At 42.2% G+C, this 111,334-nt stretch overlaps 10 protein-coding genes across 22 annotated transcripts; 6 read left to right on the top strand and 4 right to left on the bottom strand.

Moving 5' to 3' along the window:
• The first annotated feature begins 2,755 nt into the window (after positions 1 to 2,755).
• foxl3 (forkhead box L3) lies at positions 2,756 to 4,999 on the top strand. Its single transcript, XM_028408446.1, has 3 exons — positions 2,756 to 2,982; positions 3,727 to 3,895; positions 4,033 to 4,999. The coding sequence occupies exons 1-3, from the start codon at positions 2,876 to 2,878 to the stop codon at positions 4,492 to 4,494; spliced, it is 738 nt and encodes a 245-aa protein (XP_028264247.1). The 5' UTR covers positions 2,756 to 2,875; the 3' UTR covers positions 4,495 to 4,999.
• Positions 5,000 to 10,795: 5,796 nt separating this feature from the next.
• Positions 10,796 to 23,050, bottom strand: rfx7b (regulatory factor X7b). 8 transcript variants are annotated; one of them, XM_028407693.1, is made up of 11 exons: positions 22,784 to 23,050; positions 21,679 to 21,916; positions 20,383 to 20,416; positions 18,943 to 19,028; positions 18,507 to 18,545; positions 18,293 to 18,415; positions 18,067 to 18,183; positions 17,545 to 17,629; positions 17,232 to 17,439; positions 16,750 to 17,066; positions 10,796 to 16,661 (listed from the first exon to the last, which is right to left on the bottom strand). In XM_028407693.1, the coding sequence occupies exons 2-11, from the start codon at positions 21,804 to 21,806 to the stop codon at positions 13,323 to 13,325; spliced, it is 4,476 nt and encodes a 1,491-aa protein (XP_028263494.1). In that variant the 5' UTR covers positions 21,807 to 21,916; positions 22,784 to 23,050; the 3' UTR covers positions 10,796 to 13,322. The 8 variants fall into 8 exon arrangements, with proteins under 8 accessions (XP_028263494.1, XP_028263493.1, XP_028263492.1 ...); XM_028407692.1 differs by lacking the exon at positions 22,784 to 23,050 and adding an exon at positions 22,434 to 22,448; XM_028407691.1 differs by lacking the exon at positions 22,784 to 23,050 and having other exon boundaries at positions 21,679 to 22,329.
• A 5,105-nt stretch (positions 23,051 to 28,155) lies between these two features.
• LOC114437432 (transcription factor 12-like) lies at positions 28,156 to 35,669 on the top strand. Its single transcript, XM_028408109.1, has 13 exons — positions 28,156 to 28,288; positions 30,288 to 30,387; positions 30,746 to 30,888; positions 30,974 to 31,097; positions 31,169 to 31,239; positions 31,564 to 31,660; positions 31,751 to 31,824; positions 31,987 to 32,163; positions 32,901 to 33,009; positions 33,107 to 33,260; positions 34,437 to 34,666; positions 35,260 to 35,437; positions 35,521 to 35,669. The coding sequence occupies exons 1-12, from the start codon at positions 28,220 to 28,222 to the stop codon at positions 35,400 to 35,402; spliced, it is 1,491 nt and encodes a 496-aa protein (XP_028263910.1). The 5' UTR covers positions 28,156 to 28,219; the 3' UTR covers positions 35,403 to 35,437; positions 35,521 to 35,669.
• A 1,820-nt stretch (positions 35,670 to 37,489) lies between these two features.
• Positions 37,490 to 46,700, top strand: LOC114437770 (cingulin-like protein 1). 2 transcript variants are annotated; one of them, XM_028408685.1, is made up of 19 exons: positions 37,490 to 37,599; positions 38,775 to 39,734; positions 39,807 to 39,901; positions 41,020 to 41,125; positions 41,209 to 41,292; positions 41,386 to 41,534; positions 41,700 to 41,841; positions 41,947 to 42,159; positions 42,235 to 42,441; positions 42,526 to 42,630; positions 42,720 to 42,872; positions 43,053 to 43,223; positions 43,355 to 43,507; positions 44,617 to 44,706; positions 45,258 to 45,341; positions 45,773 to 45,897; positions 46,038 to 46,146; positions 46,236 to 46,399; positions 46,487 to 46,700. In XM_028408685.1, exons 2-19 carry the CDS (start codon positions 38,796 to 38,798, stop codon positions 46,563 to 46,565), a joined length of 3,168 nt encoding a protein of 1,055 aa, XP_028264486.1. In that variant the 5' UTR covers positions 37,490 to 37,599; positions 38,775 to 38,795; the 3' UTR covers positions 46,566 to 46,700. The 2 variants fall into 2 exon arrangements, with proteins under 2 accessions (XP_028264486.1, XP_028264487.1); XM_028408686.1 differs by having other exon boundaries at positions 37,513 to 37,599; positions 38,778 to 39,734.
• A 347-nt stretch (positions 46,701 to 47,047) lies between these two features.
• Positions 47,048 to 49,685, top strand: aqp9a (aquaporin 9a). 2 transcript variants are annotated; one of them, XM_028407855.1, is made up of 7 exons: positions 47,048 to 47,149; positions 47,247 to 47,373; positions 48,159 to 48,296; positions 48,398 to 48,516; positions 48,905 to 49,122; positions 49,380 to 49,480; positions 49,523 to 49,685. In XM_028407855.1, the coding sequence occupies exons 1-7, from the start codon at positions 47,048 to 47,050 to the stop codon at positions 49,582 to 49,584; spliced, it is 867 nt and encodes a 288-aa protein (XP_028263656.1). In that variant the 3' UTR covers positions 49,585 to 49,685. The 2 variants fall into 2 exon arrangements, with proteins under 2 accessions (XP_028263656.1, XP_028263655.1); XM_028407854.1 differs by having other exon boundaries at positions 49,380 to 49,685.
• A 5,340-nt stretch (positions 49,686 to 55,025) lies between these two features.
• LOC114437553 (disintegrin and metalloproteinase domain-containing protein 10-like) lies at positions 55,026 to 67,152 on the bottom strand. Its single transcript, XM_028408332.1, has 16 exons — positions 66,993 to 67,152; positions 64,703 to 64,853; positions 62,732 to 62,850; positions 62,440 to 62,598; positions 61,795 to 61,895; positions 60,941 to 61,090; positions 60,310 to 60,402; positions 60,035 to 60,218; positions 59,424 to 59,587; positions 59,127 to 59,310; positions 58,086 to 58,236; positions 57,818 to 58,001; positions 57,602 to 57,710; positions 57,299 to 57,519; positions 57,077 to 57,203; positions 55,026 to 56,495 (listed from the first exon to the last, which is right to left on the bottom strand). The coding sequence occupies exons 1-16, from the start codon at positions 67,057 to 67,059 to the stop codon at positions 56,296 to 56,298; spliced, it is 2,364 nt and encodes a 787-aa protein (XP_028264133.1). The 5' UTR covers positions 67,060 to 67,152; the 3' UTR covers positions 55,026 to 56,295.
• Positions 67,153 to 67,976: 824 nt separating this feature from the next.
• Positions 67,977 to 72,915, bottom strand: fan1 (FANCD2 and FANCI associated nuclease 1). Its single transcript, XM_028408534.1, has 13 exons — positions 71,531 to 72,915; positions 71,309 to 71,449; positions 70,946 to 71,147; positions 70,631 to 70,864; positions 70,411 to 70,542; positions 70,199 to 70,307; positions 69,991 to 70,110; positions 69,718 to 69,882; positions 69,475 to 69,637; positions 69,299 to 69,402; positions 69,032 to 69,226; positions 68,777 to 68,905; positions 67,977 to 68,677 (listed from the first exon to the last, which is right to left on the bottom strand). Exons 1-13 carry the CDS (start codon positions 72,663 to 72,665, stop codon positions 68,540 to 68,542), a joined length of 2,967 nt encoding a protein of 988 aa, XP_028264335.1. The 5' UTR covers positions 72,666 to 72,915; the 3' UTR covers positions 67,977 to 68,539.
• Positions 72,916 to 73,382: 467 nt separating this feature from the next.
• On the top strand, positions 73,383 to 80,082 carry apba2a (amyloid beta (A4) precursor protein-binding, family A, member 2a). The gene is made up of 12 exons (XM_028408535.1): positions 73,383 to 73,443; positions 75,146 to 76,382; positions 76,577 to 76,684; positions 76,774 to 76,813; positions 76,881 to 77,026; positions 77,326 to 77,412; positions 77,482 to 77,667; positions 77,799 to 77,978; positions 78,059 to 78,271; positions 78,387 to 78,506; positions 78,671 to 78,811; positions 79,507 to 80,082. Exons 2-12 carry the CDS (start codon positions 75,177 to 75,179, stop codon positions 79,576 to 79,578), a joined length of 2,499 nt encoding a protein of 832 aa, XP_028264336.1. The 5' UTR covers positions 73,383 to 73,443; positions 75,146 to 75,176; the 3' UTR covers positions 79,579 to 80,082.
• A 250-nt stretch (positions 80,083 to 80,332) lies between these two features.
• duox2 (dual oxidase 2) lies at positions 80,333 to 82,785 on the bottom strand. 2 transcript variants are annotated; one of them, XM_028408367.1, is made up of 8 exons: positions 82,702 to 82,785; positions 82,128 to 82,306; positions 81,928 to 81,985; positions 81,708 to 81,842; positions 81,387 to 81,594; positions 81,083 to 81,297; positions 80,806 to 80,996; positions 80,333 to 80,715 (listed from the first exon to the last, which is right to left on the bottom strand). In XM_028408367.1, the coding sequence occupies exons 2-8, from the start codon at positions 82,272 to 82,274 to the stop codon at positions 80,704 to 80,706; spliced, it is 966 nt and encodes a 321-aa protein (XP_028264168.1). In that variant the 5' UTR covers positions 82,275 to 82,306; positions 82,702 to 82,785; the 3' UTR covers positions 80,333 to 80,703. The 2 variants fall into 2 exon arrangements, with proteins under 2 accessions (XP_028264168.1, XP_028264167.1); XM_028408366.1 differs by lacking the exon at positions 80,333 to 80,715 and having other exon boundaries at positions 80,743 to 80,996.
• A 104-nt stretch (positions 82,786 to 82,889) lies between these two features.
• Positions 82,890 to 92,810, top strand: duox (dual oxidase). 3 transcript variants are annotated; one of them, XM_028407877.1, is made up of 34 exons: positions 82,890 to 82,980; positions 83,209 to 83,323; positions 83,403 to 83,486; positions 83,575 to 83,739; positions 83,970 to 84,157; positions 84,255 to 84,456; positions 85,445 to 85,611; positions 85,917 to 85,980; positions 86,332 to 86,428; positions 86,524 to 86,614; positions 86,894 to 86,996; positions 87,081 to 87,253; positions 87,331 to 87,506; positions 87,578 to 87,696; positions 87,775 to 87,912; positions 87,993 to 88,106; positions 88,197 to 88,399; positions 88,554 to 88,739; positions 88,963 to 89,188; positions 89,323 to 89,416; positions 89,490 to 89,665; positions 89,751 to 89,820; positions 89,960 to 90,004; positions 90,091 to 90,269; positions 90,348 to 90,578; positions 90,654 to 90,753; positions 90,834 to 90,883; positions 91,011 to 91,138; positions 91,222 to 91,375; positions 91,458 to 91,690; positions 91,779 to 91,937; positions 92,012 to 92,167; positions 92,341 to 92,469; positions 92,549 to 92,809. In XM_028407877.1, the coding sequence occupies exons 2-34, from the start codon at positions 83,263 to 83,265 to the stop codon at positions 92,669 to 92,671; spliced, it is 4,584 nt and encodes a 1,527-aa protein (XP_028263678.1). In that variant the 5' UTR covers positions 82,890 to 82,980; positions 83,209 to 83,262; the 3' UTR covers positions 92,672 to 92,809. The 3 variants fall into 3 exon arrangements, with proteins under 3 accessions (XP_028263678.1, XP_028263680.1, XP_028263677.1); XM_028407879.1 differs by having other exon boundaries at positions 82,896 to 83,091; positions 89,963 to 90,004; positions 92,549 to 92,810; XM_028407876.1 differs by having other exon boundaries at positions 82,896 to 83,091.
• Positions 92,811 to 111,334: the final 18,524 nt, after the last annotated feature.

Raw genomic sequence — 111,334 nt, 5'->3', positions numbered from 1 at the left:
TAAGTCTGCACAGAAAAGAGATATCAAAATGAAATGAATACAAAGTTTGTGCCCAAGACTTTGTTCTTTCCTTTGGTAAGTATTTTTTAACAATCTGATGAACTAATTTTAAGATATATAACAATGTAAAAAGTGTGACAACAAGCCCCGGTCTCCCCTACATATAAAATATACACATACATCCAACTCTTCAGCATCTGCAAAGTCAAAAATACAACTCCACCATGATAAAGCCTGTAAGAACCCAGATTAAAAAGTATCTTGTAGCATAGTGAGCACGACAGGTTCTGTTAAATAATCGACACAACCTTTCTAGTCCAACCTTCACTAAGATAAGTTGTCACACAAAATCAATCTTTATCAGTTTATTGGTGAGTTTATTGGTGAGCTCCATCGTAGCTGTTTAACTGTAAGTAAAAAACAAAACAACTGACCAAGATGCAAACAGAGGTGAAAGGTCACAGGTCATGTGTCAGGGAGCTTTTTGTTTTACTTGTCAATTCTATTTATTTATTCTATTTCTCAGCTTAACTAACAAATCCTGAAATAAAATACAACCGATGCCAGGTGTCTGATATGAGGTGACAAAATAAAGACAAATCCATGTATTTAATTTAAGATCGTCACAACAGACTTAATATTGTTAGTGTTTAAGCTCTTTCAGTTCAGCTGAATACTCAGGTAAACACAGGCCTGCTCTGAAGGGCTTATCTGCAGCACTCTACATAACCCGGTGTAATTTGACAGTAAACGGTGGCAGTGAGGATGCCTGCACAGTACAGTGCAAAGGAAAACGGCCCTCAGCTCCAGATCTGCACATAAGCATGTTTATAGTTCCCAGTGCACTGTTGTGTTTTGATAACCTTTCCTTGCAGAACAGCCCCCGGAAAAAGCTCCTCGGTTGGTTTACATAAATGCATGTTCGCACACACAGACACACACAGAGGCAGACGATGGATGAATGGAGGAAGCAGAGTCTGAGACAACCATCAGAGGGGACAGAGAGTGACCAGAGGAGAACTAAGGGCTGTAATCGCTGCAGCCGGCCACAGACAGGACGCCAGAGGAAGCTTCGTCATGGGAGTGAGCCATGAGGTGCTTATCAGATCTGAGTTCAAACCAACCTGATACCGTGACCTCTTCTTCTCCTCTACACTGCCTCCCTCCCTCTGTTGGTCCTATTTACAGCCTCACATGAATCACTGCCGAGACAATTCACCTGAGCGAGCTCAAACCATCTATAAAAACACATCACAAGGAAACATTGGTTCATTTTAGATTATTACTACCCATGCACTGCAATGCACAAAATAGATTAAAATAAAGATTGTCTCAAACAGGGCCAGGATTTTCAAAATAATAAAAAATGGTTTAGCCTAAAAACCTTCAAAACATCCCCTGATGATCTTTAAACTCACAGAAATAAATGATTAAGTAGCTTTGACCCTGGTATTCTGCATAGTTACACCCACCCTCAAGGGATTTATTTGACCTGTACTTCAAAAACTTCATGAAGAGAGCTATAAAGACAAAAGCCTGTGTCTCTTTTCATAGGTCAAGATGCTGTTCATATTTACCAAATGTAAATTCTGAGCCTAAACCATGAATTAAATGACCCTTTTCATTGTATTATTATAAACAAACAGTATTGCTTTACTGTTTCAGAGAAGCACCACTACAGGGCCTAATAGGTGACTCCTGCACCAGTGAGGCCACACACAGAGGCCTGGCAGTCCTCGGGCTGTTTTCCCGGCCTCTGTCGCCTCACGGGAGACCTCCAATTGCCCCGTTAAGAGCCCTTCAACATACACATCCCCCTGTTTTATAGACACGGAAACAATTTATGGCCATTATGGAGCATTATAGATAGCATCTACAAAACTTCCCGTTGTTGACTAAACGTCTGCCAGAGTGGACACACACACATGCATACACGCACACACCCCAAAGAGTTAACAGAGAAAAAAAGAAAACAAAGATGCAAAGGATTTTGTTTGTTGATTCGGGGCTAGCTGTTTTAAATGCAGTTAGAGAGATTAGGCTATAAAAAGAGTCAAAATAAAACAAGAGGGCAGCCTATGAGTCCACTGGACCACCCTGAATCCTGCTGGAGGCGGAGGAAGAGTAGCCGTCAGTCCAGGGTAGCGTGCTGCTGTATGGACCTGCTGGATCTGATTGGCTCGTTCCATTTCTCTTACAATCTTTGTTTTCCTCAACTCTAGTGATGGAATGTGTTTACTGCTCTTCTAATGCACATGTCAGAACTCGGTTTCTCATCTCAAAGACACCAAAAAACACCACTGTCATAATGCACGGGCATCTCCAACACAGCAGGGTCAAGCTACACTCTAAGTAATAGGTCTCTTTAGTTTTGTCATGGAAGGTGATACATGACTATTGCATTGTTTTTGATGCTTGCTTTCATATTGAAGCCTCGATTCATGGTTTAATAAAGACTCACAATTCAAAGCTGCTGAAAATGCAGTTCTGTCAGATGCATGACTTAATGAGACATCATGGGTTGACTTGTAAATATTCTCTCCTAAAAAGCATGAAAATGATAAATCAGGTTGAGAAAAACATCTTTACATATATAATGTTGAAAATTAAACACTAGTGGCCATTCAAGGTCCTCAGAGAAGTGGCCGTGAGTCTTAGGAGCAGCTGCTGGGACAAGGAGGGGACTGTAGAGGGGGGCTGGAGGCAGCCGTCATAAGCTCAGAGCTCAGAGTAAGTGTCAGCTGGTGGAGCAGAGCATGGTGGCAGAGCAGAGCAGCAGGACAGGAAGAGGGTGTCGCTGCTGGGCTTTGACCAGGACAGTCACAGTCGCAGCCTGAGAGTCCGGATCACACACCTTAGTCCTAAAAGAGTAGATATGTTCGATAACTCTCACTACCCCTTCAACTGCTTCAACTACGATGGAGATGGATATCCTTCTTCAAGCACGGACGAGGAGAAGAAAATGTGTAGACCCGCGTACAGGTAAGGATATAATATACATTGATTTTTATTTATTTACTAACACTTGCTTCACTTTTTTTATTATCATTGAATATTTTTACATCAAGTTTTCTTTTTTCATTACATTTCAATAGACATTTTTGATCCTATTACAGTGGAAAATGTATGTAAGTGGAATTTAATAGCCCCTAAAATACACTGATGATAAAGTAATGTAGAAATATTAAAAAGATTTTTAATAGATTTGAAAGTAAAACAGCAGCTTAGTCTAATAAAATATAATTAGATGCACCCTTTAAAACGACAGAGAATGTCAAAATACAATTCTGAATTTAAGACTGATGTTCTGTTTGGGATTTTCTTCAACATCTTGAGAAACATCCTTGATATTAAAAGAACTTTAATGTGTGTTTTTCAAGTGTGCTTTGCAGTTAAAGTAATTTTTACACTCCACAACAAAATAAATGTCTGTAATTAGAGCTCAATAATAGTTTTGCTTTTTTTTTGATAATAATAAAAAAAATAGTAATTATAGTAATAGTAACTAGTACATAATGATCATGGCTTCATGGTATTTCTTTTCATTCCAAAAAAATGTAAAAAACAAATGTGTCTTTTTAATTTTTAGAAAATGAAAATTACAAAAAAACAAAAACGAATATGTCATAAAAGTTGTACTTTCATAGCAGACATGACTCAGAATAAAGTAGCAAACTTTGTTGATTACAATGTGTAACCTGATCAAAGTGTGTGTCTGTGCATCAGCTACATAGCTCTGATAGCCATGGCCATCCAGCAGAGCCCCGAGCAGCGGGTCACCCTGTCGGGCATCTACGAGTTCATCATGAAGAGATTCCCCTACTACCGATCCAACCAGAGAGCCTGGCAGAACTCCATCAGACACAACCTGTCTCTCAACAGCTGCTTTATCAAGGTACAGACACACACAGCTCTGTGAGCATGGAGGACTGAAGAAAATGTGAATGTTTCAATTATCTTTTTTGTTACAAGCTTTCTCTTTGTTTTCTGTTTTGTATAAGCACAGAATGTAACATGTCCTGTTTCTGTCAGGTTCCTCGGACGGAGGGCAACGAGAAGGGAAAAGGAAACTTCTGGACTTTTGCCACAGGCTGTGAATCCATGCTCGACCTCTTTGAAAATGGTAACTTTCGTCGACGACGGCGTCGGAGGAGCATGAAAATCGGTCTTCGTGATTCAGGAGAGACCGCTTTCCACCCTTTGGAGAGCCACGTCCCCTCAGCCCGGCGCCCCGAACCCGACTCCACCCTCTGCCCTCTGAACCCCGAGAGGCCTCGACCCAGTCCCCAACAACACCACCTCCTCCCTAACCCCACCCAACAAGGAAAACCAGAATCAGAGATCAAGTTTAGCATTGACTACATCCTATCCACTCCAGATCCACCCCTGCCTGGGTTCAGGTCCTCCCACGGTCCTGTACATTTAGGGACCGCAGGGCCACCTGTTCATGTTTTGGAGCCTCAGCACCTGAACCTGCACTTCTGGACTCTGTAAGAGGAGAGGAAAGCAGAGACTGAACCTATTCCTGGGAAGTATGAGGACATCCAAAGACAAGAAATCCACCACAGGAATTTCGCTTGACTTGAAAATGTAAATGAGGAAACAAAATAAAGAGGTACAGTATCTGTGTGGTGGATTCTAGGTGGAAAAAATGTCACCTATACAGAAAGTTTGAGAATCCATCCATAATATAAACTGTGAGCAAAACAGCTGTTGTCATTAAACTGTTTGTGCAGTGTTTAGTGCTGACATAGACTAGGTTTACTCATATGTATATACACAGGAGCGTGAGCACAAGTATGATGTGTTCAAAATGCTCCGAGCAACACAAACATTTGTTGGAAGTTGAGTTTCTCCATAAAGAAATATTAAGAACTGTTTAGTTTTCCAGTTGTGTATGTAATTATTTTACCTTCCATGAACTTTAGATAAAAAGCAGTAAAATGTCATCTTTAAAAAAATTTTTTTAAGTTCTCATGTAGAAAAAGAGAAAAGAGAGCCAATGAAATCTGAAACCTAAACGCTGTCGATGTCACAATATTAACCTGCAGCACATGTGTCATTCTGTGCTTAAGCATCAACGATTAAAAAACACATTGATGATTAAAAAATGAGTTTTAATATTGACGGAATCAACAGAAAACTGTTTATTGTGGACTTATTATCTTCATATCTATACTAGATGAGAGGGTATAAACACACCTGGAGTTTGCTGACACTGGTTTATTCGGGTCATGTGACCATAGATCAGAGTTGCCGTTACTATCATTAGTGACGTGTGGGCTTTTCATAATTCAAAATGTCTGCCCTATCCTGATGGAATTTGGTTGTTTCAGACCCAATTCCTGCTCGTAATTTGCACTTGTTTTTCATTGACCTTTTGAAATCCTGAATGACTGACACTTAAATCCTGATCCTTATTACAGTTTATTGTATTCACACACTCAAAGGAGGCCTAACAAACCTGAGGTCTGGCTAACATTTCTTTCCTGTAAAAGGAGAGATCAATCATGGCGTGTTCCTGTGCTGTTGAAGGGACATTTTTCAATTTAACCTTTATATTATGTCTTGACTACATCGGAGGAGGGCTTCAACACACTTAACATGAGTGGCATTTAATATAGCATAACACTTGCAAGGTGAGGCCGAGAAGTGACCCTATTTTAAATACCGGGGCCCCCTTCATGAGCCTAAACAGCAACACCTTCCCCCCTCCCCAACAACAGGCACAGCACACCCACGAACCCCCTGACGCAGTTATAATTAAACACACCTTATGCCTCCTTTGCAAATGCCCCTCATCGATCTGCACGTTTTTAACATTCATATGTGAACTGCCCCCCAGCAAACGTCTGCGGCGGCACCAACGTTTATGGATCAGCAAGTTTCCATTAACAAAGTTGTTGATGTTGAGGAGCGGGGAGCCGCTGCTGCCATGACGCCGCGGATATATTTGGGTAAATTAACTTAGCATAAAGTGCTCCAAGGCTCTGGGAGACTTTAGGAGGCAGCTGAAGAGAAAGCACCAGTCAGGCCCGAAAAGTCAATGCACATATTAGTGAATATAGAAAGGTGTAGCTACTGGCACAGTGTCCCAATGAACGGCCTCAATTAAATTCTAAATTCATGCGCTTTATTTCATTCCCACTTCATCCTTCAAACATTCTGAGCCACTTGTTTATAATTACTTCCACAGCATTCCTCATCTACAGGAGTGTGGCCAATTATTTTGTTTGAGACTTCATTATGTGTGTGCTCCCAGGTAAAAATGAGCAGCTGTGGGCAAGAAAACAGAAGAAATGCAGATGGAGAAAATTGGGAAACCACTGATCTGCAACATTAATAACAAGTAAATCATAAACACAAATAGGTCATTTAATCTTGAGTGCTTGTTTAGAGACTGGATTACACCGAGGCTGTGGCCATGATTACTGGGATGAAGATAAATTTCGTCCTAATGAGGATGTGTCTTTAATGTAATTTCACCTCCTTGAGCTGGTTGGAGAAAACATAGTAATGACCTAGGAAGACATTGATGTCAGTATGAACTAGCAGCTAATGAAGAGCAGTGAAATAGCCTGAGGACTTTGACACACACACACACACACACACACTCTGCCCTTTGCCATTTCATGGCATGTGTGAACTGCTGCAGGTACAACCACACTTTAAGGCTGGAATATGCTATTATTTTTAAATGGCTTGAAGTGTGTGTCTGTCAGTAATGAGAAAATCAACACAGCATGTCAAGCAATGGCAGTTGGGAGACATGTTTACATTTGGACTGTACAGGATGTCCCTGCTAGGAATGCAATAGAAATTAAAGCTGCAAGCAGTGATGACGGGCCCTCGCACTCCTTGCGGTCCGCGGGACTCGCAGCCGCCGCCTCCCCTATCGGCACACATCCTCTCTTCCCTCGGTACAAGCATGAGCTGTGTCCTGCAGGGCAGAAGAGTACACCAAAACACACATATACAAAATACAGGTCCTCAGGCCAGTAGGTGGCGCTGTGACTGGAGCATTCCAGCATATCAATGTGTGTAGAGTCAAATGTTCAGCATGACTGTAAAGTTCCATCCACATAGGATGAAGTATGAGGGGGATATAGCCACAAAAACATCTATTTCCTGTGCGTTGGCGAAGGGTCAAATTCGTGGCGGCGCCACAGCCAGACGAACTGCTGCGTTATTGATAACTTTTGCTCAGCCATGTCTTCAGAACCATGTGAGATAATCTCGGGTCTGTCAGAGTATTTCCCTAGGAGGAGTTCGTTCAAATACGAGGTGTGCAACATGGAAATCAGACTGAACACAATTCATACCGCCAGTAGGTGGCGCTATGAGTGCATCAGCTCATTAGCATATCAATCTGTTCAGAATGACAGGCTCAGCATGCCTGATTTTTTTCATCCACATTGGGTGACGTATGTGGGAGATACAGCCACAAATACATCCATTTCCTGTGTAAGGGCGAAGGGTCAACTTCGTGGTGGTGCCACAGCCAGACCGTATGACGAAGTGCTGCGTTTTTGATAAATTTTGGTCCCTAACCCCTTAACGGCAAGTGCAATTTTCCAATTCCAATTTTCAGCCGTATCAAGCGAAAATGCGGGGTGTTCAAATGGGAACATGGCGTGGTTTTTCCAAGACGGCCGACGCCCTGTAGGGGGTGGATTTTTTTCCAAAGGCATGTTTCCTGGCATGAGGCGATATATCAGCGTGCCAATTTTCATGGTCGTAGCTGTTACGCTGAATATTTTCAAATTCCAGGGGGTGCTGTAGAGCCATTTTGCAAGTCACTGTCGCAGCGACAGTTTCAGATCGCCAATTTTCGCGAACCTGAGCTGTGTGCCAAATTTGGTGAGTTCAGGGGGTCAAATTTGCATCAAATGACGCGGAAGAAAAAAAGAGAATAGCTGTGTTCCAATTCAGGGTCTGCATCCTTCGGAGTGCGCATTTTAAGGCTGCTTAGCTTATGACAACGCACAACGCTGCATGAAGGCTGTCCCAATGCGCCAAAATTTGAATTTGAAATTTTTTTTTTGAAAAATTTGAAAAATGCGTCCTCCTTTTGCCTGAATTCGGAGGATGCATCGCTACCATCCTTCGTGGCCTTACATATCCCAAGATGCTTTGCGGGCCTATTTTTTTCAACAGTAAAATGACGGACCAAGCGAGCGGCAGCGGCACCGGCAGTAGTGCCGAATTCACATTTAAATGTAAGTAAAGGGCAGTAGTGCTAATAGTGACAGCGGCATAAAAAAATGATGAAAAACATGATGTCCTGTTGATACGAGGCGCTGTAAACTAAACGTTTTGATTGAATGTTGTTTCTTGACTGTTCACTGTAGTATAGTTCAATTGAGGAGCAATATTATCGTTATTATATCAAACGGTCATTCTGCCTGTTGTCATTTTGTTGTAGGAGGAGCAGAGGGAAACAGAAGAAACAGAGAGGGAGGGGGAGGAGAGAGAGAGGAGAGAGAGAGGGAGAGAGAGAGAGGGGGGGGAGAGAAAGGGAGGGAGAGACAGAGAGAGAGAGAGAGAGGGAGGGAGGGAGGGAGAGAGAGAGCAGAGAAAAAACGGACAGACTTCAGCTCATTGGAGAGGATGGTGGACAGGCTGTGATTTTTCTTTGATGTTCTGTGTTGTTATTTAAATGGTTACTTAAATTATAATAATTTAATAAGTAACAATTGTTCTTGTCTTTGTGTTGTTAAACTCTTCTAACCTTGTTACATTATGTGTTTCATTACCTATTTATAATTTAAATAAACTTTTGAACAACTTCTCAGTGACAACAGTAAATAATTTATTGTTCTGTTATGTACAATATTTACAAAGATACAGTTTGAACATTTCTAACTATTTACCAGTGGGCATTATGAAAATGTACAATTTATTATTTATAAAAGATCAGCAGAAAATACTATTTACAAATAACATATATGTAAATGTCTGGCTGAGCAGGAGTCCTTGGTGCTGCTGGACTGGATGGGATGCCACGTCGAAGACCTTGGAGTCCTCTGGCTGTGAGTGGGACATCATCTGTGGGTGGGGGGTGCCTGTCTCCTCTGTCCACCACATCGTCCATCAGGGTTTGCAGAGCTGACGATCGGCGGCTGCCATGTTACTAAAAATGTTTTTAAAAAGGGCAAAAATAATAATAACTTCAACAAAGCGGTTTCCAAAGCAGCTTAAAATACGAATAGCTATAAAATATGTATACTCACCCTCCAAATGTAATGATGGTCAGACCCTCCTCCAGGACAGACAGCTGATCCTGCCAGGGAGCACCCCTGGCTCCTCTAACCAGCAGTAATTCTCTGGTGTAGTGACATACCTGAGGCACAAAGGTGAGGTGCAGCGCTGATGCTTAATGACACATTAAAGTGATTTAAGTCAGGGTTATTTGCAGGGTTCTTACACATTTAGCTATTTAATTTAAAGTATTAAAATTACAAACAGAACCCTGTATAAAGTCTTACAATTGAATAAAATATAAATTACATTTAATCATATTTGTCAATCTACGGGTTATATGGCTAGTGTATATATAAATTGTATATATATATGTATATATTAATTGTGATTATATGGGTTAAATAGCAGCTAGTCCGTGTCGCTGTCGCTGCTTTTGTTTTTCCCGGCGCAAAATTTATGACGTCGCGCCACAATCAGGAAGTGCTTTGATGGCTAGACCGTCCCATTTACCAATGGTTGAGGATCCTTCGGAGGATCCTCAGGAGGACACGGCCTCCTGAGACCGCGTAGGCTGCGTCCTCCGAAGGATGCAGACCCTGAATTGGAACACGCTTGCATGTCAATAGGGCTCTCGCACCATTCGGTGCTGGGCCCTAATTAAAGATGATCGGGCCCTCGCACTCCGCGCTACCGCCCCCTCCCCATCACGTAGTCCCTTCTTTCCCCTGCTCCCCCCACGAGCTGCGGCGATTTTGCCAGTGGTGGGAAAATCCGCGGCAGACAGAAGCAGAGACATGTCAGAGCTACAAATCCTACAAATCTGTCAATATAAGTAAAAAATAGTTAGTGTGCAGTAACCTCCTGTTTACAGTAGGTGGCGCTGTCCACACATGGTCGGGGGTGGGTCTGTATTACATGCAAAAAATTTGAGGATTTTAACAGCAACCATGGTGGAGTTATATTAGCTGCAGTACCGTATGTGTCCACTGGGTGGAGCCAGACACCATGAGAATAGTGGAGACCTGTCTGTGCTTCAAACCTCCAAAATCATTTGATTCATACATAAAAACTGTAGGTGGCGCTGTGCACGTGAGTCATGAGCATGCAGACGTGGGCTCTTGCACCATTCGGTGCTCGGGCCCTCTCTAATAATAGAGAGAACGTAACAATTCCTTTATTGATGCCTTATAAAACCAGTGACTCAAAGTCCTGCCATGTTATTTTTTGCTATAAAATACATTAAATCATGACTGCTTAGACACACAAGAACATTCTTTAAAAAAGTTTATTGGCTTTTAAAACCACTTTAAAAATCTCACCAGTGAGTACTTTCCATTGAAAAAAGAAACAACGCGTTTGCAATATTAACAAGCTACTGTACATTAAGCAGAACACCAGACAACACCACAGAGGAGGGTTTTTTTTTCTACTGGTAGAAATGGACAAGATAGTCAGAGTTGGGTCTGGGTCAGTCAAATGTAAAGGATCAGAGTCACACCTTGATGGAGCTCCTGTATTCATAAAGAGGTGCATTTCCTTCATTCAAATTCAAATATCAGTGCCATGTTAAACAAAAAACAAGGAGAAAATATTCAATTTTCACAAATGCACTTTTTTTTTGCAAAATAAGAATATGTAAAATCATCAGAAAACAGTCATCAACATAACATATAGAACAACATTAACTTAGTAAACAGCACACAATGAAAGTAATGTAACTCATGAAACTAGCACTGCCAGTCTGGTTAACAGAACCTGCCCAAATCACAGAAGACAGTGGTTACCAAGAATACAAAGTACAACAGAAGTCATCACACATGCGTGCGTACAATCATTTATCAACATAATGAGCATGTAGGTTTTAAAAGGTTATTTAACTTTTTTCCCTCAATGCTTTATATTCTCATGTATGAGAATGAGTAAGAAATGTGTTATCTCACTGAGATTAATGCACATTTTGCTACAAGACAATTAGTCATTTTCTGACAATTCACTTAATTTCCTTACTCATCTTGTCATAAAAAATATTTTTTTTTCTGTTTTTTTTTTGCGGGCATCCATCGTTACATTTGTCCATAAAGATGTGGCAAAGCCATGTGTCATAAAAATTTAGTGCAATAACGTGAACCTCCAAAGTTTGTTGAAACGTGAGTATTTTTTTTTCCAGTGTCTGCTGAAAGACTTCGAGCACAACGTCTGTCACAGAGATGTTTGCAACCAGCTAACAGTATCACAACTTTTTTTTTTCTTCAATATACCATGCTATTGATCCTGCTCAAAGCACACATCACTTCTGCAACTGCAGAGACCTATTATCTTTGAATTAGAAAAACGAAAATAAAATCAGCAAGCGAGACCAGACAGCATTACTTTTACGACACATTGAGCCAGAAATGTAACACACAACATAGAGTATCTTGCCGACTATAAATCTGTTAAGCTTTTTTTTTCTTTTAAATGGCACATACTTAGCTAGAATAATGGCCATAATATAGTGTCTTGATACATCAAATCTCTATGTATCTATCCTATTTACAGATGGAGCTTAAACATGACTTGTACAACATTGACAATAGCCAAAAACTCAAGCAAGCATCCTACTGTATCACATAGCCTACCTGGCTAGCAGTGATGGTTTCAACATGCTTTCAGGTCCATGGTTACCTATAAAACATAGGACAGTGACCATTTCACAAATTTACATACTGTACATAAGATTTATGCAACTTATTCCTTTTCCTCAAATGCAATAGAACTCTTTTATATCTCTGAGGCTGCCCGCTTCCCGTCGTTGGTAATATTTACTTGGAGTGTTTCTATGCGTCATAATCTCAAATATTTTCCAAATAGATCATCTTTGGTATGGATATAAGGCTGGGTCTCCTCAAACATAACAATTTCATTTCCTCTTGATCTTAAGATGACATCAAAACATACAAGTCAGCCTCTAGCCTTGCTTGTAAACAAGCCTCCTCCATACCATTGATTTCCTTATCCAAGCTGGGAGAATAGCATGCCCAAAAAAAAACAATATCATGACTGAAAGTGTGCCTGCCATAGTTTTCATGAAATGACAGCAAATTCCTCTTAATCCACAGATGATAAGGGCGCACACACACACACACAGTGTAGTTATTAGCCTATACAATATGCATCTATATTGTAACACTGCCAAACAAAAACAGAAGAAATAGTACTGAAAATATCAAGAGAAACAGCTGCCTTGATATGATGAAGCTCTGGATGGTTTCCGAAGATATCTTAACATTATACTATATACAGTCTCTCTAAAGATGGCATAAGGCCTTGGACTTCGGGAATAAGGCAGCCAGTTGTTGATTCCTTTCAATGTGTCGTCCACAAAGTGGCCTGAATCCCCAATGTCTCACTACTGATTCAGCTACTCCCTTTACAAGATATTAAACAGTACAAGAAGTATAGGCTTTAAGAAAATTTCACTCTTGGACAATGCTCAGATGTGAATCAGCTTTCCACTGATTTGGTATATGATAAAGTATAAAGATTATGCCATAAATTCAGCACCTGGCAGCTTAAGATGCCGCCCTGTAAATATTCAGATATGGCAGGCAAATGTACTACAACTATTATGTGCATATACTACAATACCAATATTGTCTCCATTTGGTTGAACTTGAACTGCACATGTTGAAAATAGTATACAACAGCATGTTTTTGGTGAAGTCTTTTTGTGCCAAATTTCCTACCCCTCTTGCTGTCCTTAAATGTTCGCTAAACACAAATATTGCATTATTGAAGATTACCCTTCTCCTAATGTCTATAGCATACAAACCTGCTCCTTGTAAGTGCATGCTGCCACCGAGTACTCACACTGTTTACTTGAAATGCTTACATTTCTGATTTCAGATGAGGAAGAAAAGTGGTTCAATACTGAAACTCTGGGTGACAACTGAAAATAAAAAAAAGGAGGGAAGTAATTAAACATCAGTAGGAGAGATTTTCTGGTACGCCTGGCACTTAACAGAACAAACGGCAAAGTCCAGACAAATCCCAACAAACTATAGTTTAAAAACAGATATACTACATATGCACCAAACCAAACAACAGAGGACAGAAATCATACAGAATAAAAGATAACATTAGCCCAGCATCTCTACTGTAGTAGGCTGGTCTTTGCTTTCTAGCCAGTCAAAACCAGAGTTCACAGTATCACTGCATATCTGCTGAAAAAGCGGGTCGTTCTTCAGTTCTTCCAGTGTCGAGTCTTCATATTGTTCCTGCTGTTGATTAGGATCGAACAGCAGGTTGGTGTCCAATGTGTTAAGGTCAGTGATGCTACTGGACAGATCTGAGGTCAGTCTAATGTCATTTGAGAAGTCAGATGCCACAGCATTGAGCTCAGAAGCTACCTGACCCACCAGCTGTGAACTGGGGTTGAGGCCGTCATCCCCCAACAAGTCCTTGACAGTGTTGTTGAAATCCAGCTGCTGCTGTTCGTCCTCCGCCTCCTGTTGCTGTGTGCTCTGGAGGAGGAGCTGCGGTTGTGTCTGCACAGGATTCTCCTGGAGCGTCTGCTGCTGCTGGTGGTCTTGCTCACCAGGGCCCACTTGTGCTTGGCTGTCCCCTGTAGAGAAACTCACTTGCTCTCCACTGTCAGTGGTGAGGTAGCCATGCTGCTGAAGCTCAAAGGCAGCAGGGCTGGAGCTGACAGGCAGCTGAGTCTGGTGAGTAGCCCCTCCAGCAAAGCCAGAAGTTGTCTCCAAGATCTGAGTGAGGTTCATGCGGGCTGTGTAGTTAGAGGGGAGGTTATTTATGCCCAGACCACGCACAGAATCATCTCCATCAGCTTCCATCTTGCTGAGAAGAACGTTGGTGATTTTGGTGGTGTTACTCTGACCCTGCACAGGCAGCATCTCACTCTGCATCATGATGTTCAGAGGCACAGACTGGCTTCGCTGGACCATGCTGTGAACAGAGCCGACTGTCTGGGTGTTAGACAGGATGCTGAGCACCTCAGAGGTGATTGGAGAGTTAAAGGGTGAGACCACAGCTCGAGTAGTTGTGGTTGTACTTGTGGTAGTTGTTGGAGGGCCAGTGTTCCCACTGAAGTTTCTCTGGCGCACTGCAGGGCTAACACTGCGACAGCGGAAAGTACTGGCTGTAGATGAGGTTGAGGCCTTGTTGTCCAATGGTGCGGGCACAGCAAAGCTCTCCTGTTTAGTAGGAGTAGTTACACTGGTTACCAGTTGCTGCTGCTGCTGTTGTGGTTGTTGCTGTTGCACTGGGGATATGGGAGTCAAACGACCAAATTGAGCAGAATCCTGTCTCGCCTGAGACTGAAATGACTGACCAGGAATCGCAAATGCATGTGGTTTACGGAACTGATCATCTACCAGGTCTTGATAGCTGGGCAGAATGCCAATGCTGTGGTTGGACAAAGGACCTGCAGAGTTGCTGTTGTAGCGGTTGTTGATCCACTCCAGTTTGGCCTTGTCAGGGTGTGTTGCCATGGGCCTTTGCATGGGCTTGACAGGGCTGCTGGAGACAATACTAGCATCATGATAACCTGTGATGCTTGAGTTTATAGGAGTGAAAGCAAAGGGGTTCCTACATTCCACTGGGCTGGGGGGGACGCTGCTGCTGCAGTTGGACAGTGGTGTGCTGATAGGGGTGTGGCGTCCCATGGCGCTATCCACAGGGGTGATGGGGGCCATGCGGGAGCAGGGGCTCTCTCTTGTCAGACTGTGTGCAAGGGTCATTTCGGAGGTTGGGGTGGGAGTAGGGGTTGGTGTCGGTGTTGGAGTGGGTGTTTGGACTGGAGTGGTACTGCTGTGGGCAGAGTGGTAGAAGGTGGTACTAGCCTGGTGAGCATTGAGGATAGAGCCTTGACTGCTGGCTGACTGACCTTGTAGAGACACATCAACACAGTTACTAAACAGACCCTTTAGCTTCATCTGCTCCTCCATTTGGACCAGCTCCTCCACAATGCTGTCCTGGGTCATGTCATCATCATTAAAAGGAAAATAGTCCATGTTGGACTGAGAACCTGCAAAGTCAACCATATCCTGTGTGAGGGTAAGCTGACCTGAGGCCTCGGGTGTTTGAGCGATAATGGAAAGTTGGTCAGATGGGGTTTGTTTGTGTTCTGCTGGTATCTGCTGGACAAACGCTTGTTTCCGGAGCTCATCAAGCTGTCCCTCCTCCCATATTGTGCTCTTTAAATCACTCATCACAGAGGCTTCGTGTGGTCCTGAGTTGGCTGGTATGGCACGAGGATCCCCAGTGATCTGCTGTAGCAACGTCTGATCAGATGTGTTGTTCCCAGTGGCTCTGGTGCTGGTATCAGAGCTGAGTGATTGGTCTTCAAGTTTCACCACCAAGTCTTGGGGTTTGACAGTCTGGGTGCCGTCAATATGTGTGATAGGTGAGTCAGAGAGTGCAAGGATCTGTGTGGGCCCTATAGAGGTGTGTTTCACAGTCACTTTGCAAGGGGCGCTCTCTGGTCTGGCAGGGGTTCCAGGTCTGGGGATCCTCTTTACTGCAGCACTGACTCCAGGTTTAGGATTGTCAACTACAGCCAGTGGCTGCTGAGAGATAAACACCCTCTTCACAGGAATCACATGGGACTCCCCAGCGGTGCGCTTTCTGGGGCTCTTGGCATCTGAGCAGGGGTCCTTCGATGTCGGGGTAACAGCAGAGGAGCCATTAGAGTTCTGATTATCAACAGTCAAGTACAAAGTACTGTCATGGCAGTTACTGTTATTGCTGTCCTGAGTCCCAGCTACAGCTACAGAGGTGGAAGGGGACGTGGGGTCATTCTTCACCCTTAACCCTTTGTCTGGTCCTGGAGAGCACTTAACCAGGAAGCTTGGCTCACTGGCAGCCCTGAACTTAGCCACTCTCTCCTCTTTGGCTCCAACAGAAGGTTTCTCTGTGCCAGATGTGGGGTTATTGTCATTTCCAGCTTCAGACACCCCTTTGGTGTCAGTAGAAAGGGTCAGGATAGAGGTTGGGATACTAGGTCTGACTGCGGGAGACTGAGGGGCAGCCAAACTCCCACCGTGTAACTGCTGGGAATCGTCTAAAGACGCTGTGGTTGTCACACCAGCTGAGGCCGGTCGTGCAGTTGTGCTGTTACTGCTGCTGGGAGCCAACGCAATTGCCGTCATCTTCACCACATTGACTGAGCTGACGTGGGGAGTGGGCATCACAGTTTTTATGGGACTGTTGGTAATAAGCAGGGTTGGGGGTGAGCGCAGCGTGATGGCACTGGTGGCAGAGGGCTTGGGCAAGATCTGGGCATACCGGGTACCGTGTCGTGCCAGTCGGTCACCTACAGGACTTGCTGAGATGTTCTGGGGAGTTTTGGGTGACTGTTTAATTGATTGAGTGACAACTTGAAAATTCACTGGCAACACTTTTCCCTCTGCTGCCCCTACAGGACTGGGTGAGGTCATCAACTGCCTGCTCCTCTGTACCTGGGAAAGGCATATAACAGTACATTTGATTTCATTCATTAGTGACACGTTGGAGCATATTAATAGGGAAAAAATTCAGCCACATTACCGTGACTGGGCTTGGAACAGCTGCTACTACGATGCCTATGGTGGGCTGAGGGGAGAGAAGAGCAGGACTGCCACAGGGGATGGTGGGGCCAGGGGTGCTGGCCTCTGTTCTCTTGACCTGGGCCTCACTGGGCAGGGGTGAGTGGAGCTTCTGCTCCTGCTGCTTCTTCTGGATCTTGCGTTGCAGTTGCTGCTTTGCATCAACAGAGGGAGAGGGCAGGGTCTTCACCTGGGGCTGGAAAGAGTTTGCCTCAGCTGTGGGCACAAACGCTGAGGCTGGAGTTGGTGTCTTCATTCCTTTTAAGACAAAGCAAAAACCTTTCAAAGGATTACTGATGAGTAAGATGGAGGAGGAGTGGATGATCAGTGGTCATCTGCTCTTGCCAAATAACATATTTAACTGGCATGCAAGGCATTAAGATGTCTGATAACATGTATACAGCAGAATAGTATAAAATGACACTCTTAGATCAGAGGATATACCTGTGGGTGTTCCCGTCATAACAGTGAGTGCAGCCATGGACTTAGTACCAATGTAGTGGCTATTAAGCAGAAAGCGAGCCAGGTCCTCCACGTTGTCAAACTGACGGCTCAGGACCTTTTGAGCCCACTCACACACCAGCCCACAGGCTGCAGACCTCATTTCATCTTCAGCACTCGGAGACTGGCCTGTAGGCTCCATCAGCTCACACTTGTCAGACAAAGCAGAAAGGCAAATGAATTAGCATCAGACCAAAAGAACAAAAGTCCAACAAAAAAAATGGAAACAGTCTCATAATGTCTCAATGTAACTTACCCCATCACCAGATTTCTGTAGATCCAGGTTGGGTAAAGATGGCATGTGAACAAAAGCTTTCTTCCTCAATCCACTATAACAGTATGTGCAAAGTAGTTAAGGTTTCTAAAACATGACAACTCTGGAAACAGAAATGATTATAACACGCTCATTTTAATATATTCTGTGCGCAGCGGATTTGCATGAACAGAGAAGTTACCTGCACTGAAAATCTACTAAAAACAGAAGCACTCCAAAGCCAGACTTTCAGCACAGTGCCAAGGATTCCCTACTCTTGGCTTTTTAGAGATGCCAGTCTTTTGGCAGGAGAAGTTCGCAGTTTTTTAAAGACCACAGAAAAATGTGTTTAGCACATTGACTAAACTCTCTGATAAACTAAACTCTTATAGTAGAGCTTCCTCTAATGTGATGTCCCTTTGTACAGTTGAGTAGCATAGATGCAATCAGTCAACAGCATTAACTTTACTGCTCACAGAGGCATAAAAGACAAAGTGCTGTTAACTAAAACAATGAAAAGGATATTTGGATTTTCCCCTCATGCCTAGTCGACGTGCCTTCATGTTAGGAAAGACATTCTTCATGATCTTTCCAAAGTCTGCTGCACTCAGTGGATTGTAGCCGAGATTGTCACAATAGCTCCTGTAAGAGAGGAGAAACCATTTGAGATGACACCATAACACAGGAACTATATATTTACCTTTGTTCCAGCTGACCCCCCCCCCCCCCCAGCAACAGGTCACACACTCACTTGTATTCATCATACACCTCTTGCTTTGGGAGGGAAGTCTCTGGGTGCTCTTCTAGGTGATTGCGTATCCAGTTGAATGCATACATCTGTTGAGTACGGCTTGACGACATGGAACTCTGATCACTGGAAAGTGATGCATAAGAGAAATAAATCTGGTGAGGCACTGTTAATGACTGTTCTGCATCATGTCTTGTTAATACAGAAACTTTAATACCATAATCCAGGAGTGGAGGACCCCCTCTCATTCTCAGTCCAAATGGGTAGAATTTGGGGGGTGGGGTGATGAATAGATATGGGGAAACAAATGAAACACAGACAGCTAGGTATAGCAAAAGTCTACATTGTTCAGTGGTTTGTTTGAATCAAACATACAGCGAAAGAGTGACTCTTAAATTTGAAAAAACCTCATCAGTGACCAACAACTTGCCTGAAACGTCAGAAATAAATTAAATTTCACTTAAGGGGCTTTCAGCCTAATCTGTGTCTGTCTGTGCAGTAGCCAGTGGATTTGACTTTCCAAGCAATGACAGTGCCAATAATGTAATGAAAGCCTCAACAAAGCAAGTGTGTGTGTGTGTGTGTGTGTGAGAGAGAAAGAGACACAAAAAAGACAACAAAGTGAGAAACTTGAGTGTGTATCTGTGTCGTACCTTTTATCATTGCCACTGCTGGGACCAGAAGGCAACTTAAGGTAGAGGTAGAGTTTTTCGATGTCTGTAAACTTCTCAACATCTTGCTGTAAAAATAAACATAACAAGAAGAAGAAGAAGAAGAAGAAGAAGAAATGCTTAAAGGACCTAAAACATTAAAAGTGTGCTAAACTGCTATCTGGCAGCCATTAAAAATCTTTTAATGTTTTAAATACAAAGACGGGAGCTGCTCAAAACAATCAAAATGGCCGAATTTCGCATCAAGTTTTAATACAACTAATGCTGCACACAACCATTCCCACCAACAATCCCACATTAACTAATCAGTACGTTTCTAAGAATGGCTTTACTTCACCTCTTCATTTTCCTCTTTGTTGCTATGGTAACCAATACCTAAATGAATGAGGTGCTATTTACAACGGCCCTCCTCTGCTGAACAAATAAATGAAATTATTATAAAAACATATAAATTATACGTCTCCCATAGCTACTCCTGATCAATTAGTGGAAGTTTAGTTAAACAATCACCAGTGTTAAAAGCATGACACTGACATCCATCCAGGTGGTGAAATAAAATTGCTGGGCTTTTTATTAGGCTGCACGTAAGAAGTTTTGAATGATTAATGTAAAATTATTTAAGGTTTTTGCATAATTTTATTAATCTGGAAACCAACAGTTTGTTTTTTTTTGGTGTCAGTCTTGTATAGTATATCCTATTTCATCAGGGCCTTGGAAATGCTTAGTTTACAGGATTTTGTGCACATATTTTAACATACTATTTTATCTGAGCACTAACTTACAAAAAATATGGTATTAAGAATGCATTGGTGGCATTATTCTTGTTATTCCTTCACAGTTATAATATATAGTTGTTGTGCAGTGAGATGCATTTAGACAGCGTCTAAGTGTGACACAGATATTTGGAGATTTTTGGTGTAAAGCAGAGATTTATTTGGCTCCAGTTTGATGTGCTATGTGTAACAATGTCAACGCGTAACCGTCAGATGTGGTATTTTTTTTTCCCAATCAAGACAAAAAGAGACTGCTTTACTGATGAAAAAAAGAAGCCTTCATCACGTCGCTTTGATATCACTGACATGGTTTTTCTGCTGAATACAGCTGTGAGATGAAACTGAGCTTAATATGAAACAAAATGTGCATAAATAGACAGTTTGTACAGGAATAAAATACAGTCATGTGATTAGACACTATCGGGAATACAGTGCACACAAACCAGACACATAAAAAACATACATTTACGTTTCATACATTTCTAAATTTAAATAGCCATAGTTTCTTAAGCATTATACAAATATACTGTAGCTTAATATAATGTACAATATACTACACCATAACAGTCTAATGTACTATCTAATGTACACCATGCTGTTTTACTTGGTGTAGGATATAAATAAATAGACAGCATTTGTCAATACTCACCAATATGCTGTCCACTTTTGATTGTACAGATTTGCTACAACAACAAAAAAAAGAAGCAAAAATTAGAAGACAGAATAAATCTGACTTGTGTTAAAATACAATTGATGAACCATTATAGCAAACGTGCATGTTTTAATAACCGGTCAAAAACTGTCTTGTTCCACTTTTAAATGTTTAAGCTGTGACATCAGCAGCCAGACGCATTTTTTTTGTATACGGCAACGCTGCAACACGATGCTACCACCACCGTGCTTCATTATACTGATGATGTTGATGGTGATACATGACCCACTTTTTCAGTTGCCGGATGACCAGTTACAGAAAACAACAAAAGTGGTTGGAGCACACAGTGTATTTGTTTATCTTTAGTGAATAGGTGAGCTTCTAATCATTTTCAAACAAATTCATGTGCGCATGTCATTTACACCAAGTTTCTTTGATGTGTATACCCTTTTTTTCCTGTAGGACATCAATAAAAGCCAAAGCACAGATGTTACAACTCAGCACAGCAGCATGGCAGTGAACAGGTATTAATAACATCTGCATCCTGAAACTGAATGGAATCCAGCCTTTATTAATTGTTCAATATGGGCAGACACAAACCATACAAAGCATCAAATTAAAGCAGCTGTACCTAAAGAAATACTCAGAATAATTATGTAAATTACAGATTACACGTTGGAACAGCAAAATTTTCTAAATGCATGTTTTCAAATGTAAATATAAATCCAGTTTAGCCTGATTTTATTCTAAAAACTAGAGCAAAAATAAAAACAACAGCGCAGACTAAGGGAGTGAAGGACACCTTGTAAATAATTACCAAATTCACTATGGGCTGATAAACATTGAAAAATAATATATGCATTTAAAATAAAAAACCGTAATTAGAATATTTTCAATATTTTCCTGCAGGCCAAATCAGTGTGAGGTTATGTGTGTGTGTGTGTGTGTGTGTGCTTTGACACCTGTCATCCTGAGCATCAGCACCACCGGTGGATTTGGTGTCATCTATTATAACATGGCCTCCTATGGCTCGATGCTAATGATCATAGCTGCTACCGTTGAAGGTAAAGCGACGTTACCGTGTCATTAACACACAAACCGGAAACACACGGCGTCGTTTTTCCTCGCTGCTGTTGTATTTCGGTCAAATATGATCAGCTAGCTCGGCAGCACTCGTGTTATTTTCAGCCGCTTTGTGCAGCACACTGCCTCCAGAGTTTGATACGCTAATTATGAGGCTACGGCTAGCAAAAAAGGACAGAGCGGCTACCTGAGGATCATTTCCATCCTTACCAAATCGAATTCTTTATTTTGAACTGTAACGCGTTAGCCTCGGGCCCCTGGAGTCCTGGCACCAGCGCTGGAAGAGAGCCTAATCCCGAGGCAGGCTTCTGACCAGGTTGTTGTTGATCATCAGCCATCACGATGGAGAGGGGTGGTGGGGGAGCTTTAACAAGTAGGCCTCATCCCCGGCTGTGCACTGCACCGGACCCACCGCTGCTGGAGCGGCTCAGTCAGCTAGGACAGCCCGCTAAATCCACCACAGAGCATGGCTACAAAACCTGACCCTCGCAAAACACAAAACCGAACCAAAAAAGACACCCGGGCACACAAAAGGCATTTCGCAGAGGTATCTCCGCTGCCGCAAATAGCACGCCTGCAGCAGCCAGCAGCAGCTACAGACGAGCTGCCTGCGTCAAGGTGCGCGCAGGGAGCCGGAGCCACACCGGAAGTACGGCTGCAGAAATAAAACGCGCCGACGTGAAACCATGTTTTTCAGGTCACATAATAGATAAAAACACACATTAACCCTCCTGTAATGGAAGTAAAATAAATGTTTTAAATAAAATACAAAGTTTTACGATTTCTGCAGAAAAAGACAGAATCCTAAATATCTACATCTGCCTTGTTCCTCACACACAGTTACTCTGAGCAAAAAAACTTCAATACTACTAAATACTAAACTACTTCAATAATATGTATAATCTTTTTTTCATATGCAGAGAATATTTTTTTTTCATAATCAAACCAAATCATCATTTACTCACATCAGTTCTTCTCTTCAGTCTTCTCTGCAAGCTGCTTGTTCAATAAACAATTAAAGAGAAAGCAATAACTGCATCTCTATAAAAGTAGGCCAAGTCAGAGGAGCACACAAGTGTTGGAATCTGTTCTGCGTTGATAAATAAACTGCTTTCAAACAGTTTAATAATTCCTCTCATAAAATAATGTAATCCAACAAATTGTAATCAAACAAATGTGTTGACATTTAAAGGCCTTCTGGTCTTGTTATACAGAAAGTATTTTTTCCAGCAGCATGTTGTTTTATCAAAGATTTATTTTTAAAGCCTTCGCCCGGTTTTCAGTGTTTCATTGTGTCTAACTTGACGGTGTGTACCTGCTGCAGTTCCTCTGTCAGCCTGAAGGGGCGCTGGTGCAGGAAGCTGGTTGATCAGATAGTGACAATGACGGGTAAACAGCCAGGGATGATATCACTTCTCCATGTACACTGGACGTTTACCAGCTCATACATTGATCCCAGTATCTGCCGATATGTTTCTATCGAACGATTATCTGATCAGACTGTCGGTAAGGAAACGATAAAAACAGGCAGCACAGAGAAGATTGTTCCAAGACTGTCTCTCCTCATCAAACAGCTTTCTATTTTTTCTTCGGCTGAAATCTGAGACACAGTTGGTCGGAAAAAAATAACCTGAGCGTATGAACTGAAATGGGACTATCTGTCCCAGATATAAATACATGTCACATCGGTGCTGTGGAATACATATTTTACAGGTGTGTCCAGTTGATTTTAATAAATAAATCGCCTCTTTTCTAATCAACAAATGATTAGTAGTGCTCTTAAGATGTAATTCACCATAAAACACACATGGAAATACTGAAAAATGAAGTCAGCAGGTCAAGAAAAACAAGACCTAAAATAAATTCTTTGATCATGAATTATTTTATGCTGCCCTCTGTTGATGGAAGCAGGTAATGTTACTCCACTGCTCCACTGACACCATGAAACATAAAGCAAGACAGTAACAGACACACATGAGGTGGGCATGTAGAAGCAAGCGTATACTGTGAGCGGCTTCACAGCTGTGGAAGATAAGAATAACAGGAACAGGAGGAAAATAATAGAAATGACTCACATCTGTGTTTGTCTGTCTCATGGTGGCAGTATGAATAATTATACATGTTGAATTTACCATGACTTAGAATATAGGTACAGAGCAGCCTCGGTCACAGTGTTGCATGACCTGAATCATCTATGCATGTTTTAGGGTTTCAGAATGAATTAGCATTAATGTTTATGATTCAGTTTGTAGATGAACACTCTTTTGCTGCTCAGTAAAAATGCAGTGGTTGAGGGAGTTTTAAGAAAACACAAAAATGGACAAAAGACCAGAAACAACATCATCAATTTGACAACACATGCTGCGAATATTTAATATAACCAAATGCAATGGAAGTTTGCATCAGTCATGTTTTGAATTTAGTTGCTGGGCCATATCTTTCTGTGGAAGGTCAGGATTTTTTTCACTATAGAATGAGGTGTGTTCTAGGATGAAGTAACACATGATACACCATTACAATAAGTTGCACTGAGGGACACATGTGATGTGATAAAGGGGAACTTTGGAAAGATAGAAACACTACACATACATATGATATATGATGTATTTTACTCCTATTTTGATGCTTCAATGTGAAATATGATGAGTAAATAAAACGTAAATATGGGTTGAGGTTGAACTTTATACAAATGATAAAAATGAGCTCAGGCCTGTTTCTCAGTGTTGAAAACTCAAACCTACCATTTGGATTAAAGATGTGATGTAATATTACATAATCAGAAAATGACATGTTAACACTTTAACTGAAGGTTGTTGTTGCTTTAGCATAAATGTCTAAATTATTTGCACTAAATGTTGATACAGCAAACAGATAAGAGACAGCACTGATTAAAAAATGTGGTCACTTCCTTTTTCTTCTAGTCACACACACAAACACACACACACAAAGAGACACACACATCAATCAAATACTGTCATTGCCAAGTTGTTAACAGCACCGGGGGTGTGTAACGGTGGCACTTCATCTAAATCTCAAGAAAATGTTGTTTCCTTGTTAGTCATTGTTTTCTCACTCTATTTTTGACCTTCGGTTGCTGGCTATTCCGCACTGATTTATTTTACTGTCAATCTCCTGTCACTTCAGATTTGGGCTTGAAGGTCTCATCTCTGCAGTCTTTGCCCTTGCTCATTCCTCCAAATGTGAAGATTTGTACTCCTTCCAAAACTGGCTGCTGGTTTTTTTTGTGGCTATGATACAGTGTCTCCTCACATTAGGCAGTCAAACATGTTTTTAATGTGACATTCTTTTATTTACATAGTTAAAACCACCTGTTTTGTTTGTTGTACTGTGTTGATGTCTTGACCCACTTCCTGGAGATCAAACAGGTCAAACATGAGACTGGCTGTGACCTAGAGCCACCCATTGTCTCTGTCTCCTCGTATAGGTGCTGGCGGATGTGGGACAGAGAGTTCATGGCGGCGCAGAGGTCGATGAGTCTGGCTCTCACGTGCGGCCATGGCCGGTAAAATCCTCTTACAACCCCCCACGTCTTCCAAGCACTCAGGCAGACTATACGATCAGCTTGCTGTGTTTAGGTCTTATCCCAAAGACAGAGTAGATCCTCTGTACGGAGTCACGGCAGCAGGTATCAAACACCACAGCCAACCTGTTTACCTCTGTACACACAGGGGCAGGCGGGCCTGTTTGCTAGGGCGATGCATTCACTGACTCTCTTTGAAAGAAAGATTTATTTGCTGGATTTCATCGCAGTCACCAAATTCATTATTGACTGACAAACCTGATGACTGTTAGAATGTTTAAACATTTTTGTTGCCCTGAGAGAGATCACTGCCCTGCAACTTGCAACCTATGCAAATAGTAAAAAAAAAACTACATCAAATGTACACACACATGCAAATACAACGCACGCAAACCAATGAAGTGTGCTGTAAATGGTGAAAAGTGACAACAGAAATGTTTCCATGTATCTTAAACAGAGTCGACAGGACACACTTGTTATTTATTACTGTGTAACTTTGAAAGTGTGTCACTCATGATTTGATTGTTTGTTTTTTGTTTGTATTGATGAAGGCGTTTTCATTATTTGCCTGTGTTTTCTCTATTTGCATGCATTTCCTGATGTTGCAGTGCTGTAATAACAAAACAGCTGACCTTAGATTCACTTAAACTACATTTCATATTCACCATTTTTTATATTTATAGACAAAAAAAATAAATAAAATGCTGATAATAATTTTGAAACTGTAAAAAAATTGCTTGCCTGTTATAAACGTTGGCCCTATGCATCATTCCTCCCTATAAATACCGTATCAGAACCCAAAATAAGACATGGATCAGCAGAACAGCAGAATGTGAGGGCCACTTCTGTCCACTTTTTCCTTTGGCCCATCATTGCGTGGGTGCGTTGGTGTAATATGGGAGTCCCTGCTTTTGACGTCACTAACACAACCTTTCCCAGGCTAGGCTGTTATGGCTGATTTTATACTGCCCCCCCCCACCCCCTCCTTTTCTTCCTTGGCATCCTGTGGAAGAGCGGATGGGAAATTCTGATGTCATCAACCTTGGCACAGCGGGACAGAGGAGCATGCGGACCCTCAGGGTGCCACGATTGGTGCCCATGTGTTTGTGCCCCGTAGATGGTGAAATAGATGGTGTGGTGCTGCCCGCCTGTGCTGCACCTGCGTCCCAGCATGCTGATTGATCAGTTTGGTCATGTGGAATGTCACCATCTGCTCCCCAGTCCCACTCACCCCTTCTTGTGTGAATGCCAATCACTGACAGGAAGATAGTTATTTAAGCCATGTCAAATCAGGCGCATGACGATGAGCAATATGCCAACAACACTTGAAATGTGTGTTGCAGTAGCACAATGGCGTATCTGACAATAAAAGCACAACCATCCAAGAGGGACATGTTTACTTTTTGTTTACATCAGCCCCTTTGAATGATGATATGAGCATGCAGCATGTTTCTGAGAAGTCCTTCTGAGTCAACTCTTTTTGATTTTCTCCTGCGTCCCCTTCAGTTGCTCTTTTTTGTTTGGCCTCTTAATGGCCAACACCTTATCAGGGGGCCATCAGGAGTGACATTCTTCATTGTAGAGCGTCGTAACCAATGACATTTCAACCATGGGAAAATAAAGATATGCAAATTTGAACTCATTAACATTTGCATTACCTGTTTGAATAATCGTGCTTCTGACAAGGCTGCAATTAAGTAAGATTGATGCAAAGTTCAGGGTTACGGGACTGTATATATTTGCTCTTGGATCATTTACCTAAGATATGTGTGTGTGTGGGTGTGTGTTATGTACGCTTAGTGTGTCAGATAGGAGGACTGATCTCTGTCACAGGAAAAGGTCATTCAGTAGCCACCAGTATACCTGGATTTTGAAATTAAAAAAAAAATAAAACATAAATGAATGTGGCGCACAAAGCTGAAGCACTGAGACCTGTATCTTTTTTTTTTATTAAACAACTTAGGATACAAACGATTGTTCTGATGAAGATGAAATGTCTGACCTCCTAACCCAGTTAACACTAGCGTGGATAGTCAGGATTAGACTTTGACTTTAAGGAAGCTGAGCGGACTGCACGGCTCACCTTTGAACAGATTGAAGCAGACATTCGTGTGTCCTGCTCCCTGATCAGCGTGGTCCTGCATGTTTTTAATCATATACGGTATGTTGAATAGTTATGTCATTGAATGATGGCAGGGCTGTGACTATAATGTAACACTAGAGTGGGTCTGTTAGAGACTTTGCCGCTCTCTCAGTGGGAATTATTTGATTGGATTCAAAGATTCAAAGCGGTGCCAGGACAGCATGCTCTGTGTATCATGCCTAACTGTTTTGTCTTGACTGATGATTCTTGTCCAACATGTAGAGGATAAGATAGATTGGCTTGGTCTGTTTACACATATAGCCTCTCCTCTTTTTGTCCAGAGGACTTCCACAAATGATAGCTGCATTTTATTTGCCCTGGCGGGACAGCAGACAGTGGATCTGACCTCAAACAGGACGTCTGACTGTTTATACATTAGCAGATTACCCATATAAATAACCTTTAACCCAGCCACTGGAGGAGCTTGCCACGCCACACGTGCCTACAAATTAAGACTTGGTTCTATTTGTAAATGTGGGTCAGACAAGGGTGTGGTATCTTCTGTTTACTTGAAGCCTCTACCTGTCTAACAGACAGGAGATTACCTTGGTGTCGTCATCACTGCTCACTGGTCCTGAGTAGGGATTTTTTGGGCTTGACTGCAGCAATGACTTTACAACATAAGATGAAACTGAACAACAAAATGTGCAAGCACTCTGATGACGCCTTTCTGTGCTCATGTAAGAGTAGGGAATTCCCTGATTATTGCAAGCTTCAGGTATTTTTATGAAGTTATTTTGCACTCCAAACACACTAAACAGCAAAAACTACACTAAAATTTACTTCATTTAAAAAACACAACTCTTTCCCTAAAAAAAAAAATCTGATGCTCATAATATTGATGGTGTCCAGTCTTCTGTAATAGTATCAACCCATGACCACCCCTCCCTGCTGCCTGAAATGGTCCAGCCCTGATTTGCATAAGTTGTCTGCGGGTAGCTGCATGACCAGCAGGGGTAGGTTAGGGGAAGGAGTGCATGTGGACTATATACACATGAGTAGAGATACGGACAGAGGAGCAGTGTGTGGACTATACTGTGAGCACGGAGTCTGAACCAGTCAGAGTTATGTACTGTGCTTCTCCTGTCTCTGGCACAGGGAACAACTCATTGATGTACTGCTACAACATGAAACCAGTGAGTACATTTCTTCTACTTATTTAGTTTGTTTTGCGGAGGTGATGGGACACTGTCAGTCTGTGTGGTGATGATGATTCTGCTGAATATGTGTACATACAGTGTTTGAACGGTGTGTTCTCTAGTGGTGATCTTGCACATGTTACATCAGTAAGAAATATGTTCAACTTAGATAAAAGTTGGATTTCTATTTTGTCAGATACTTGGTGTGAATATTTACTATTCTTCACAGGACATTTAATATTATAATTAGTTTAAGTGTGAGTGAGTGAGAAGGTGGATAAAGGTGTCCGTGCCTTGTGAAGCTTTATCTTCAATTTATAGATTAGATTAGAATGCTCACAAAGTTCTTACATTATCAAAAATAATACAAAATAATAATAATAGCAACATTCAGTAACATCCCCCTGCTCATGTAAAAATGCAGCAGTGAGACTTCCTGTTTGCTGTGTAGCTTGTAGTCAAAGCCTAGCAGCAGAAAACATCTTGACATGAAGCAGATTGCTGCTATTTCTATTTGATTTAACCCCGCTATGTTGGAGCAGTCCCTCCACCACTGCAGCCATTATCAAAGGCAGCTTTGATCTCTGTGAGACTAACCATATCCAGACATCGTGGATCACAGAGGCAGAAAATTGGTTGCATGTGGCTGGAGTTGGCCATGGTGAAGCACAGCATAGGCCCTGAATAGCAAGTTGATATTTCACTCATATAGCATCATAATGCTGTACAAAGGGAAAGGTGCCGCAGCTTGTTATCTTTCTGTTTGACTTTATGTTTATATTGTTGGGTAAACTAACCTGAGGATTCTCATACACAACAGTTCTTTGAAATTACTATAATTATTTCAAGCAAATATTTATTTATAGTGTTTTATTTTCCTCTTACTTCTGGGCATAACTGCTAAAAAAAAAGTCCTTTATCATTTGTGATTTCATGATTGATGGTTTCTAAATCAATGCTATGCTAAAAGAGGATACCATGGTGACGGCCCCTCTCTGGCGGGGGCCAGAGAGGGCGTGCTGGGGCGGGGGTGTGACCATTATTAACGGGTCGCCTGCTATGCTGATGGTAAGGAGGACAATTGGCTTTATCCTCTGCCATATGCTGCCCATGGCGGCTCAGACGGGCCCAGTGTCGACAGGGGCTCCTCTGTTTGGCCTAGCCCACAATCACCATGGGACTCATGCCAGCCAGGGTCACGGCTGTGTGTGTGTGTGTGTGTATGTGCGCTTAAATGCGTATGTGTACGCGTGCGCCTGTGAGTGTGCTTGCACAAGCATACTCAAGAGAGTCTTTAATAGCCTGCTTTACAGAACTTGTCGTCCGGGTAACTGACACCCCATTGATGCTGCGCAGGGAGGTTTATTTTCATTTCCTGGGGCACATCAAAGCAATCGAGAGAGGTGCAGGTGCAGCCCAGACCTCTCGGTGTGTTTGAGTGAGTGAGCATGTGTTGGTGTGTATTGTGTGCATATGTGCAGTTTTGTGGTGCTTTACAATTAAAAGAAAAAAAAAAGCTGAAGGTATTTACTTCCTAGATCAGTTTGTTTCCTACAGTGGAGGGTCATTAGAGGTGAGACTCTCTGAGGTCTCTGTTTGGTTTCTTAACAGACAGACAAATCATGAGACAGCTTGGAATTCAATTTTATTTGGGAGAGAATTGCATCCCAGTCTTCTGAAGCCAGCCCGAACCTGATCATGATTAGGGCAGGGATTTCTCATGGTGAATGGTTCCTAAATCCGGATGAGGAGGTGCATGGATCTGCAGCTTATGGATTATCGCAATAGCTCTAAGTGTGCATCAGCTTCCTGCTTTGTTTTCATAATACTGTTGCTTCAGTTTGTGCCCACAATATTCACACATTTGTGCCTGTCAGACTGGGTTTGAATCTGATGCTTAACAAATTTTAAGTGTATGAGGAGGAGTTAAAGTGTACAGATTTTTTTGTTTCTTATCTGAGATATATATTTTGATTCCTTTTATTTGTCTTTTTAGATCTATGGGCAGTCTCCTGGTGCTGACAACATCAACCAGAACTCATCTTCACATCTATCAGCCAAGAACCCCAGCAATGTGTTTGCAAGCACATTCTTTGGTGAGCTCACACCCAACAAAAAGTGTGTTTATCCACCCATTAAAAACATTGTGTTTCTCATCCTCTTGCCCTATAAAGACATTTTCAAGTAGAAGTTTGCTCGGTAACATGCAGAGTTAGGAGTACTAATCTGACCACAGTCTTGTCTCTATGTTTTGCTGATGATATTTTCTCAAGTCAGAACTAAATCTTTGCCCTAATGCACTTTATTGTTCAGATACTGTCACAGATTAATAAGCTATTTAAGGTGATTATTTGTTAGTGGTCTCCATTGTTGTCACACAAGCCTTCATGCCCTTGCGTGGCTGTTTGAAATGCCGCGGCAGTGCATGCTATAATGTTTCGTTATTCATTTTAGAGGGGATGAGCAGTTCGCCCGACATCTGGAACGCCGTAAATGGCCTGAACCAGCAGGGCTATGAAGGTGCACTGGGAGCAGCCACGACCCACCAAACACAGCCGGGCAGCTACAGAAACCTGCAACCAACGCACAGCCACCTGGTGAGATTTATCTCCGGGAGCACGCAGGCTGACAACTTTTTTTGACCCCTGTGGTTTTATAGCTGTGTGTTTGGCTCCCATGCAGGACTACTCTCCACATTCGGTGATGGCTGCTGAGATGAACAGGGGTCTCCCACCCATGTCCACCTTTCACCTCAACAATACAGCACCACGCCCTTCGTCAATCAACAACTCAGAGAACTCTACAGGTAATTAAAGTTCCTCACCTGTCAATAGCTTGTTTGTCTGTTTGTTATTTACAATAAAATTTTTGATTCAGTCTCAGGGAGTCAGGGGAACGTGTCAGGAGCGTCACAGACGGGCGATACCTTGGGCAAAGCTTTGGCCTCTGTAAGTATGCATCTCCTCTCTCTCTCATCAGATCAGCTCATCTTTGCCCTGTTATGTTCAAACAGCCAGGTCAGAGCATAAAGCCTTGAGAGCCCCAGTGGTATAATGCAGAGCTTCCTCCTCTCCCAGTGCATATTAAAGAAGACACTTTATTGGCTGCTGAATAGTAAAATGACCAGAATTGATGAGTTTAGTCCATGTTATGAGCCTGCTCCAAAGGCTGTGGCAGCAGCTGTAAAACCCCACGCAGAAATGACAAGTTGTGCCTTTAAAGTGATCAATGACCTGGTCCTCTCTCTCTCTCTCTCTCTCTCTCTCTCTCAGATTTATTCCCCCGATCACACCAGCAGCAGCTTCCCCTCCAGCTCGTCCACACCAGTGAGGTCTCCGTCTCCGCTGGCGAGTGCAGCGGAAACTGCAGGTCAGGAGAAGATAACATGCAGCTGTGTGAAGTATAGTTTAAATTTTAGTGTAGAGCTAAATTTCTATTTTGAATTTTTCTTCATATCAGGTACCAACATGTGGCCCCGCAGTTCAGTTCAAGCACCAGTCTCTCCACATTTTGAGTCTTCACTCATATCAATGGTAAAGAGCTATAGTTTATTTATTTATTGTGTCTTATTAACATAATAGATGTACCTATGTACAAATATAATAAACACATTTATTGATATTAAAACAATCAGTTATATGGATGTAGACAGGTCTATTTCTGCTGCAAGGTTGAACATGCAAATGTTTTTTCAGTCTCAGGTGGAAGACCGCCTGGACAGACTGGACGATGTAATCCATGTCCTGAGGAACCATGCTGTTGGCCCCATCCCCGCTCTGCCCAGTGACATCCACGGCCTCCTGAACCAGACCCAGCACGGCCAACCGGGCTCCACCGGCACTCTGCCGCTCACCTGTCACACCCCATCCATGGTAAACAGCCATTACTTTGAAGTATTTAAAGCAGTGTGCATGGAAATTCCATGTTGTGTGTGTGTATATGTGTGCGTGCATGTGCTGGTATTCAGTTTCAGGAATTTTCCACCCGCTACGTCTGCATGTTTTCCTCATGTAAAGGTTGTTGTCCTTGAAATCGGAAACTGAGCACAATGGGAGAGCGCCGTGATGTGTCGTCCTTGTGTGGAAAGCGAACACACTGTAATTCCTCTGTGGGGTGATGAGGGACGGCTGCACTCCCATGTTTCCCTTTCAGCAGACCAGGGGATTTTAGCCCAGCTGGAGTGGCAGTATATGCAAGGGGAAAGGGGTTTTTAATTTAATCCTCTGGGGGGAGGAGGGGGGGTATTAAATTCTACCACTTTTATTCTTTTTCCAAATGATGTATTGGTCAGAAGTGAATCATTCCTGAAGAGAATTAGGGGTATGTTTAGGGAGTATGTAGTAGTTTTAAGAGAAGGATTAAGATTGTCTGAGATTAAATTAAATCTGCAGAGCGAGAGATCTACTCAGGGTTATACTTCAGAAATGAGAAGGCAGATGTTGGTTTTGTGACTTATTTGTCTCTGGATGGGTCTGACTGACTCTCCTTTAAAGATTAATGTGGCCGAAGGGTCGTTTACATTTAACATTTAGAGGATCCTCATGTGAAAAAAATCTTAACACACAAATGTTTGACGTTATCTCATCTTATTATTATGTGTGTTATAAAGGTTGAAGCTGTCAACATGAACAACAACCACCACTCAGCCTTCCAGAGCCGCACACAAAACGGCCACCCGTACCCAGCCCGGCAGAGGCCCGCACTCCAGCAGGGAGGAGGTATTCTGCTCAACTACCCACCACCATGTATTTTAGAGTTTCCTCTATATTAGTTTTTTTTTTTAAATATATTTTTTTTTTGCGTGATCTCCTGCAGGTGGTCTGGGAGTTCAGGGTAATCTGGAGCTTAAGATGGAAAGCGGAGAAAGAGAGGAGATGATGCACACCAATCATGGCCACAGCTCAGACAGCCAGAGATCAGACGAAGAGAGTGAACACAAAACACCAGGAGACAACAGCGCCAGAAACAGGTACAGGAGCCTTTATTAGAGGTCTTTGTGGATGGCATGATTAATCATATGTAAGAAAAAAAAAGTTGAACATATAAAGGTCTTTTATATTTGTTTCACTGTTTGATATAATGCAGATATCAAAATAAAAGCCCCCCCACTCAACAGCCAGAAAAGGGAGGCTTGTTTCGGGTTCACTCATTTAAAATACTGTCTGCCCTCCTGCTGTGAAGGACAGCTGTGTCTTGGCCAGCCTATTTAGCTCTGCCTCATATTTCTTCTTCATGTTGCATTAAGTTACAGTGAATTAAATGAGAGAAGAATAAGAGCAGCTGCCAGGACACCAGTGACAGAAAGCTGTATTTTTAGTAATAAGGTTCTCAAATATGTCAACGTTACAGCATCCTGCCATTCTTCTTAGCAGGCATTAACAGTAAAAAAAAAAAAAAACACAGCCTGGGCTGAGATTTACAGCACTGCTATTATGTTTGACTTGATTAATGTGCCAATTATTCTTCTTGATTGATCACTCAAGCTATAAAGAGACAGAAAACTATATGTAACAAGCTCCCAGAGGCCAGCAGATGTCAACCAACCAACAGTTAAAAACCAAATTCACATTTAACACAGTGGAATATAGTGCTGGAGTGGAAGAAGGGGTTTGTTGCATAAAGTAAAGACTTATTATATAAAATAATTTATAATTGCTCCATTGTGCTGTAAATGAGTCTGCAAATACTGTACGTCTTTAACAGAAAGATGTCCTCATGTGTCTCCTCTCAGAGGTCACTTCAGGCTGAACCTCTTCATGGCATCAGTCCTGATGTCTGAGTGCATGTTTTTCCTTTTATTTAGATCTGTAATCTATTTGAGTGATATCAATGCTGACATATGTGGATGACCTCCAGCATTTTTATTGGGTACTGTTTGTTTGTTTTATTTGAACAAAAAAGCCAGAATAAAAAAGGAAACAAATTGAAAAAAGTTTTAAAATGCAAATTTAATATATTCTTAATTTATCCATGTATATCCGATTACATGTCAATAAATCCTTTCACAATAAAAGCATAACAGTTGGTCTCTTAGCAACATGGTCCAGCAGAGGGCAGAGGAACCCACAGTATTATTTACTGTTTTGCATCCACTCAAGCTTGAATATCAGTTAACCAACATAAACCTGCTATTTCATTGTTACAGTATTCATGAGGACGAGGACCTGAGCCCCGAGCAGAAGGCTGAGCGCGAGCGAGACAGGAGGATGGCCAACAACGCCCGCGAACGTCTGCGCGTGCGGGACATCAACGAGGCCTTTAAGGAGCTGGGTCACATGTGTCAGCTGCACCTGAAGAGCGAGAAGCCGCAGACCAAACTGCTGGTGCTGCATCAGGCCGTGGCGGTGATCCTCAGCCTGGAGCAACAAGTCAGAGGTCAGAGGTCATCAGTGCTGCAGACATGAGATGAGATGATGTAAACTAAACCAGGTTCCACAGTTTATCCAAAGAATTCAGTCTTAGGCAAAACAATATAGTTTTTGTGAATTTAAATATGTTCTTTAGTATTTATTTTTTTAACCACAAGGGGGCAGCAAAACTGCAGACATGATCACTGTTTAATTCTTGATAAAGGTTGTTACAGTATCAGATTTACTCTCATTCTCCCCATTTTTGGCCTCAGTCAACTCCTGAAAGAACACTTTGTCTGTCTGCTGGCTAGATGGTGTACAGTCAGCTTTTACTGCTCTCTGATGTCATTGAACGACCCTGAGCATTATTTTAGCTGCAATAATTGAGCTCATCAAATTAAACGCTTCATAGAAAGTCCATCAAAAAATCAAATTAAGATGTCAAGTCTCTATTGCCTTGGCACAGACAGTGTTTTCAACTTGCCATAAATGAATAATATCAACATACAAAACAGGAGCTTCCAGCAGTCAAACATTTACACAGTGAAATAATCCTAATATCCGTGTGCCAGCAGATGTCTCTGTTTTCTCAAATCTGTTACTGTGTGAATTCCACAGAGAGGAACCTGAACCCAAAGGCAGCGTGTCTGCGGAGGAGAGAGGAGGAGAAGGCATCTGCCGTCATGACAGATCCACAGTCCATGCATCTGGCTTTTCATCCCAGTCTGACGGACCCGGCAAACCCCATGGGCCACCTCTGAGCACCCAGTGATGACCACGTCACGTCTGTTGTCAAGTGTGTAACTTTAATTTTCTTATTACTTAATGAAAGTATATGCTGACGTATTTCATAATATTTGATCAATCTGTGATCTCCAGATGTTATCTGAAGAACATTCCTGGAGCATCCAGCTGTTTCGGACGTCCAGCATTTCTTCTGAATCAGACCTGGAGCGGAGAGGTCGTCCCCTCTGAAAAGTGTGATGCAGTTGAACAATCATCTCCTCGCTTCCCAGACAGACTTTTAACTTTGTGCCTGAACTTTACTTGTAACAGACAAAAGCATTGTACGCTGCAGATGTTTTGTACATATTTTGTATATTTATTGATTATCCTTTTGTTGGAATTTATCTGAATGGATGAAATTCAGTGTAGTGACATGGTGTCATCTGCAGGTTCAACTTTCGGCAGAGTCACAGCTATGCTACAGTGTATTGCTATATACACTAAGCTCAGAGGACTGACATTCCCCGCATATGTGTTCAGACAATGGATTAAATTTGTCCCATGGTGTATGAGTGTGTGTGTGTGTGTGTGTGTGTGTGTGAGTTGTTATGTGCTAATATTGCAGGGGTTTGAGCATTCTGTGAATGAACAGATCTCCAAGAATGTTCTCTTAACACGTGGGCATCATCTGTTATTTGTTATAAATTTGTGTTTATTGCACTGCTGACGGGATACTGGGCTGGTGGACAGAATCCCTCTTCTCCTCAGTGTGATTATTGATCTTCAGAAGTAGCCAGACATGTTCTTTAAACATTTGAGTTTTTGATAGAACATTTGTTTTCTAAGTTATGTAAGTTATACAACTTTTATACAAATATTGTGGGACATCTCCATTTTGCTTTTGTCACTGATTTTACATGAGAAAGACCATTTTGTGCAGTTTTTAGATGTTAGCTACATTTCATGCTCTGAGCAATACAGTGTTACATAAGAATTGATGTCTTTGTTTGCTTATCACACTACTGAACATGATAATAAAAACACTAATCTGAAATACTCCTATCATAACATGTACGGGACGTGTACAGTTTGAAGTAGCCTACAGGCATGTGTCAAAAATAATAATGTAGCAATAAATGTCTTTTTTTTTCCAAATAGATTTGAGTGTCAGTGTTTTAAAATGAAGAAGGTTAAAGCCACACTGTGGGGCTGTTGTCTCCCCCTTCTGGCTGACAGAGGAATTACTCAATCATTCTGTTGGGTCTCTAATAATCACCTACTCTAGTGCTTGCTCTGTTTAATCTGAAACAAGACTACATTATGCGCTACACAAGCATGTACTGTGTAGTGCAGTATATGTGAGTCAGAGCTGTCCCTTGCTGCAGGAATAGTTGCAAAAGTAGAAAAATAAAACTGCACAGTTGCAAGACATCAGTCCAGTTTAACCGTAACATCTCAGGACTTTTTCTCTCTGTGTCATAGTCACTACATTTCTGCTCATTACTGCCACCTTCTGTTCCTACAGAGGGTGACAGGCAACATTTTTTAGGGGGTAGCTTCTAAGGTGTGTCCATTTTAGCTGCTTTTCTCCTTTGCTCTTAAAAAACATTTAAGTTGTACCTGGCTGAGAATGTCTCCACAGACACCAGATTTAAAACTCTGGATCAAATTCAAACTCACCCTGCGCACACAGGCCTTATCAGTATTTGGTAAACATGTTTGGGAAGGACTTGAATGTAATGGATGGCTTGCATTGTACGTAGTTTTCTACACACAGTTGTCTGATCAGATGTACATCAGGGCATCACATGGTTGTGTTTTCAAAGTAAAAATCAGTATTGAAGAAGCTGGAATTTATTATTAACTTAACGACACAATGGGGTTGAGAGTTGCACACATTTCCACACATTGTGCACAAAGGAGGGAAGGGGTTTTCCAAAACTCTGAGAGGAGGAGGGAAGAGGTGCCCACCCAACCACTAAACACACAGTGTGCATGGATGGAAAAGCAACAGATAACCAAGTTTTTTTGAAGGCATGTTGATTTTTTTTTTTTTTTTTTGCTTAGTTCAGCACAGTCACAGGGTGTGCGTGCGTGTGTGTGACGGAGCGGGCAGTGAACGCCTCTCAGAGCGGCGCAGCGGGATCCAGTCCGGGCGGAGGCAGGACAGTGATCGGACAGAGGAGGAAGACTCACCGCTCTGTCTCGCACACACACATACAAACACAGCGGGTAAGTTTATAATCGATTTTCTTTTTGTTCAGAGTTATTAATCAGATAGTGTCATCAGCACCGAGTGTAAGGATGTTGTTCTTTTCTTTGTCATATTTCGTTTGAGACGTTTCTCAGAGGTATCCGGTGTGTATTTGCTTTCAGTCGTGTATTGTCACAGAGTGTATACTTATCGTTCTTTAATGTGTCAAGTATAACCGGATCCACGCAGCGATACAACTCACACCGTTAAGGTTAAAATATGTGATGCAGAAGTGTCACTTAGTTTGGACTACTGTCTCTACACAGCTCCCCTTTGTGGAGGTTTGCTGTGCAGGAGCTTATTGAAAAGTTAAATAAGTTCTAATTATTTAGGTTGCCAAGTTGTAGAAAATCCTGCTTTAGCATGGCGATTTACAAACGGGCTATTTTTAAAAGCACAGTGACCTTATCTGCCTATCTGTCGTTTACAAGATTTATTTGAAAGCATCTTTAGGTCAATACAACTTTTATTTTCTTGAATCCTTACTCTAGTGATCACAGGTGTGTTTTTCAGGAAGCCACTGAGCTACAGTTTCTATACATTTCTGTCCATTTCCTGTCCACAACTGATGTATAACTTCTGGCTTCATACATTAAGGGACGTAGAAAGTGCACAGGTTTGAGGTGGACGTTTCACAATGAAAAGTGATTGAGTATCACACAAGAGAAGGATTTAATACAACCTGGCAATGTAGAAATGACACTTGAATGACTACTAACTGATGAAGCCTTTTAGCTGATGTTTGCTACAGAACACCTCTTGTGTGTTTCAGCCTCACAGTATGGTAATTGTAGACAAACTCAAGTGTCACGCCGTGGAGTGGGTGACGACACCGCGGAGACCCCGGCCAGTTGCAGTCGTCATGCGGTTGGCTCAGCTCAGGCTGTACAATAGTACGCTGTCATTAGCACACAGAAGGAGCTGTTTTCATTGCACAGCAATATCGGGCTCTCGTCAGTGTCCATTTATTCTGTCTTTATGTTGGCTGTAGTGCAGCTGTGTGAGGATCTCTCTGCATGTCTGTCCCACTGTAACTCCAGTGTTTTGTAAACAGTCTCTCCTGCTTAACTAACCTGAAGCATCAGTTTTCATTCTCCCATGCAGGGCCGTCCTGCCTCAGTGTCATTTTTAACAGGCCTACCTGTGTTTTCAGCAGTTCATCACCAGAGTCAGGATGGAGTCTCACAGGGCGACCGGCTCTCCAGATGTCAGGATCCAGAGGGGCTACACGCAGCCGCACAGCCCCAGAGGCGGCCAGGACAACATGTTCGGAGTGAGGGTGCGGGTCCAAGGGATCAAAGGTCAACCGTATGTGGTTCTGAACAGTTCTGGTCAGGAGAACCATCGAGACATTTCTGTCATCACTCACCAGACTGGGTACAACCCAGGTGTGGTGAGGAGGTCTGCAGATGAAGGACGGTCCCCAGCCGAGACACAGAGGACACCAAACTCCTCCATGTTTCACTATCAGAAACACCCAGAGCTCCTGAGACCTTATGATCCTGAAAGTAATAACCTGAACCTGGTCCTTCCCTCACAAACAGCCTCTCGGCCTGCACAGCTGCATGCTGGCCTTCCTCCTGTGACCAAACCCAGGATCCCTCTGCCTGCTGAGGGCCCTGGATTAGACCCAGCCGAGGAGACAAAGAGCAAGACACCTCTCTCAGGTCGACACATTCCTGCAAGATCACCAAATGCAGTGGAGACACACTCCATCATGTCTGTAGAGAAGCTAATAAGCCAGTTCAATAGCAGCCAGCGGAGAGGCAGGGGCCCGAGGAACAGACTGGACCCAGAGGAGTGTCGGCGGTCCCGCAGCGCGGACAGCGGTCGCATCTCAGACTCCTCCTCATCTTCCTCTTCATCTAGCAGAGCCTCATCTCTGAAGGGAATCAGGGGTGAATCCCCAGGTGGGATATATCCTCCTGGATCAGCCCGGGCCCGACTCCTCAGCAAAGAGGCCACTTTAGCAAACAAGAAGGGAGAGAGCAAGCCAAGCAAACAGTTTGTAGGACATAATGGCAAAGAGACGCTGCTACACCGAGCAGAGACACCCTCTGTCTCCAGGTCATGTGATGGCCAGGCCAGTGAGTCTGATGAAAGAGATGCACAGGTAAGAAATTTTTCTTCTGAGCAGAGCTTTCATTGGAAAGGTCTTATTTATTTGTACATGCTCTCTAACCAGGTCACTCCTGATCTTCTGAAAGGGCAGCAAGAGCTCTCAGCAGATCCACCAGAGGAAACAACAACACAATTACTGTTCACCTACCTGAAGGATGGGTGAGTGTCCTGCAGCTCTCACGCACTAGAAGTTAAAGAAATAATTATACTTTTAGGAAAATCTATTGTAATTATCTGTTATTATGACTGAGAGTTGAATAACAAGTTTTATGTGCACTGTAAATATGGAGCTATTTGTACTGCATGCAGGCGGCACAGTGGTGAGGTGGTTAGTACTGTGTGGCCTCACAGCAAGAAGGTTCCTGGTTTGATTCTGACAGGCTTCCTCCCACATTCTAAAGACGTGCTTCTTAGGTCAATTGGTGACCATAGATTGCCCGTAGGTGTGAGTGTGAGTGTGAATGGTTGTCTGTCTATGATGGCCCTGTGATAGACTGGTGACCTGTCCAGGGTGTACTCCGCCTCTTGCCCGTAGATAGCTGGGACAGGCTCAAGCCCCCCCCCCCCGGTGACCCTGTTCTGCAGTACATACATCCAAATGATTGATGTGTGTACTACATGCCAGCAGGACGTTGCACACCAACCTGCACCTCTTGAAGAGGACCCAAATTAATTCTTTGTACATAATAGAAAAATAAATAAGATGGCTGGCAAGACTACAAAAAACAGTTGTGGTGTAACGTTGGTCACTACCTGTGAACTACCAGTAGTAAAGAATGTCTTTAAGAAAGTGTTAAGGGGCTCGCAGATCCAGGCTAATTCCACATTTTAAGCTACACAGGTTGTTTTATGTTCACACCCCTATACAGTTGTGAATAGTTTTTTATTTTTTATTTTAATTATTAGAGACAGATGGTTCTATCTATATTCTAACCATTGATTAAATAACATTTGAATGAGTTTTACATTTTTTTAAAAAGATAATTCATCTGTAACACTGTGTCTTGTAGTTGTGATCATGTACTGTGGTCAGATGTGGGGGTTGCTGCTCCAGCTGTGTGTGCTCAAACACGCAGTAGTCAGGAATGCAGAGCATGAACTTGTTTTCACTGATAAAATAACTCCTTCATATGGAAAACTTTGAAACACGGACTGTACCAGTGTCTGTTTGGTGCCATTTTGAAAAATGTGCTGAAGCAGAGCTAAGTTAAGACAGGCTGATTTTAACCCTGTCCGCGCTGTTTTTGTGTTTGTGACATATTTTATTTGCTTCGTAGGACAACTGACGATGACTCCACCACCCAAAGAAAGGTGAACCTGCTGCTTGAAAGGATCGACAAGCTCAAGTGGAGGACAGCAGAGAACGTGGAGGAGGAGGAGAGGGTGAGTGTTAGAATTAGATGTCTGCCAGCATAGATCCATACTCAGCATGAGTTATACTCTTCTGTGTTTATTTTCATATGTAGGAGGTGAAGCTGCTGCAGGAGAAACAGACCACGCTGGAGAAAGAAGTGTCTGAATTAAAGCAGAAACTGGAAACTGAGATGAAGGTTGTGTAGTGCAGCTCCGTCCTGCTGATTCACTTCTGAACAACTTGCATCCTGCTCCGGTGACTGATGATGTTCTCTTGTCATTGTCTGCAGAATGAAATGACTTTAGCCAAGGCCTGTGAGAAGGCGAGGACAGAAAAGAAAAAACTTCAGGAAGAGCTGACCAAAAGTCAGGTGGAGCTGCGTGCACTCAGGGACAAACTGTCTGAAGTAGAGGCAGAACTTCAGTCCACCAAAAAGGAGTAAGAACATGACCGAGTCATTTAAGACACACATCTATCAGCTGCAAAATGTACAGCAGATAAGAACACAAAGCCTATGGAAGCCTATTTTTATCTTATCTATATCGAAGTGATGCCATTTTTGAAAATGTAAATTCTACACAACGTTTCTGTGTTTCTTTTCAGGCTGATTCAGATGAAGGCTGAGAGAGAAAGATCTAAGGCAGAGATGAAAGACCTTCAGCAGCAGCTCTCTGAGATGCACGATGAGCTGGACCAAGCCAAGAAGGCTGAAGTGATAAATACAGAGAAAGAAGTCCTTCTGAAGGTAAATGAAACCACACCAACAAGAAACACTTCACAAATCAGCCGCAAGCTGTGGAGCCTTTTATTCTCTTAAACTCTTGAACTTTGTTTGATGGATGTCTGACAGGATCTGGTGCAGCTGCGTGCAGACTTTCAGGAGATTCTACAGGTGAAGGAGGAGCAGGAGGAGGTGCTGCACCACAGGGAGAGGGAGCTGAGTGCCCTGAAGGGGGCGCTTAAAGAGGAGGTGGAGACGCATGATAAATACATGGCTGCTCTGAAGGAGGAATATGAACAGGACTTTGAGAAGCTGCTCAGCGATTTGGAGCTGGTTAAACAGGTAACAGGAACCCGTCTCTGATTTTAAAAAGAGATGTAATGTTCATTATATTTATTGTTTCATTCTGTCTCTCAGAGCAATGCCCTGCTGGGAGAGGAGAGGGTCCTGGCAGAGGAGGAGAGAGGTGCAGCGAAGGTTCACCTGAAGGATCTGAGTCAGGAAAGAGATCAGCTGAGAGGAAAGGTGCAAGATCTTAACAACAAGGTGGATCAGCTGAACCGGGCCATCCAGGACTCCAGAACCACAGAGAGGCTGATGGAGCAGCGGATAAAGCAGCTGGAGGTGGAGACAAATATCTGATACAAACATACACCTAAGATTTGAATGCTTGCAATCAGTGCTGATTTAGATAAATGTTTTCTTCAGAGGGAAAAACTCCAGATTGAGGAAACGCTGAAAGACGTGAGGAGGAATGAGGAGGAGATGTGTCAGTCCAACCAGTCGCTGCTCATGCGTTTGGAGGACGTCCAGGTAACAAAACATGAATGTCCACATATGACCACTATCCTGACATGAGGTCACGGTTTGGAAACGTTCCCTCTGTTTTCCTGATTCGTCAGGGTAAACTGACCAAACTAAACCACGAGCACAGGGACCTGAAAGAAAAGCTGAAGGAGGAGAGAAAACAAGTCGAGGAGCTGTGGAAGACAAAAACTGAACTGGAGGATGAGAGGAGGCTGCAGGACAGGACTATGGAGCAACTGCAGAGGAAGGTGAGAGGTGCAAACGAACTATTTATTAGACCTCTTGGGAATATTTAACTGATATTTAGAGCCAGATGAAGCCTGAAAGTCTGCTACGTATCCTAACCCTGAAGCCACATGAGATCAGCTGAAAATGTCTTCCCCCAGGACATCCTCTTATGTGAGCTCTTTGTTTATCTTCCTGCTCAGATGAATAGTATCATGGAGGAGTGTGAGGCGTCTACAGATGTGCTTCAGAACCAGGTCGATGAGGCCAAAGAGAGGAGTCAGAGGGAGTTGTCCGATCTGCGGAGACAGCTGCAGGAAAAGGGAGCAGAGCTGGAGAAATCCAGACAGGCAGCCAAAAAACTGCAGGAAGAGGTGTGGCGCTCATTGCCTCTGTGACTCATCTGTCATAAGATAGAATTTTAAGATCCTGTGTAAGATGAAGTAACATGTACTCAGGAGTGCAGACGCTGTGGGTAAATCTGTGTCGTTTGTTCCTTCTTCAGCTTCTTCCTCTGGAGGAAGACCTGCAGCGGTGCCGCAGGGAGCAGCAGGAGGCCCTGCGGAGGGGCCAGCAGCTGGAGGAGAGGGTGGAGGAGCTGGAGGAGAGGAGCACTGTCACGGTGGAGGAGCGGGATCGACAGGTCAAACTCATGGAGGTAAACAGCACCGAAAGCCCATTACATTAAAAACTGTCAGAGGACTAATATCATCCAGATGACGCATAATCTGATTAAATTGTTCATGTAAGACGAGGACGTACTTTTGTACTTTGACAACAATAAAATAATTATTTTTATGACATTTATAACGAATTTTAAACCATAATAAAAGGTTTATTTATTTGTATTTTGTACTAAATTAAGTTACATACTAGAAGCCTATAATAAATACTCTAAACTAATGGCCTACTTATAGACACCCCCCCCCCCCCCCCCACACACACACACACACACACACACACACACACATCCAAGAAGGCTCTGAGGAACAATAGTACACACAAACACACCAAAGGTAATAAATGTCACCTTGTTATTAAAAAAAACACATAAATCAACCTTTCCTTTTTTGTGTAGGTCTATATTAATGTATGAAAATCTAATAAAGAAGTAATAAATAGTCATTTTGACAGAGCTTAGCATTCTGCTCCCCATTTCAGAGCTCTGCTGAACCCATAAAAGGATCCTGGACCCCATACTGTAGATAATAAAGACTAGAAGTGCCAAGATGGCGACAAGCTTCAGGCAACCTATCTTATGTCACAGATCTTGAAATAGTCAGAAATAGATGCTGTTGACTTTATATTCACACATAACAGACATGCCAGACTATGTATGTGTATATAAAGAGAGGTCTCCTTCTATCTCAGGCCGCACTTATCTGTCACATTCAGATACATTTTCAAGTTCAGATGCCTGTATTTTCACTCCTGTTCCTGTGTGCGGGTGCTGAAACAGCATCACACCAAGCTCAGCACTGTTTGTATTGCTGATGACAAAACATTTCACAGGGACACGCTCTCTGTTGACACTGCGTATGAACAGAGGAAGCTCGTGTTTACTGTGAAAAAGTTATCAGACCTGTCTGGGTGTTCTCAGAAAGCCTCCTCACCACCACTGGCACTTTCCTTTGTTAAACACTCACAGACAGCTTCCTCCGTTTTCTAAAAAAAAAATGGCTCTGAGAAATGAAGTCATCATGTCCATTGTGCTGTGCAGTGACATGTCATATATGTACATGATGTGTGTTTTCCTGTCTCTCTCAGGGACGTGTCAGTCAGCTAGAAGAAGATCTTCATGACGAGCGCAGCAGTGCAGACCGCCTGATGGAGCGATTAGACAAAACCAAAGAGCAGGCAGGTTCACTCCCTTATCCCACTTTGCACGTGCTAACACTCATATATCTCTCCACCCATCAGCGATTGAATTATTGCCCGTGTGGACGCTCAGCCCTACATCTGTTTTTATTGTAAACAGATGTAGGGCTCAGATTTCCTTATGCTGTGTTCTTCTTCATCTCTGAGCCTCACATCTTCAGTGTCCCTTCAAAGTAGGCCACTGTCCATTCATGGCACCAAACCGTTGCACACTAATTGACACAAAACACTGTTTTGGGTGCAGTTCATAGACAAACTATTGTTAGCAGCTATTCCCACTCCCTTCACTGGGCCTCCTACATGTTATTAGTGATGTGGCCACTCAGACCAGACAGCATTTCCTCTGGTTTTATGGGTTAAGCTGGAAACTTTTCATGTAATTTGAAGTGGCTTATCACCAGGTCCTGACCTATGTATTCACATGTGCTTTCAATCAGTATCAGAGAAAATGCAAGCTCATATGTAGCATCATGACAACAGCTAGCATGCTAAAAAAAAACATGATTCTCTGTGTCGGTTGTGTGTGACAGCTGGATCAGATGAGGAACGAGCTGGTACAGGAGAGAGCAGCCAGGCAGGACCTGGAGTGTGACAAGAGCAGCCTGGAGAGACAGGTTAGTGATCGTTCACCCATCACACTGAAAAAAAAATTGGACAGCAGATCAGAGAGAAATCCTTCCACAAAAAGCTCAATCATACATGTAAAAGTCAGCCGTGATTTTCACTGAATCCTCCTCCACCAGACCCAAACAGTCTCAGTCTTCTGTTGTGTGTTTGATAATCCCAGACAAACAAGTTTTTCACCTCCTGAAAAAAAGGTTTTTAAAGATAATTGTTAAACTTCATTAGAGCTCATTTTTCTCTGCACCTTCAGTTCAGTTTACATTGTGTGTTTCCCTTCGGGTTTGATCAATACTGGATGCTCTTCCTTTTGCCTTTTCTCATTTTAAAACCAGTTTATTTACATTTTCAGATAGTTACTGCCCCCTGTGCATCAAATGAGTCGTTTCATGTGTTTTGACATTTGTTTTGTTTCCTCTGACAGAATAAAGATCTGAGGAGCAGAGTGACTCATCTGGAAGGATCACAACGGACCAATCAGGATTCAGTCGTCTCCAAGCTCAACAGCCGTATCCAGGAACTAGAGGAGAGGTTGCAAGAAGAAGAGAGGTGAAATATGACCTCATAGCTGTTATCATTCTTTTCTTAAAAAATGTACAGATGTGAATATAAATATTTTATTCATCAGTGAAGTATAATGAATTCCACACAGCAGCAGCAGTGTGACCTCTTTGTGCTTTCTCTCTCAGGGACAACAACAACCTGCAACAAGTCAACCGCAAGCTGGAGCGCAGAGTGAAGGAGATGAAGATGCAAGCAGACGAGGAGCACATCAACCTGCAGAGCCAGACGGACCAGGTAGAGACACATCTTTACACACACAGAGAGAATAAAGTAGCTCAGCAACACTCATGATTCATGGTCTCACTTTTATTTGAACTCTGCAGCTGACTCAGAGGCTGAAGACGGCAAAGAGGCAGATGGATGAGGCGGAGGAGGAGATCGAGCGCCTGGAGCATGCGAAGAAGAAGTTGCAGAGAGAACTGGACGAGCAGATCGAGGCCAACGAGCAGCTTCATGGCCAACTGAGCGCGCTGCGAAATGAGATGAGGTGACCCGTCACTTCCTGCTGACTTCCTGCCTTCCTGTCTCTGTTACATTAACTCACAAAGTTTCTTTTTTTTTTTTGCATTAACAGGCGTAGGAAGAAATCTCCTCCTCTCATTAAGGTTGTGGAAGATGACAAGAACAAAATGGACGACTTAGGATCTGATTAAAAATCTGGACTGGACTTACTGTGGAGATTTCATAAATACTTTAACAGCTCAGGTGTGACTTCCTCGTGTTTCCTGTTTGAATGGTTGCCAAGGCTGACCTCTAGTGGCAATATTTGTAACTACACTCTGTTAATCCAGCAGGCTAATTTTTTACTCATATTGTTTTTTTTTAAGTTATTCTGCTGTTGTGTGAATTAAAAAGTACAAATCTTAATAAATAACATCAAAATTAAAATAAGTTTTTTTAAACTACTCACCAGTTCAGTCATTTTTGTCTTGGTGCCTGTGAAGAATTGGAATGAGCAACGTTTGTAAAAAAACTGTGTGTGTGTTGATGAGGGAATTGATAGAGTTGCAAATGGATCAATGGTGTGTGCTGAGTGGCTGCATGCGTGCAGAGGTGGAGATTTGATAGGAGCCCTCTGATCAGCTCCAGAGGTTCACTCTGCTGGCAACTTTATCATCTGCTGGCGCTGTGATACATGGAAGTACAACACAAGAGAAGCATGAGGCAACACTGCGCTCTCAAACATGGAATATTCAAGGAATTCCTGGCAGAATTCCTGGGCACTTTTGTCCTGGTGGTAAGTAACATTTTGTGTGTTGGGTCGTTCACCTGCTTTAGTTACAGATGTTTTTTTTCCTGTTCAGAAATGTCTTTTCTCTCTCTGTCTCTGTCAGTTGTTCGGCTGTGGTTCAGTTGCTCAGACTGTGCTGAGTCGAAATACTCTCGGTGAACCTCTGACCGTGCACATCGGCTTCTCTGTAGGCCTGACAATGGCAGCGTATGTGGCTGGTGGAGTGTCAGGTAAAACTGATTTTGTTCTTCTGCACTTAAAGTAGACCTGTAAACCGCATCAATCTGTTTTGTAATATACATGCATGATTTTATATTGACATCCTGTCAAATCAAATGAAAAGAAGCTTGTAATAATAACAGTTTATTGTCTGCATCCACAAAATGGTCTGCTCATTTTAAAATAACTCACATTTAATACAAAGCCTCTGCTGGAACATGTCAAGCAGTCTGACACCACACTAATGTACGTGCTGTAATGAAAACATTGTTCCTCCTGAGGCTTGCAGCTTATGATAATAAAGCTTTATGGCTTCCTGTCCAGAGATGTTCTGCCTCCACCACTCCACTGTCAGCAGGAACGTGCCAGCTCTCTGTCCAGATTCAGGGAATGTGTACTGACCATTGATTTATGAGCACTAGTGCACAGCCTCTCCGGGGTCGTACATAACCCTGGGCTCTAAATGTCCTGCAAACTGCATTGATCAGAGGCTACGTTCAACTGTCTATGACCGAGGCCAGACTCAGTCCAAACAGGGACATTTGCTCCATTAGCGTATGTAGGCAGATTACACACAGGTTTCTGATGTGTTTACCTTTACATAAAGACAGAATAATACTGCCTGATGTCTGATAAGTGACCATTGTTCTGCTTCTGCACCACCCTGGGGGCCGCTCCCCTTCTGTTGCCTCTCGTAAATGTGACAGCCTCACTAATGATGGAGAGGCTATTATGCCAGCCGACCCCCACCCACACTGCACCCCTCTTTCACTCTGTGCTTTGTCCTCTGTCCCAGGAGGCCATGTGAATCCTGCTGTGTCTCTGGCCATGGTGATCCTGGGCAAACTGAAGATCTGGAAGTTTCCCTTCTACGTCATTGCTCAGTTTCTTGGTGCTTTTGCAGGAGCTGCTGCAGTCTTTGGATTGTACTATGGTGAACTATCTTTTTTTTATCTTTTATACAGCTGTCACAAAATATTGTAGCTTTGTTTGTTTGTGTGAGATGTGTGTGATATCTGATTGTCCTCCTCACAGATGCTTTCATGGACTTCACCAACGGGATTCTGTCAGTGACCGGAATCAATGCAACAGGTCACATTTTTGCCTCATACCCCGCCAGACACCTGTCAGTCCTCGGTGGCTTCATCGATCAGGTGAGCTCTTCTCGCTGTGACCCACCTCTGTTGTTTCAGCCTCTAAAATACAACAATGTCTGGCAAATGTGGCTAATGCAGAATTGATTGCCCCATTTAGTCTGAGGACACCCCCTTCTTTTGCTGAGTTTTTTGGGTCTAATGACCCATTTCCTGGCATTCACTGGAAGGTCACATCTACTTAACACCATTTCAGGCTGTGTAGTCCGTGCAGCAGTTGAAGAATAACACGTGTAGCAGCATTAGTGTTGAAAAGCACATCAGGTGAAGCGCAAAGATAAGACGTATGAGTAATTAGTGGAAATGTTATTGCCGATGCTAAGAGGTCTACCTGTTAACACATTAAAACATCAGTATTAATGTCTGTGTTGATGCTCTGCTGCTGCAGGTGGTGGGCACAGGTATGCTGGTGTTGTGTATTCTTGCGATCATTGATGGCGGGAACATTGGAGCTCCTAAAGGCGTAGAGCCACTGGCCATCGGCCTGATCATTATGGCTATCGGCGTGTCCATGGGACTGAACTGTGGCTACCCACTCAACCCCGCCAGAGACCTGGGACCCCGACTGTTCACTGCTGTGGCAGGGTGGGGGATGGAGGTCTTCAGGTAACACTTATTGTTAAGGTTATGGTGTAATTACTCTCATGATATTTGAAGTTGTGAGTTTGTGCCTGATCAAACTTGTCCCTCTGAATGTCCATCTACTCCATCTTGTAAACCTAGCTGCTGTGTTATATAATGTCCCATGCAGTCAGCAGATGCAGTCGATACGTGTGAATGATCCGGTGATACACACTCACTGGCCTCTGTGGCTCTTTGCTCCTTTAACATTCTGATTTTTTTGACTGATTTCTTTCTTGCAGCACTGCAGACTACTGGTGGTGGATCCCAGTGGCCGGGCCCATGGTGGGGGGTGTGGTGGCAGCCGTCATTTACTACCTGCTCATCGAGCTGCACCACCCCCGCGAGGAGCACGAGAAACCCCAGGAGGAGGAAGAGGAGGAAGAAGAGGAAGACGACGAGGACAGCAGTCTGAAGGACAAATATGAGATGATCACCATGAGCTAAAGAGACACTAACCTCCAGGACTGACTTGGATCAGATGAGGAACACTCAGCACAGCTTCCATCTGTCAGGACAGGCTCCCTGTGTGCTCTGGTTAATAGCAAGATAGGCTGTAGTTACACTTACAGATTGACTTCGTGCTCGGCAGAGACACGATTTTCAGCCGGGTGCTGACACCACAGGTCCCAATAAATGTTTTAAAACCTGCAGCTCAGCAACACCACAGATTTGTTTGGTTTAAGAATTCAGAAAGCCAAGCCCCTTTATAAAAATCCATCCATAAACACAGAACGCCTCACTCCTGCGTGTCTCACTTTATACCTGTGCTGTGAGTGCATATAAGTGTTGTAAATACTGTATTGTATGTATAGAAACAGGCCCTTCTTTTGCATATACTCATGAGTCGTAGTTCTATGTTGCTCTCCTTCTAGGTTTGGTCATATTTTACTCAGTGATTTGTGGTGATATTATATTTGTTCTTTTTTTGTTGTTGTTCTCCCTGATGTCCAGTATTTGTTACTTTTATTCACTACTGTTTGTCTACAATAAAAGTTTCTACAAATATCAACTTCTATGAGAGGTTTCTCTTCATTTCATTGCTGCGTTTTTCTCTGAGAACATGTAGATAACTTGATCAAATACTGCAGAGGCTTTGTGATAAAGTTCAGGTGGTGAATATGCCTTTCTGCTTCTGGCTGAACATTTACAGTAATAAGAGCTGATTCATTTATGTGAAGTTGTTCTGCAGAGGGATGAGGCCTCGCTATGCCTGTCAGAAGGATTTTCCTGTACGAGCTTATCACTCCGGTTAATGTCTGAGGATCTGAGTCACAGTCGGAGGTCTGCCTTAAGTTTCTACCAGGAACCTCAGGCGCTGACTCGAGTATTGCAGATGTGATAGAAACGTGGATTTGCACGATGATCAAATGATATATGAAAGTCAGTCAAGGAGAGCAGTGGAGGGAGGCTTATCGTGAACAGTTACTCACCAATCGATTCATCAATTATCTGCATACAAACTCCTGAAACCACATTATCTCCTTGTTGCTTTGAACAGAAAGAAAAGAAAGAAGAAAAGAAAAGAGAAGAAAGATTTCAGTGAAATTCAGATTTTAACATTTATCAAATTGCACCTTGAACTTTTGTTCTGCAATTATCACTTTTACCTTCTTTCATAGTTAAGTCTAATAGTTTCCAATATCAGAAATTAGGGCTTAAAGGCACATTTGAAAGGCAGATTTAAGGTGTGCTTGTAGAAGAATTCTCTACATCTATGCATCGGAGTCATGGTTTGGTTCATGTCAAGGATATTTTCAATTATTCTGACACATAAGTGCCTATATTGACATCCTAATATTCTTATATTGAAATGTTGTTTAATGTACTGCAGCATCAAAGAAGGAGCAGAAGTAAAAACAGACCAGCAGTACACTGAAGGTGTCCATTTACTTTTGCTCACATAGTGCAGTTTTATTGATGTTTGACCAATAAGCCCCAGCTGCTCCAAATACATCCAAATTTATTTTGAAAGATCTTCGAAATTGTGAGGAAAAATATGAAAACAAAAGGTCACATGGTCGTATTATGTGTGTTTTCTTGCACAGAATAATGTGCCATATTATATAAGTGAAATACTTTGTGTATGTCTCTAAACTTTAGAAAAGTCCACTAAATTAGGAACATTTTAATAAGTATTGAATCAATGGTTTCAGGTTAACATTTTCCTGTGAGCACAGACACATAAAGCTCCAGGAGAAGATGCTCAGATAACACAGAAAATCCACTGTTTATCTCATCCTATGGGGCTCTGGCAGGGCGGCACCTTCACTCTGAGTTATCTCTGAGGTATCTGATGAGTGAAGGTGAGAACTACATGACAGGTTTATCTCACGGTTTGTTTGTTGGTGCAGTGCCTGACGCTCAACGGGCCCAGACAAAAGGTTCTGCTTGCTGATCAGCTGTGACGGCAGCTCCTAGCAGACATTATTGATAACATCCTCTGAGTTAGGACGTTGTTTCAGGGAAGTGTGTGCAAAGTGGGAAAATGAACAACCACATGAGTCATATCGCATCGATGTAAACAGATAACACTGAACTGTAACTAAACTCTTGTTGTGGTCGACTCTGCTCGTTCATGTCACAAACTGCAGCATGCAGAGGATCCACATTGAAAATCAATAGCAGGCCACATTCCACTGCATGTGCAAATGCACGGTTCCAGCATCTGACGTTCACTTTCCTATGGCTGTTACATCACCGAGCACACTCATCCTGAGGCAAAGTCATCAATAAGTATAGGCAATAAATACTGAAGTGTGTGACAAACATGTGGAAGATAAACATCTGATGGACACGCTTCCATTCAGTACACCACCACAGTGATACACTCCAGATGTGAGTGAGGTCAGGACTTTCTGCTTTAATTCAAGAGATTTGAGAAAAGTGTAGCATTAATCATTCAGGAATTAGAGCCTTTTTATTAAGGACTGCCTTTAAAACGTCTTAAAATCTGTTGCAGTTAATGACTGCCTGAAGTCTGGATCACATGGACATGACCACATGTCGAGGGTCCTCCATGGAGATGCTTTGCCAGGCTTGTCTTCAGTCGGCTGTATGTTTTGGGTCATTATCCAGTTAAATGTTGTGAAAAGGTTCTTCTTCACCCTGAACAGAATCCTCCTGTTATCCACTTCAGTCCTCTTCTCTGGTCCTCCAGGTCATTTGCTGTTGCTGAGCCAGTTAATTGCTTCCTTTAAGAATGTTACAGACCGTTGTATGAGCCAGTGTTTTCCTAGCTCTCTGGTGGGTTTATTTAGTTTTCACCTAATGATGGCCTCCTTCACTTGCATAAACTCCTTTTTAGTCTTTATGATGTAGATGGTGAACATCTACTAAATGCAAATCTAGCCCTTAGAACCACCTCTGTTATCTGGTTGATTCCTCATGGAGTAACTAGGAAACTGGACACTTAGACATGCAACTGCTTTTCAGCTATTTGTTCCTATATATACATATATATAAATTTATATATAAATTTATTTATTTTATATAATATTTATATATATATATATATATATATATATATATATATATATATATATATAGAGAGAGAGAGAGAGAGAGAGAGAGAGAGAGACTGAAAATGTGTGTGTGTAATGACTGTAATTAATTAAATGTTAAAACTCTTTAATTAAGGCAGAAAGTTTTGACTTTCCTCACATATTGGGTGTTTCATTTCAAATTCATATGGTGGTAGTTTAAAAGAAGAAGAAAAGAGATCATTGTTCCAATATTTATGAACACACAACATTTAGAGTTCTCATGTTAAATGACAGCTGATGTGTTTTTGCTGCAAACCAATTGTTTTAGAAGCCATGTGACTCCCTGACTGCTTCTAAAACATCTGGTCCCACCACGTCGCCTAAAGCAGCTGCTCCCTCTGCTGTGAACGTCCGCCTGCTGCAGACTGGCCTTATAACAATATTCATCATATAAACATGCACACTTTAAAAAGACACTAGAAACCATTTTATTGTACACATAATGTTTAAGAGCTTGAGCTTTAGGAAGGGCAATCAATAATCAAATAATATAAACCCTCACTAAACAGTGCCTGAATCTCAGCAGTAGATGATGTTTTTCCTCAACTGAAACACAACTAAAGCTTTAAGCTGCTGAACAGCGATTATATCAGAAAGAAAAGTGCAAAAATGATGGTTATCAGAACCTGAGAGCCTAATAATGACTCCTGAAAAAAGAAACATCCAGACAGTTTCTCTAACAGAATCTTTATAGAGATGCATCCATCCACATCTGTCAAACACCACGACACCAGTTTGTAATAGAAGCTTTATTTCAACTCTCAAGCCCAGTGTAAATGTTGAATCAATGGAATGGCCCTTAAAACGCAGACCTCAGTACATACAACAACTGCAGCACATCAACATAAAGATCCAAAGAGAGCACACATTACAGACAGTAAACAGGGGTCTATTTTATTTTGAACGAGTCTTTTAATTAATGCATTTCAAGTACTCCAAAAATTACATCTCTTTGCACAATACAATTTGAAATTCTTTTTTTTTTTTTTAGTAAAAATGTTCAAAGTGAACAAAAATTTCCGATACTGTATAAAACACAGTGAACATTAAAATCAGACAGTAGTATTACTTTTTAATCTTGTGTTCTTTCGGCCTACATCACCTACAACATTTTCAACTCAATTTGGACATTTTCAGTGCACGTTTATCTAAAAACTTTACCAAGACTACGAAATTAAAAAGAAAGTAAATTTACAGGCATTATTCTTCTGCTCGTCTACCCAAACCATGCCACAGGATAACAAAGACAAAAATGAGAATGTAACATTAAACTCCATCACATTGAATTTGTTTTTACCATTGATGATGGTGGAGAAAAGTATCATAAGCAAACTCCAGTTCAACTAGCACAGATAAGAACATAAATAACTTAGAAGAGAGGAAAGTTTGTCACATATGAACATCGTTGAACAACTGGAATTAGAATACAAAAAAATCAAACAGATGTATCAAAATGTAATTTTTCATTTTTCAAATGAAATGCAAATTTTTCCAAGTACTGTACAAGTTTACAGGTAAAACTCTCCAGGCCTGACGGGTGTGACGCGGCCAGGGGAGACGAAATTTAAAAAGAGCTCCATTTTGTACAGACATGAGAAGATATAGTAACTGCCGCATGTCTAAAATTCATCTGCCGTGTGAAAGAAACTGAGAGACGCTTTGATGTCCCCTCCAGAGCGCACGTGTGTTTTAATGCAACCATCAGGACAACTCTGTGAAATTATTAGCTGTGATAAGTGTTGCATGCATTTCAAAAAAAAAAATGTCAGGATCAAATAAAATCTGCCACAGAACTTAAAATCTGAGCAGTCTGTGCTTTTCAGCTGCATGCAGAAGCACACTGTTGACCACATGTTTGCATGGTAAATAAAAGTGTAGGATTACCCTCTCATTGAGTGTTCTGTTATTTCCAAAATGCCCCTTTGCTGGTAGGAAGGGAGGAAGAAAACACCTGAGGTCAAACAATCCCATTAAAAAAAAACTCACACCTCCTTCCTTTCATTCATTTGAAGTCCTTAAACCACACAGGTGCTTCCTGTATTTTATAAAACCCGTGACCAGAGAATCAGCTTCAAAACTTTTCACGGCACACTGATGTAAACTCAGACTGACGTCTGCACTCATGAGCTCTTAAGGGGATTCAGTCCATGATGAGATCTGACCAGAAGAAACACAAACAGCTGCTCATCTCCTGTGGAAGTAGTGTACACACTGAGGAATGCGTTAGTGAACAACATGACAATACTGCTGCATTTATACTGCGCTTTTCTGCTGTATTAAGACAAACATTTATAGCTGTCAAAGTAAATAGTGTTGAGTGACGTACAAATATTACAGACCTTGGTCAATTAATAGTCACATTTAATAAATGTGTCCGCATGCCCACATTGAAAAGTTCTTAGATTTGCTATCTGAAGAATAATAGAATGATTTAATCTTACATTTTTTTTTAGTCATTTTTAAAATTTAATTCCACACTCATGTAAACTAACATGATACACTCTACACTAAATCACAGCAGCCTTCACTTTCCCTCGCCTTCATATCTGAACAGGTAGAATCATCAGCTTCAGTTAGTGGTTATTCATTCTTCATTATCAAAAAAATAAAAAATAAAAGCAAATGTACCAAACTAGGCCATCCTCCCTTTCTGTTACAGTGACACCAGCTTGTTACACATCATGGGTAAAACAAAAAAATAGCAAGACAACAACAACAACAAAAAAACAAGATGGAAAAAAGGGACCTTGAACAAAGAAGGCCTTAAAAAGTGAGATATGGCGACCTTGTTTTTCAAAATCTAGCAATCTAGCAGTGAAAGAGATCCACCTGACTGGACAGTGAAGAGAACTCGATGGCGTCGAATCCTCAACAGCACTGTCCAAGGAACTCATCACGACCATCATTCCTTCATTTATGTGTTAAGAATCCTGAGAGCACTAACCAAAAACAAAACAAAAAATCAAAGAATAAAAGTGAAGAATTACACATTTACAGTAGAAGAAATAGTTTGTTTTCACTTATGATACACTAAATATTTACAGTCACATGCAGAAAGACTGTCTGCACGAGAGACCGGAGCCTGTGTCTTTTGCTGTTGTTCGATGTGTGTAAATCACAAAAGTGCCACAAATCCTCACTGAGTGTCTTTCATTCCCGGCTAAAATGGCGAAAAAAAAGAAGAAGAAGAAAAAAAAAAAGCACAGAACAATTCACCAGCAGCCACAGGCTTTCACTCAAGAAGACGTCTGCAATAGAACGGGAAAAAAAACCCCAAAAGCAAAAACACAACACAGAATGTACTAAAGCTACACATGATTCCTTAACTCCTTGGCACTCCTTAAAAAAAGAAAAAAAATGAGATGGAAAAAGATGCTAGATCGCACTGCATTGGAAATGGCTGATGGTCGAGTCCACTCCACAAAGAGCCAATTGAGTTGCTAGATAGTGTTTTCTCTTTTTCAAGTGTCTGTTTTTGTCTGTAGATGGAGGATAAGATGATGACTAACAACCATGTCAGGCTTTTCTTTGGATGGAGTGACGCTTCTGTTTCCCACTGTAGGCACAAGGAGGAGCCAAGGCATTGGAGAGGAAGGGGGCTGGGTGCAGGGTCTCAGCGTCTCATCTGGCCCATCTGATAGTTCTCTCTGTGCTGACGGTGGTGCCTCTGTGGCTGCGCCTGCCGCTGAGGCTGCCTCTGTGGCTGCCGCTGGGCGCCGTGCGCACCATGTCCTCCGTGGGCGTGCGGGTGCTGGGACTGGTGCTGCACCTGGGAGTTAGCATGCTGCTGCGCTCGTCGCCGCTTCAAAGTGCCTGTGGGACGCACAATGTGGCAGTTAGATTGACATGTAATGGCTGGTTGTATGTCTGCATTAGATGTATGTTTGATCCTTTTATTAAAATCAGATAAATAAAATGATCTACAGGCAAAACTGAGCGATGATGCTGCTGTCAAGACAGACACAGTAAACAAAGACAGGGAAAATCTGCCACAATGTGACAGCCTGTACCACCAGCACAAAGCCAAAACTAAACGCTTTGCCCTTCTGCCTCCATAATGTTGATGATGAGCATTAAAGACTCAGTCTGTAGATCCATATTGATTAAAAAAAGGTTATTAGTAGTATTTCTAGCCAGATTTGCTTAATGTACATGTAAGATATAGATAAGAAGGCAGCACTATCACTGCAAATAATGAAGATGGTGGTTAATATGGGTGACAAGAGAAGCCGGCAGTGCTTTATGATGTTTATGACTGGAATGAACCCTGTAATTAATACCGTTTTTGACTTGTATAATTATATTTAATAATTTTACCATACAAACACAAATATTTGCCCAAATACATCATGATCTATATTCTGATTAATATCCTTTTAGGACTCTGGACTTACCAGGAAGTGGTTTGGGAGGGGGAAGTTTGGGGTTACTGCTCGGCGTATGCACGCTGCAGATCTTAATAAAACCAGCCATGAGCATGATGAGGGCAATACCCATCAACAGCACTGCCCACCAATGAGCCTAGGAGGAGAATGTCACACAAATCAATCACAAGCCACACAACAACACCACCTCGTAGTAACTAATCGTCCAATCAGAATAAAGAAAACACATACCACAATCCACTCTGCGATGTTCTCATAGAGCTCTGGGTTAAAGATGGCCTTCTTTAGTCTGGCAAGTGGTCCGTCTGCATCCACCAGTCGACACTTCATGAACACGTCACAGTAGCCCTTGAAATCGTTGCAAGGCGAGCCAGCTGGGAGCGTGGTTACCTTTTTATTGAAGAAACGAGCCAGTCGCTCTGATCCTGTGCTGCTGCAGGTGTTGGGATTCACTGTGAAGACAGTCAACATAGTTGACATTTTATTTAAAAACAAATATTAGTTATAAAAGGTGGGAAAAGGTAAATGACTCACTCTTCTCCATGCAGCACACATGGCAAAGCTCAGTCTCATCCTTGCCATCTTGGCTGGCACAGGTGCACGCCTCAAGCCCGTACTTCTCACAGATGGAGCCGGAGCAGCCCTGCGGGGGAGTAGCACGAGGACAGGCGGGATCAGACACTGACTGGTATGAATATTAAGTTGCTATAACAACCAAATGTTCCAGGTGTGAAGCCTTCAGCCACTCACCCCGTTGAGACAGACTTGAGTTTCGCCGTGGCAGGCCGTGAAGTTGGCCTTGGGCTCCGAAGTGGGACATTGGGCACTGACTCCGTTGCACATGCCCTGGTGAGCGCACTCCGACTCGTCTCTGCATTTCTCATTACGGCCCTTGTGAGTGCACTCCCTAGTACAGCAAGGTCCCTGGCTGGGGCTGGGGAGATAATGATGTGTCAAGAATAAGTTGGCAAATCTTTCATATTGTAGCCAAACGCAAACTAAAAAACATAACATCTACCTGCAGACTTTGTTGGGCTTCAACTTGCACTTTTTGTTGTCAGGCTGGTTGGCATCATAGCAGCACTGGTCCCTGCACTGATCACTGTAGCCACAGTCACACTCCTCTCCAGGCTCCACCAGACCATTGCCACAGATGGGCTGGCCAGACTCTGAGGGAAGGATGGAACAACAAACATTGAACCTTCTCTGCAAAACCTGGAAGATTCTCGTTAGACATTTGTTCTGCAGAATGGGTTAATGCGGTAAGGACTGTGAGTTCGTAAATGGAAACACTGACATTTGAGGCAGTAAGCGTTGGCAGGCCCGCATGGATTTTCCAGTCATATTGGCCAATATGCATTTGACTTCAAACATCAACAGATTAGGATTACAGACGGGCCAATCATGTGAAGTAATGAATTTTGAAGCATGTCTTTTGTTGTGCTACTGATGTGTACTAAAGTAGTGTTAGGAGTGACGGTTGATTCACAGGCAACACATAATCTGCTAAATAGTAATAAACAAAATATTACTCGACCAATGCGATCAAAAGCTGAATTAATCCCCTTAATAAAGGACCTACAGCCTGTAACCAAGTGAATACACTTCTCTTTCCGAGTGCCTAGAAGAACCTATCGAGGCTTGAACATTAAAACGAGGCTACTTATGATAAAAACCTATGATAAATACTGTATTTAACACGCTGAGCCTTAATGTTACATTATACAACCTACAGGGTTTCAGTGTAGGGCTGTCAAAGCATCTGCTACAGCGAATATAACCACAGCTTTGTATGTACTCTATTTAATATGGTCACAGCTCACCAGAAAAAAGCTTGTTGGACATGCTTTAGCTGAGGAAAAAATACACCCACCCACTCCAACTGTGCAATATTCATTGCTAAAGGCAAAAGACTAATTTGTAGTTTCCAGTGATTATACAGAAGTGAAATGACATATTCACGATTACGCAACATGGTGGCCCTTTAAGACTTTGGGGTAAATGTCTACAACCCATCAGCAGAGGGAAAGCAAATTTAGACAAAAACAGTGACACACACCAACAAAGCAGTTGCTCCTCTTCTTCTCCAGCACCTGGCTGATGTTACGAACACTACAGACGGAGAACTTATTGTTGTTGAGCTTGTCTCCGGATGTAGCTCTTGCATACATGATATAATTGCCCTTCTCCTTCTTGTCTTGGCTTTTGGATTCTCCTGGGGTGCACTCAGATCCAGAGTCATGCTGGCAGAGAGGGAGAAAAAGAAGAAAAGTTAAAAGAAAAAAGGGACAAAGTGAACAGAGCCTAATAAATTCCTTCTCACCTAACATAAATGTGGCACATCTAAGTAACTCACCGGGGAGCCAAAGTTGTGTCCTACTTCATGTGCAAAAGTGATATGGGAGACTTTTGGAGGTACGTGGGAGGCGTAGTTCTGTACAGTGATTATGCCAGTGTTGAGAGACTTCTTTTTTCCATCTGAGTACAGCTTGCTTTTTTCACAGATGCCTCCAGAGCTCCCTGAGAAGGAAAAGCACTAGTTGGAACAAACGTTTTACAGCTCTGCTACATAACATGAAAGATTTGGCTCATTTAAGTGTGATTCAGTTCATGACGATTATTCAAATAATATCCAGATGACATAACATGCTGCTTTGCTTATCAATATGTTTACAGTGCATATTAAATTCTATTTGTCACTGCTGGCAGATGACACAACCTCCTACAAGTAAAATAAAGAAGCCAATAGTGATACGTTTTACATTAAAACTTCAAATTAACAATCTTGGTTATTTTTAATTCCACTGCATCATTAACAGTGCAACCAATGCATGGCTTACGATAACCTTTGGGAATCACATCTGCATACGTTTGTGGTTAAACCTGCACTTGAATCTATCATTTGCAAGTTACTGTGTCGCTTTTTTTTTATGATTGTAGCTGCAATGTATGCCTCATTTCCAATACCTGAAGGGGCTCCCACCCAGGCCAAACCCAAAACGCCGTCGTCAAAATCTCTGTCTGTGAAGACGTAAGCCAAGCAGTAGTCATCGTGGTTCTGCTCAGAGTTCAACTCCAAGAACTTCTCCACACCGATGTTGGCAAAGCGGAATGGGTTGGATCTATCTCTCTCATCACTGGTGGTGTTGATCTGTGCAGGAGTTTGAACAAGTTTCAGAGGGAAGGTGGCAACAAAACTTAAATTCAAACTTCAAAAACAGGTAGTAAGCAGCATGTCTCACCCTGATCCTTTTCACCATGAAGCTGATGTTACGAATGCCCATGAAGTCTGTTCCCTGATAGATAGCATCAATGGCCTTGACATGACTGGAGATCTGAAAGAGGTATACATGCCAGAGGGTCTGAGCTTGAGATTCAGGGCACATTTTTAACAGCAAGTTGACTAAACATGAAGCATCTCACTGCCGGATTCAATCAATAATGTGTGCATCTATAATGTAGACAACTGAATCATAGCCGTATAACTAGAAAATATCATCTTCTTTGTGCACATTATGTTAGCTGTATCTCAGTCCAGGGCCATGAGTATATGAAGCCTGGCAGAATGATGTCCCATTTTAAAGGCAAATCATTTGAAGCCAAGAAATGCAGCCTGTTTTTTCCTTATAGCAAAGCATGCAACACATTTCTCAATCTTCTGTATTGCTCATACAGTTTTTACATACAGTTTTTTAAGATTTACATTGGCAAGTGTTATTGTTTGTAGTTTGTTTTAAAGGCTTTATAATGCCACTTGCATGTGTGTAGACACTACAGGCTAGAAATTACACCGTTTCTAACTTCAACTATTAAATCTGTATTTGAAGCTTTTGAGTTTTTCTGAAACACAATTTATAAAGTGCTGTGCATTACCTGAGCGATGACAGCCTCTCTGGTCTTGTAGTACTTGTAGAAGAGGTGGTCTGTCTGAATGAAAAGCTGGCAGGTGTTTTTCTCAACCTGAGCCATCCTCTTCTTCCTCAGAAGCACAGGGTCATTAGAGCCCGCCTCAGTGTGGAGCTCCTGTGACACAGGAGAGTAGGAAGTAGATGGTTAAATAAAACATATATATAGCATTTTCAGGCAAACAGTCAGTAAATAAATAATGTCTGGTACTTTTAGACTGTGGTTCCACAGCTGCAGTATGGTCATAAACTGGATGTCTGCAATAGCTCATGAACTTTGCTCTGTCACGCACAAACTAATGGTTTTGGAAACATTTATTATGTCAACCACACAAGTGGCAACAACCTAACTGTGTGAGTTAAATCATTCTAATGTGCGTCAACAATATGATTGGCCTAAATAAAAACTATACTGTATGGTATTGACAAATTATCTGTATTATAATGTTTATTATAATATGTTTGCCGTGTAAATTCAAAATACATTATTTCATAACCTGATATGCAAAATGGTTTGTTACAGATGACAAACTAGTTAAGTGTTTAGATGGGCCAGGTATGCTTAAAAGAATACTTGGCATGTGAGTGGATGAAGACTCTCTCAGCCAACATCTATCTTGTTCCAAATTCAGAATAACTGAACAGGAAACACAACAAGTCACTGATGATATCTGAAAGATGGCGAGTAGCAGTTAGCATGTTGGTTTGTTTATAATAAGTTTTTTTAAAGGCATCTCTGCCGCTGAGAATGAGAAATGTAAAATTTCCTCAAATCTCTTCACTAAACTGTCGGGGTTTTTTGCGCTGTGTGGTCCAGTTCACCTTGGGTGGCTCCTCCATGGCAGAGGCTTGGTACTTCTTCATCCTTTCAAACACAGAGCTATCAGCACAGCCTCCCTCTGGGCCGTACTTGTGCGGGTAGTCTGAGTGAGAGAGGCAGACATAACACTGTTTGGATTATGGGAGACAATGTTAGCTACTTAACCCCCTGAGTCACTCTATTTCTGGCACTATTCATGATCAGCTAATGGATGTACTTACACGCCACTTGAGCCTAGCTTTGCTGTGTGAGCCGTTACTGTTCTGTCTCTCTCATTAGTGATTCCTCTCACAATTCTGTTTAATTTGCCCCTCAGCCACATGCTATGTGTACACAGATGACTTAAAATTAGGGGGTGCTAGTGTACTGAAGTGTATTTGCTGCTTACTATTAGTACCAACATTGTAAAAACTGCTTAAATGAGCCAGAAGCCCAAGAGCAAGATTGTGTTACTCATCTAATGAGCACCCCGGGTGTCTCTGCTCCCCAGGAGAACGATCACACCAGTCTGCATCCATCAGCTCAACAGCTCTAACCTTGCACTTTCCTAGTCACACATTTACATACCCATATATCCAATTACACATTCTCAATGATTACAATAGGATAGCCTGTCATAGGTGTTTATGTAGCTGCTAGAGACTCACGTATGTCGTCCTCGTGGTAGATGACAGAGTGGAACGGCACGTCTTTCCCCTCCAGGTATCTCTCAACAGGCTCCACGTAATAAGTGCCATGGTAGCTCTGAATGAAACCGTCGAACTTACCATCCACAACTGAGCCATGAGTCAGGGTGCCTTTCTCCCCTGGGAATGCAAATCACAGGAGAATATGTTTATGAAGACCATTCTCAGTTATAGGACATAGTACCAAGTCAGAAAGACACTATTCTATACAGCAGTACCACATTTAAACAAGTAATCAAACGGACAATCTTACCATAAATTTCTCCAGTGTAGATATGAGAGGTATCATAAGGAATTTCTTTTCCTGAAACATCCACTTTCAAATCCTGGGCAAACAAGGTAGTGTCCCTCTTCATTCTTAAGTTAAAATGCCTGAAAAAGAAAAAAGAAAAAACATGACCAACACAAAACAACTGAATGTCGTGATCCAGGTTACAATATGGGTAAGAACACTGTCGCAAAGCATGAGCCCACAGATATAGGCGTGGATCTCAAATTGCACTCGCTTTTGGGAGTAAGCAATATTTACCCAGCCTGCAAAAAAGAAACATGCAAATGAAAGAGAGAAAAGGGTCAAAGCACACACTGGCAGAGAGAAACCATCTGAGCAGGTTTCTGTGGCAGAGAGGAAACTACAGGCTTTATTTTGTAAGAGCACAAACAGAAAATCAGGACAACTTGAAACAATGCTGTTTTTTGTTGATCAAACATATGGCAAGGAAACAAAGATGTTACAGTAAACCTTGCGTCTCACATAACACCTACACAGTGCTCTTATTGTATGCTGGTATTGTGAGTAAGTTAGACTTATCTAGGTCCCTGCATAGAACAGCTAAATTAACTGTGAGGAAACACAAGGGCTCTATAAATATTTGGATTACAAAAATACAGAAAAATATGATATGGTGGCAAGCAATCTAGCTATGAATGTGTAAAATGCTCATTGAATCACTTCTTTAATCTCATGGTGAAAATATTTCGGACCAGCAAGCAATTTAAGAAGCCACAATGTTCTTCTCACGTAATCCCAAAAAAAAAAAAAAAAAGAACTCTCCTAAGTGACAAGAAGAACAAGGAGTCCTGCAACAGATGGCAAGGCCCCCACAGAGCCCTGATCTCAACATCATGGAGTCAGTCTGTGATTGCTTAAAGAGGAGATGACAGAATAAATCTACCGAAGAACTGTGGAATTTCTCCAAAATACTTGAAACAACCAAACTACAGAGTACCTTAAACAACTGTAGAAATGTGAAGAACAATGCAATGAATTGCTTGAACTAAATTAAGATAAAAAACCTTGACAATGAAAATACTCCTCAGTGTCTTCACTTTCCTTTTAGTCTCTAAAATGTCTGCACAGCCCTGTACCTTTATCAAGACAGTTTGGATGGCAGATACTATGCTGCAAATGAAAGGCACGAATCTCCAGATCTGTCATAAATTTACAAGGAAAAGAGGCTGACTTATTTCTCCCGTTCAAAGGAAGAGACATCTCCCGTCCGTGGGTTTGTTTGCAAAGCTCTTATCTTTCTCCTTCCTAGTAAGCACCATCAGAGTTTAGAAGCAGCAGGCCCAGAGACACAGGCAAGAAAAGAGCATGGGTTTGCCAAGATCCAGGCCAGATGGTCATGACTTTGTCATGGAGAGTGTAGGCACTTTCAAACAACACCACCTCCTCAAAATACTAGACGAAACAAGAACTATGCAGGAACCATCCATCTACTATAACTGCTGGGGGGTTCTATGAGGTGGCATAAATACAGTAAAAAACCTTCAAAGGACAGTTTCTAATTCACTTTGCATAGAAGCATTACATCAGAGACAAAAATAATTATTCTCCCAAATGAATTATTTGAGCTGTAAAATGGCAGAAAAACTGCCTGTGTCTTTAAATAGCTTGTTTTTTCCCATGAAGCCCAAAACTTAACAGCATACTCTCACACAGGAAAAACAAAAACAGCCAACCAGCACAACTCAGCAAGTGTAACCAAGGGATGCTAGTAATGGTCTCTTTTGCTTAACCATTCAATTAATTACATGGTTACAATGGCGCACATATGAACTACACAGGAAAAAAACACAAAGCATATCGTCATTACAGAGTTAATGTAATGCCATGAGTTTCTTCTATGATTTATTTTTTGCAAATAAACAAACTAGTAAAAACACTGGTATGAATCAATTTTACTTTAGAATACTATCTACAAGAAAAGATCACACAAACCTTCCATGGGCATGGAATTCTAAATGAAGGTACTTGTCCTCGTGAGAGAGTGCCCTCTTGGCCCTCTGATGCTTGCTGTGCACAAGCTCTGTGTCGTAGGAAAGGCCTTCATAGTGACGGATGTACTTGTTTAAGGGATTCCTATAGTGTCCTGTGTGAAAAGAACAGAGAAACATATGTTAAAGACATCACCTCCATGACTCATTTATTTATACATATATGGTCAATCTCTTTGAAATAAAACACTGATGACCAAATAAGTTGATATCAGGGTAGTTTGTTTGTCATAGTGTGACACAAGACCAGTGGCATATGTGGGCATGCCCTTTGAAAATGCACACAGTGGCAGCATGATGCCAGCTTTGTTTTCCCTGTGTAAGCAAGCCAAGCAGCATAAGAAGCTTCATAGCAGTTCCATAGAGAAATATCTCCGTGAAAGGGGCCACTGACTAATACTAATGCACAATCATCAAAATGATGTCGTAACAACAGTGAGCAAAAAAGACAGACATGTATGTCTGCAATGTGGAAATTTTTTCTAGGTGTCTGAATCTGACAGCAGAGCTGCTTTATTGGGTATCAGCATTCAGCCAAAATGTGGACAAATTGGATATAGGCAAAAATACATGTAGCTACAAAACCACAACATAACAAACAACAACAAAAAAACAGTGCTGGGTTCTGAGTGTTTAAAATGGGGTATAACTACCACATTTCTGTGCAAATAAACGAGGCATTCTACATGTTAGGATGGTTGTGAAGCTCAAGAGGTGGATTCTCCGACTGCTATTTGACAGGCAGGATTAAAATGCAGGCTGGATGGAAGCTGACAGTAAATCAGTGTGGTCTGTGTTTTAACATTCAGCTAAATCTATTTAAGTCAAATGAATGCCAGTTTTGGAGCTGTGCTCAACAACAGCCCCCAGCGCCACAGCATAATAATTTTGCCACCAGAGGAGTGGGTGGTGGGCTTGATGGGGGGGAAAAAAGAATCTTGAACATCTCCACCCATTTCTCTAAACACTCAAACAAACTCCACTTCATGACAACATCTATCCTGTTTTTTTTTGCACAAACTTGTAATACTGGTGCAAGATCAAGTCTTTGCTCCATGTCATTTAGACCAGAAGAAAGTAAATGGACTACATGTAATTAGGACTTTCAGGCAGGTAATTATGCCTGCCTAGTGAGCCATAAATTACAGGATTCAGTGCAACTATGTAACAAAGATGAATAAGTACACAGGGCTTCAGCTACTTCATGTTCATGTGCAGTATGAAATATTTACGTGCTAACATTAAATTTTTCATTGAGGTGACTATGAGAAGTAGAGGCCACACTATCTTAACTTCTCACAAACATTACAGAACCCTTAAGTATTATTTTTCAAAATATATTAAAAAAAAGCAATATAAAACAATCAAGTAGGAATGAAGATGAAATGCAGAGAAACTGATGAGAAAAAGTTGTGATTGCTACTTTTGACAGAGCAGGGATCCAGCCAAAGATTAAAAATATATAAATAAACAAATGTAAATACGGAAAATGAAACATACCACAACTTAAAACAGTGTACTTTTAAGAAGCTTCTTTTATTCTAAGGGCACAATGTTAAGACTTAACTGTACATTATCGCCTTGAAGCATCCAGCTGTAGGAAGCCATACATATCCTACATATCAATGCTGCAGTTCATAAAGGGCAATTTAACCTACCCTGAATAAAAATAATACACAACATTCATTTTCAAATGGCTGTATATAGACTTACATTAGAGAATAACGCGACATACAACACTGTTGACAACACGTAAAACAAAAATTTAGCCTGAGAACTGGAAAACTTGTGTCATTTAAATCGCACAAGCTGACACGATGCTTGAAAACTGTTTTATATTAGCGGCTAAAGTGTTAGCTAGCACAAAGCTAACGGTCCGCTAACCCCAGTCGGCATCTCCATCTTCTCATAACAATGGCTGTCGGCGCTATTCGCACGATAACAACAAAACCGAGCCAAACCTGACAATAAAATCGTTGACAACACACAGAAACAACTCAGCACTGCCGGTTTATTTTAATCAACCGAATAAATCCGCGTCAACTTTTACGTTGTGTGTCATTTGTTGGCTTGAAGTAATACGGCTAAAAAGGGTGCAGTCCTCTTCATAACAAGCAGGCCTTGCCTGATCCCTTCTGTTAGCTAACGGGCTATCAGGATTTCTGCTCCTCTCAGCCGCTGCTTCATGGATTCAACACAACTTCTAGGGTTTTCACTCAAAATGCCTCACTCACCTTGGGTGCAATTCAGTAAGTACACGAAGAGGAAAACTTTAAGGAGAAGCATATGTGACAAATCCATTGTTAGAGCATTGATACCGTTTTCACTTTATTGTCCTACTTAGATAGGCGCAGACGCCCTGTGTGTTTATTGCAGCTTCCTCTCATCGCCTCCTCTCTCTCCTGCGCCGTGACGTCAGACGCAGGGGCCTCTTGGCATCCCTTCCCCCAAGAGCCTCCATGATCCCGGTCTGCATACATTACAGCACGCCCAGGTACACTGTATGCAGTGCATATACATATTTTTTTTAATCCACCCATCATCTAAAAGCAGCAACTTATATAAAAAGTTTTTTAACAAAGTCAGGTTATTATAATTATTCAATTGTTACATTTCAATTAATTTCAGGGGATTGCATATTATACTGAATTGTACAACTAAAACTTAAAATGGCAAACAGTATAATAATGATTCGGCCCCTGTTAAAGAAAACATCTCAAATCATTACTTGTCACTACAAAGAGGTGATTGATTTCTTTGAGGTTTTGGGTAAATTATTGCAAGTCAGCACTGTCTGAGAAGAAAACGGCCTCATCTCAACAGCTCATCATTCAAAGTTCACATGGAACATCGTAGCAACCCAGGAAAATGGTGCTTCCTCTTATAGCATGAAGAAGTGAGAAATTAAATCTAGCGAAGAGAACCTGGCTGGCTATCCCCCAGGAATGGCTCTATGAATTCCAAATGAACAAGGTGCTTCAACCTGAGAAGTGGATTTGGACCCCTTAAGACACCCCATGTTGTAGATTTGTGTGACACAACAGCAGTATAATGCATATGAGCTGAAAGATTTACAAGTCAACAATTTTATTTGTCATTCATCTTTCTCATTTCATAAGCAATGTGATATTTATGTGACTGACCAATTAGAACATTGTGTGAGAAACAACAAACTTCAGAGGAATTGAGATGCAGACAAATGACAATAGCTGGCCTGTAGCTTTACCTTTTTTTAATCAATGTTTAGTGGGAAAAATCACATATTTAGACAAATTATTACAGCAATTAGTGTAAAACAAACTCATAGAGCTGTTGTGAAATTTATAAGCAGCCAACTAAATCTGAGTTTTGGTTGCCTGGCAACCCAGCATCCTGAGACTACAGTGTTGCCAAAGAAAAGGAAACACCATTAGTTCTGTGGGGTGGTTGGAACCATTTTCAGTCATGCATCAGCTCTGTGAGCAAGCTATTTCTGGTCCTGGCAGCCCCCAGTGATGATCTTCATTTTATAATCTACATCTTCCTGATGAAGGCAGGGGCTTCCCTGATGACAGTGCCACATGTCACGAGGTACATTATATTCCCTGCTCTCAATACTGACGGCATGTCCGCTGCATGGAAGGTAAATTATGTTTTTAATTTTTACAGCATTCACTTGAAGCTAAAGCGCCACAATAATCCTCAGCAGGCGCTTTTCTTTCTAGAGTGTTTCTCTGCTATTGTTTTACTTTTGGCAACACTGTGATTCAGTAGCAGTCTTATCAGTCACACTTGTGTCTGCTTATTCCAGACGAGCTCCTCTGGCTCCAATGGCTGTCACGTGACACACCTCCACATCAGCACCCAGTTTCTGCAGCTCATCCAACCAGATTTGTTGCTTCTGGGACAGTCGGTCATTTGGGCCCTTCACCTCCACCAGCTAAATTAACAGAACATCCATTATCATTAGACTGAACTTATCATGTACCACAGAGCAGAATAGAAAACCTGTGAGGATGATTTGTGATTGTGATCTTACCTTGTAGCTGTTGTTTGAAGTGTTCCACACCACTAGATCAGGTAAACCTCCACGGCAGTGTCTATAGTCCTTGGTCATCCGTGCTATTACACCACTTAAGAAGGTTCCACCCAAGCATGCAACAAGCGACTACAAAGGTATATAGAATTATATTAATGCAATGTTGGTATCCACTATATCACATTTATCAGTGTATTAAACCTAATTGGTTTTTAAACCTGATTAGAAGATCATTTTAAGAGTGAGAGTAAATACCTGTGCCTGTTGTAGAGATGAGAAACGTTCCCAGTTGACCAGTGAACACACTTTACCCTCCTGAGAACTCCAGACATCTTCCAACATGTTATTTAGGGTTTCCACAGATGCCTCACCGAGTAACTGAACACGAGCCTCAATAGCCTCTTTTCTGTTCTCATAGAAAGAGTCTGTGTAAAGATCCAGCGGACATGTCTGTGAGGGGAAACAAACATGCGTTGAGCTTGAGTGGCATCTACAACAAAAGCTGTTCAGAGTTTAATTGACCTGATATGGGTTTCGGAAGACATCTGGAATACTCTCCATGAAAATTATGTCCCACAGCAAGAGAGCAAACAATGTTGAGAATGTTGAGCCCTCTCCATGGATTCCTGGTAAATAATAACATGCATTGTCACTCTTGAATAACGATATATTTAAACATGAGAAGAAAAGTTGTTTACCTTGGTCAAAACCTTGTTGTCTGTAATGGGCTAAAGACAGATCTTCCACAGAGCATATTACAGTGGCCGAAGTGCACTCTTCCCCCTCTTTGTTGGTTGTTAAAAGAAACTTTGACTTCCCCATGCCTCCCTCATGAGGAAACAGCTGTCCTCGAATGGTGACCTGCAGTCAAAAGTACAAACAAAAATTAAGACACCTCTGTTTTGAAACCCATGTAGAAATCAATACGGTGGCAGACTTACATGTTTAACATCTTGGACTTGAATAGTGGGCAGGTCTTTGAGTTGTAGGTGGTACTTTTTGCAGCTAGCAGACTCTTTCATCCTGACAGCTCTCTGATGGAGAGAGAGTTTATGTCCTGTGCGCACCAAAGGGTCGGAGAGCCCATCCCTGATAGCACGAATAGCCTGATAGGTAAAGGACACAGTCCACCAAATAAGGATAAAGCATATATTTTAGAGGACAATGTTAAATGAATATCTATGATGAACAGAAACAGATATCTTGGTGCTCACTTGCTCAGGTTTTTTGAGGTGCTGGTGAAGGTTTAATGCCAGTCTGTCCCACCAACGGCCACGACTGTCAGGGCAGTAAATGGACTGTGACAGTAAGGACCGCAGTTCTTCTACAGCTTCCTGTATCATAAAGGTAGACATGCAACATCTTTATGTCACTCTAAACTTTATATATTGTTATAGAAGTTAATGGATGGATTCAGAAAACCTCATATCGACGTAGTCTTTGTAAAATCTCTACCCCTCTGGATAAGATACGAGTGTAAGCCCAGCCTGTGGTGAAGCTGCGCAGGAAGACAGGCAGCTCCTCCTGGTGACTACATAATAAATAGTAATGTTAACATGAAGTATACAGGAGGGAATCTTTATCTCTGAGTTATAGATAAGACAAAAAAATGGGTGGATGTTTGGTGAACTCACCTGAGGTCATGGCTTTTCCTTAGCTCTTGCCAGACATTTTTGGCACCAGTGTAAAGGTCCAAGGCCATCTCCCACTGACCACCCTGCATAGCTGCAATCACCTCTTGCAGGGTACGCATTGATGCTTCATATCTAGCACGAGGCATGGAGTCATGAGTATTTATCCATGTCTGCCCTGCATAAATACAATATTAAAAAAGTAATTTTAGAAGATCCTCACCTAATAAGGTCCTCTCTGTCCTGAAAGACCTTGGCTGCACGCTGTACTGTGTAGTCTGGGAAGGCCAGACGTCCAGAGTTAACCAGCAGGATGGTAAAAAGCTGACTCTGTCCTCCTGCAGCCATCTCCTCCTCATCCATACTGTCAGTAAGAGAGAAAAGCAGAAGGATGCGAGAGAAGACAGCCCGGGGACCACGACAGAGACGCACACAGGAACCTGCAAGCTGTTTTGCCCTTTTAAAGAAAAAAAAACAGTTGAAATCATCACTGCAACACTAGTACTGTGCATAAACAAAGTGTTAGTAATCATCTCACCGTCTGAGGATGACGGCTCCAATGTTGTTTTTGGAAGCAGCCATAGAGAAGAGAGACTTCTGCCTGCTTAGACGGAGAAGCCCATCCACTATCTGCTGTTTCTGAGTTGCAGAGCTGCCCAGATGAAAAGTCTTAGCCAGAGCTTTGAGTTCTGGAGCTGGCAGAAGATCCAGAGCCTCACACAGGTCATCGAGGTCATTCTCTTAGAGTTGCAAAAAATAGAACATATATAAATATATATATCTAAATAAGATAAATAAGAAGTGTAAATCAAACATTGCAGTATTTTTAGGCCTTAAGGAAGAATAATATCAGGAGAAACATGAAGAAACACAGTTGACAATAAAAACTGAGCTAATTTACCTGACTGTAGAAAACCACTTTGAACCAGCTCCTGTGTTATGGGTCCCAGATCACTGCTTATCTCTTCATAATCCAGTTTATTTACCTGAAGCCATTTCAGTTTTCTCTGAAAAAGTCTCACATACAGCTTCTGTCCCATAACTTTGAAAGAGATACATGCAAACAATTATAACACTTGTCAAGATGTTTTTATTGCAATTACTGAGTGATAATTCATCATACCTGAGAGCTTCTCAAAAGAATGTATGAGTGACATATCTTCCTGGTTGAACAATACCCTGTCATCCTCATTCTCCAGCACAGCGTGCAGTACAGTCCGGAAGTTACGGAGGTAATAAGGAAGCCATGGAGTGTGAGAGCTCTGGTCATTGTTGGTGTTCTCAGCAGCAGCAGGCACTGTCACTGAAACTTTACTGATACCTGCAGCACTTTCCTCATCAACTTCATCTGAACTCAAAGGTGGGTCACCACAAGTAGCAGCAGCTATCTCTGTGTTATACAGGTTAGTACCAGCTGTACTTCCACAGGACAGCGTGTCCTCTTTTTTTCTATCACTCCTCTTGTATTTTGCTTTCTTTTGGAGAACACTGGAAGTCATTTCCTTTTTTCTCTTTGAGGGTTTAGAGGGAGAAGTGTGTTGCATTGAAGTAACCTGCTTTTGAACAGTATCTGATTTAGATGCATTGTGTTCAAGATTATGTCCTTTTTCTGAACATGATGGATCTTCCATTGCAGCAGGACTGTCTATGCTGGTAGTTGTGACAGTCACACACTCTTGTTTGTCTTCAAAAATTAAAATATTTTCTTTTTGTGAACTATTGAGTGTCTCTTCAAGTTCATTTTTATCCTCTGCCTGTATCTTCTCAGGTAAATTATGACGTTTTCTAGATAACTTTGAGGAAAGACTTCCCAGGTCTATAGTTCTGACTACAGTTTTGCTGTGTATTTCCCGTGATGCCTGCTCAGAGTTGTTCTTTTTGAAATAGGGACTTGTTTTGGTCTCTTTGACCTCTTCTTCCACATTTCGATCCAGTTCTGGCGACTTCGGGAGATTCCTTCTGAGTGACAGCTGGGTGCTTGACACAACACTATTACTTGCTGAGGCGACAGTGCTGTCTCCTCTCTCAAAGTTCTGACATTGCAAATCAATATGCTCATTGATCCTAAATCTGGGTACTAAATGGCCACACAGGGGGCAGGCCAGCTTCTGTGGAGGCGGGGTGCTGAAGAACGACGTGATCGGTGTGGTGCTGGTGGCAGCTCTGGCAGAAGTCCCAGCTTTGACATTGTTTCTCTTCTTGCTTTTTGAAAAAGATAAACTCTGCCTGAGCTTGTCTTGGTTTGCTCTCTCGGTCATGTTGCAGGTGGCAGCCGTGTTGTTGAATGGAAACAATGTTTTTAGCCTCTTTAGTTAGCATACTCTTGAATAGAAATAGTCCATGGTAAATGAAAACGTTTAACGCTAACTAAATGCTAACAAAATACTTCGTTTAAAATGGCTTTTGGTGTTTTGGTGCACACGCATCCCGAAACGCACAAAAACAATTAAAACGGGTTGAAAATGTTAGCTGACATACCGGGTGCACGCTGTAGGAGAGCTGTTTCCGATTGACAACAATCCCGCTTTTGAGGCGTAACCAGTAGAACACAGAGCAAGTCTAAGGATGTCGAATCGATTTCTGATACATGTATATTTTCTTAAAAAAAACGAAGATTTTAAAGTAAAGTAAGTAAAAATGTCATCAAAAGTGCAATGTTTTGTGCATGTCTTTTCAGATATAATATTATTAATAACTATTACAATGGAAATATATTAAACAGTACATGTTGATGTGTGGTTTTAAAGCCTTTAGTTACGCCTTGTTACTGTTAAATGTAAGAAATATAAGTAATGATTTAAACTAAACTGATATAGACCAGTAATTTTGTGCAGTCATTATTATTGCTTTGGCATTGTGTTACGTTGTGCAGCAGAGCAGACGGCAGTAAGCACATGATGGGGGGTGTATTTTCTACACAGGTTCCTGGGCTGCTGTGCGGCTTTTATTTAAAAATCACCATTCAGGAGAGCAATCTGATCTGATCAGCAATCGGGCATTCTGTAGGGAGGAGGGCCGCCCACAGGACTGATGTCGGTAAGTGGCTCACAGATGTATCTATGTATATATGTGAATCTAATAGTGCTGCATGTAGGCCTGTTCGGTAGAAAACAAAGCTGGATGTGCTCCTGTGGTACATCAGTCCAGCATGGTGCAGTCTCGATGCTTCAAATCAAGGTCGATGTGAATTGCAGCAGCAGCAGTGGGATAATAGGATGTTTCCAGATGGCAAAACCACGAGAGTGAGTGTGTGCCTGTGTGTGTGTGTGTAGGAAGGGAGGCAGCTATATGCGCAGGAAAATCATATATCCGATTATCTTATCGACATTTTAGGCAGATGGAGATGCGGTGTCCACTTGTGGGGAGACCACAACAACCACCCCTGCAGCTGCGGCAAAAGTTCGGCGTAATGGGTTTATAAAATACCACAGCACGCCTTGGGCAGGGCAGAGGCAAGACAAATACTGAACCTCCGCACACTGTAATGAACCCTATTGTTTTAATTAGCAGTTCAGCACCATGGAGAGGTCATGATTAGGTCTATAAACTGGGATTATAGGTTTTTGTCCTCAATCCCTGTTTGAATTATAATCTGATAAACATCGCGTACAGAGTGTTGAACCACATCCAGAAGCCCAGACAGCACTTCAGCCACACGCTTCATGTTTAGATGAGGGTGTTGATGACATGTTTGGACAGGGCGTGTAGCAAACCGCTGCTCTGTGTGTTAGCTCCAGCACATTCAGTGCTAATCCAGTGATGAATCCTCAGCACTATCATCATTTTCTTTGTATGGAAAAAAAAATTGATGATATCAATAATCGAAAATAGAAAAAGAATAGAAAATAGTACCTCGTAAATATGTGTATATATGAGTAAGATCAGTAGTATTTTAGTAGATTTTACCATACATGTTTGCCTCTTTTGCTTTTGTTAAATGCTTCTCGTAGTGTAACTGTAGGTCTGTAAATTTTGGGGCTGAAAAAATATGTCTTATCTGTTGAATGCCAGAGGAAAGTCTTCCCAGAGACAAACATTACCATTTTAAACTCAAGATCCAACTAACAAAACTAGAAAATATTCCGTTTTGATTAGCTGAATTTTCTACTTCTAACACAATAGCTCTATAGTACTCTGTCATGAACTTTGATTTTCAGGGACACTCCTTGCTTTACAATTTATTGCAGTGCAATGCAAATATCTAGGACATAGTTGGTGGACATCAGCTACAGTAATCATATTTTCTACATTCCAGGGATGAATTATTTGTACATGTAGAGGTAAACTACAGATGTTGCAGTTGCAGTGCAGTTTTATGGCAGATTTCCTGTTCTGCAGTACATCAAGACAAAATTAGAGCAGACACAACCAAACAAGATGACAGATAGCAAACAGCATCACAGACAAAAGGACTAAGACAGTGTAGATGTCTGTTCTTAGAGCAGGGGCTGTCTCTCTGTGTGCATGTTTAAAGAGTGACACAGAGATATTCACCTTAATAAAAAATTAAGGTTTTAGATTTTTTCAGATTTTTTTAAAGTACAGGTAAAGAAATTTGACCCATATCTTTTTTAAAATGTGTTAAAAGATGCTCTGCAAGTGATCTATTGAGTTGTATGGTCTTAGATTACCTTTGGTTGGCTGATTTCCTCATTTATTTAGTTTAAATGATTAAACATATCTTATTCATATATAAAAACAACTATAACTAAGTATGATTATCTATTGTTGTTCACAGGGCTTAGGGTAGTGGGCGTGAGGGGCCAGTTATGGCTCATGGAAAGAAGCCAGGAACAATTTCCAAAATTTTGGCTCCTAGCTCTTCTCCGTGTCCCAGTCCACGACTTACAAAGCCGAGCCAGGAAGAGCAGAGAGGTTTGGCGACGGAGGTGACTGAGCATCCACCGTGTACTTTGAAGGATGACAACAATGGCCAGCTGACTCCTTCTGTTTCTGCAAACCACTATTACATGAGTTGTGACCCTAGTCCAGAGGACATGGACGACACCTGCTCTGAGTACGACAACGTGGGCTCCGATGTCGAGCAGGATTATGATGAGGTGCTGCATCTGAACAGAGAGGGCATCGTGGACATGCAGTATTACAAACAGTACTGTCCCGAGGATGGTGGCTATGTTAAGCATGCAGTAGGTGATAATATTAATGAGAACAGCAGCACTCCTAAACAGACCACCCCCAGACCTCGACACAGCACAGAAACATGTGAGGTATCACAATCAGACACTAAGCCGTACAAGGTAGCCCGTCACTTCAGGTCACACTGCACCATGATACCTGGGGATGAAGCAGAGGGGAGTGTGAAGAGCCCAGAGGACAGGTTCTTCTTCAGTGATGGAGATGACATGGAAGAGGTGCTGGACGGGGCTAAATTTATAGAGGATTTAGAAGAGGCAGAGAATAATGTTCCAAGCCAGAGCAGGCTTTATCAGGCCAATGAGAATGAAAGGATTAAACAGGGAGGTGATGAAAAAGAAAGAGAAGAAGACACTCGAGCTACAAGAAGCCAGAATGTCCGAGCAGCCAGTAAGAAATGTGAGTCATCTCACATGGGTTCAAAGGAGAAGGAGCGGCAGGGTCAAGCACGAGTAAGGAGGGGAACAGGAGAGGATGTTGAGCACATTGTTTCTGGGATCAAAGGATGCATGGCCAACAGTGCAGAGCAGCGTCCAAAGACTGTCTCCAAGGACTGCAAAAAGGCCGCCGTGCGGACCAAAGCTAGGGCCACTGGTTCCAGTAAGCAACATCCTCCGCCGCCGCCTCGCCACTCTCATGCTCAGCCACCTGCCCAGCCTCACAGAGAAACTCCTCCTGTTCCCATACCCAGCTCCTCCAATGCCAGCACCCGGGAGAGTGAACCCAGAGTTATCAAACAATCCCTGGCTCCTCATCTCACTCTCGAACAACAGAGGGAGCCTCTTGAGGAGAGACAGAGACGGCCAGAGAAACCCCAGCAGGTAAACAATGCAAATGGGGCAGGTCTTTGTCAGAGCGTGTCCCCTGTGGCTTGTGATTGTAAATGATTGTACTCATTCCACCACCAATGAACCCCAGAGTGAATTCATTTTAATTACACGCATATTCCCCACTGAGTTATCATCTGCTCAGCACAACATTAAAAACATGACTTAAAGCAGATGTTTGTTTACAGCAGGTTGAGAAGCCAAGCACAGCTGTAATGCCCGAGGACGTGCCAGTGCCGCCAAAGAGGCCTCAGTGTCCGGAGGTCATACCTGCAGAGGAGGGCAACAGTCCCAAGGTAACTGCAATACCAGGTTTTTGTAGCTTCTGTGTATGATCTTCATGAAACATTTAGCTTTGGTTTCTAATTTCCCTTTTTTTTGGTAGAAAACACAGGAGGCTGCTTCTTTCCCCAGCTTTGAGGACGGTAAATATCACAGAAATGTCTTATATCTCACATTTATTCAGCACATTACAGTGTTCTCTTTGCATAGTCCCAGGTCCCTGTGAGCCAGAAGATCTTATTGATGGAATCATCTTTGCTGCTAACTATCTTGGCTACACTCAGGTGTTGTCTGATAAAAATCCATCCAAGTCTGTCCGCATGTCCCAGGCCCATGAAGCCGTCAGCCGTGTTAAGGTAAGCAATCAGAGATGTATGTTGTTTGCTCTTCTCAGTCTGTTTTTAAAGAGGAGTGATCATGTGATGTACATGTATGCTTATTCCTAAAGTGCTTTTTCTGTATGTTTCAATGAATCAGTATGTGTGTTTCCAGCTGATCTAACTCATGTGTGTGCAGTTCATTCATTCACCACACAGTGGTGCTGTGACTTTTTCCTGCTCATCTCTCCCTCACATTAGTGTTGTAATACTAAGCTAGAGGTTTCAATTGACACACAGAAACAGAAACGGACTGATTTAAATAATGTTTATTTCAGAGCCAAGATGAAGACTCTCAGATGATGACAGAAGTGGACTTATTTATCTCCACTAAAGCTGTCAAAGTGCTGAATGCTGACACACAGGTTAGTCTCTGTTAGATCTGGATCTATGTGGAGCTTCAGCCTCTTCATTTACTTTTTTGCCTTCTGCAGGAGACGATGATGGACAGTGCCTTGCGGACAATCTCCTATATCGCTGACATTGGCAGCATTGTGGTCCTGATGGCGCGGAGGCGTATGTCTCAGGCCTCATCAGAGGATTTCTCTGAAACTTCTGACTCTACAAGTGAAGGGAAGAGTCAGTACAGGATGATCTGCTATGTCTTTGAGTCAGAGGATGTAAGTAATTTGTTTAGTTCATTTGTTTTTAGATATCCGTTCCCTAGTCTCTCAAACTGCTGTGATTTCTCTCACTTCCTGGGATAGCCTTTCTGCTGAGTAGTTCTCCCCAAACGCTCCCCTTCCCATAGGCACAGCTAATCGCACAGTCCATTGGTCAGGCCTTCAGTGTGGCATACAGAGAGTTCCTGCGAGCCAATGGCATCAACCCGACCGACTTGAGCCAGAAACAATACAGTGACATCATCAACTCCCAGGAAATGTACCACGATGACCTCGTCCATTTCTCAAACTCAGACAACTGTAAAGAGGTGTGACATTTTCTATTTTGCTGCAGGGAAAGGTTGGATGATAACTGATGGATATGATGCCTTTTTTCTGTGTATTCCAGCTGTACGTGGAGAAGCAGAAAGGAGAGAGCCTGGGTGTGGTAATAGTGGAGTCGGGCTGGGGTTCCATTCTGCCTACTGTCATCCTGGCCAGTATGCTGAACAGTGGCCCCGCCGCTCGCTCTGGAAAACTCAGTGTGGGGGACCAGATTATGTCCATCAATGACACCAGTCTGGTGGGGTTGCCACTGGCAACCTGTCAGGGCATCATCAAGGTATGGTGCAAAACAGGCACAGAATAAACATATTGCTAAGCAGTGCGGAAAAATGAAATCTGTTTTCATTGTTGTTTCTGAACTTTTCACATGAAATGTGTTTTCGAACCAATAGGGCCTGAAGAATCAAATGAAGGTGAAGCTGAGCATCGTGAGCTGCCCTCCTGTCACCACCGTCCTCATCAAGAGACCTGATCTTAAATTCCAGCTCGGCTTCAGTGTTCAGAATGGCATTGTGAGTAAGCTCTTGTCAGTAGATCGTACAACACTTTAACTTTAGGTTGAGACTGAATAAAGAGCTGGGAGTGTCTGCAGAGTGGCAGAGCAGCGTTTAATATGCTGTTTTTAAGCCTCCCTGCTGTGGTAATCACAGGTTTCTCTTGTCTTTGACATTCTCAGATCTGCAGTCTGATGCGAGGAGGTATTGCTGAGCGAGGGGGCGTTCGTGTCGGACACAGGATCATTGAGATAAACGGTCAGAGTGTGGTTGCCATGGCACATGAGAAGATTGTTCAAACGCTGTCTGTGTCAGTGGGTGAGGTAAGAACTCACACGCAAGTTTGCATGCATGTTTTTTAGTGATGGCTATAAAGCACAAACGCAGGCCTTTAAGTCCTTTGATAAAATACACAAAAAAGGAGTGGGTAAATATTTGTGCAGCAGACAAGGATAAATCGGGACACACCTGTCTGTGTGTATTTCCTATTACAATGAAGAGTCCACTTAGTAATTTCAAAAGGAACTGCTTGCAAAGGAGTGCTTTAAAGGAACTCATAAGAAAGTCGGGCTACAAAACCTTTATAAAAGCCATCACATGTTCTTTTGTTGCACATCATATTAACTCATCATCATCTGTTTCATATTCTCCGTACACAATGAGGGTGATAGCTATATCTAACTATAGTTAGGTGAGGCAAATGTTGTTCATTAATAGAACTCTGGATGAGCTTTTTTTAAAGATTATTTACTGGAACCAGGGTGGAGAAGGGATGACATGTGGCAAATTTTTTGTAAATTTTTTTTGTAATTCATTTTTTTTCAAATTCAGTATCTCTAAGTATACACATATAATGCTATTAAAACCAGAAAAGTTTATTAATCGTCAGTAATGCATGCATGCGAGGACTCTTCTGGCACAGCGGGAAGTAATTTAGGCCTGAACTCAAGTGGCGTGTTTACAGCTGTGCGTCTGTAAAAGGGTTCTTAAGTTGATGATGATCATCTCTGCCTCTCAGATCAACATGAAGACGATGCCTGCTGTGATGTTCAGGCTGCTGACGGGACAGGAGACGCCTATCTACATTTAGAGAGCCCTGCATGGATCAGCCCACTGTAGTTCTGCATGTCGGGCTGCGTGGAGGTGATGGGACAGGTGGCTCGGTGGGAGGAGGATAATTTATTTTTCTATCATTTTATTTTTTTCGCCTCTTGTTGCAATGCTGTAAAGAACATCCAACTCTCATTTTCAGGTTTTATCTTGAATTACATTGGCATAATGGCCTTATAACATGAATACTCTGTCTGTAGTACTGTATGTGAGTTTATGGTGTTGAAGAGAAGTAGCTTTATGGTCATGATTATTTTCTTATGAAGAGATAAATTAGTACATTTATTTTTTATTTAGTCATTTTTATAATGTGTATGGAGTTTAAACTTGTACTTCTACTGTAAATACTTCAGATTACTCAAGGACTTGGTTGGAAACGCCATATTACTCCTACAGTATATGCATGTGATTATGAAGAATTACTGACCAGGGAGTCATTCTCAACCTGACATGATTATCTATTACATTAAGTATTAAAAGAAATGATAATAATATGCTGTACAAAGGCACTGAACTCTGTGTATTATGGTGACGCTGAAGGCCAAAGACACAACTACTTTTCAAAAACAAACAGTACGGCTGATCATTTACGGTACCTTTACAAGAGCGTACAAGAATGTATCATAATATACATTACTGGATGAATGTAATGTTAGAACACATTGAAAATACAATCTCACTGCTGAAAGCTTGGTTTGTATTCATTTTATTAAGTTGCAAAAACAAGGCTCATAAAACATGCAGGACATAAAATACTTTAGTTTGTCTGAGCATGTTTTCACATTCACTTAGATCCTCAGAGGGTCATCTGCTCACAAACTGTGCACAAATCCAGAATGCAAAGCAAAAACAGTAATCAGTGTTACACTATATTTTCTCATATTTCCTTTAAATTGGAGGTTAACAGGCCTATCATCCATATTAATCCTAGAATATACACACATACATGTATTTACAACTAGAGCAACCATGAACTTCACAAACGTATTTACACTCACAGGCTCACATACAACAGGTGTGAAATGAGATGAGATGAGACATTCAGCAACAATATTTTCAAGTAATAACTGGAAAGAAAAGCTCCCTGAGGGGAATCTGGACAACTTCATATATGTTCCTGAAACACAGATAAAACAGTGGGTGACTAATTAATATAAAGGGAAGCAAAATGTGATGACTGTGACAAAAGGAAAAGGCACCAGCTTACCGCTGTAACTGCTGATGTCAGAGGTGGAATTGTCACTCCGTCAAGGAAAACTGAATTCAGGTAGCCCTCTCCATGGGAAAAGTCGTCATCCTCGCAGCTGTCGACGCCGACGCTGAAGGCCTCTTTCATCTTCTCTGGCATCAGAAAGTTGAACATCATCACAAGAATCCCGATGATGGTGCACAGCACGCCTGGAAGTCACCTTAGTTAGTAGGAGTCACATGTCCCCAGCAGGTTAAAGGTGCTAAATAACATATATGCAGCTTTGTGTGTTTACCTGTAGCCAGAGCCAGCCAGAATGAATGACTGTATTCAGTTTCAAAGGAGTCTGTTCCTATGGAGAAGACACACTGAGGCACGTTCATGATGGTGGAGAAGGAAGCCATGGAGAAGAAAATGAAGGCAGCGGTCGCCATCATCATGTACGCAGCGTACAGAATGACCGGCATGGAGAAGAGGATGTTTGCGAGCATCCAGCAGCAGAACGCTGTCCTGTGAAGTTATTTAATTTGTGACACTTTAATATATATAAAAAAAATGACTGAATAATATATGAGACTAAATGAGTTTCAGATAATCACCAGAGAGTCGCAGAGGCGTAGCGTCCGGAGTATCTGTACTGGAAGATGAGACCACATGGGCTGCTCAGGGTGAACTTCTCAGCGATGTACAGGATGGGGTTGGGTAGACCTTTCTCCAGAGCTTCCTCATACTCTTCTTCAATAGTGTCATGCCAGCTGAACATCTCATTGTAGTCAATGGTCTCATTGAATTGCACAACAGGATTCCCTAAGAGAGAGAAAGAGGATGATGTATGCTGTATGACAAAGACTACGTTAATCCATTTAAGTGTTTTTATGACCTGAATGTTTCAGGAGGATTTTTCAACAACAATGACTCACCTTTAAGTGTGACATTAATGCCGTACAGTCCGACGTGCAGGCCGATCTCAGCGTTAACCACTGCGTTGCTGAAAGACTTGTAGGTGGCGTTTGTGGTCATTCTGGCCTCAGCCCAGTCGCTCGTAAAGTTGAGTGCTGCAGAAAACAAACAAGCAATTTAAAATAATGATGGCAGGAAAATCTGTACATTTATTTTTAATGATAAGAACAGGAAACTCACCCACTATCACCCCTCCGATGAACAAGCTGATGATTATCCTGAACATCCAGAACAGCCGCTGATAAGAGGAAAATAGAATTGAAAGCATTTAAATGAATTTAAACAGAACGCTATTTTAATAATAAGCATACAAACTAGAGCAGAGAAAGAGAATAATCTCTGTGTCATGTTTACTTTAGTAACTCATGGGTTGCACTCACCGACTTCCCTCGTATCCCAGGCAGAATGAGAAGAAGACTGACTGATAGCACAAGGAAAACCAGAATAATGGTGAGCAAGCTGCCACTGAAGATGAAGGAAGTCCTTTGTTGGTGGTAGAATGGGTAAATGTCATCGTAGAAAGTCATCTTAGCTCCTGATCTCACGGACACAGCACAGACTAGACGGTGTAACAGAGAAGACAGTGTTAGTGGAAGGTTCTCAGTTTCCTCCTGATGCAGAGATAGCTGCTCCTGTTACTTACAACTGATAAGAGATGCTACATTACTACCACAATGTAACGTGGCACATGATTAAGCACAAGCAAGCTGAACTTATGCAAAAGTGCCAAACTTTGTCTGGCTCAGTGTGAGAGAGAGAGAGAGAGACATGTGTCTGCATCATACTGCACAAAGGCACGCAATCCTACATCCTAGCCATGTGACCAGGTCAGTCAATTTAATGTAAATGTGTCCACTTTAAATCATCTCCTTTCTGATTTTAAATCACTTATTTAAATGAAAATGTGTTAATAAAATCTCTAATTAGAGAATCTAAAAAAAGAATGAGTCTTACCTGAAGGTTAAAGGACGAGGACTGAAGAAGAGAGTGAAGTGTGAATGTTGAGGGAACATACACTTCCTTCTTTTATAGCAGCGGCCCCCTTTGTGTCACTCAGGAGGAGGATGCATTGACTGGAATGCTGCAGAAAAGAGGTGTGATCCAGAGATGATGGCCATTCCCATTTGGGAAACAGAGGTCACATGCAGTTTGTGATATGCAGTGCAGCACATGTTCAGGCATTCCTCACCTGCACCTGACCAACTGCAATATCTAACCCAACCTCTGCAGCCGGTAAGACTCCACTGTTTACTCTTCTTTTATCAAATGCTGAGACAACAAGGGCACGCTGCTCTGTCTTTGGAAGTCTACAACCCTGAGGAAAAGGAGCAGCTACACTATTTGGTAAAGTGTTTACACTACTTGGCTTTTTTTAACTTAACTAAACTAATAAAAGTATATTTAGATGGAAATATAGCAAATATAAATGTCAGTTACCTTAACCTTGTCTCCACTTTTCAGAGGTCCTTCACTCCTCTTGGCTAAAGACTGAGCTGAGGAGCATCTCTCGCATCAATGGATTTGCGTAAATGGGTTTGGAGTGTGTGTGCAGTGTTTGGCTTGGTGCTCAGTGAGTGTAAGTAGCCGGTAGCTGGGCTTCATTTTCAGACAATACCACAAAGAATCGCGGTTTAAACTCGACATTTGCTGAACAGATTCGCTCTGTGAAGTAACCTGGGAGGTTCCCCGCTTTGACGGCTGGTACAACAGTTTGGGATATCCCAGACGCGGATCGGTCGGTAAGTCACAGAAGTGTGCAGCAGCAGCATTGACACAGTCAACCGGTAACACACCTTTCGACACAGCACTGTGTGTATGCTCGCGCAGGTTCTCATCTTGTGCGCCTCGTGCCCGCGCATTACTGGGATGGAGTCTACCAACCTGTACAGGAGCCGCTGCTGCCAAACCCCCGCAGACTGAGCAGCCTGCTGAGCCAAGGTCCATCCGGTCTGCCCTCCACGCGCAACCAGACTGTGCTGTCTCTGTTCTTTGGTAAATGTGATGGATTTTGTTGCGCAAATTTGACAGCAAGAATCAAGGAACGTGCCATCATGGTGCACTGAAATTGACGCAACACAAGATTAAGGTCACCAATATCCTTATTGATACCTAATACTTGATTCCTATTATCAATTATTCCTATCATAATCATTGATAACAGTAATCATATACTGTATCATGTTATGACTTTTTATTTCATCATTTTTGTTTACACTTTTCAGGTTATCATGTTGCTTTTGAAATGTTTGACTCAAGAGTTCCGGGTTGCCCGCCTGAGTACATGAACATCCTAGTCCCAAAAGGTGACCCCATCTTTGACCCTGCTGCCACTGGAAAGGTCCTGCTGCCCTTCCAGAGAGGACCGTGGGACAAAGAGTCTGGCCAAAGCCCCAGTAATCCTCGCACACAGGTGCAGATTACTGTCAAAGTCAAGTCAAGTGTTGCTCAAGTCCTAAAATTCAGGTTTCAAATGAACTGATGAGTAAACTTCTAAACATCTCATGCAGGTCAACTTGGTGACTGCGTGGATAGATGGCAGCTCCATATACGGCCCCTCCACTTCCTGGTCTGACTTCCTGAGAAACTTCTCTGGAGGGCTCTTGGCTTCAGGCTCTGAGTGGAACATGCCAAATGAGGGAGGAGGACGCACTCTCATGTGGAGCGCCGCTGATCCTTCTACTGGTGACCACGGTCCCGACAGCCTTTATGGTGAGACGCAATGTTCACAGATAGGACATGTCAGGGGGGTTACTGTTCAAAACAAACTACAATCACCCAATTTATTGATCGTAGAGGTTACAATTTATAATTTAAAAGCACTTTGAAGGAGTTTCATTGTTTTTCCATAACACTGGGTGAAGCAGACATTAGACACTTCTGAGAACTGCTGTCGAAATTATCAATCTTTATTTTGCCAGAGTGACCTTTGACCTCCAACTTCTAATTACTGTGATTCATCTTTGTATCTAAATCATCCTTGTAAAAGGTTCCTAAGCGTGTTCCTAAGAAAATGCTTGGGTAAAAAACATAAAACTGAGTCATAGGTACTGTATGTTATTAATTAAAGGGACAGTTCAGATAACTCGGATCAGGTTTGTTATCCTTCATCCTGTCATTCAGACAGGGCCGTCAAACTGATGCTACTTTTCTGAAACACATACTTGTTGTCTTTGCACACATCATGTCCAAGAAGGTCACATAGCTTTATGAACTGTTGTGTTGTGTGACAATAACCACCCGATTGATTCTGCAAGCTGCTGTAAACAAACAACAACACAAATATTATTCTATCCAGGTCTGTCACATCAAGGTTGAATCCTATGAGGCTGAGTCAGCAGAGCCCTGGCCTGACGTGGGATAATTATTGTGCAAAAGACCTGTCAGACTCACCGCAGTAAATCCCTTCCTCTATAGCAGAGGAGATGCCATACATGTGTCATGAGCCCAGTGTTTTGTTGCTTGTGTTGTTAAAGGTGTGTAGTTATTATGTGGGGTGGAGACGGAGGATCTTCCTCTGTTGTCACATCCTTAAAAACAAACAAAGACTTTCATCACTCGGCCTTAGAAGTTTCTGACACAATACTGAAGCAGTACAGGATATTTGTTAATCAGCATTTTGTTTTTAAAAAAAAAATTAAAAAGCTGCTGCCGTATGTTGTGTTGTGATGCAGACTTTCTTCTCCTGTGTCTCCTCTAGAGTTGGGAAACACCTGGGCCAATGAGAACCTGTTCACAGCAGCAGAGGGGATTATCTGGTTTCGCTACCACAATTATATAGCCTCCAAACTGCATGAAGAACACCCAGAGTGGTCAGACGAGAAGCTCTTTCAAAATGCCAGGAAGACGGTTGTGGCCACATTCCAGGTAGAAGGAAAAGTCCACATGTAATCCTCTCGCTGCACAGATGCTGATTTAATTTGCACTTTGGGAGGAAAAAGGTTGCATCAACGCCACGTGGTCATTAAATATAGATGTGTCATCCCTTGCTTGTTTGATTAGCGCAGTCCTCTCCTCTGCACAATCTGTCACGTGCTGCACATGCTCAGTCATTTTCTTGGTTGTGTAAATTTATATCGTATCATCTTACACTGCTGATGAGGAAAAATCAGCACTCACATTTATTCCCGGGTTGTGGTTTTGATTTTATGCTGAAATGTGTCTCCACACAGAACATCGCTCTCTATGAATGGCTACCTGCATATCTTGGCGACAAAAAGCTTCCTCCTTACCCAGGTAAGAATCAGTCTGTGTGCGTACAAGTGGGGTGGAACAGGTAATGCACTTGTGACCACAGGCCGTGGTGAGGTGAGCTGTCGGCGGTGGCGGTGTTTGACAAATATGCGCTCTGTCAGCAAAGCTAACCCTGACTCTGCTTCTCCTGCTGAATAAGCACCACATGGCTGAAGAAAGTTAGAGGACAATGGTCAGATGATCCCATTGCCTTAATCACTTTCTCACTGAGTCTGGTGTCCCACTTTGACCCTGCAGGAGGTTTACATGCATGGGGTTTGTTCTCTGCTTATTGTTGTCACTGTCTCTTAGTTGTTGTTGTTGGTTTTTTTTGTTTTTTTTTATTGCGTACAGGTTACCAGAAGTTTGTGGATCCTGGGATCTCACCTGAGTTTCAGGCAGCTGCCATTCGATTTGGTATCACTCTGGCCCCACCTGGTGTTTACATGAGGTACTGTGTAATTTTTGCCCCTATTTATTCACACTATGAATAATAAACTTAATAAAAACACAGCATGCTACAATGGCTTCTCTTTTTTCTTACAGGAACAAAACCTGCCACTTTCGTCAGGTTGTTAACACAGATGGGAGCACATCGCCTGCTATACGACTCTGTAACAGCTTTTGGAAGCGGCAGGTACATTTATGCAACTGTACATCCAACACTGGCTTCCACACAGTTCATTCAGTAAGGTCAGGTTTAAGGTAATCTTTAAGGTAAAATGATCCTCCTTTTCTGGGTTGGAACAGTGACCCCACCAAGAGACACCAGCATGATATATTATCACTCATCCAAATAGATAACAGCACATCTTCTAGGTTTAAATAGGTGGAAAAGGGGCCTACTATCATCGTTTATAGCATTTATGTATTGGCTGTGCTCCCACTACAGGATTAAGTTATTTTATTCTTTCAGAGAATCAATGTGAAGACAAGCCAGGATGTAGATGACCTCCTTATGGGCATGGCTTCTCAGATCGCAGAGAAGGAAGACAATATCATTGTGGAGGACCTTAGAGGTTTTTCATCTTTATTATTCCCTGCTTGTACGTCTCTGTGTATCAGTCATGGTCACTGCTCTGATCTGATTTGTTCTTTGATAGACTACATGTATGGACCGCTGAGGTTCACCCGGACAGATCTGGTGGCAATGACCATTCAGAGGGGACGAGACTTTGGTCTCCCTAGTTACACCGAGATCAGAAGAGCGCTGGACCTGCCTCCTGTGAAGACGTTTGAAGAGATAAATCCTGAACTTACCAAGACCAACCCACAGGTAAAAGTTGCAGTCTCTCAAAAACACCACACCTGGTCGAACAGAGCGCTTTGAATAAATCTTTGTCTTTTCTACAGTTGCTTCAGAATGTTGCAGAACTGTATAACAGAGACATTTCCAAATTGGAGCTCTTCCCTGGAGGACTGCTGGAGTCTCTTGATGGTCCCGGTCCAGTTTTCTCTAACATCATACTGGACCAATTTGAGCGCATCAGAAACGGAGACCGCTTCTGGTTTGAGAACAAACAGAATGGGTAATCTGCCTTCTTTAGTTCAGAGTTAGTCGTTTCATCACACAGTGTTTAAACTTTGCTGTCATTTTCAGGTTGTTCACAGATGAGGAGATCCAGGCAATCCACAACACGACGTACCGCGACGTCCTCATTGCTGTCACAAGTGCAGAGGACACTGATCTACAAAATAATGTGTTCTTTTGGCAGGATGGTAAAAAATAAAACATGTGTACTGTGTGTTACTCTGCTTATTCAGTTCTTTTAAAAAGCTTCTCTGTGTTGTCCTCAGGTGACCCCTGTCCTCAGCCCACACAGCTGAATGCATCCATGCTCCAACCCTGCACTAATGCTACAAAACTTAATTACTTTGATGGGAGTGAGGCTGGCTTTGGGATATGTATCGTTGCTCTGTTCCTATTTCCCGTTGGTCAGTGTCAGACTAACACTTTCTTTTTCTATTTGTGGTAATACTAGTTCTTCCGATCAATGTTATTTTCCCTTCCACAGTGAGTTTTCTTGTAGCCTACATGGTGGCGTATCTTCGGAAATACAGGTACAGAAAATTCCAGAGGCGGAGAAAAGGTGGTGACAGAACAGAGGAGCCAGCTGTGGGAATCACCGGTATAAAATCTGTAGGATTAAAAAGAAAATCCTTACAATACAGTGTTCTGTTATTTTGCCCTTCAGCATTCACTTCTTTTCTCTCTTCAGCATACGAGTGGCAGGGCCATAAAAAAGAGATGCATCTTGTGAGTTTGGAGCTCGATGAGAAGAGGAAGCTCCAGATCTTTGACAGCAGCAGGTCGTCTAACCGCTGCATCAATCTGCACCACCAGCACCATCTAGACGTGCTTCTATCCAGCGACCGGCACCGCAAAGCTCTGCTGCTCAAAGTACCCAAAGAGTATGACCTGGTGAGTAGCAGGTGGTGAGAGAAGATGTTTGAAATTGAAAAGTGAAACGCTTTCATGTTTTCTTCTCATTTAGTTGTTGATGTTGTTATCCTGTCTATCTGAGCACCATCACTCTTATTCCAGTCATGTTTATATTTCTCTGATGCACATCCAGGTGCTGTTTTTTGATGAAGAGAGCAAGCGTACAGAATTTATGAAGCATTTGCGCCCAGAGGTGACAGACATCAGGCATGACATTAGAGTGAAGGAGATGAGAGAGAAGGAACTCCTGAGAGAGGCGTTAACCAAAGAGCAGAGGGCTCAGATCGTGGAAACTTTTATTCGACATGCTTTCTCTAAGGTACAGTCAGCCTCTGGATGTTTACCTCATCCTCTGCCCTTCTGCAGCCACAAAATGTTATCAGGTCATGTTTGAGGTCAAATTAGGTCTGACCTCAGGCCAGAAGAACTAATTGTTGGTCATGCTGGTTACCTCATCCATGACGACATCCACAGCTGACGCTGGTGATATTACTAATAACACTGTGATGACATATAATAACACTGTCTCTCTGGCACGGTAGGTCTTGGAAATAGAGAAATGTGATGCTGGGGATATGAGTGGCATTTCCCACAAGAAAGCCAGAGAGGTTCTCCAGTGTGAGCTGACAGCATCAGAGTTTGCTGACGCACTAGGCCTCAAGCCTGACTCCTTATTCGTGGACTCTATGTTCACGCTAGCTGATAAGGATGGAAACGGCTACCTCTCCTTTCAAGAGTTTCTTGATGTTATGGTTATCTTTATGAAAGGTAAAAACTCAACTCAAAAATACTACAACACAATATTAAAGGAATCTAATGCAACCTCTGCACACAAGATACAAAACTGAAATCCAGTAGTCTGGTCTCACTTCATGTCAGTGATGATATGTGTATGTATTCAGGGTCTCCAGAGGAAAAATCCAAGCTGATGTTCTCCATGAACGACATCGGTGGAACTGGTTTCTTGTCAAAAGAAGAATTCGCCCGCATGCTCAGGTTTGATTAATACCTTTTTTCACACATTTCATATGTTTCCTGGACTGCCTTCACCCTTCACAATGAATTCCAGGTCTTTCATTGAAATCTCCAATGGTGCTCTGTCAAAGCGCCAGGCAGAGGACGGGATCAAGGCCATGATGCAGGCTGCAGACTTTGATAACAAGGAGACAATCTCATGGGAGGACTTTCATTTCCTCCTGAGGGACCATGAGAAGGAGCTACAGTTTGCTCAACTCAATGTCAAAGGTTGGAGACAGAAAGATCTTTTGCTCTGAATCCTCACTTCTTCCACCTTGTGTGAGGTGCATTAGTGTGTCTGCTGTGTGTGCAGGGATGGAGAAACAGGGAAAGAAGCGGCTGAGTAGAGACCAAAGAGTGTCCTTCATCTGTCCAGCTAACGTGTAAGAGAACAGGACACAGGCTGTCCATACTCTTCAGATCCCAGATGTTATATATAATGTTACATATATATATATATATATATATATATATATATATATATATATATATATATATAAATATTTGTTTCCCTTTTGTTAGCAGCAGCCTCAAAACAGATGGTGTGGAGATACGCAGAAGGAAAAAGTATGAAAATTGACAAGATTTCTGAATTAAGAATAAGCGAATATGAACAATCCACAATCACAGAATGTTGATTTGAACATTTTCAGGTTGCACGTCCACACTCCGGATGTCTATGTGAAGCCAAAGCGTGAGCAGTACATAAGGAACCCAGTGCAGCAGAAAGTTCAGCAGTTTAAGCGTTTCATTGAGAACTATCGCCGCCACATTGTGTGCTTCCTTATAGTATACGGCATCGCAGCTGGCGTGACACTGGAGAGATGTTATTGTAAGTGAAATTCCTTCCTGCTGCTGCTGTACATGTAGGTTGATTATAATACTTCACTCAGACCTGTGCTGTGTTCAGATTATGGTTTACAGGCGGACTCCACAGGAGTCCCAGAGACGTCTATGGTTGGAATTATTGTGTCCCGCGGCTCGGCGGCTGCCATCTCTTTCCTGTTCCCATACATGCTTCTCACCGTGTGTCGCAACCTCATCACTCTCTGCAGAGAGACCTTCCTCAACCGATACATCCCCTTTGATGCAGCCATTGACTTCCATCGCCTCATAGCCATGACTGCCATTGTCCTCTCAGGTTAGAGAATGTTAGCTTAGACTGATATCTTTTCCTTATTCTGTCATTGATCTGGCCTTTGTGTTCTCTCTGCAGTGGTTCATAGTTTGGGCCATGTAGTCAACATCTACATCTTCTCCATCAGTGACCTCAGCATCCTGTCTTGTCTGTTCCCAAAAATCTTTGCCAACAATGGGTAATTTTTTATTAATGTTCACATGTTTTGCAGATATTACAGCATCCTGAATAAACTCAGATATATGTGCTTCCTTTCAGGTCTGAGTTGCCTCTCAAGTGGTCCTGGTGGATCTTTCATACCGTTCCAGGTATATTTATCCACTTTTCCAATTATCTTTGTGTGGAGGCATAGTAGGCATAGTGGTAGGAGCCTGAGTCACTGCCTATGTTCAACCCACAGGTTCTAATATCATGGGTTTTTTTTTGTTTCCCCAGGAATGACTGGTGTCTTGCTTCTCTTTGTGTTTGCATTCATGTATGTTTTTGCCTCACACTATTTCCGTCGCATCAGTTTTCGTGGATTTTGGATCACTCACTATCTCTATGTTGTTGTGTACATTTTAGTAAGTACTGCTCTAACTTTAAAGTACTCCATCTAACACTTGAGGCAATTTCTGAATTGTTTGATGCTTTTTTTCCCTCACAGACTGTTATCCATGGGAGTTTTGCTCTGCTTCAAGAGCCTCGTTTCCACGTCTACCTGATCCCCCCCGCCCTGCTCTTTCTGCTGGACAAACTTATCAGCCTGAGCAGGAAGAAGGTGGAGATCCCTGTTGTCAGAGCTGAGCTGCTGCCCTCAGGTAAAGCTTTTAAAATGACTCATTATTCTGTCTTTTAGTAATTTTTTTCCATTCGATTTCACCCTGTCACTCCTACCTGCAGGTGTGACGCATCTGGAGTTCAAGCGACCACAGGGCTTTGTGTACCGTTCAGGCCAGTGGGTTCGCATAGCCTGCCTGATGTTGGGCACAGATGAGTACCACCCATTCACACTGACATCAGCTCCTCATGAAGAGACGCTGAGCCTGCACATCCGAGCTGTGGGGCCCTGGACCAGCCGGCTCCGAGATCTCTACACAGAGGAGAGCCTCATCGAGCTTGGAGCCTATCCAAAGGCAGGTTATTATGTTTAAAACACTTTCCTCTGTTTCTCCATTCTGAGCCCATTATGACACCAATGTTCCTGATTCCTTTCATCTCCAGCTTTACCTGGACGGCCCGTTTGGTGAGGGCCATCAGGAGTGGATTGACTTTGAGGTGTCTGTTCTGGTAGGAGGAGGAATAGGAGTCACTCCGTTTGCTTCCATCCTTAAAGACCTGGTGTTCAAATCCTCCGTGAAGTCCAAGATTCTTTGTAAAAAAGTGCGTCTTAAATTCAAGAATCAGTGACTTTTGTCTGGAGATCCTTTCACTAACAGTCTGTGTGTTGTTTAAAGGTGTATTTTATCTGGGTGACACGGACGCAGCGTCAGTTTGAATGGGTGGCAGACATGATCAGGGAGGTGGAAGAAATAGACACCCAGGAGCTGGTCTCAGTCCACACATATATCACTCAGGTGGCCGAAAAGTTCGATCTCCGCACCACAATGCTGGTAAGAGTAATAGGTGACAATCAGCTTTGGTCTTATTCGGCATGAATGACTCAAATTTGTCATATTGTCACTCGTGGAAAAAAATTGAATATTTGTAGGACCAAAAAGCTGAACTCCATAATAACAAAGAAGCACTAAGAATTCCTCACTATCGTCTTTGTATTGTCCGGCAGTACGTGTGTGAGCGCCACTTCCAAAAGGTGTGGAACCGCAGTCTCTTCACCGGCCTGCGGTCTGTCACTCACTTTGGCCGGCCGCCCTTCGCATCCTTTTTCAACTCACTGCAGGAAGTTCACCCTGAGGTCAGTGCCTCACACACAGACACACACACACCAGGCTGAGTGACATGAATGACGTCTGATGATGGTTTTTTTTTTGTAGGTGGGTAAGATTGGTGTCTTCAGCTGTGGACCTCCTGGACTGACCAAGAATGTGGAGAAAGCCTGCCAGCAGATGAACAAGAGGGATCAGGCTCATTTCATACATCATTATGAGAATTTCTGACTTTGCTTTGGACTGCATGGTCACATAAAGAACAACAAGACTTAAATATAGATCTGCTTTAATAAATTTAAATTTGATTTTTGCAGTGAATTAAACAGTTGTTTACAGATGATTAAAAGTTTGTTTACACATTTGTCCTCTAATAATAATACATGGATCTAAATCAAGAATTTAATCTCATTTAATGTCAAATATGATAAATTATTGTCATTTTAAATCATTGTTGTATTTGTTGGATGATGTTAAGTGTATACAGATTATACTGTATGTCCTGTATGTGAGATCACTGGTAATTTTGCATGAAATAGCTGTAACAAATTTACATTAAACAATAAAAAAATTATTACTCTGTCCCCTGAATTTTGTCTATTTGCTGAAGACAGGGGATTATGTAAGGACCTGTGGGGCTTTTGTGTGCCCGCTTTAGGATGGAAATCATACTCAAATTAATCCAAAATCCTAAATTTGATTTGCTGCTTGAGTGATAAGCCCCGAGGAGCTGTTTGTGCTCCCCCCCCCTTTTTTTTTTTGGTGCCACACAATTACATGAAGATTTTGACAAGCTCAATTTATTTATGGATCAGTTCATCGAGTGGCACTGCGTTGTAGAAAGGGCTGCGCACAGTGTTTGCTCATCAAATAGACTTAAGATAAGAAAAGATGGGTGTAAGCACAGCTTTAATGAACTGAGTCAATATCACAATGTTCTAGACCAAGTTTTTGGCAGGATAAAAGAAATAGGTTTCAATAGCTGCAGGAGTAATTATCATTTTTATAGTTTTTGCTTCACCTGAGTTGCACATGTTGCAAACCTGCACTGCAGCCTGAGGAGATGGATGTAAGAGCCTGGCTGTTATCAGTCGAAACCACTTTGCTGATGCATCTCTGAGCAAAACAGTGAAACATCGAAGCCTGCAGAGGGTCCACAACTTTACATTAGTAAAACATCTGAATCTTAAAATGTACATGACAGCAGTTACAGTTAAACAGTCTGAAAGCTGATGTAAACAGTGCATGCTTCTTTAATCATCATTTTCAGTAACGCCCTGCTCCTTTCACCCAGTCACACATGGCAGGTGTCCAGTTTAACCACTCTGATCTGTCGGGCACTGAGACGCTCCACTGGAGCAGTTTTGGTTGAGGGCCTCAATCAAGAGCCACCACAGCAGCACCAACAGTCTGCATCTCATTTCACCTCAACACACTCATTTCAGCTTTTACATTGTGTCTTTCTGCACCTAGAAAGGTTGGCATCATCACTGCTGAGAAAACCTGTCGATTTCCTGCCTGAATAAATCTTCAGTAAGTAGAGGTGCTTCCACTCATACTGTGGTCTTGACATGAAAAGAACATAAATCCAGTTTTGGCCAGTTTTTTTTATGAATCACCTGGGTGTGCAGGCTGGACTGGTGACAGGAATGAAAGGGATATTTGGATTGGGTTCAAGACAGGTGCAGCAGAGAAGCCTTTTTATGGGAATAGGTTTGTAAAAATGTGTGAGAATAATCTTCCTGGGAAACCCCGCAGAGGGTAATCAGGAGGTCAGGGTGTGCAGTTTCCTTATATTGCCTTCATACTTACTGTTAATGACACACAAACATCACTCTAAACTCGTCATCACACAACAGCAGTCACAATTCCTGATTAATATCTTCAGTATCGTAATATAATAGTTTAATAATGACCCAACCCGTGTTAGTCTTTTAATGATCTAACCCACAACTCTACACCTCTCTGTTAACAATAAACTGGTCAGGTTTGTGGGTCAGATGATTGACGTGGCTTTAATTTGGTACAATTACAAGGTGTCGTTTTGCTGTTGACAAGTTTTCTTTTCAATTTTTCTGTGTGTCATCACTCTCACTTGTACTCCAACACTTGTAGAGGTGCAGTACAAATGATAAGGTTATGGTCATGATGTCAGCTGGCTGCCGGCATGAGATATGTGCATGTGGTATGAAAAAAACACTACTTGAGATAAGATCAAAAGTTTTACCGTCAGCTGCAAAAGAGGCGAACCTTATTTAAACAACACCAGGTAATTAGAACATCCAGTAATTAAAACATTGCAAAAGCATTACATAATTCTCAAAGTTTCACAAGGAACTAAAGCAGGTGATTCATGATTTAAGACTCTGAGATTTTGTGTCTGCTGGAAATGGTTTTTTTTTTTGGCCTCACATGTGTATTAAGAGTTTTACCACTGCAAAACATCTGGTTACATTTTATAACTCAGATCTAATTATATTGTACTCTTAGGTCTCTCTACCTGTCACCTTACGGGTTCAGATGAAGGCAAGAGGAAGCATCTTTTTGCAAGTCATCCTGATATTAGGAGAAAGTTTATTTAATATCTAAAGATATGCAAAAAATTTGTCATATCATTCATATCGTGACTATGCAGAACATACAATCACAATTTCAGTTTTATTGAGGAGTGATTAGGTAATACGATAAGAAACAGCTTTGATAAATACGACAAACCTAAACAAGCACATGAGCTGATAGCAGTGCACTGACCACAGAGAATTTGCTCACAACAGCTTCTGTGATTAAGCAAATGTGGTAATTCATCTGATGCAATGTGGATTGATTTCAAGCACATCAGTCATTCTGTTTGTTCATACCAAATCCTGTGATGCAAAGTGATCTCTTTTTAAAGCACCTCCTTCAAACGGATGGTCTCCCTACTCACATGAAGAACTGCTGCTTTATGGAATTCTGCACGTATTAAAGTTTGTACTGATTTCAGGAGGGTGTTGAAGTGCAAATTCAAATGGCTTGAAGGCACATGCACGTCTGACTGTAGAAGATTTGTCTCATTCATATTGCCACTGTTCGATTCGAACTCAGGTGAGATGAAAGGTGTCAAAAGGAAGAAATGAGATTCGGGGGGGGGGGGGGTGAGATGGGGGGCAACCTTCTGGCAGGAAGGAGTGAGACTTTAGGATCCCTTTTAAAGCTAGAAGCACTACAAAGACAGTTTATTAAAGAAAGATTTAATGTGATCTAATTCATGATAATATCTGATCATGTCTGACCAAAAATATGACTGCATAAATACACATTTTAGTTTTTCTACTGATGCTCTTGCACAGTTTCTGACTAAAAAAAATGCCATTTCAGGTTTAATTTACTGGTATTTTAAACGTGCATTAAAAGTGCATGGAAGCCAGATGATTCTTGCTGTGTACCTTCACATTTCCACATCAGTTACACATGAATTCCTGGGTCTACTGGTCAGGTCATGGTCCTGACACATGAATAAAACCATCAGCACAATATTTACTGTAGAGCCTGTGGGAAATTGTCTGGTCACATGGTGCCCTCTTCTGGTGAACATTCACTGCACCCTCTATTCTTTAACACAGCAGCTGGATAAAATGTTATTCAAGGTCATATTGGGTTTGTGCTGCATTTCCTCTTTTTTTATATAATAGATATTCAGTACAATATATATTAAGCTCCCCTTTAAATGTCCTTGTCCCTTCCTATTATATGTTAATGCTCCTTCTCAGTGCGGACTTGACTTCTAAATCTAACGGGTCAATGCCCATGACGAAATGCTTTATCTTCACGTTCGCAGCAGTGACCTGAAAGGTGAGATGAGTCTTACACACTTCCCTTGATGGTTGGAGGATTTGAATGTCTTTGTTTTGTCACCTAAAATCTAAAATCTTCAAAAAAACAGAAGAAAAACAAGTGTGACACATTTTTAATTAAATGGCTACTTTAGTAAATGTTTAATGTTCCGGAAAGATGGTCAAAATAATATGAAATATGTTGCTGAGCAGTGGTGAGCAGTGTGCACTGGTGTACTTAAAGAGTCTGTTAATCTTCTTAGTGTCGGTAAGTACCCAGCTAGAAATCAGCCACTGTCCAGATTGTCTCTTCCTGCCCCAGATAAAAGATTCAGACAACAACAAAGAGAGGCTGGGAGAAACATGTGGCATGGTCTCTTCCCTTGCATGAAATATGCACCTCCCTCCTGTTGGGAATTCTGTTGACAGAGCTGTGGAAGAAGTTTTGGTAGGTTTCCTAAACGTGAAGATGTTTGGCAGCGGCACTAAGAGGTGGTTTGTAAAGAGGCAGAAGAGGCAGCAGCAGCAGAGGTCTGGCAGGAGGCCATGCACCAGGAAGAAGACGAGATGGGCGGCTAAGATCCTCAAACAGCACCGACAAAAGATCCTAAGTGAGCTTGATGTAAACACTGTGCTACCCTACCTGGTGTACGATAAGGTCTTCTCACTTGGGGAGTATAAGGAAATACTGGGACATGAATCCAGCAAGAAGCGGACGGAGATATTCCTAGACCACCTATCCTCGAAGGGGCCTGCTGCTTTCTGCTCGTTCTGCTCTGTTTTGGAGGAAGTGTGTCCTCACCTGCTCACCTGCTTTCTGTTGGATGGAGAAGGTACACACATTAATTAGCCACTAATTACATTAATGACTAGTAGAAAGGCAAAAGGTCATAGAAGTGTGAGGAAGTGTGTTCCTGTGTTTTCCCTCCCTATGACAAACATTACAGCATGCATTTAAAAGAAGAGAGTTCATTCAGGCAGCAGCTTTTTACTGTGTTGCATTCAATTTATCTGTAAAAAAAAGAAAAAAAAAAACAAATAAATAAAGGAACTACTTTGCAGTAAGCCAGCGCCACAGACTAAGAGCCAGCAAAAATAGCTTCTTAAATCTGGGTGGCTGAGGGGATTACTGAGCCGCTAGCGCTCCTAACTAGCCTCTGACAACATATGGCCAAAGCGTGGCGGCAGTTTGCAAGGCCTTTGTGTATATGTGTGCTGCATTATTCCAGATCAATATGCTTTAACTCACATTTACATAAAACTGAGCACTCACATTTACAGCTGAGCGGGTCTTTATGTGGGGCTAATATCTAACAATTAAGAACCTGTGAATCCTCCTTGCTTACTCACCCAGAAAGAGAGGAGGAGGAGGTGCAAATTAGCAGAGTCGTAAAGAAACTAAAGGCTAAAATATTAATCTGTTTGCCTACAGATGGTGTCCCAGAATGGGGCAGGAAAGAGGGGCTCCCAGTGCCCCCAAACAGTCCAGGAGAGCCACCTCTGTGCTCCCCTCCCATGTACACCGACCCAGTGTTCGACTCCAGGTAAGAGACACTTTATGCATCCCTGACAGCACTGGAGAGTTTTAATTATGTCATTGTGTAATGTCAGCTATTAAATTGCACAGACACTCAAAAGCAACAAAATCTAAAAGCATGTTTTTTTTGTGCAATGTTCATGTGTGATCAGTTCTGAACTAGAAAGCCATTAAAATGTGATTCATCAAAGAGCTAAAAGACACTTGAGGGTGAACTGTGTTTTTTTTGTTTTTCACACAAGAATAGCCTACCATGCAATAGATAAATAGAGATAAATTGTTCCACGATTTTGTCTGGGGAGCAACTGCAAAGGCACCACTGCCACCCAGCCTTGATGTATGGGACACAAACACAGGCAGGTAGACCTGAGTGACCTTGGTGGGACGTGTGGCAGAGATAAGGCAGAAGGAGGTGTACACTAAAATCAATCCTATGCATGTATGGGGAGTCAAACAGATGACACATTAAAAGGGAATGTGTGGACAGTATGTGGCATGAGGGATCATTGAGTGGTTTGAAAAATGATGAGGTGGAATAAATAAGGCAGAAAAGAGGAACATAAAATGACATCTGCTGAGCTAATCTCTCAGAGAATGAGCGGAGCGGTCTGCTCCACTGATGCACCGACTCCTGCGAGGCTGCTTTTGTCACTGTGCGTCATGGCTGAGTGATGGTGTCTTTCTGGGTGCATGTGTGTGTATGTGTGTATACCTCTGGATAGTATCCTTGGCCCAGCTAACATAGTGGAGGTGGTGGTGTGGGGGCAGGGAACATTTAATACAGTGTGTGTTTGTGGTTGGTGGTGTGGGGGGGTTGCTTGGACGTGACAGGACAGACAAGCTGATATGCTCTCTAGACCGTTAAGGAGGCCTGTTTAATATATGACAGCTAAAGTCAGCATTGAGACAGCTATCCCAGTGGTCTGGCCCTAGGCACTGACACACACACACACAGACAGACACACCGGCTGACAGACACAAACCAACACATACACAAAACACAGCATAGCAGCACACACAGTCAGAATGGTCACAGAGCCTCCACAGGAGACGCAGGACGCTAACAACGCAATGTAAGTCATCTTAAAATTTCATTTCAGCGTATTTGTACACACACCAAATATTTGCCGGCGTAGCAGCGTGTGGGTGCAGGTTTTTGGAGGGAAAATCCTTGCTTCATTGTAACCTGTTAATAGATGTTGTGATTCACAAACAGCGAGGCGAATTAAGTGTCGGACGTGGTTAACTGCCTGTAGATCCAGACAAAAACGGCATAATCTTTTGTTTGTTCACTCTCAGGAGAAGTAGGACAGAAACTGCCTGAAGAAATGGATGCTCAGCTTCGAAAAAACTGTGTGCCAGCATGTGTCCCTGCATGACAGACTAAGGCATGGTTGCTGCTGTGCCTGTTATAAAAATGGAGACAACCTGGGAAAATCTTTCTCTGATTTGAGCTCCATCTTCGCACGGAGTCATTTGTATGTGTGTGTGTGTGTCTTTTCCAGCCTGCACATTTTCTCTGATCCAGATTGATTGTCAGCTGTGTGGGTTCAAAGAGGCACTGTGTATATTAGTTTGGCTTTTTGTGTCCACCTCTGGTCTATGTCCTGCTGACTGAGAGTGAACATGCAGCATTTAATCACATCTCTGGGCTTCTGTCTCTTAAAGTGCATAAAGAACCCATGCAGCACTGCGAGGGCATTGTGGGAGCTGATGTGAAGATCCACTTTTAAGGCCTGCTGGTTGCCAGATTACTTTTTGCAGCCTGCATCTCAGTCTGAGATTTAGGTGCACTAAACGCAGGATTATGAATAAATATTGATCGGGTAAGTGGCTGTAGGATATATCATGTCCCCTTACAGGAGATGTGTGGAAGGATTTGTTGGCCTTGTGTTTGGATCTGAGGCCTTATATGTACATATGAGCCTGCAGCGATGATGTAAGTCACCGTGCCTTCATCCATAAGTGGAGAAAATGAGATGCTGGCAGGTTGAAGAGGAGGTGGAGGAGGAGGAGGAGAGGAGAGATTAGCTGGAGCTGTGAGGTTATGCTTCTCTGTGCTGATGACTCACCTCACAGCACATGGAGAGAAAGCACTGCGACAGCGCTTAGGTGTGACTGTGTGTGTGTGTGTTTCATTACTCTTGGTCTTCTTGGTGCAGTGCATTCATGTGAAGAGGACTTTCTCTGTGAACTCCTCTTTGTTTGGTGCAAAAGTAATAAATCACGGTGTTACAGCGATAGTGGTTCTTGGGGCTTTCGTCCAGGTTTGTCTCCTCTGGGAGCAGCCTCTGAGTCCTACAAACCAGCTTTGATTTTGCTGTACAGTGTAAAGAGAACAAGCAAGTCTAAGGACACGAGAAAGAAGGGCAGTCCCGTCTGTCCTATTTACTTGCTAAAAAAAAGTACTTTAGTGTGTTATTAGCGCGCACGTGTGCCTGTGCGTGTGTGTGTGTGTGTGTGTGGTAATCGCTGTGTGTGTGTGTTAGGTGTACAATAAAAGATGTCAGCAGTGGGTTCTCATGTGAGAAGGGTAATGATGGGGCAGGCTGCTCTGAGCCATTACTGTGGAGATGCAGTAGGGGGATGCCAATGTGAAATCAAAGTGCTGCAGTGGAGTGTGCATGGAAATGCAGTGGGCTTCAGACTGCAGCAGCACAGACACTGACCCACTGCTGTGTCAGTGCTTCCCCACTGACACACTGATTGTAGTTTCCATTCACAATCCCTGTAATGTGTGTGTGTGTGTGCACACAGAAAGAGAGGGGGGGTATGTGTGTGTGTGTCTGTACCAGTTTTCCATCCACTAATGGCTGCTGTGTCTTACATACCTGATAAAGATGACGTGTTGTGTCTGATTTATCAGGACTGTTATCTGAATGGCGTCCTAGTCAATGGGAGGTGACACAGTGCCTTGCTGGTAGGTTTGCTGGAGCACTACTCTGCTCTGATGATTCCATTAGCTGACTGTTAACAGGATTCAAGATGTTAACAACAAGAAGCAGTAACATTACTGCAGTGTGCAGCCAGGATCTAATGTAGATATGGGAATGATCCTCCACAGCCTAACGTTACAGCAAGGTTCCAGGTGCATGACCCTGCTTAGTCCACCTAAAAAAAAAAACCACTATGAGCACCCAGAACTCTGAGCTGTGTTCCTCTGAAAACATAGAGAGTCTGGACCTCCATCCACTCCTCCACCCCCCCGCCCCTGTAGACTGTTTAGTGGCCTTTGTACGTGGGTACATCTGTCCCAAGTAAAGGTAATATCAGCCAGAGGTGTTGTTGTCATTTGTTAGGTAGGTGAATATCAGCCCAATGTGCCGTTCATTTGTGAGGATGTGTTGTTTTTTGGTGAGCACAGACTGTGCTCACCAAATTGTGCCCACCTATTTTTCTCATACACATGTGTGTGTGTCTTTAGCTATTTGTTCATAATGTTCTTGCTTTTCCTCTTCAAACTGAGCTCTCTCTTTAATTCCTGCACATATGTAACATTAGATAACATTCTCACCAGCAGGTACTGGATGGATGAATTTTGGGACATATGAGCTCTGGATGAATTTAGGTTCCTTTAATGCCCTGAAGGCTTTTCTGCTTCCATTCACCCAGAAGTAACAAGCTGGCAAGCACAAAAAGGCCTGTTTTACATTTCAGGACAGGCCCAATGTTCTCCGTTAGAATTACTTATGTGTGTTTATATATATATATATATATATATAAGACACTACAGAAAAGAATGGGTGTGTATGTTTTTAGCAGCTGTTGCCACAGAGAGATTTCTTCCTTGGTGCTGGCAGAGAACGTGTGTCTTTGTAGCACTGCTAGAAATCATTTGAAAGACAAGATTCTTTTATGTGTGTTTTTGTGTGTGTGTGTTTTTTGCCAGGTAAAATCATTTAAAGCAGTGTTGTGTAGCTCTCAGCTGATAAATCTGTGACCCTCTCTGCCTGTTTATCTGGCTTTCAGACCTCCTCTGTCACCGGACATCTTTGCTTTAAGCCTGTCTGGTCAAGTGAGAGTGAGAAGAGCACTTCTGTAACTCAGGTGAGAAAGCGGCTCTCTCCTCTAAGACTTCAAAGTCTAGACTAATCGACTTACTCTGAAGCTTAGATCTGCACTAGTGTGTCAGTCTATTGACAGAAAAACAACCCACGCCAGCCTCTGTCCGCTGCTAATGACAGGTAGTGTGGGCACAGTGCTGCTGTGTACAACACACTCGTGAAATTAACAGTTACAGCAAGATCTGCAGCCGATCTGAGGAACATATTGTCTGTGTCACTCTTCATAATATGTCACTTTGACTGATGGCTGAAGGAGTAAATGATCCCTAATGATTACAGTTACAGAAGGATTTTTAGCATCACCAATAAAACATCTCTTAATTCAGAGTTTACGCCGACAACAACAACAGTTCCTGACCCAACCAAAGCTCCAAGAGAAAGAACATAAATCTCTGTGAATGTGGTTGGTAGGAGTCCGAGGGCTTCACAGCCCAGTGATGGAAATATAAGGTCATCATTAATGTAGCAATTCCCTTGAAAGAAGTTCATTAAATATTATACAAGAAATGTGTCCAGTGAAAAGTCACAGTTAAATTAGTTCCGCTCAATCTCTGGACTTCAGGTATAATTTTTAATACACAGCAGCCCTGCTGCTGTGGGTATTGTCACACACACATATTGATCCAGCTGAGAGGCTTTGATCCTATCAGTACTTACAGTAAGATCAGCAATGCATGACATCACAGTAGAGCATGATGATGGAGGAGATGGAGTGAGAAAGTTTCTCACCCAAAAGATTTATTTTCATTTGTATTTCACCTTCACAAACAGCTTTCCAGGCTTCACACAGCCTCTGTACAGATTTATACTTCTATTTTTTTCTCTGAATGAAATTTGTGGATGCCAGACATCCATGCACAGGATGTACAGAGATACAGAAAGTCACATTGGCATTACACAGTATATCTTCCAGCTATGCACAGGTACTTGTTGTTGCTGTCCTTTGCCACTTGGTGGCAGTGGGGAAAAAAATACACAACATTTGACATATTTCTCTACTATTGATGGTACTTGTGCTGTTGGAGCACTGTGTGAGTGCTGTCATCCTTGTGTTTGAGCAGTGCTGTGTTTGCGTGGGGTGACGTTGAGGTTCCAAAGTCGGTCATGTGGGTCCTTTGGTCGACGGTCGGGGAGGTAGGAGGATGCAAGCACCTCAAGGTGAATTTGGGTGTGTCATGAGTGGCAGATAGTAATGCAATTGCAAAAATGTTCCTCTGTTAAGTGAGTGCAAGCATTACTTGATGCAGTTGCAGCTGGATTTTGTACCACCACCTACATAGTTTGTTTGTTTTTTTAATAACATTATTATTAGTAAAACAAACAAAAAAAGCTGCTACTGATGCAGGACATTGCAACTTAATGGAATTAAGCGTTTAAGGGAGAGTGTGGTGTGGCTTTGGATTTCTAGGTACGCCCCTGTAAGTCATTACTGTTTCCCGGAAGTATTGCGTAACACAAACACTCGACTTTTCTAAAAGAAAAACCTTTAACAAGTAATTAAAAACAAACTTTCCTAAACAGATGCTACAACTGAGAATCTCTAAATGAATCAGTCCCTTGACCCCCTCTACCTCCTCCTCCTCCTCCTCCCCCACCTCTCCCCCACTCTCCCTCTCCCCCCTCCCCTCACTCCCAGGCGCTCCCCTCTGACTACAGTGTACACACACTCTCTCCCCTACCTCACACACACGGACGCCTGGACGCTGCAGCGTTTTTAAGAGAGTGTTTCCAACCCTGGATAGGAGGGAGGAGGCAGGAGGAAGGAGATAATGTCCAAATCCTGACCGTATTCATTAAGAAAAAAAAGACACTAACAGATTACAAATCGAATGGATCGGCGATCTGTTTGCGAGCGCTAAAACACGGTCAGAGTGTCATTGCAGACATGGGTCGCAGCGGTACGGCACCTTTCGCACAGCTCCTTGGGGAGTGTTTTCACTGTCAGTCCTTCAGCGCTGGAAATGGCGTTGTGATGCTGAGCATGGAAGACGCAGCGGAGGCGGATGCCAGGAAATAAAGAAATATATGATCACCTGTGCTTTTCTTTGGGTTGGATTTTTAGTAGCGGTGGACAGTACCATGGTGAATTACCAGAAATACATTACTGTTATGCAGCTGGCTCTGGGGGTGACCGCCTCCAACAAAGAACATTGTCTTCCACCCAGGAAGCGAATGTGGTGAGTATCAATCTTGGTGCGGATGATGGTGATGATAATGTGATGCAGGTTGTGGAGAGAGAGAGAGAGAGGGAGAGAGGGAGAAAAAAAAAAGCGGGGCTGCGATGAGCCGGGCCGTCGCCTCCCACAATCTCGTCAAATGATGAGCGGGTCACGGAGCCAAAAACGCGCCCAGCTCTCTCTCCAAAATGACATAATATTCCAGTCAGCCACCGCAGCCAGTCTGCACCATGTTGCAATCATCACAACCCCCTTTTTACTGTGGTCGATACACGCGCGCACGCACGCACGCACGCACATAGTAGGTAAGGCAACTAATACTGTGCATGCTGGGAGTTTGTGCGTGCCTGTGCGCGTGCGCGCGCGCGCGAAGACAAGTGGCTCTATAACGTCCTTCCTTCTCCATTACTTTGTAAAGTTGAATGCGTATAGGGTGATGTCATAGCCTCATCATTTGTTTCTTTGCCTGTAACTCCATGTGCTTTAACGTACTCTGTGGCCTCCACTGCAACCGCTGCTGTCACTGGAAACCATCAAGCTAACCATGTGGTAAACCATCACCCTCCCTCCACTGCTGTGCTGTAACTAATGAATAAAATGTAAAGCATGAGACATGATCCTCTCCTGTTTTTATTTCCTGTGCTGCAGCCAGGCCTCTGTGCACCTCTCATTAAACATTTTATATCCATACTCTGCTCTCGGCATGTGTTTGTGTCTTTGTCTATTCATCTATCCAGTGTCCTCATTACTCTGTGTGCCTGTGTGCTACAGTAAATTGCACCGACCACTTCTCATTCACTTTCTTTCTCCTCCTCCTCCTGCAGCCATGTTCATTTGTTTACTCAGTGGCAGTCTCCCTTTCATTCTTTTTTTTTTTGCCCACTGTAAGCAGATTGTCGTGACGTGTGTGACATAGTATCCCTAATTACAGCTGGATTACCATCTTGTTTGAAAGCTAAGATGGTTAATTAGAAGTCAGTAGGCTCAATGGTACTCTGATAGCATCTTACACAAATGTAGCTATTGAAACACACACTGAGGCTTATTATCACCTCTTTAAACATTTCAGTGACTGAGGCAAGGACAAAACACTGATGCTGAGCATGGATTATTGATTTTTTATGGATGTTCACAGCCTCTGTGTTTACAGCATATACGATGACCTCTAAATAAAAATGACTTTTTTCTTTACGTGTATAACATATTGTTCCTTTGTTCAGCAGACCGCCATCACAGGAGTCAGTGCATAACCTCATCAGGGGTCAGATTCTTATCACATGCAGCTTATTATTTCTTGGTCTCTAGCTAATCATATTCCTGAGTCATCCCCTTATTAGCCTAATTGCCCCCCTAGGAAAAGATAAGATACTGAGGCTTTCATGTTTCTTTTGTCATTGTTGTTTTCATACTTACATCTCTATATTAAAGTAGATTGTGAAGAAGGCATATTGTCTCATCTACAGCAGTGCCACATATAGAAAAGGGCTAAAAGTAGTTATGTAACTCTTTGAAAAAGCCCTGACCTTGTTGAGCTTTATATCAATATATATATGGAATGAAAAAGCATAATTGCAGAGCTCTTTGTGTGAAACCCGTGAGAAAAATTCCGTTTATAAACCTTTGTTACCATCGGTTAACTACACATGAACGTCATGTCGGTGTGGTTTGAATTTTTTTACCGTGCTATTGTGTTATTGGTTTCACTTCCCAGACGTGTGTTTGTTGTGTAAATTCATCACACTGCACTGCGTTTTTTTCATTTACAATGTGATAATTTGATCATTTATGGACACAGGAAGATCCCCTAAATCTGTAATAATCCACCAAAGGACAATAATTACAGGAAAGGTGGTATAATATATTTCTCTTCTTCATTATTATTAACAACAGTAGTATCAATAGTTGTTGTTTCACTATATAGTATAGTAACCATGGTTACTGAAATGCTCTGTAGCATCCTCATGGTCCATTTATGTGTATGTGAGCAATAGCTGTTCACAATCCTTGGCTTTGTGTTAAAATTGTGACATTGTAAAAACAAAAAAAAAAATCCAGACCGATAGAGGATTGAGCTTGACTCTGAGTACAGCGCTGTGTTTTAACACCTCATAAACCTGCAATGAATCCTGTAATACATTTGATCAAATCCAATAAACGCGTGACATTTCTTTAGAGTTAGCAGATATGAATCACAAAGCGTATTTGATTTTAAATCAAACCCAAGTGTTACTAATGTTTTAGTTTTAATTCATATGCTTATATAAAACCTGGTATTATTGAGGGGAATTGTCATTTTCTGTGCAGAGCAGTTTGGAGAAAGACACTATTGTTTTAACCTTTTTCTACCAGTTATATTGATAAGTTGATCAAAGTGACCTTTTGGATCAATGCTCAGCAACACTGCTACGATGTTTAAAACACAAGAAAATATTCTACATACTATGGCAGCAAAGATGATTGTTTAAGGATTTTCCTGGTTTATGAATACATTTCTTTGAGCTCTAATAAGATTAAAACTAGATGATAATTTTTTAGTCTAACGATAAATAATAAAGAAGAGTATATTGTTCTCAGCTCCTCCTGTCACCCCGTTAAGGATTTGGAAAGACACCTTGGCCTTTATGTGTTACAGGACGTGAAACAAAAAAAGACATTGGTGTGAAGAAACAGTTCTTTGTACCACCTGCCTATTAACTTTTATGGTCGCTCTTTCTGTAATTGCAGCGTTAATTCTGTCCCATTTCTGGTGAAGCGGTCAGAGCTTCCTGTTCTGCTGATCTCCCAGCATGTGGTGGTGAGATTACACACCCCTCCGCCTGAACATTTACACCATCCACCAACCAGGAGTCTGTGTGTGTGTGTGTGTGCCATGTGTAGGCATGGTGCTGGGTTAGAGGAGCCACAGCTCTGCTCGCCTTTGACAAAGACTGAGTAGCATAGCAGCAGTTCTCTAAATTAGGAATAGTCTTTGTGAACAGATGTTCCTCTTGCCTGCAGTCTTAAAAACCCATTCCCTTCTTGCACACAGCCAAAGATTAGCATTAACCTGACTTAATGAACTTTACACACTGTTGCAGGCCTGCAGGGATAATACAACAAGTCTATTGTGTTTATGTAATGTCTTATTTTTACCTGCACCGTTCATCCAACAGCACAGACACGCACACACACACACACACACAGTGAGCACAGTTACAGTGAAGAGATTTGGCCTGAACATGAGAGTATGATGATGTTTTTGTTCTTTGGTGTGTGAATCTTTTATAGTCTGAGTGTGTGTGATGCAGACAATAGTCAGGACTGCTCTTCTTGTTAAGTGTTGTATTAGCAGTGGCCAAGAGGAATGAAGCGTAACATTGCCTATTGACCTGCTGATTAAGCAGTAGCTGTTATTGCTTGAACTAATCGTACCTGATGGGTCCTCCAGGCAGACTGAGAGAGGGTGAACAGAGGGACGGCAGAAAGTCCTGCAACAGATTAACGTGTGTGTGTGTGTGTCCTTTCTTTGTAATAGCATCAGGCATCTGCTTGACCTTCTCTGTGAACTACTTTGTTATACTCCGCTGTGGTCATCGGGCCATCGGGCATCTTGGCGTTCATTCTTCCAATAATTTCTGAAGTACATTTTCTTTGTTCACTGACACTGCAAATGGTCCAAGACCCAAATACACTCATCATTATAGGACCAAGCAGACACTTGTTCCGTGGCACATCAAGTTCTCTACCAGTGTGTGCTAAGACAATAGAGCAAATAAAGAACTGAGGTTAATGTTTAGCCCATTATTTACAAAGACCTCATATTCTTAGCATGCTAAGAATATAAGAGTATGTTTCTTATCCAATAGCAGATGAGGGTAACAGAAGACTCCAGGAAAATCTGGTATTAAATAATAACCTCAAGCACAGTTGTTTTTACACTTTGTTCCTCTGCAAACAGACGAAGATGTACTGTGTTAATTAGTGATGCTGGTGGGCTTTTGTTTGTTTGGACAGGTCCAGGCTAATGAGTTGTTTCCCTCCTGCTTCTAGTGTTTGTAAATGGTAAAGACCAAGCTAAATGTGTCCTCACATACACAAAACACCGATAAGGGAATTATTGTGGCATACAAATAGTTAAAAGAACCATGATGAGGGTGTGAGTAGTACTTAGTCTATTGCTTTCAGTAAAAAGGGCACAGGGTTAGGAGATGTGCTTAGGTAAGACCTGCCAGCTATATCTGTTTTGTCCAATAGAGGGTCGAAGGGAAAAGGGCAAGAACCAAAGTACACTTTGGTCAGATCACCAGTCAGTCCCTCCGCTACAACCACTTTACCATTACCAGTTAACATCATGTGCATGTCAGAGAAATCCCTTTCAGGCTCAGAGAGAACATGCAAAGTCCACACAGAAAAGCACCAGCTGGCCTTCAGATTTTAACCCTGAGGTGACAGTGCAAACAAGTGACAGTGAAAACAACTGCACCGCTGTCAGCCTCAAAATGTCAGTCCATTCCTCCAAAATCATGATTTTCTTTCTCTATTAAAAAAAGGAGAATCATAAAACGGTCTTTTAAATTTCCATAACTTTGGATATATTTTTGGCATGCCATCCATCCTCGTACACCCCAAACTGGGTGGTTTAATCTGTGCCTATAAACATGATAAGTGAAAGGGAGATGCTAATACTAAATTTCAGTGTTTTACATTTCACTTTAGATTTCAAGTGAGACACATCATACAAATAATTCACTGCACAGTATATCTGAGTAGGCACAGTTGCTGGCACTATGTTACACTGTGCCTTTGTGGCCTGAAGTGTTTTGGCCAAAATCCATTTCAGAATCAACATCCAAGAAATGAGCCTCTGAATGCGCAGGACTGCACCAGGCCTGTGATCCAGCCCCAGCAGCTTTTCTCATTAGTCATGTTTGCTGTATTGTTTATGAGAACAACCTGAGGTCGGCTGTAATTGACTGCACATAGTGTTGAATGCTTTTACTCCGCATTTCCAGCCAGTAAGCACCTTCAGTCTGCTTCAGGCAACTATTGAATGAATGCAGATGGACAGTGGAAGGTGATGCTGTTGTTGCTTTTTGTTTTTTGTTCATCCCTTTCTCTTATATACTTTTCCTCTCCGAGCCTCCGAACCTCGGCAGCCCCTCAGGTCTGCTGCTGAGGAGCTGCTAATGGATATCTACTGTCTCTGAGCTGCACTGTGTAGACAGGATTTCACCCCATTGAATATTGTGTAGGCTAAATCCTCATTAAGAGTGACAGAAGAGAAGAGTGACCAGTTTGATCGGCTAAATACGGTTTATTGAAGCTCTCTTTTAGTCAAATAAATGATTTACCTCTTTGCTGATTGAAGTTTCAACCCGTTTGTTTTGTTTGGCATACAGTTTACACTGATATAAATATTTTGTTAGAAAGGTAACTGTGACAGACATCAGAGTGTCACGACGGTCTACTCAGAGTGTGTGTTTAAGTCTGGGATAATGTGCAGTGAGCCAGCAAGGCTAATTTAAGTGGGTAAGGGGGACCCAGGGGTCCTTCTCACTATAATGACCAGATCACTGTGCATTATCCCGCTTATTACTCTGCTGCTTACAAAAAAGTCAATCATTTGCACAAAATTTCATTATTAAAGGTTTATGATAAAATGTGTTTACTGCTGTTTGGATGCTGTCCTCCCTAACAACCTGTTCATAGCAATTGAAGAAAACTACAAGGAAAAATACAGGAGAAAAATGTGATTGGTTGATTGATTGGTATCTTCTCTGGTGATGGATTGTTAGAACATTTCCAGTCCATGTTTGTTCCGTCCCCATGGGGGCGATTAATATTGCTGCACATTACACAGCAATTAATAAATGAACATGGGAAACACAAAGGGAATGAGAGGCCGAGAGTTTTAATGTGGTCAGCGGGGTTCCAGTGATGCTGCTTAAGTATGTCATTTGTGAAGGGCGCAACATTTCCTGAGAGTATTGGTGATAGGTCGGCCAAGTGTGCCTCCTCCCCACATCTCACCATGACCCAGCTACAGTCTGGCTGCTGTGGCCTACAGAGATGCACAGGCCTTCTGTGTTTGAAGCTTCCTGGGCTCGAACTTGCCTCCCTGCAGGGACACTGTGAAATTAAATCCAATTATAGATATCTTTAAATGCCATCTTATCCAGCGGGGGACTGTGGCCTTTTGAAAAGAGGAAACATGACCACAGTGTTCTTCCTCGCCTTTCTCCAGCAGTGCCTGTGGCGTTTTGTCCTGCTGTGTTACAGCCATGCTCGATGTGTGCTTACAAACCCTGATGTAGTGCTATTTTTTCTTCTTCTATGTCCTTCTTCCTCCTCCTGATCCCTCTATACTGTCCTCAGGATACACCCCAGTCCGACCGCTGGCTCCACCACAGCAGCCTCCTCAGCGAGCACCGGTCAGGGCAAGCCATCACTCCGCCGCATCAAGGGCCGCATTCACAGGAGCAAGAGCCTGGACAGCATTGATCTGCTTGACTCCAATGTAAGTAATCTGACTCAGATGAACTGAAATAAATATAAATGACCAATATATATAGACCAGAAGCCTGACAAACAATAAATCTGGTTACACTCCAAGTGTAACCTAAAACACAGAAAAATGTTCATTAATACACCAACAATGCAATAATACAACAACATATCTGAACACCTGATAGGGTGACTTTAAGATCAACACCACAAACACAAAAAGATCACATTATTTAAGCATAAGATTTATTTACACAAATGATCATGAGAGGCAATTAAACCTCAAGTACAACAGTCAGAGTTGTGAAAAATTAAGGGAACAAGGAAATTAACCTACAAACTTTGGTGAACACATTTATAAGTGATAAAGTGTTGCACCACTATCACAGGTTTCATTTGCATTTTAGCTGCAGGATCTCTATAGTTATCTCTCCGCTGCTCAGTATTATCATATCAATGCACCACTACTAGTTTGATATTTGGAAATGTGCTTATTTGCTGTGGTGTGGTCAGCAGCTGCAGTCTGTAGCCTCACATTGACCTAGTGGTATCAAACTGCTTATATTCCTCATTCTCTTCATAAATGCAAAATGTTTAGGAGAGGGTGGTAAAAGTTTGTACCTGAAGTGATGCAATATATATTAAAATGATCACATCATTAAGAGCATCCATATTCTTTATTCTTTACCTCCAGAAATCAGAAGTCTCAATCCATAAATACTTACTTGGATTAATAACTAGAATGCTCAAGGTGAAACTCCACATTTCTGATCTTTAAATCTTCACAGTCACATTAAAATATGATGAAATACTCAGTGCTA

This window comes from Parambassis ranga, chromosome 6 (assembly GCF_900634625.1).
Source record: "Parambassis ranga chromosome 6, fParRan2.1, whole genome shotgun sequence".
Taxonomy (NCBI): Eukaryota; Metazoa; Chordata; class Actinopteri; family Ambassidae; genus Parambassis; species Parambassis ranga.
The sequence above is the reverse complement of the archived record's forward strand: the minus strand, read 5'-3'. Positions and strand labels throughout refer to the sequence as shown.

What these genes read in the sequence shown, in the direction of transcription:
- LOC114437553 (XM_028408332.1), bottom strand. Translation starts at nt 67,059, where the DNA reads ATGGATTTGTCACATATGCTTCTCCTTAAAGTTTTCCTCTTCGTGTAC. An exon ending in CCATGGAGGAGCCACCCAAG is followed by an intron (nt 61,091 to 61,794) that starts GTGAACTGGACC and finishes CCTGTGTCACAG; the next exon opens with GAGCTCCACACTGAGGCGGG. An exon ending in AAGCCCAACAAAGTCTGCAG is followed by an intron (nt 58,002 to 58,085) that starts GTAGATGTTATG and finishes TTATCTCCCCAG; the next exon opens with CCCCAGCCAGGGACCTTGCT.
- apba2a (XM_028408535.1), top strand. Translation starts at nt 75,177, where the DNA reads ATGGCTCATGGAAAGAAGCCAGGAACAATTTCCAAAATTTTGGCTCCT. An exon ending in TTTCCCCAGCTTTGAGGACG is followed by an intron (nt 76,814 to 76,880) that starts GTAAATATCACA and finishes CTCTTTGCATAG; the next exon opens with TCCCAGGTCCCTGTGAGCCA. An exon ending in CCTGTCAGGGCATCATCAAG is followed by an intron (nt 78,272 to 78,386) that starts GTATGGTGCAAA and finishes TCGAACCAATAG; the next exon opens with GGCCTGAAGAATCAAATGAA.
- LOC114437432 (XM_028408109.1), top strand. Translation starts at nt 28,220, where the DNA reads ATGTACTGTGCTTCTCCTGTCTCTGGCACAGGGAACAACTCATTGATG. An exon ending in CCTGTCACACCCCATCCATG is followed by an intron (nt 32,164 to 32,900) that starts GTAAACAGCCAT and finishes TGTGTTATAAAG; the next exon opens with GTTGAAGCTGTCAACATGAA. An exon ending in GACAACAGCGCCAGAAACAG is followed by an intron (nt 33,261 to 34,436) that starts GTACAGGAGCCT and finishes TCATTGTTACAG; the next exon opens with TATTCATGAGGACGAGGACC.
- rfx7b (XM_028407693.1), bottom strand. Translation starts at nt 21,806, where the DNA reads ATGGCTGATGATCAACAACAACCTGGTCAGAAGCCTGCCTCGGGATTA. An exon ending in CAAAAGTGGACAGCATATTG is followed by an intron (nt 19,029 to 20,382) that starts GTGAGTATTGAC and finishes TTATTTTTACAG; the next exon opens with CAAGATGTTGAGAAGTTTAC. An exon ending in GAGGTGTATGATGAATACAA is followed by an intron (nt 18,184 to 18,292) that starts GTGAGTGTGTGA and finishes CCTCTCTTACAG; the next exon opens with GAGCTATTGTGACAATCTCG.
- duox2 (XM_028408366.1), bottom strand. Translation starts at nt 82,274, where the DNA reads ATGACTTTCTACGATGACATTTACCCATTCTACCACCAACAAAGGACT. An exon ending in CATCGGAGGGGTGATAGTGG is followed by an intron (nt 81,843 to 81,927) that starts GTGAGTTTCCTG and finishes TGTTTTCTGCAG; the next exon opens with CACTCAACTTTACGAGCGAC. An exon ending in TACGCCTCTGCGACTCTCTG is followed by an intron (nt 81,298 to 81,386) that starts GTGATTATCTGA and finishes ATAACTTCACAG; the next exon opens with GACAGCGTTCTGCTGCTGGA.
- fan1 (XM_028408534.1), bottom strand. Translation starts at nt 72,665, where the DNA reads ATGACCGAGAGAGCAAACCAAGACAAGCTCAGGCAGAGTTTATCTTTT. An exon ending in GACAGAGAGGACCTTATTAG is followed by an intron (nt 70,543 to 70,630) that starts GTGAGGATCTTC and finishes GCCTCGTGCTAG; the next exon opens with ATATGAAGCATCAATGCGTA. An exon ending in CATCTCTACAACAGGCACAG is followed by an intron (nt 68,906 to 69,031) that starts GTATTTACTCTC and finishes ATACCTTTGTAG; the next exon opens with TCGCTTGTTGCATGCTTGGG.
- foxl3 (XM_028408446.1), top strand. Translation starts at nt 2,876, where the DNA reads ATGTTCGATAACTCTCACTACCCCTTCAACTGCTTCAACTACGATGGA. An exon ending in ATGTGTAGACCCGCGTACAG is followed by an intron (nt 2,983 to 3,726) that starts GTAAGGATATAA and finishes TCTGTGCATCAG; the next exon opens with CTACATAGCTCTGATAGCCA. An exon ending in TCAACAGCTGCTTTATCAAG is followed by an intron (nt 3,896 to 4,032) that starts GTACAGACACAC and finishes TGTTTCTGTCAG; the next exon opens with GTTCCTCGGACGGAGGGCAA.
- duox (XM_028407877.1), top strand. Translation starts at nt 83,263, where the DNA reads ATGGATTTGCGTAAATGGGTTTGGAGTGTGTGTGCAGTGTTTGGCTTG. An exon ending in TCCCAGACGCGGATCGGTCG is followed by an intron (nt 83,487 to 83,574) that starts GTAAGTCACAGA and finishes ATGCTCGCGCAG; the next exon opens with GTTCTCATCTTGTGCGCCTC. An exon ending in AAAATCTTTGCCAACAATGG is followed by an intron (nt 90,754 to 90,833) that starts GTAATTTTTTAT and finishes GCTTCCTTTCAG; the next exon opens with GTCTGAGTTGCCTCTCAAGT.
- LOC114437770 (XM_028408685.1), top strand. Translation starts at nt 38,796, where the DNA reads ATGGAGTCTCACAGGGCGACCGGCTCTCCAGATGTCAGGATCCAGAGG. An exon ending in AGCGGATAAAGCAGCTGGAG is followed by an intron (nt 42,442 to 42,525) that starts GTGGAGACAAAT and finishes TGTTTTCTTCAG; the next exon opens with AGGGAAAAACTCCAGATTGA. An exon ending in AGAGCAGCCTGGAGAGACAG is followed by an intron (nt 45,342 to 45,772) that starts GTTAGTGATCGT and finishes TTCCTCTGACAG; the next exon opens with AATAAAGATCTGAGGAGCAG.
- aqp9a (XM_028407854.1), top strand. Translation starts at nt 47,048, where the DNA reads ATGGAAGTACAACACAAGAGAAGCATGAGGCAACACTGCGCTCTCAAA. An exon ending in AGTCTTTGGATTGTACTATG is followed by an intron (nt 48,297 to 48,397) that starts GTGAACTATCTT and finishes TCCTCCTCACAG; the next exon opens with ATGCTTTCATGGACTTCACC. An exon ending in TGGGGGATGGAGGTCTTCAG is followed by an intron (nt 49,123 to 49,379) that starts GTAACACTTATT and finishes TCTTTCTTGCAG; the next exon opens with CACTGCAGACTACTGGTGGT.